We start from the raw sequence: 136,831 nt of genomic DNA, 5'->3' as shown, positions 1-136,831 counted from the left end.
CTCAAGATCTCCTCCTCCACCATGGGAGCCTGTCCCTATGGAAAAGGCTTGCAGTAACACAGCCTGTGACTGGGTAAATGAACTTGATCCAGAGGGAGATATGTGTATAACTAAGCCACGGTCTCTAATGCTAATTCTTTGGAGCTCTGGTTTCTGGATTCATGCATCTGCTCCTTAGTGGACAAGTATAATTAATGATCATCCCACCAAACTCTAAAATGTTCATTTAAATTTTCTCCTCAGAAAATTTTGAGAGGCAGATACAAGGGCTGACATTTGGGTGGGCTAAAATAACAGGTAGAGATCCAATTTCTGGTGCAGACGGGGCTCTGGGCTTAAAAGTAATTGTAGGTCAAGTGGATTCTTGACCTGGGTGGTTTGTGATAGCCAGAGTTGTTCAGCAGGATTTTAACTGGCAAATGCCTGAGTACAAGGGCCTCTGGGGCTGGCCTTGACCTAACCGCTGTAAGCATAGCTTTGACCTCAGCAGGCAGCTGGAACAGGGATTAGATCACTGGGGAAAAAGCCTTTCTGTCCCAGAGAAGGCTTACCTTAAAGCGGGCAGAGCTTCAGCTGACAAATGGTTAGGCTCTGGTGGGTAGGAGGCTTTTGCTTCCCATGATACCTCTTTGTAAATCATTCGGCTGGGCCGGTTGAGTCTGATTTGTTTATTGGTTATGCAACAACCTGATCACCTTGAGTTTGAGAAAACTAGACTCTGACTTCACCCATAGAATGGGAGTATATTTTATTAATGAGTCGGGGGACGGAGAGAAAACTGGGCCCTTAGGTAAAAAATATGCTTCTTTGTGGGTGGAGGTAGAGGAAATGAATGACAGCTGAGAGGATAGTTCATGAGACTTATGCTTAAGAGGTTGTATCTGGGGGAAACAGGTTTGCTCAGGAAATCAAAGAGGACCTGGGTTGCTTTTGAAAATATGCTTCTGTCATATTACCAGGACAAAACTTGAAGAAGAGTGAAAGACAAATAAAGGAAGATTGGCTCTGTCAACTGGAAGAAGGCAGATTTTTTTTTTTTTTTAAAGTTTTAACAGTGGTCTCTTGGGGCTGGGGTTGTGGCTCAGGGGCAGAGCACTTGCCTCATACATGTGAGACACTGGGTTTGATCCTGAGCACCACATAAAAATAAATAAATGAAAAATAAATATATTTTAAAAAACCCAACAAAACAAAGCTGTGATCTCGGTAGATAGACCAGACAGATTGGAAAGGGAAATGAGTTTTTGAAGTCTCAGTGAGGTAGATATGAAAAGGAAGAAAAGATCCATGATCGTATAGAAACCTGAGAGGAAGCTGAGGTGATATTATAAATTAGTGGGAAAGTTAATTATTTTCAAACAGTGTGATAAGATTGGTATCCCTCTAGGGGAGGGGACATTAAATCAGATCCCTAATTTATACCATATACAAAAGTTAAATCCCAAAAAATAAAAGAAGAAAGAGTAAATTTGAGGAGTGAAGAGCAAATTATTAAGACTTTGAGAAAAAAATAGAGACTATAGGGATGAGAAGTAATGGCTTCAATAATTTTGAAAAAGTGCACAAACTGCTAAGGGAAGTTGTGACCAAAGTAATTTACAACATTAAAATGTAAGTTTATCAAAAAAAAGATCAAAGGCCCCTTGTAAGAGCTAAAATTATGAAGCTCTTAGGAGAAAACAGGGGGAAGCTTCGTTGGCATTGCATTTGGCCATGATTTCTTGATGTGATGCCAAAAGCACAGGTAACAAAAGGAAAAGTAGATAAATTGGATAACATCAAAATTTAACACTTCTCTGCACATCAAAGGGTAGAATAGAGTGAGAAAGGCAACCCACAGAACTGGAGAGATGTTTGCAGATTATGTATCTGATAGGGGTTGATATCCTGAATATATAAGGAACTCCTACAAATCAACAAACACAGCAAAAAAAGAAAAAGAAAGAAAAAAGAAACACCAGCCGGGCACCGTGGCTTATGCCTGTAATCCCAGTGTCTGGGGAGGCTGAGGCAGGAGGATCCTGAATGCTAAGCAACTCAGTGAGACCCTGTCTCTAAATAAAATACAAAATAGGGCTGGGGATGTGGTTCAGTGGTCAAGTGCGAGTTCAGCCTCTGGTACAAAAAAAAAAAAAAAAAGAAAGAAAGAAAGAAAGAAAAAAACACCAATTAAAAAGCAGGCAAAGAACTTGAATATAGACATTTTTCCAAACAATGCTCAGCATCACTAGTCACCTGGGAACTGTAAATTAAAATCACGATGAGCTCCCACCTCACTCCTATTAGGAAGACGGCTGTCAAAAAAAAGAAAATAAGTGTTGATAAGGATTCAGAAACGTTGGGAGGCCTGTGCTCTGTTGGTGGGATATAAAATGGTACCGTTGCCATGGAAAACAGAATGGTGTTTCCATGAAAAAAACACTGAATTACTGTGTGACCTAGTAATTCCACTTCTGGGTGTGCACCCCAAGGAACTGAAAGCAGGGGCTCCAACAGATAACTGCACACCCATGCTAATAGCAGCATGGTGCACACTAGCCAAAAAGTGCATATGATCTGAACATCCGTTGACAGGGAAAAGGATGGGGCAAATGCAGTCTAGCCATACTACAATCACCAATACCAGAAAGAAGAAGAAGAAAGAAAAAAAGTAACAACTTAGTAGAAAGACATTTTTAAATGCCTCGCAGAGGCAATTCAGAACAGAAAACTGTACTAGCCTGTAAACATGAAAAGAAAGCCAGTCTCACTAGTAATCAGGGAGATGACAGAATGGGAAGGCTAAATTAGATAGGGCGGTGGGGTTGAGGTGAAGCCCTCTGAAAAGGTGTCTTTTGAACTGAGATTTACATGAAAATTTGAGAATAGCCAGACATTCAAAGTTCTGGAAGAAGAACATTCCAGATGAAGTCAATAGCTGCTGCAGATGTCCTGGGAAGGAATAAGTTTGGCTTGGTCAAGGAGCAAGAAAAAGACCAGTATGGCTCAAGCAGGTAGGGAAGGAGGAGGAGGTAGGTGCTGAGGTTAAGAAGATACCAAAGCAGATCACGTAGGGTCCTGGAGGTGATGGTGAGGGTTTGGAGTTTTATGCTAGGGCAATGGAAAGCCATTAGAGTGCTTTATCAAAGGAAAGATATAATTAAAATAAAAAGAAAAGTCTGTTCCATATAAACAAAGACACGAACATGTATTTGCTTAGTGCGCCCAAAACCTAGAGCTCTGTGTGGGACTTGCTTTGGATTTCAAGAGGCCAAGAATTCAGGACTTCGATGCCGAAGTGAAATCCTAGAGATTAAATCTGAGATTGGATAAAACAGAATGCCGCCTTCCATAGGCCATTTTTGGAGATATAAAGAATTATGCCTTATTTGGGGCCGAGAGGAAAGGAATGTAGGGAGAAATCATATGGGGTTTTCTTTTTATTCCCTGCCAAGGCACAAAAAAACTCTGTCCCCACTATGGAGGGTTTCTCTATTTCTGTCCTTTGATTGTTACAATAGAGTGGGAAGCAGTTCCTAATTCCCCCTTTCTTTTCCACTTTCCAGAACACAGAGCTCTTTGTTAGTTAATAGTTTTACTGCGAATTACTAGGGAACAACAAAAGGGATCATAAACTATAACAACAAAAGTATAACATAAAGCTTCCACAAAATGTAACAGCCCAGGATGTTGGAAATTAAAACATGATTCATCCAAATATGGAATGAAGGCAGGTCAAAGAGTTATTCAGCTTGTCAAAGAACAAACAGTAAGATAATGAAGTTGGTTCAGAAAGCATTCTGAGGAACTAGCAATTTAATGAGATACAGAACTGGTAATAAAAACTATAAATCTACTGGATTCTTTTGTTGTTGTTGTTTTGTTTTGAAGAGAGATAATTTAAAAATGCTACTGGACAAGAATCTGAGTTGCTAATCAGTAGAAAATAGCAAGGCAAACACAGGTATATGTCTTTGTCCAGATATGTGGCTGGTGGGCCCAATTCAGCCCTGCCATTTGTATTTTTAATAAAGTTTTATTAGAACACAGATAGCTCCATTTGTTGACCATATAAAGCTGCCTTTGCTCTACAGTCACTGAGTTCTAGAATCACAGAGGTGAGCTGCATATTATCTTCAAAGCCTAAAATGTTTATTCTCTAGACTTTCACAGAAAAAGTTTGCAGACTCCTGCTACAGAATTAAACAATTTGGGGTGAGCTTTTAAAACGTTGTTCTAGATGATGTTGAAAGAACTATGCTGCCCTGCTCATGGTTTTATTTCCAAATTTAGGATAATTCTTCCTAAAAAGGAGATGTTTGGCTTAAAAATTTGGCAGCATTTTGAGAGTGTTATCTCTGGCCCATAATTCCTAAATCCTCCCCCCACCCCCGCACTCCCCCACTCCCTTTCTGCATCGGTGACAGTCTCAATGGCCCTCACCATCCCAAACCTTTTCTCTGAGGGTGGAGCTTATGAAAAAGCTTCTGAACTTCTCTTTAAGCACAAGTAGGCCTTAAAAAAAAAAAAATTGCCAGTAAGTGATGTCAACATTGTTTTTGCAAACTCACTGTGAATGAGGACTCCATTGAGAGGTGAAACCAAAAATAGCACTTAATTGAACATAAATAAAATCTGGAAAACTGTCAGACCTCAGTGCTCTGCTTCATAAAAACACACTTATGGGGAAGGGTTTTTTTGGGGAAAGCCCACAGCTTCTCTGAAACTCTAGAGCCGTTGCCAACGGTAAGTTCTGCGTGTCTGCTGACGACTGGTGTTTCCCAAGTTCCTGGCACATAATAGTTGCTCAGTAAATATTTGGTGAGTGAAATGCAGCCAGTGAACAACGAGTTTTTCTCTCAGGGTCAGTCCTGGGAGAGGAACCAAGTTTTGGTGACAAAGGCTGCCACCTGCAGGTATAAGGTGGAACTACAAGATTCGGAACTGCTAACCCCAACAAACTCAAGGCCAAGATTAGCACAGAATTTTTCTTTTTTAGCTTTACATGGATTCAGGCACCTTTTCTTGTCCTTCTAAGTTATGGAGCTCTTCAACCTTCCTCCAGTAACATTTTAAATTATTTTGAGGGCTTATTAAGTACCTAGTGTCACGTCTTGCTTGCTCACACACATTCTGCAGCAGGCACCCCTGTAATCCCAGAATTGCTCAGGAATTGAAGATCCCAAGTACCTGGGGTGACAGGTGGAACCAAAAATAGCACTTAGTGAAACGTAAATAAAATCTGGGAAACTGTTAGGCCTCAGTTTACCCCCGGCTCCCATCCCCTTGTGACTCCCTCTCCCAAATCACTGAGAATACAGGTGTCTATTCTCTGGAGAGCTTAAACCAGGTAAGTCCTGGATCCAAAGACATCAGTAAGAGAAATGAGTGGAGGTGAGCAACATCCTAAAAACAGGGATCAAATAAAAAGTGTGTAGCTATAATAATCTTACCCTTTTTGTTTTGTTTTGTTTTTGTTTTTTGGTATCTGGGGATTGAACCCAGGGTTGCTTAACCACTGAATCACGTCCCCAGTGCCCCCATTTTTTTTTAATAAGAGGCAGGGTCTCACTGAATTGCTGAGGGCCTCACTAATTGGCTGAGGCTGGCTTTAAACTTGAGATCCTCCAGCCTCAGCCTCCAGAGCAGGTAGAATTACAGGTGTGCACCACTGCATGTGGCTTAACCTGTTTTTAACCATCATATGACTGGTGGTAGTATTAATATTGTCATTCTGTTACTGACATTGTACTATAGCACTATGATAAATGTGTATTATGGGATAAAATAACAAATTTTGTAGGCTTTGCTAAGAACCTAGCTTTATGGCATGGCAAAGAAGAGACACACGGGTGAGATCCGCTTGGTTAAGGAAAACCCCTGTAGTGTTGATTTTAGGTAGAAACATTGGTACGATGGGCCTGGCACAGTGTGCACACCTGTAATCCCAGCTACTGGGGTGGCTTAGATGGAAGGGACCCAAGTTCAAGGCCAGCCTGGGCAACTTAGCAAGACCCTATCTCAAAACAAAAAATAAAAAAGGCTGGGGATGTAGTTCAGTGGTAAAGTGCCCCTGGGTTCAATCTCCATCACCAAAACAGGAAAAAGGAAAAGAAACATCAATCTGATGGATTTTATCTTGAAAGAATATGTATTTATTAGTTGTATCCACTGAAATAACCTATAAATAACATGAAAATTGTCAGATTTAGCAAATAAAAAAAAAAGGAACCCAGTTAAACATGATTTTTAGGTATTTAAGTATGCCCTATGTGGTGTTTAGGACATGTTTACTCTGAGGATATTTATTTTTGATCTGAAATGCAGCTTCAGCTGGACATCAGTATTTCATCTGGAAACTCTGCAATTTAGGAGCATAGATTTTCTTTTTTTTTTTCTTTTTTTTTTTTTAAAGAGAGAGTGAGAGAGGAGAGAGAGAGATAGAGAGAATTTTTTTTTTTAATATTTATTTTTTAGTTCTCGGCGGACACAACATCCTTGTTGGTATGTGGTGCTGAGGATCGAACCCGGGCCGCACGCATGCCAGGCGAGCGCGCTACCGCTTGAGCCACATCCCCAGCCCTAGATTTTCTGTTGTGCCCAAATTGTGGTCTCTAACTATCAATTCTGAGTAGAAGAAAGCAGGACTCCTAGGAGAAGTGGTTGATTCCAGGTCTGAAAGTACAAGAATATCACAGAATTTTTTTTTCATACCAGAAAGTAAAGATGCTATTTAAAAACCTATTAGGGTGATGTTAAAAGATCTCAAGCAGTTGGGCGTGGTGGCACATGCCTGTAATCTCAGCAACTCAGGAGGCTAAGACAAGAAGATGGGAAGTTCTAGGCCAGTTTGGTCATCATAGTGAGACTCTGTCTCAAAATAAAAAATAAAGGACTGGGGCTGGGGCTCTCGCTCAGCATCAAAGAGCTTGCCTAGCATGTGTGAGGCACTGGGTTCAATCCTTAGTGCCACATAAAAATAAACAAGTAAAGGCATTCTATGCATTTACAACTATATATATATATATTTTAAATAAAGGACTGGGAGGCTGAGGATATGAGTTAGTGGTAGAACTCTTGCCTAGTATGCACAAGGTCCCAAATTCAATCCCCAGCACTAAAAAAAAAAAAAAAAAAAAAAAAAAAAAAAATTAATAATAAGGGACTTGGAATGGAATGTGACTCAGAGGTGAAGTGTCCCTGGGTTCAATCCCCAGAACCATACACATATAAAGTCTCAATATGAAAAGGCTCCCACAGCCAAACACGGGACAAGATGAACATCAATAAAGATCAAGATCAAATACATTTAAGTCAATATATTCATAATGCTTTAAAAACTCAACTTGTTGATCATCTTTGGAGGATACAAAGGAATTAACTCATTATTCTGAAACCTGGCAAATAATAATTTCAAAATTTTGATTTCATGTCAAACTGATAACATTTTGCATTTATTGGGTTAAATAAAATACATTATTTAAATTAAAGCTGGTCACAGTGGTACACACCTGTAATCCCAGCTACTTGGAAGGCCAAGGCAGGAGGATTGGTTGAACTCACAATTTGAGACCAGCCTGAGCAACATAGCAAGATCCTGTCTCAAAAAAAAAAAAAATTAACTTCTGTGGTTTTTTTTTACATTTGAAAATGCAGCACTAGCAAAAATAAATAAATAAATATTTAAAAATATTTTTAAAAAATGCAGCACTAGACAACTTAAACTTAAGTGCCTCTCATTTGAGTTTTGTATTATATTTCAATTGGACACCATTGGTATAGACGATGATCATCAATCACACCCACTAACATCCCAAGAAGAAATCAGGATGTAGAAGTGAAGCTTAGAGAAGTTGTAATAACTCCAGCTTTGAGTGCCCTTTTGGTGTCGGTCATTTATTTGAAGTTGGGAATATAAAGACAAAGTCAGTGTGAGAGGTGGTGTATGGGAGGGACACTATTTATGAAGCAGATACATGCTGCCAGGCCCTAAGCTAAGTGTTTGTGTACCTGAATCTAACTCTTCCAGCTACTCTCCATGTAGGCATTTTCTCTATTTTTCAGATGGAGGGATTGAGATTCAGAGAGGTTAAGTAGCTTGCTCAAGGTCACTCAGCTGATAAGGGATAGAACAGGATTAACCCAGATGGTCTTATTCCAGAGCTGATGAAGTTCTGCTTCCTTGGTGGGTGATGGAGGAGATGAGATTTGAAAGACAAGTAGCAGCAATAAATGGGCATCTCTCCTCTGGTTTCTGGAAGGTCTCCTTATCATGACCTAATATCTTGGGCTGTCCTAGAAAGGTTTTATTTCTGTAACTTCAAAACTGAGGGCCAGACCAATCATGGTGATCAGCAAAGAAAATCATTCAGCCAAGAGATGTTACCTGGGCAGCCAGCTGGTCTCCTTCTGTTCCTTCTGCTTAAAAAGCTTTAATAGCTATATTTTCACTAAGTCTTCAAAGCAAACACTGTCTTACTGAGCAGCTGTAGAGTACTATAGTAGTTGAGTCTAATTTTTTTAGAAAGACTTGAAAATAATTCACAAGTTTTTGTTCTACGTTTTTGCTTTTAACCTAATTTTAAGCAGATGATGTTGGACAAGATGGGGGTGAAGGGTTGCCCTATTTTCAACTGTTGCCCTCAACGGTAACTGGGAGTGCTACCCTACAAGGGAGGGAAGATGGTTCTTAAATTTCATTTTATTGCTGTGTTTATTTAATTTTAAAATTAACTAGTTTTCAATTGACAAGTAATACACCCATAATAAAGAATGATGCCCTTTTCCTCCCCCAGAAACTTACAATTACCAGCTTCTGGTGTGTTGTAGATATCATTTTAGGAGGACTCTCTCAGGTAGATCACACCTGGAGGGGACAGGTGGCAGATGCTTTGTCCCTCTGTAGTGGGCTTCTGACTTCTGCAGTAGAACCTGTGGCTGGGGTCCGGTGGCAGAGGCGCTCCTCATTCCCTTTGAGGGATTACAAATGACGTTCACATAAAAGAAGCAGCAATTTGAGTCTTTGTCTGAACAGACCTATCTAAGCTTCCTCTTCTCTCATCAGATCATCTTTTTATCCTCTCATAAGTTGACAATAAGGTAGGGACTTGGAGACTTTGGAGGTTTGGAATTAGGGTTTGTTCCATTCAGATTTCTCATAACTATGATCACAATAATTCTGAAGTGGCCACAACAGTCCAAATTTCTTTTTTTTTCCCCCTTTCTTTTCTTTTCTTTTTTTTTTGTACCAGAGATTGAACTCAGGGTCACTTAAGTCCTAAGCCACATCCCCAGCCCTATTTTGTATTTTATTTAGAGACAGGATCTCACTGAGTTACTTAGCACCTCACTAAGTTGCTGAGGCTGGCTTTGAACTAGAGATCCTCCTGTCTCAGTCTCCTGAGCCAATGGGATTACAAGGTTATGCCACCATACCCAGCAATTCCAAATTTCTTATTGTCTTCATAAATATATCTGACCAGGGCTGGGGTTGTGACTCAGTGGTAGAGTGCTTGCCTAGCATGCATGAAGCACTGGGTTCAATCCTCAGCACCATATAGAAATAGAGATGAAGATATTGTGTCCACCTGAAGCTAAAAAATAAACATTAAAAAAATTAAAAGAAATATATAAAAATAAGTAAATGTAGCCAACCATGGGGCATGACTTTTGGGTCTCGAGAACAGGCTTCCTCAAAAGCTGAGGTTTTTGACCCATGTCCAGAGACGGTCACCCTGTCTTGTTTTTGCCTTTTTTCACTCTTTGCCTTCTTTTTAACAAATTTGGATTCACAAAAGATTTAGGCTTTAAAACAAGGTGTGGCAGAAATGCCTCCCCCCAAGACAGGGCCAATCCAGGCAGGTTCAGGGCTCAGCAAGAATTCACCAGCAGGTTGCTAGTAAGAGAGGGCAACAACTGGCCCCAAGGACATGGGGACAAGTTTACAACACAGAAACTGATACTAACATGGGGGAGGACAGAGCAGTGGTCCCACCAAGTCCTCATGAGCAACTCAGCAAGACCCTGTCTCAAAATAAAAAATAAAAATGGCTGGGGGTGTGGCTCCGCGGTTAAGCGCCCCTGGGTTCAATCTCCAATGCCAAAAAAAAAAAAAAAAAGAAGTCATTCAGGAAAAGACTTGGGCAGTTTCTTTTAAATCTAAACATACATGGACATACCATCCAGAAATCTTGCTCTTGGGGATATACCTGAGGGAACTGAAAATGTGCGTTCATACAAAATCTGTGTAATGACTTTATCTGTAACCACCCCAAACTGGGAGAACCAAAATTCCTCAGCTGGAGAATGGATAAACAAATCTCAGTACATCCATATTTGGAATACTTGTCAGCAATAAAAAAGGATCAGACTGGGAGAAAACAGCAAAACAGGGCTACATGACTGTCAACAAGCATTCTGAGACTACACAAAAGGGACAGTCTTTTCAACAAATGATGTCGGGAAAACATGCAGAAAAATGAAAGTGAACTCTTACCTTAGAGCCTGAGAAAAAATTAACTCAAAATAGATTTAAAACCTATAGTACATCATTGCCCAGCATACACAAGGCCCTGGGTTTGACCCCTAGCAGTAACAAAGGCAGGGAAAGAGATCAAGGTCCTCAATGTAAGACCTAAAACTACTAAACTCCTAGAAGAAAACCTGGGGAAACCTTCAGGACATTGGGTTTGGCAATGGATACAACATTACAAGCACAAGCAACAAATGATACAAACTTCATCAAACTTAAAAAACTCCATGTATCAAAGGAAACAACACACTGAAGAGCAACCCATAGAAAAGGAAAATATATGAGCAAATCATATATTTGATAAGAAGATAATATCTAGAATATATAAAGAGCTTCCACAATTCAACAACAAATAACCCAGTTTAGAAATGGGCAATGGGCTTGGATAGACATATCTCCAAATAAGATATCCAAGTGGCCAATAAGCACATTAAAAAAGATGTGTGACCTCACCATCACTAGGGAAATGCAAATCAAAACCAGAATGAGAAATCACTTCATACCTGTTGGGATGGCCACCATCAAGAGATCAGAAAATTGTAAGTGTGAGCAAGGATTTGGAGAAGTTGGGACCCCGTGCACCATTGGTGGGAATGTGAAATAGTGCAGCCATCATGGAAAACAGTATAGCGCTTCCTCAAAAAATTTAGGATAGAATTACCATATGATCCACCAATACCACATCTGGTTAGATGCCCAAAAGAATTCAAAGCAGAGTCTTGAGGCCCGTGTTCATCAAAGCATTATTTAGAATGGTGGAAGCCACCCAGCTGTCCATTTACAGATGAATGGACAAAGAAAAAAGGTTGTTTTACACCCACAGAGGAATGTTCTACAGCCTTAAAAAGAAGGAAACCAGATATTGTGCTAATGAAATAAGTCAGTCACAAAAGAATAAATACTGGCTGCTTCCACTTATCAGAAGTATCTTAAATAGTCAGAATCATATATTGCCCAACAATGTGAATCTACTTAATACTACTGAACTGTACACTTAATAATGGCGAAGATGATAAATTTACAGCTGTGTTTTTTCACAATTATAGTAAAAAGGAATGTACTGTTGATAAATGTGACGTCTATGAATCTCAAGGGCTAAGTGAAAGAAGTGAGGCTCAACTCAACAGCTACATACCATGAATGTGACATCCTGGAAAATGGAAAACTGTAGAGACAGAAAATGGATCAATGTTATCAGGACCTGGGACAGCAGAAGAGACTCGTTATTCTAACAAGTTTGTTGGTTTTTGAAAAAAATGTTTTTGTTTGTTCGTTGGAGACAGAGTCTCTAAGTTGCTGAAGCTGGCCTTCAACTTGGGATCCTCAGGCCTCAGACTCCTGAATAGTTGGGGCTACTCATGTATGCCATTGTGCCCAGCTACAGGACAGGCTGATGGTAAAGGGACATGAAGGAACATTTTGAAGTGGTAAAATTGTTCTATATCTTGATCATAGTTGTGATTATATGACTGCATGTGTTTGTTAAAACTCAAAAAACTATATAATAAAAATAGCTACACCTTGATGTAAAAGAAAAGCCATAGGGCTGGGGATGTGGCTCAAGTGGTAGCGAGTTCACCTAGCATGCATGAGGCAATGGATTAGATTCTCAGCACCACATAAAAACAAAATAAAAATATTGAGTTCACCTAAAACAATAAATATATATATATATAAAGAAAAGCCATACACAAACATTTTATACTGAATTTAAACTATCCCTCAATAAACTTGACTAAAAAGAAACAAGGGCCAGAGTGACACCACGTCAGGATCTGAATAATCCGTGTATAGTGTGTTCTACATCTTTCATTGTGTTTGGAATGTTTCCATATGAAAATATGAAAAACAGAAATGGTTTTTTAGAAAAAGCCAGCCATCTTATTTGAGCTGCAATTCAGTCCGATAATAGGATGCAAGTAAGATTATATGCACAACAAAGAATTCTTATTTCAATCCTGTCAGTGGATGCCCACAACTGTGCGTATGAGAAAAGGTCAAATGTAAATTCGAGACCTTTCAAAAATGTGAATTCTGTGCAAATAGCCCTACTGCCCCCATAATGTTTCAGAAAACACTTGAACAAGAATGGTCCCTGGTTAATGAGGCACCCAAGGAGTAAGAGAGGTAGAGTTGTCAAGAGTTATTTTCTTCTGGGCGTTCCAGGAAATCAACTAGATACTTTAGTCAAGTGGTAGGGCCAATCCTTTGAGAGCACACAGTCTTGATATCCCTGTAGCTCTAAACAATCCCTTTACAAAGCTTGATGATTCTATTTGTAACCTATTTGGGTATGATAAATAAAGAAAGGTGGCCACATATAGTGGTGCACACCTGTAATCCTAGCTACTCAGGAGGCTGAGGCAGGAGGATTACAAGTTAGAGGCCAGCCTGGGCAATTTAGCGAGAACCTATCTCAAAATCAAAGTTGCAAAGGGTTGGGGATGTAGCTCAATGCCCTAGTTTCAATATCCAGTACCAGAAAAAAAAAATCATGCCTATAACAACAATAATAACAACAATCATTTCACCTCAAGCCACACCAAAGAGCAAAATAGTAGTTGACACTGCCTCGTGAAGTAGGTCTTAGCTTTTTTTCTGTCTAGCTACTCTTCCTGTCTGACTTTTCAAGCTTCTCTGATGTGGCAGTTTCTAAGTGTAGAACTCCAAAGAGCTGTATTGTCTTGATTCCTCCCAATGTTGGCACAGACTTAAGGAATTGTGAATGCCAAAAATCCTAGAGTAACAGATGGACATTTTAAATCACAACATTTGTGCACAATACAAATTCTGGGGCTTTGGGCAAAAAATGGAACTAAGTCTTAGCCAGTCCTTATGTCCTTCCATACTAAGGAGGGAACTTAAGAAAAGCCAGGGCAAAGGAGGGGAGGAAAAAAATGCTTTCATCTGAAAGATGAGAAGAGCCTGGCAGAAATGGGTCATTTGTTACGTGAAAAGTTACAATGTTCCTAAGATTTGCAAAATGTATCTGAGTTTATACAATTTTCATTTGACTTTGTAAGAAGATGACTGTCATAAAATGACTTTTGGGCCATCTACTGAGAGTTTGAAGTTGGACAAAAGAGGGTAGTGGGATTATTTCCCAACTCTTGTCATAGCATGATTGGAATCGTGGGGAGGTAGATTTGAAGAGGACTTTAAAAATCACATAATCAGAGCTGGGGTTGTGGCTCAGTGGCAGAGTGCTTGCCTGGGACCAGGTTTGATTCTCAGCACCATGTTTTAATAAATAAAATAAAGGTCCATTGACAACTTTAAAAAAAATTTAAAAATCACATAATCATAAGAACAAAAAATGGTCGGACTGCAGGGCACTTTATGGAAACATTTAATCCAGCCCAAATGAAACCTAATTTAATTTTAGGCTTAAAATTTCAGAAAAGAATATAAGACAAAGTGATTCATAGACATTAAAGAATTGAAAAGAGGGCGGGGGATGTGGCTTAAGCGGTAATGCGCTCCCCTCGCATGGGCGGGGCACTGGATTGGATCCTCAGCACCACATAAAAACAAAATAAAGATGTTGTGTCCACCAAAAACTGAAAAATAAATATTAAAAAATTCTCTCTCTTCTCTTTCTCTCTATCTTAAAAAAAAGAATTGAAAAGAAAGTAGATGATTGGAAGTAAAGAGAAGGTTTCAAAAACAAAACAAACAAGTCCTTGATTTAGAAGTTATAAGATGAAAGTTTTGGAAAATATAATGCTTTTTAAAAAGAGATGTATTTCATCAATTATTAAAAGCAGTCCAGAATTTCACTCAGATGCTAATGCAATCCTTTGCAGAAAAAAAATGGAAATATCTGTAATATACGTTTGAGTGATCCAATTATATATTTATACACTTGTTTCTGGAAGCTATAGGAAGGTGTTGAACTTGTCACTTTGATTATTTCACTTTGTCATATAAATTTAATAAACTTGGTATACGTACTGTTTGGCATTCTTCTCAAAGGGTAAATGAGTTTCTTGAATAAATACCGTGATATCTTCAGCATTTTGACATCTATTTCTTAATTGTAAAGTGGCAAAGTATAGCTAACATTCCCGTGTTTGGATACCTCCTGAATAAGTCATTTTAGAATGGAGCAGTTTTCCTTAATCTTGAGTCTCCAGGTCATTTCATTTGATTTTCCCTTTAATACTTACAAATTATTCTACTTTATTTCCTTCCAAGTTTATCATCTGTAAAAAAGTTGCAACACGGAGACAGAAGCTAGCTAGTGATCCCCTGAGATGCATCTAAAACAAAAAAGGGAAAACCGGTGCCCACAGAGTCTAGAATAGAGAGAATTCAAGGACGATTGAGCCCCATGCTCTTGGGAAAGACTCATAGTCACATTAGGACAGCGGTTCCTAAATTTTTGTCACCCACAAGCTGCATCAGGTCATTTGTTAGAAATATTGATTCCTGGGCCCTACCCTGGCTTATTGACTTAGGATCCGGTGAGAGCGTAGCTGGGGCTCGGCATTTTCTTGAGCAAGCTCCGCAGACCGACCGAGAACCCTAATTGGGATTTACGCGCCCCTGAACTCCGCCCTCACTCAGCCCCGCCCCTCTACCAGGCCCCGCCCTCAGCCCCGCCCAAGCCCCCGCCCCGCCTGTCTTGTCCAAGCCCCGCCCTCTCCTCTCCGGTTCGCGCGGCCTAGCGGGCCTTTTCCCGTGATCCCTCGCGCCTGGCTGTCGCGGTTGCTGGGCAACCGGCGCTGGCGGCTGGCGGCGCGGGGATCTGCACCACCATGGGGCCGCCGCCGGGCCTCGCGCCACTCCTGCTGGTCCTCCAGGGCTGCTGGGCCTCGATGAGCGCCCAGGACAGGGCCACCTCGGCGGTGACTACTGAGGACCTCAGCTCCACCGAGCCAGCCCCAGCCATTCTTGGACCCTCTCTGTCGCCTAGGACCCCGGGGGCCCCCAGAACCCCGGAGGCCTCCAGAACCCCGGAGGTCCCCAGAACCCCGGAGGTCCCCAGAACCCCGGAGCCCTCCGCCTCCGGCCCCAGGCCCACCCCGGTTACGGACGGTGGGTACCAAGTGCTAACTCCTGGGGGTCTACAGGGATCCAATCTGGAAGGGGTAGCCGGGTGAGAAGGTAATAATAGTAATAGCTGAGGCTGCTGTGTGCTGACATTGCCGAACGTTCCATAGGCTTGGATCCCCCAGCAATAACCCTAAGAGGTAATTCTTATTCCTGTCGCACAAATGGGGAAGCTAAAGCTCAGAGAGCGTAAGTGGGACAGTGTCAAATCCTTGAAAGTATGAGCAGTGGCCCTGGACAACGTGAATGCTAATGACAATGACGAATGTGTCCCTGCAGCTGAAGTTGAAATTAAATAGAAAGTTTTAAGACAGTGGTGGAAATCAATGCTGAAGCTGCATTGAACTTTTCACTTGTATTAAGAACAGACGCCAACGTTCTAGCTTATTAAGTTTGACTAGGTGAAGGCCTTTGTCAGTTGAGAAAATCTCAGGATTCCTCCTGCATTTAGTGGAGGTGGGAAGGTAAGGGATGAAGGCTTATGCCTACTTCTTAGGATTTACATTTAGAGATAACTAACATATCTCTTAAAGTGATCTTCTAATCCTGGAATTACAAATTTAGAGATTATTTTTATAATCTAATTTGATTCATGTCTTCAGGGGATGTCTGTGATCCCTTGAGATTGAGGGCAAAATTTTGGGAATATGCATTTTTCTGGGGTGAGTGTTCATAGCAGTCGAAGATTCTCACAGGAGGTCATCATCTCAAAAAAAAATTTTTGTTTTTTTAATCCTTTGTCTGGATTGAGAGTATGCCCAGTAGGTATATATATATATATATATATATTTTGTCTCCTCTCTTTTTTTAATATTGTAGTTGGACAAAATACCTTTATATTTTTATTTTTAAATATTTATTGATTTTTTTAGGTGTAGATGGACACACCAGAATGCCTTTATTTTTATGTGGTGCTGAGGATTGGACCCAGCGCCCTGTATGTGCTAGAGCACTGTACTGCTGAGCCACAACCCAGCCCCCTTTTGTCTCTTTTTGAGAGACTTTTAACTAAGGATGAGTATGCGTACATAAAAAAGTTCTTATTGGCCGACATGCTGAACTCTAGAACTTAATTTCAGTTACTGAACCATTATTTCGTGAAAGAGCCTCTTTTGTAAACTAGGAGTAGTCCGTAAGAGAAAGGACAAGGGCCCAGGCTCAATGGTAGATCAGGTATTTAGTAGGCACGAGGCCCCGGGTTCAATCTCCAGCACCAACAAAACTCCTGGGGGTAAGCAGGGATTCAATCTGGAAGGGGTAGCCGGGTGAGAAGGTAATAATAGTGATATATTCCTTACTTCAATATATAAGCAAAGCTCTGCTTTACATTTAACCTGTTGATCTAATAAATTGATAGGGAAGTTAAATCGGTGACAAATTGGGACAGAATATAGCCAGGTATTCAGTTTCTGAAAATCTCTAGCGTTTGTGGACTAGACTTTCATTCACATAAGAACCTCATCAGTTGTGTACTTTCTCCCCAAAATGAAACAATGCTTGGATCATTATGACTAGGACATATATTCAAGGTTTTTCTTCTAATCTGGGTGATGAATTTGAACTTGTTTTGATCTTTCTAAAGGACCCTTTAGGCCCATGACAGTAATAACTACCTGCTTCCTGTGTGGTAGAAACTATGTTATGCATTTCATCTGTGATATATCTTATTTAATCTCCCAATGTGTGGGCACTGTTATCTTCATTATTCAGGAAGGTGAATTGCCTAATTTTGGGTTGCACAGCTGCTAAAGTTAGAGCAGGGGGCTGGCTCTGGAACTAGATACAGATTTGCAGAATAACCAGGCCAGTGCTGGTGGGAGATGATACTGTTCATTTTAGTACCCTGCTCTCTAAGCTAAGCATGCAGATGATAAGAGGCGTGGAAGAGCAGCTGAGTGCTACTTAGGTCTAGTGAGTGCTCAACAGATACTTGCTGGGTGATTAAGTGCACTTGCATCTTAGATGAAGACCTTTTCTTTTTTTTTTTTTTTTTTCATTAAACACTATTGCTTTATCCTTCGCAGTCTTATAGCTACCTACAAGAGTTTTGCGTTTTGAAAACAAATCAAGATTGTAATTTTAAAAGCCAAAGGCAGGGAGCCTAGCTACTCTTTTATTTTTTACATTAGTGATTACCGGTTACATCATCATGTTACTCAGTACACAAAGGAGTCCCTATCTAGAGACTAGCACATAAACTTAAGGCAGAAAACGTTTGTAAGCATTGTGTATTTATTTGCTGACAAAACCTTTCCCTTATATACTTTTTTTCTAGCCCCTTTTTCGGGGCTACATTTTTCTAAAGCTCATTTTTACCATGGAATAATTCATATATACAAATAAGAAGGGTGCATGGACTCTCTACCAACATTTGCTTGATATCCTTTGTTTGCTTATTATTTTTAGGGTTGAGATCCTTTTCTGAAAAAGAAGCAAAACATTATATGTCCTGTTTTTATTCTTCTTTTTTGTGGTACTGGGGATTGAACCCAGGGGTGCTTAACCACTGAGTTACATTCACAGTCCTTATTTTTAATTAATATTTATTTTTTAGCTTTAGGTGGACACAGTATCTTTATGTGATGCTGAGGATCGAACCCAATACCTCATGCACGCCAGGCGAACGCGCTACTACTTGAGCCATATCCCCAGCCCCCACAACCCTTTTTATATTTTAATTTTTAAAATATTTTTAGTCATTGATGGACAATACCTTTCTTTCTTTCTTTATTTATTTATTTATATGTGGTGCTGAGAATTGAACTCAGTGCCTCATGAGTGCTAGGCAAGCACTCTACCACTGAACCACAACCCCAGCCCTTATATTTTATTATATTTTTTATATTTTATATTTTATTATATTTTATTCTGAGAGTTTTGTTAAATTACTGAGGCTGGCTTTGAATTCATGAACCTCCTGCCTCAGCCTTCTGAGCCACTGGGATTATGGTAATTGCACCCATCGATTTTATTCCTTTTATTTCTTCCTTCCCAGCAATAATCTCTATCAAAAATTCTATGTTTTTATTCTCATGCTCTATTTCCCAGTTCAAAAGAGAATGAATTAGTAGAGAAGTTAAATTGTGATAAACTGAGACAGAATATAACTGAGTATTCAGTGCCCAAAATTCTCAGGATGTTTGGATTTTTTTTTCTTATCCACATAAATAATCTGTTAAAATTGGATCTAAAAATATAGTGATTAGAAATGCAGATAATCATGAATTATTAATTAAAAATTGCTAAATGAGGAGATTCCTAACCTCCCCCATTTATTATCTCAATTCCTAACACTTGTCTAAGCACCTGAGCCCATCCAACTTTTGGACAAGAGCCTGTAAACATGCATTTAGCTTCAAAGCTGCAGGTTACATATGAGGAGAGAGACAAGATTGCACCTCCTTTTCCTAGAGGCCTTAAGTAGGCCATTTCTCTGAATCATCATCTCTAGGAAAGGGCTTGAGAATCTTCGACTGAATCAGTGGGCCTTTTGGTCAGTTAAAGAACTTATGTGTGCTGTCCTTAAACCTGTGTCAATTATCAACATCACTTGAAAATTTTTGAAAACTGCAGGTGTCTGGGTTTCATGTTCAGTTTGCCAAATCAGAGTCCTTGTAGCTAGAGCACAAACAAGACTTTCCAAGCTAGTCAAAAGGTCAGCCATTTGGGGGAAATCTCTGATGTGGCGTCAAATTGACTAATTTCCACTTCACAAATTCCCCCCCCCCCAAGTACAATAGGAAGAACAAAATGGAACTTTTGTATGTAACTAATTTATGGCACGTTGTGGTGGCAGGGGGCAGTCGCTGCCTGCTGATTGTAATGCTCTGCATCCTATCCCTCCTTTTTTCTGTAGTTGCTGCTCTGTGTGTCTGTGACTTGTCCCCAGCACAGTGTGATGTCAACTGCTGTTGTGATCCTGATTGCAGCTCCATGGATTTCAGTGTCTTTTCTGCCTGCTCAGTTCCAGTTGTCATGTAAGTAGATGACACCTCGTTTGGATAAAATTTGAGCAGGATAATAAAATGTGGGGAAAGAAAGTGAAAACTCACCCAGGCCCAAAACCCCAAACCTGATTTCCTGTGTTTTGCATCGTACAGAAGGGAGACTGTGCAAAGCAGTATGTAAACCAGCAGCTTTCCCTCATTTGCATCCTGCCAGGTGATAATGCAGGCCAAAGAGAGCTCACGTTGCTTCTGGAGAGTACAGTGCAATCTCCCAGTGTTCAGAGATGGAGTCACATTTCAGTTTCAGTTGTGAACAGATATCATGTCCCATTTCCCTAGCAGTGAATGTCTCATGCATACCTACGTGAAGAATGCAGTTTAATTTTACCTCTTTTGTTGTGGACATAGTATTTGCAACAAAAAGTGCTTTGTTTATACTTTTCTGATATATAAATCTTCCAGGAATTCTCACAGTTCACATTGTATAGAACAATGGGAAATAACATTCCCAGCAGATTACAAGTGAAGAAATCATCTAAAGGATTTAATCTCATATTTCAGAGCTTTTTGAAAAAAACAATAGCATTTCCAAAAAGGTATATTTATTCAAGATGGAACCAATTTACTATTTAGAGGGAGCTAATTTAAGTTTAGCCTTATAGCGCCTTGTAACAATTGACACATGATAGTTTGAATTCTTTTTGGAAATACAATGGATTTTTTCCCATGAGAAACCATTTTATCAATCCAGTGGGAGATCAAATAGATTTCTAATATTGTTTTAAAAAAGACTGGAGAATGGGTGTTGTAGTCTGATTACTTTTCTCTATACCTGGTTATCCTTGTTAAAAGTCATCATCTAAGGAGGCTGGGGTTGCGGCTCAATGGTAGAACACTTACCTAGCATGTGTGAGGCACTGGGTTCGATCCCGAGCATAAAAATAAAAACAAAATAAAATAAAGTTATTGTGTCCATCTACAAAAAAAATAAAAATAAATAAAAAAATTAAAAAAAAAGTCATCTGCTCTCCTGCTTTGTAAGTATAGGAAAGTTGATACCATTTTTTCAAATTAAATTTTTTATTAGCTAATATAGCAATTTTAGATGTAGACTGTAGTATTTAGGACGGGGGTTAGCACTTTTTTTTCTGTAAAGGACCAGATAATAAATAATTTAGTCTTCCCAAGACTCTGTTACATCTTCTATGTTTTACCTTTGTTACACAAAAGCAGCCAAAGATAAGTCATTGGATGGGCATGACTATGTCTTAGTAAAATTGATAAAAAATGGTGTGTTTTATAGACCCCTATTATAGAAGTCAAGACTAAATCTCTAATACCCTTGAGAAAGGACCTCATTTTTTATAAGTTTTGTGATTTTCTCCTAAATATAAATAGCCAAATCAAAAGTCCTCTTCCTAATTAACTGAGCATTCTCGTTATATAGGTCTCAATTCAAAAAGTTTACTTACATTTACTAAACTATCAACAAATCCTATGTGTCATCTAATAACTCATAAATTTATTCATAAGCTGATTGGATGAATGTTTCATGAGCACAAGAAGAATATATATTTTTTTAAATCTTTGGTTTTTTTTTTAATCTCAGCCCTGCTTCTGCCACATAACCAGACCTCATTGAAAAAGAGTTGACTGGGCTGGGGTGCAACTCACTAGTAGGATACTTGATACTTGACTTGCCTGCATGCACGAGGCCCAGATTTGATTAAAAAAAAAAAAGTGGACTGGATGAATGGATTTTTCCCTGCCACCCCTAAATGTATCCTGGAGGACCCCTGCCACTGCCTGGACTTCCCTGTGCACTAAGCAGCTTTTCATTCCTTATCACTGGGGATTGAGCCCAGGGGCCCTTTACCACTAAGCTACACTCCCAGCCCTTTTTTATTTTTTTCTTTTGAGACAGGATCTCGATAAATTGCTGAGGGCCTTGCTAAGTTGCCTTGAACATGGAATCCTCCTGCCTTAGCCTCCTGACTCTCTGGGATTATAGGCGTGCACCAGTTCTCTTGGCTTCACCATGCCTTTCTGGAGCACTCCTGTGTGCCAGCGCCAGGGATATAAAGATAAGTTCAGCCTTATCCTGCCTCTGAGAACATCCCAGTGAGGGAGAGAGACAAATGAGTACATGCAGTTTCTGCTCCTGAATGCTGGGAGAACTCAGAGGACTGGTAGCTCAGACACTAGGCTGAGAGGGCTTTCTACAAAGATGTTGGAAGCTGAGCTGGGTCCCAAAGAACAAGTTAAGTTGGTCAGCATGAGTCTGGGGAAGGACATCCCAGGCCCAGGGAACTGCCTGGACAGAGTCCTGGGGTGGAGGAGGCTGGCCTATGCAGTTATCTGCAGGCAGCTCACGTGGTTAGGGAGGGATGTGGCACAGAAGGTGTGGAGAAGAGCTTGGGACTCAGTCCCGAGGAGCCTGTGTGTGTGCTGAAGGGTTCTGATGTCCTGAAGTCCCACCTCATGTCATTCAGCAACAGTGTGCAAAGTGGGTCACTGAGGCCAAGCCTGGTGTTAGAGAACCAAGAAGATACCACTTCGGATGCAGGCTCATGGCTCCCGCCCTACCTGGAGGCCGGGATAGTGGGACTAGGTGGAGGTATGAGATGTGATACTGAGATACTGCCCAGCTGGAGGAGTCAGGGGCATCATTCCTTTGAGTCCTCAGGCACCAGAGCCCTGAGTTTGCCCATTCCTACTGACTTCCCCTTGGAAAACTCCCACCTCATTCATTGCTAAAGACACTTCAGACGCTCTCATTACCTATCGACCCCTTAGCCTGGACTCACATTCTTCCCCACCTTCTTCCAGGTCCAGTTTATGGCTATTCTGCATCTCCAACCCTCTGCTCCAGCCAGCCATGCTACACCAGGTTCCCAAAGACCATCAGTTCCCTACTTGGTGAATGCTGTAGTGCTTCAATTAGCTTCCCATTCCCTCTGCTGGTCTGATTCCTAAAACAGTCCTTTAAGCCCTGTAAAAAGTAAATGATAGCTGGGTGCATTGGCGCATGCCTGTAATCTCAGGAGCTCTGGAGGCTGAAGAAGGAAGATTGCGAGTTCAAAGCCAGCCTCAGCAAAATCAAGGTGCTAAGCAACTCGGTGAGAACCTGTTGCTAAAGAAAATACAAAATAGGACTGGAGATGTGGCTTAGTGGTTGAGTGCCCCTGAGTTCAATCCCTGTACCATAATTTCTAAGCCTTAAACCTTTCAAAAAAAAAAGTGAATGATAATATTCAATGTTGGCAGGGGCACAGGAAAGTAGGCATGCTTGTGACAGTGTTGATGAAGATGGATGTTTTACTTCTCTGGAGGGCAATCTGGCAATGCCACAGAAGCCTTGAATAATTAATTTTCCTTTTGACTTGGCAGTTCTACTCCCAGGAACATGGCCGAAGAAAATAACTGGAAACATTATGAAGATGTTTGTATAAGGATGTCATTATAGCTTCATATGTAATTGGGGAAAATTAGATACAACCTAAACCAACTGTAGAGGATTGTTTATAATTTTTTTTGGAGGGGGCCGCAACTAGGGGTTGAACTCAGAGGCACTCAACCACTGAGCCACATCCCCAGATTTTTGTATGTTTTATTTAGAGACAGGGTCTTGCTGAGTTGCTTAGGGCCTTGCTAAGTTGGGATTGACAGAAGACTTGACTGTACCATAATTTCTAAGCCTTAACCCTTTCAGATGATTCCTTTGAAGATAGCTTTACTCTGAAGACAAGTAATTTTGGATCCAATCTGGGTACTTAAAAAGAATTTGAAGTTTTCTACAAAATTTTATATAATTTATGCTTTTAGAATTTGCAAGGTTTGTTAACATTAAAATTATACCCTGATCTGTTATCCATACTTGACAAGATTTCCTTAAAGGTTGTTATACCCGACTTAATTTTTCCACTAGAGGAAAGTTTCAAATTCAATTCTAACATCATGGTTTTATAAATGTCTTCCTGAACCCCAAACCCTTCTTCATCTTCTTGAAATGTATTTGTATATATTTTGGTTTTGTTCCCTTGTGACTGAAAATATAGGTGGATGTACTGCAATTTGTTATCTGAATTGATACTGACCAGTGACTGTTACTTTTTCTGCCAAAATGAAAATTGTTTGTTTGTTATAGTACTGCAGATTGAACCCAGGGGCACTCTACCATTGAGTCACATCTCCAGCTCCTTTTATGTTTTGAGACAGGGTCTCACTAAGTTGCTTAGGGCCTCGCTAAATTGCTGAAGCTGATTATGAACTTGCAATCCTCCTGCCTCAGCTTTCCGAGCCTCTGGGATTAAAAGCATGTGCCACCTACCCAGTCCCAGCTTTTTTTAAATTTTGAGACAGGAGCTCACTAAATTACTGAAGCTGACCTTAAACTTGAAGTCCTCTTGCCTCAACCTCCTGAGTAGCTGGAATTACAGGTGTGAGCCACCCCAACCAGCAAACATCTGATGGCTTTAAAACATCTTCCCAACATCATATATTTATACCTTAAATTTCATATATTATTTTTTTAATTTTCAGGGGTGATAGCCAGTTTTGTACTCAAAAAGCAGCCATCTATTCATTGAATTTTAAAGCAAACCCACCTGAAAGGGTATTTAAACTCATTGACCAGATCAATCCATCTATTTTCTGCATTCGCGTTACAAACTGTAAGTATTTGACGTTGATATATTTTGTGAAACTATAAAGTTTTTCTTTTAAAGTTATTTTATGGAAAAATATCTCATTCAGTTAGATTTGAAGTGATCATTCTGTTTTGGCTATGTGTATAAAGTATATTTTCTGAGGCCATTTTATAAGTAGCTGAAAGTAATTTTATAGACCTGTGACCTGAACATTTTCTTTGAAAGTGATCATGCTGGGGCTAGGGATATGGCTCAAGTGGTAGCGCGCTCGCCTGGCATGCGGCTCGGGTTCAATCCTCAGCACGACATACAAACAAAGATGTTGTGTCCACCGGAAAACCGAAAAATAAATATTGAAATTCTCTCTCTCTCTCTCTAAAAAAAAAAAAAAAGGAAAAAAAAAGTGATCATGCTTATATACCTGTCTTTTCCATTCTCACTCTTGATTTCAAGGTGTTTATGTTATGTAGACAGGCGTGGGAGTCCAGATTTATATAATACACACATGACTTTTTCAGCGTATTTCCTCCTGGCGTAATGGTTGAAAATCAGGTTCAGTTTTAAACATTACCTGTGGTTTCTATTTCCTCTTTCTTATTTTTGTTAAGTACATTTGCATGAAAACAGGATCTTTATTTTTATTTGAGTATTTAGCTCAAGTACGTGTTTCTATCCAAAGTACACGTGAGTGTAAATGTTATCAGAGTCACAGTTCAGAGACATATCTATGGTTTTATCAGTTAAACCTCCTCATCATCTTTTTCCTGAAAAAAATTTTTTTTAGTTGTAGATGGACAGCATGCCTTTCTTTTATTGGTTTATTTTTATGTGGTGCTGAGAATAGAACCCAGTGCCTCACATGTGCAAGGCAAGTGCTCTACCACTGAGCTACACCCCAAATCCTTCTTCATCTTCTTGAAATGTATTTGTATATATTTTGGTTTTGTTCCCTTGTGACTGAAAACATAGGTGGAAGTACTGCAATTTGTTATCTGAATTGACTGCTGACCAATGACTGTTACTTTCTCTGCCAAAACATGAGCCCAATAAATATGCCATTCCCTCTTTCCCTTTTGTTCTGTACACTGCATATTTCCCCCAGGCTCTCAGCAGTCCCTGGGCTGAAATTGGGGAGAAAGTGATGAATATTTTTGGCTTTGGTTGTGCTGTTCACCTGTGTGCATACAAAACCATTACTACTACTACTACTTTTTTTTTAAACAGTAGTTTGTCAATGAACCTTTATTTTATTTATTTATATGCAGTTCTGGGAATCAAACTCAGGGCCTCACACATGCCAGGCGAGCACAATACCACTGATCCACAACTCCAACCCGGGACCCTGCTTTTTTAACAAGCCTCTGGGAATTCTGGAGGAAGTGAATATGTAACAAGACACTGTGTCTTTTTCATATAATGTTTCTAAAATCTACTTCCAAAATACTGAAGATGTCATATATACACATAATTTATGCTGATTTAAAACACTTTTTCTAAACAGATAAACCTGCATTATCCTTTATTAATCCAGAAGTGCCTGATGAAAACAATTTTGACAGATTGATGAAAACATCAACTGGTTTTACATTGAATGCAGAATCAGATGTTTCTTTTTCAACCAAATTGGATGCTCCAAGTGCTACTAAATATGAGGTGAGCCAAGAACTTGACTGAGTCTGCTCACTATGTCTCAGATACCCTGGCCTTGTAAGTTGATTTTTAATGTCACCAGCAAAACTGACTTTCTGGAACACAGAAGAATTAATATAGACTGAAAAAAAAAATGAATGTTTGTGCCTCTAAGTCAAAGATCATGAAAATTAAAATTGGATGTTTAGATTCTGAATATGGTAGTTAAGGTTGTTGATTCTGTGATAAGCTTGTGTTTTGTCTCTGCAGAATTTGTTTTTCTCAACCTTAAAAGAGGCAGCAAAATGCTTGAGGCTTGCTGCTGGGGACATGAGTGGATTGGTTGGTGCCTGGCCCTATTCTCAAAATTGTATTTACTTAATTTGTAGACTTTAGGAGGTTGTGTGCTATTTTATAGTAAACCTTTAAAATGTGATATTTATTAACATTGAAAAAACTTTTTCAGAAGCATCTTTTTGAAAGGGAAAGTATAAAATTAATATGTACTGGTTCTGAAAGTTAGAAATATAGAGGTACCTAAGTAAAAACCAAAATGCCCTTTGTCTCTGTTAAAATTCACACTGCTGGGATTGGGGGGTATAGCTCAGGGGTGTAGCATGTGCTTAGTATGTGTCAGGCCTTGGGAGTGGAGAACAATTCATGCTGAAAATCACTGTGAAAACATTGGTGTGAATTCTTCCTAATTTTTAAATCCATCTAAAAAACATAATATTATATAGAAGTGAGATTTATAGTTACCTACATTGTTCTAGAAAATTTCTTTTTTTAAGTAACAAGTCTTTTTTGGTACTAGGGTCACTTTTTTGGTACCTAGGGTCACTGGGCCACTGATTCACATCCCCAGCCCTCTTTTGAATTTTATTTAGAGTCAGGGTCTCACTGAGTTGCTCAGTGCCTCACTGTTGCTGAGGCTGGCCTTCAACTCAGGATCCTCCTGCCTCAGAGTTGCTGGGATTACAGTAGTGCGCCACCAGCTGGGCTGTGCAGAGCTTTCTAGGTATCACCTCATAACAGCCGGGGAGGGATGCGGTATTGTCTCATTTATCTGTGTACAACCTGGGCATAGGAAAGTAACTTGTGAGTTAGTGTTAGGGCAACATTTACAAAGGATTCCTGTGTCTATATTTGAGCTATTCCATTCTTTTGTGGAATTGGGATTGAACCCTTGGACTCACACATGCTAGGCAAGTGGCAAGTGCTGTACCTCTGAGCCACATCCGCAGCCCAAGCCATTCCACTCTTAACAGACATTTGTTTCCAATCTTTGCTATTATCGTCCACAATGAACATTCCTGGGTGTAAGTGTGTGTTTGATTAAATTCTTAGGAGATATTTCTATAAATGACTTAAGGTCAAAATAAATGGAAATTTTAAATATTGATGCACAGGTATATCATTCAAAAAGATTACAGTAGTTCCTGGCACCAAGGTAATTTGTGTAAATTTTAAATTTATTTGGGTAAATTTTAAATTTAAGACAATTGTCTGTATGCTCAGTAGCTGTAGATTTGAATTTTGAATGTTGGGGAAGAATTTCATGGGGTATTTGGTTTAGGGAAATAAGGCATTTCTTCATAAAATTGGTTTATGAAAAAATTTTATATGACTTAATATATACTGCAACTGCTGTTTAAGTAATTAATGGTAGTGGAACATGATTCTCACCCCTGTACCTAGCCGCCCAACTTCTGCCTGCAGAGGCAAACACTATCAGCTCCTGGGTCCTTCCAGAGGGATTCCAAATTCAGAAGCCAAGCACAGTGACACGTATGCCCAGAAGCACACATCCTTTAAAAGAGGGCGAGACTGCTAGATGTCAGTTCCCTGTGGGCTGGCCACAGTGTCTCTGACGCCTGCGATGCCAGTGGCACCTAGCAGGTGCCCTCTGGGTGCTGAAGGAGCGCCATGGGCGATCTTGGTTGTGTGTTTACAGTATGGGGCTCAGCTGCGGACTTCAAATGACTCTTCAGCTCCATTTTTGAGATTGCCTTCACCACTGATGTCATCCCTGTGCACTGATGATAACCCTGCAGGTAAGAGGGTGGCCCTTGTTCTCTCTCTGCAGAGACTTTACAGTTATTAGTTTACATTTCTGGTAGTCATACACAGCAGCCTTCCTACCTGCAACCGGAGTGGGCTGAAGAGGCTTGAGAGCACCTCGGCAAGGGCAGTTGATTTCCTGCCGTGGGGGCCTTTTCTACTCCGCACGGTTGCTCCTGGTTCCTTGTCTGATGAGATGAGCTCCCACCACCCGCAAGCAGCCCACTCACTTGTCAGACACTTCCAGGTAGGCTTTGGAAAGTTCCAGAGCTTGTCAAAAGCTAACATTTATTAACACTCATTGTGTGTTAAGCGATTGCATGTGTTTTCCCATTTAATCTTCACTGATCCCTTGGGCTCAGGTTAATATCTCCAATTTTTATTTTTAAAATTTCTTTTTCATTTTTTAAAAAGAGCATTCTCTATTTTTTCCCTATTCTTTCTCCTTTTTTTATATTGCATTCTAATTATTCATAATAATGGACCTTGATACATATTCATACATGCACATGATGTGATGTAACAATATAATTCTATCTCTATATTACGTCCAATTTTTTGACGAGGAAGCAGAGAGGTAGAGGGTTACTTGCTTGGGCCTTCTCAGGCGATGGTGGAGAGAGGCTGGCCTGCAGCTGAGCCCGCTTGCTTCCCAGTGAGTCCTGCTTCTCCCTTCAGGAGCACGAGAGACCCGCTGACTGGCCCCCAGGTAGTGGAGGGTGGCAGCCAGGGTGCTCTGAGGCTTCAGCCAGCCTCTCTGTGGAGCCATCTAAGCAAAGGATGACAGGGAAATGCATCCTGTTGAGAAGACAGGACACACTAGAACAGTGTCAACTGAAACCAGACACCATTTTCACCTATCAGTTTGACAAGGCTCAAAAAAATTTGAAGACATGGGGAATTTAGTACTCACCTACACAGCTGGTGGCACTATGAACTGGTACTGCCCCCGGAGAAGATCAATTTAACTTATATATCAAAATTATGAAGGAATGTTTGGTCCTTCACCCAGCTGTTAACCCCCAGGAGTTGATCCTGCAGAAATGCTGGACCACGTGCAAAATAATAGATCGCAGTGTTGTTGGTGATGGCAAAAGCAGAGACAGCTTAAGTGTCCTGTGGTAGGGAGCTGAGGGAATAATTATGCCACCTGTGTAACAGGATGCTAATTATTAAAAGGAGGCAGAAACTCCTCCTGTATGGAGACAGCCTGACCTCCAAGATATATTCATCGTCCAGTGGAAAAAACAAGGGGAAGGATGGTATATCCATTGTGTTGTTTCCAAAAGGGGAAAAATAATTTTTAAAAATGTTTGTAACTACATATTTTTGTTTGTTTGTTTGCATACACCATTTCCAGGCAGAAATATCGGAAACTTCATCCTGGTTGCCTCTAGAGAAAAAGAATGATGGGAAGACAGGAGTTGGAGAAAGACTACTCAGTCTTTTTTTGTGCCTTTTGAATTTCATGCATGCATTACCTAGTTGAAAACTAATTTTTAAGCACAATTTTAGTCATAGCGTATATACGTGTTGTAACTTATTTTTCAGTTTTACCTAGATTATCGTTTTCTTCAGTTGGAAATTTTCTTCTCTTTTTTTTCCCCGTGGGAATGTTATGACATCTAGCATTTCTGGTGAACCAGGCTGTTACATGCACCAGAAGGATGGATTTAGAACAGTGTGAAGAAATTGAAGCCCTTAGCATGGCTCGTTACAGCAGCCCTACAATTTTGAGGGTAAGAATTATTTTGAAGTGGAACTAACTTATTAGTTATGTTTTCTGTTCTTTGTACCCTTTTAAAATATGAAAAGTATGGAATAATATCCATACATGATTCACACTGAAGTTTAAATTTGTCTTCTCCAGTACCCTAGTATAGATGATTTTTTTTTTTTTGAGAGAGAGAGAGAGAGAGAGAGAATTTTTATTTAGTTTTTTTAGTTTTTGGCAGACACAACATCTTTGTATGTGGTGCTGAGGATCGAACCTGGGCTGCATGCATGCCAGGCGAGCGCGCTACCACTTGAGCCACATCTCCAGCCCATAGATGATTATTGAAATAATCCTTTAAATAAATTTTTATTTATTTATAGTTAGCTCATATTTTGATTTTATCCATTTTGATGATAACCAACGAAATCTTTTTTGTGACAGAAATACTCATATTAGCATCAAAAGCGTTCTCTTTCTCATAAACAGACTGGAAAAAGAAGAGAGAATCCACTTTCTGGATGGCAGATGAAATAGGCAGGAGAGGACAGGAAGTGGGATTGTTGGAGCAGGGAGAAGCGGTCACAAGGCCAGGGCCCCCTTCTCTCTGGTGGCAGTGACTGAACTGGAACTGAATATGGGAGCCAGATGAGGGAGGTTTGTGAGAGGAGAGACATTCTTCAGTGACAAAAACCGAGATGATTTTTTTCCAAGGGCCCCCTCCTAATTTCCTTTTTTTGTGGGGAAAGCAGAGGGAGGGCGGTCCATGGCCCCAGGAATCATCTGGGCTGTAGACTCAAGTTAAGCTTACCCCTTCCTTTCCCTTTTTAAATTTAATTTTATATTTTTGATACTAGGGATTGAACCCAGAAGTACTTTACCACTGAGCCACATCCCCAGTCCTTTTTATTTTTTGTTTTGAGACAGAGCCTCACTAAGTTGCTAAGGCTGGCCTTGAACTTGTGATCCTCCTGCTTCAGCCTCCTGAGATGCTGGGATCACAGGTGTGTGCCAGTGAAAGGGTTAACCTTTCTTCTGCCCTCCTCTTTCTCTCCCTCTCTCTCTCGTAAGCCAGCCCTGCATGTCCCTGAGTTCTTCCAGTTAACTTCTCAGGGTTGTTGGCAGTAGTCCCTGAGTGGCCAGGTACTATCTGTCTCAGCACAGGCCTCCCAAACATCCCTCTCCCCAAAGCTCTCAGTGGCCTAAAAGGTTGTCTGGTGATGAGGTTGGGAGTGAGGGTGACAGGAAATGGAGGAAGGTGGAGCCCTTTAGCAGGAGAGCTGCAGCCATGTTTGAGGGTAGGAGCTGACACCAGGGGCTGGGGCTTGCTGCAGGAAGACTGGGAGGCTGAGGAAATCTCCTGGGCAAGCCATGTCTCCTTGCAGTGAGAACCTGTGCAGCGAGTAAGCAGGAGGGCAGGGCTGTGCCTGCCTTCCCCAGTGTTATGGCCACATGGAAAGATGCAGGAATGATACGGAGGCCTGGAGGCTCCCTGATGCAGTCATGAGCTGGCCTGTTATGTTTCAGCCAGAGATGATCACAAAAAGTGTGATCACTGTGGTGTAGATACAGACATGCAGATGGGACAGCTTGATTCAAGAAATTCTGTTGTCCTCTGTAGAAGTCTTTAATAGGATGAACATGGCCTTTAGTCAAGGTCTGAAAAAGCTATGAAACTGCATCTCTTTGTTGTACTTAATGAAATTTTTATGTGTTCTTTTTATCTAGGCGCCTAATTCAGGAAAAAAGGTAAGAGTTGTTTATTTATTTAGTTGTAAATGGACACAGTATCTTTTATTTATTTATTTATTTTATGTGGTGCTGAGGATCCAACCCAGGACCTCATGCATGTGAGGCAAGTGCTCTTCTACTCAGCTACAACCCAGCCCCTGTTTGTGTTTTTGCAGTGCTAGGGATGGAACACAAGGCCTCATACCTGCTAGCAAGTGCTCGACCACTGAGCTCACCCAGCCTCTCACTTTTTCCCCTTTAGACAACAGAGCGGACTTGACTGACAGGGTGCTGTGGACTTCCGTCCTTTCAGGGTCTCCTGCTGTCATCTTGGTCTCTCATCAGGGAAGCTGCGAGCTCAGGGTGCCAGCTCCCAGTGTAGAAGCTGGAATACCTGGCTCCCAGTGTAGCACACACCTGGGTCAGACATACCTGTGAACACAGTCCCCAAGGAGGCCTGAGATGGTGGCTTGTCACAGCCTCCCAAAAGCCTATGGAAGTGGCCAGTTCAAGAGTCTCCTTGGTGGTTATTTTTTTTTGTCTGCCATGTACCTCTGCCTTCCTGGGTCAAGTGGACGATCAGAGCGGAGCCTGGCACTGTGTGTTGAGCGGCCTGTGTGTGCAAGTTGTGGGCGCAGTGTCTGCACACAGGTAGCACCTAGGATGCTGGTCCTGGCTGCAGTTGATTTGGTCAAATCTTTGGACACAGACATGTTTGAAAGGAAATAGCTCTGGACTTGAACTTTGGACTTCATACTATGTATGTGGGCCTGGAGGAGCTTGTTTTCCAGGTGCAGTCTCGGGCCTGCCAAATATGCAACACGAGTGAACCTGGAGCCCTGCAGCTTCCTGGGGGAGCATAGTGGGCGCCAGAAGCTCAACCAACCCCCTTCCTCTTTGAATCTTCCAAAAAACCTAGTTTGAAAGTCAAGTTGAGAGCTCGCCCATTGCTCCAGCCACTGGAAAGTGCTCTGATTCTGCCATTCCAAACAGTCTCTGCCTCTCGTGTGCTGAATCCTTAGTTCAGGGCAGCGCCCGTGTGTACGGGATGCTTGGTGGGTAGGGCTAAGTGATGACTGTCTGGCTGGGAGGGCGGTTCAGTTGCAGGGAGAGCCATCATGAGGAAGGTGTGTTTCTGAGAAGCATCGAGTGGGTTCCAGTGCGTTCTGAGTGTGAACAAGTCTGAAGTTCTTGGGTGCCTCTGCTGTCACAGGAGGCAGGCCCTATTATTATCACTTTGTGGCAAACTGGTCACAGAATTAGCTTGCTGAGGCCACAGAGCTGGGAAGGGGGAGAGCTAGGATGGGATTCCAGGCTGCCTGGTCCCAGAGACCTTGCGCTTTGCCAGGGACACTGATTTTGCGTCACTAGCTCCACAGACTCCCTAAGTGTCCTGCAGACAGATCAGGATTTCTGCCTCAGGTCTGAGTGACACCAAGATTTGTACTCTGAAGGGCAGTCATATAAACCAATAGTAAGGATTCATTTACATTAAAGGGAAAAAACAGCAGCATTCGGGGTGTGTCAGTGGATCAGGAACATAAGATATTGGAGCCAGTCTCCCCTTTAAGGAAAGCTGCTGTTATTCCCCGAATTCTTGCCACCATCTGCTGACGTAGCCAGGAAAGGCTGAAGTTTGGTCCTGAATTCTCATGTTAGTGTGTGCAGTTCTTTTTTTTTTTTTTTTTTTTTTTTTAGTTGGACACAATACCCTTTTTAAAAATCTTTGGTTTTTTTTTTTTTTTTGGTACCAGGGATTGAATTCAGGGGCGCTTAACCACTGAGCCACATCCCCAGCCCCTTTTATATTTTAATTTAGAGACAGGGTCTCCTTAAGTTGCTTAGGACCTTGCTAAGTTGCTGAGGCTGGCTTTGATCCTCCTGCCTCAGCCTCCTGAACAGCTGGGATTACAAGCCAAGCATGTATCACCATGCCCAGCAATGCCTTTATTTTATTTATTTATTTATTTTAATATTTATTTTTTAGTTATAGGTGGACACAGTATCTTTATTTTATTTTTATCTGGGGCTGAGGATTGAACCCATGTGCTAGGCAAGCACTCTGCCACTGAGCCCCAGCCCTTGCTGTGGGGAATCTGGGGATAGTATATGACCAGTGGGACACTGAGATTAGACCAGGCCTTCTGGTTTGTCCTTGGGATTGTTCCACTGAGGTTTTGATGGGTGAGTGTAGCTCCTGAGTTTTGAGCTGGGCCTTCACTTGTTGCCTGCTGGGTGCTCGCCCCAAATGGCCCTCCGTCAGAGGCTGGTGTGTGGCTGGGCACGCGCTTCCTGGAGTCCAGTCTCTCCACTGAGCCAGAAGCCTGTATGTTCAGAGGAAGGAATCTAGGGTTGTCTTTTTGATGACTTAAATAAGAGCTAGTAAATCCTAACCCAGGGCACCTGACCTGGCTCTTCAACCCAGCAGTGCCCATGTCAGGTGATTGGTTTTGTCTCTCTGCCACTCTTGTCACACAACAGCTTACTTTTTTGAGTAAACTGTGTTATGTTTTTATATGAGAGGTTTTGCTCCAGGACAGTTGCAGGTTTTCTTGGTCATGGGAGCAGATACATAAGGAGAGCTTGTTTATCTAAAATGACAGCTTAAGTACTTACCAATTTAAAATTATGAACAGGTTGGCATATGATCGAGGGCAGAGTTCAGAGCAATTTGAACAACTGGATATATCAGGTTCTTTCCTAAATAGTGGTTTCCAAGAATTGAAATGTAAAGCATGTGTCAGATTTGCAAAGAGCCCCAGCTGTCTTTAGAGGACTGCTTGTTCTTTGTCATTCTGCTAGTGATGGCCACAGATGACAAGTGTTCTTTAATAGCATCAGAGTCACCAGGGCTTCTTGATGTTGTTTTAAAGTTTTTTTTTGTCTGTTTTGCCTTATCCATGATCCCACCATCTACCAGAGATCACCACCGTGTGTGTGTGTAAAGCTGTATATCACTTGAGTCAAGAGTGTGTTCAGGGCAATTGTGAGGTTTATGGGTGTGTATCTGGGGGGCTGTGTGTAGAAAGTGCACGTGTGTGGATTCATCAGGAGGAGCTGGGTTTGGGAGATGCAGGCCTTTGTGTGCACTTATGTCTGATGTTGTCATGTATTGTGTATGTGACATCATTTACATACCATAAAACTTACCTGTCTGTGTGTATGCTGGGATCGAACCCAGACCCAGTGCTTGCTCACCACATGCTCTACCTCTGAACTAAAACCCCAAACTTGCCATTTTTGAAGTACAGTTCAGTATTTTTTTAAAATTTTTTTTGGTTGTAGATGGACACAGTATCTTTATTTATTTTTATGTGGTGCTGAGGATCAAACACAGTGCCTCACACATGCTAGGTAAGTGCTCTGCCACTGAGCCCCAGCCCAGCTCAGTGATTTTTAGGATATTCACAAGATCATGCCACCATTACCATTTTCCAATTCTAGAATATTTTCATCACCCTAGAAGAAACCCCCTGAGCTGATTAGCAGTCACTTCCCTTCTTTCCCAATTCTCTCCCCTGGCCCTGGCAATCACCATTCTACTTTTTTGTCTTTATGGATTTAAATATAAATATAAATGGAATCATATAATATGGGTAGCCTTTGCTGTCTGGCTTCTTAGCATATTTTTGAGATTTATCTGTATTGTAGCGTGTATTCATCATCATTATAGTATATGCCATTTTTATGGATGAATAATATTTCCTCAGAAAGACCACATTTTATTTATCTATTCCTTAGATAGTTCATTTGGGTTGTTTTCAGTTTTTAGCTGTCATAAACAGGCAGCTGTGAACATTCATTTAGGAATTTTTGTGTGAACATGTTTTCAGAGGTAATAATTTTTCAAGTTTGGATCCTAGCCTCCTCTAGTGTTTTCCTTATGAATATGTACATGCATGTCTCTGTATGTGGGAATATCTGTACTTTTGCAAGTGAGGAATTATCCTGTGCTTATCATTCAGTAGCAAGCCTTCCAACTTGGCAGTCTAGATCTTCAGAGGTTCATTTCAATTTTGTTGTTGTTATTTTAACCCTTGGTTATGGCGTGTAGTGTCTCTAATAATCCAGTTCTTTGCTTTGCAGGTCTTTATCACTATCCAATCCATTGTCATCCAGTCTCTAAATAAAACACTGACCCGACTGGAACACACTGACATGCTTCGGCCGACTCTCGTGGGCTCTGGGCAGGAGAAGATCTGCATTCACGTTGTTTTCGAGGTAGGCGCCCAGTGTGGCCTGGCAAGCTCTGCTTGTGTGTGGCAGGCTCCAGCCAAGTGCCTTGGGTAGAGGGCATCTGAACTCCTCCAGAGTGGGCGCCGCTCACTCTGTGTTGGTATTTTTCTTGGCTTGGCCTCCTGCTTGCTTTTATGCTGGTATCAGAGGGTGTCTGTCACACAAACCCAGCGACTTGCAAGAATCATCAAAGTTTTGCTGCTGCTGCTGTTGCCTTGGTGTGGCGTTTCCTCGGCAGAGGTGATCTGGTTCCATCTACTTGGACCAGCTGACTTGGAATCTTTTACAGAAGTCAGGCAGAGTCTCAGGTGACTCCATCCATGGGGCTGATACCAAGGGAACACCTCCTGTAATCCAGTTGGACAACAGAAAAGTTGCAAGAGATGGGAAAGGATTTTCTCCCTATGGATATGCGAGTTATTGATATAGTTAGTGAGATGCTGTGGAGACAGATGTATTTGGAGTATCCTTCTGTTTTAGGTAAAGTACAGCCTCACATACACAGAGAAAGGTGAGATCATGAAAGCCGCTGTCTCATTCCTTCTGGGGACAGTGAGCAGTGCAGTGATTCCCCTGCAGCAGAAGTTTGAGATTCACTTTACTCAGGTAAGTTTGACCAATTTTGTTCAAGTATTTAAGTTCCAACTTAAGAAATCCTAACTACTTAGACAAAATCAATTTAGAAGTCTTGTTGCATCTGACCGTTTGCACTGAAGGGCTGTGTGAGGCCTGTGAAGTTTGTAATGCAGCCAAGCAGGGTCCTTGCAGTAAGGAATACCTCAGCTTGTTCTTTTGCAGCCTGGTGCACTCCCACACCCGGCAGATATATTTATAGTTCTGAGTAGGGGGAGAAATTCTTTAATTGGTTGGCAATTATGAAAGGCATTTCATTTTCCCCCTGTTGTTTCCTTATTAAAATGAGGATCATCTGGGGGCATTTCTTCATTGTCTTTCAGCAAGATACAAAGCCGGTTCCTCTCAGTGGAAACCCTGGTTATGTTGTGGGGCTCCCGGTAGCTGCTGGGTTTCAGCCTCAGAAAGGATATCCTTTTTGCTCCTGTGGGGGTTGATGTCCCTGTCCACATGTCTGGGCCGTGCTCTTCTTTACTGCTGAGGTCCTGTGGTAGGAGAGACCTGGCAGGGCCAGAGCTTCCTCAGGACAGCCCTGTGTGCGTGCATGTGTGTCTGTCAGTCTGTCAGTCTGTCTGTCGGTCGGTAGGTCGGTCAGTCTGTCTCTCTGTCTCTCTTTCTGGCTGTACAGCCAGAGGGGCTGAGTGGAGACAGCAGGGCTTGGAGAAGTGCTGGTGTTTTGAAACTGAAATCTTCAGATGGAAAAGTTGATGTTTGGATGCATTTAATTTTACATTTAAACAGAAACTCCTAAACAAGCTTAATGATTTTGAAAATTTGGAGTTAATTTTGAAGGGCAGTTTCTGAGGATTTATTTTTCCTGAGGAACACAGTTATAACTATTTCACCCCTTCCTGAGAAATAACTGTCAACATCCTCGCAGCCTAGAGAAGGGGGTTTGGGAAACTCTCTCACGTCCCTTGTCACAGGGACACCATCTTCCGACTGACGGGAAACCAGGTTGCTCTAGCACCAGGTGACTGTCCCTTAACTGTCTGTGAATGTCCGGGATCATTCAGACAACAAATAGATATGGACAACTCACGATCCTCCGCAGCTCGGCTGAGCAGGACTGCTTAGCTGTCGAGGGGACCCGGATCCCAGTGTTGTTTGGCTACAACATGCAGTCTGGTTGCAAGCTACGGTGAGAGAGCGACCTGTTTCTCTTTGAACTTGTTTGTGTTGATCAGAAAACAGAACATTCCCACTCTTCCCCATTTTAAGCATACCTCTGCCTCAGCAGATGAGCGCATATGAAAGCCACCATAGTTTATGATCATTATTAATGAATAGTAGCAAAATGATCACAACCATTTTTCTTACCAAATATGGCAGACTAAAAATTGCAAAGTTTCGTGTGTTTCATGTTCAAGGTTAGATGCACCTGAGTTCAGAGCAAAAATGTTCTCTCGTTAGTCCTCCCCATGTTTCTGAATTTTAGTGTGTACAGCACAAGAAAAACAGTGAAAGGAAGGCTGAATGTGATCTCTTTTTAATTTATCTTTTTATTATCAAATATATGTACATCATATGAAATGTCAATCAGCTCTGTACAACTTGTTATAAAACCAGAGGTTCTTTTTTTTAATGTATATTTTTTAGTTGTCAATAGACCTTTATTTTGTTTATTTCTATGTGGTGCTGAGAATCGAACCCAGTGCCTCACATGTGCTAGGCAAGCACTTGGCCACTGAGCCGCAACCCCAGCCCCAAACCAGCAGTTCCTACCCTCATTTGCTCCATCCCAGATGCAATCCTGTTCAACCCTTCTAGCTGAGTTTTTGGGAATCCACCTCTAGATCTTTAAATAATCTGCACATAATGTATTTATTGATTTTTTTGGGGGGGCTTTCTAAATTTTTTTATTGCATCCTCCCTCCGGAAGGAGGAGGCTTGGCTCTTTTCCCTTTGCCCCCTGCCCCACCACCCACACACCTGCCGAATCTCCTCAGGGTCATTTTGTCATTATTCTGGATAGGCTCCCATTCACCATTTACATTGTTCTGATCCCATTAGACTAGATTTCTCAAAGGGGGTCCATGGAATACTATTCTATAAGATGTCCGAAGGCATAGGTCTATGATTTAGTAAGTTTGGGAAATACCATAATATAGTTAAAACTGTGATTCTTTCCTATAGGACTTCTCAGAGGCTTTCATATGCCAGTGTGCTTCAGAAGGGACAGGGGAACATAGGGAGGCAATGTGTCCTCAACTTTTGGCCATAGCACCTTTCCCATATAGAGAATTATAACACAATTTGAGAAACATGGTTTTGGAGTATCTCCATGGCCAGGATTCTGCAAAGTTAGGGACACTTTGGCTTCTGTCCAATTATCTCCCTCTGGGAAGTGAGAAAATAAACTGGAGAGGGATGTGTATCATTGAAGCTTTTGGGGCTGGGGATATAGCTCAGTTGGTAGAGCGCTTGCCTTGCATGCACAAGGCCTTGGGTTCAATTCCCAGTACCACACACACAAAAAAAAAAAAAAAAGAAGAAAGAAAGAAAGAAAGAAAACAAGAGGAACTCCTGAAACAGAAAACAAAAGTGATAAAGAAAAAAAAAGTGAAGCTTTTAAAAATTGGTGGATGACTGTTGCCTCTTTTTCCTTCCCTTCCCAAAGACTGACCAGCGCCCTCCCATGTCGGTTAGTGGCACAGAAGGTCAAGGACCTGCTGAAGGGCCAGGGCTTCCCAGATTATGTGGCCCCATTTGGAAATTCCCAGGCCCAGGATGCGCTGGACTGGGTGCCCGTCCACTTCGCCACCCTGTCATCCAACGTGAAGGTAAAGGGGAGGAGTTGAAGTCTGTCTGCTTGCAGTCCCTTTTTTTAAAAAATATATATATAAAAAATATATAAATAAATATTTATATATTTATTTGTATGTGGTACTGAGAATTGAACCCAGTGCCTCACACATGCCAGAAAAGTACTCTACCACTGAGCCCCAGCCCCTTGCAGTCTCTTCTACTTCTGGGTGGGGTGACAGGCAGCCGGGGCTATCCTTGTGAAGAAGATGGGGTGCTCTGTTATCAGATTGGCCTGGATCTTGAATACTGCTTGGCCCTTGTTGGCAATGTCATGATAAGTCAGCAATTTCATGGGCTTGAGCCTATTTCCCCTTCTGTGGGATGGGAATCATGGTATAGACCTCATGGGGTTGTTGAGAGGGTTAAATGAGGCCGTTGGCAGGGAACCTAGTGTCCCTATATAAACTGAAACCTTGACAGTCACCATCTTATTACTCCAGGTGGAGCATCTCTGATCCCAAACTCAGAAATTCTAAGTGCTCCAAAATCTGAAACATTTTGAATACCAATGTTACTATGCAAGTGGCAAATTCCACACCTGGCCTCATGTGATGGTCACAGTCAAAAGCCTACACACTAATTGCCAGACATGGTAACACATGCCTGTGATCCCGGTGACTAGGGAGGTGGAGACAGGAGGAGAACAAGTTCTAGGCCAGTCTTGGCAGTTTATGGAGTCCTCTGTCTTAAAGTAAAAGGCAATTTAAAGGAGGTGTAGGCCAGGGGTAGAGTTCAACCCAGCAAAGTACTGATAGGGAGGGAGGGAGGGAGGGATGGGGGGAAGTCAGCTCCAGTTTATCTATGTGTATATGAAACAAGTTCACATTTGGGCTTGGGCCTTGTCGCCAAGAAATCTCACTCAGGTACATGCAGATATACCAAAATCTGAAAAACAAAAAACAAACAAAAAAAAGCCACTTCCGGTCTCAAGCATTTTAGATAAGGGACGACTGACCTGTACCATTATTGTGGGTACTGCACGTGCCCTCCCCAGAATGGGGACCGTCTCAGCCTTCCTCCGTCCTCACAGCTGTCCCATCCATGTTCCCTGGTTTATAGAGGCAGCCCACAGGAGTGCTTTCAATTCCAAAGTTCCCCAAGGAGTTTAATGGAAGTTGACATCCTACAAATAGGTTCCTGGTCACATGTGACTCTTCCACCCACTATTTTCTTTTGTCTTAGCAAAGTGTGGGCCGTGCGTCATGGAGGCGTGCTCCCCATCTTCTGCCCTAATTGCCCAGCTATTTCTTGTCACGCTTTCTTCAGGCCTCTCATTATCTGCTTTGCATATTTATAGCATGGGCATAATGGGGTGAGGAGGCTCACAGCTCTGACCCCGCCCTCCCTCAGCAGAGACCCAGGATCACTCCGTGCCTGCTGCTCAGCTGCTCAGCCGCTCAGCCTTGGCTAAGCTCAGCTGCCTAGTGAACCCTGCAAATCGCTCCTGGCTTCTTGGTGCTGGGTCTAGACACCCAGTTATTACTGCCCCTCCAGCGGGAAGACCCTGGCTGGGAGCAGAGGCAGCCATGCGTGGGGAAGCAGCCCTGCCTGGGGCTGTGTAGGTCCTGAGCCTTCAGCTGGGCTGGGGCACATTTGTACCCACTAAGCAGGAAAACAAGTGGAAGGAGCTGGGGTCCCTGCCAAGCTTGGTTCACACCAGTGGCGGCCGCTGCAGCATCTCCTCAGAGCAGAATGTCAGTGAGGACGGCAGGGTTTCTAAAAGACAATTCCAAGCTAAGGAATTCCATTCAGGACTTACAGCAGGTACCAAATTCAGCAGGCTTGTAGCTCTCCATACCCTGAGAGATACAGTTAGAAATATGTTTTTATCATGGAAAAATCTCCAACACACAGGAAAATAGCACAACAGGGGGATCCCCATCTACCCCTCAGGCAACTTCCATAGTTATCAGATTTGCCAACTGAAAAGACTTTAAAGGCAGGAGAAAGGTCTGATAGGCCCACTTGCCCCTTTTTCTCTTGGGGCTGACCAAGGAAAGGTCCTGGGGCAGAGGCAGCCAGGGCATCTGGGCTGTGGCCCCATGCTCTCAGTGCAGAAGATGTGTTGCTAATATCTTTGACAACACCCACTGCCTGGGTACCCAATGTCACATCTTAATTGCTAATGATAGAGTTAAGTAAAAAAGAATAAGTCTAACATTTCCTCTCCTTTCCCAACCCCCTGTTCTGGGGTCAACCCCAGGGCTGGTACCTATTAGCTCTCCCAGCCCTTTTTATTGAGACAGGCCTTCGCTAAATTGCCCAGGCTGGCCTTGAACTCTTGATCCGCCTGTCATAGTCTCCCAAGTAGCCTCTAGGTGCATTTAACATGCTGTGCAATGGAGCTTCATGGTCTCCCCCTTCCTCCTCTCCTCTGGCTAGTTTCTCTCCCACATTCTGAGGTAGATATAGATGCCCTTAAGTCCTTGAATGTCCCACTACTGAGGAGCAAGATGGCCACAACTCCCAGTGCTGCCGGCCTCTCCAGAACCAGCAGGGATGCAGAGGTGATGCGAGGTGTTACGCTATTTTTGGAGCATGGAGTACTTTAATAATATGTGCTCTTCAAAGCTGTTTTTATCTGAAGTTCTAGAGTCTATTCATTCTCTTGTTCAGAACATTTTGTAATATGTGGGACATTTTGTAATTAAAACTCTGAACTGCAGATTAAGTTTGACTTGGAGTTGTGTAATATTCAGATTGATTAATGGAGCTATGTTTTTCAGGATTCCTGCCAGCTTCCAGTGGCTTTGGTTATAGAGGTGAAGTGGACTAAGTACGGGTCCCTCCTGAACCCACAGGCCAGAATAGTCAATGTAACTGCAAATCTCATCTCCTCCTCCTTTCCTGAGGTAGGCCTGATGGAGTTTAAAGGTACAGGTTGGGTCTGGGGTGTAGCTCAGTGGTAGAGCCCTTGCCTAGCCTGCGGGAGGCCCTGGCTGTGATGCCCAGCCCTGCAAAGCAGGACACAATAGAAGAGAGTTTAAGACAAATCCAGACAAAATTCAAGTATGACATGTAACATTTATTAGTTGGTAAAAAGAGATTAGCTTTTAAACAATCTGGATTGTTAAAACAATTTTGCTGTGGTTATTTACTTAGAGGGAGAAACCCACTGACAAAGGTTTTATTTACATTAACAGTCTTGTTTAGATTTAATCTTTTTTTATATATAATTATTATTATTTTTAAGGTGGACACAATATCTTTATTTTTCTGTGGTGCTGAGGATCGAACCCAGTGCCTCATGCATGCCAGGCGAGTGTGCTACCACTTGAGCCACAACCCCAACCCCTAGATTTAATCTTTAAAACCATCATGAAAATGGATTGTTGATCGTGGTGTGTCAGGTGAGGACAGCCAGGGTAAACGCTGCCTGTCAGCCGAGGCAGTGGCCGAGGGACCCCAGTGAACCTGTCATCTTCATGAACTGACAGGAGTCATGGCGTGGGAAAGAGGTCTCGTTTTGTCCTGGCCACACACTGGAGGGGGGTCTTGCTTCTGACTCTTTATTACAGACCAGCGCCGGAAATGAAAGGACGGTTCTCATTTCCACTGTGGTTACTTTTGCGGCTGTGTCTGCACCTGCAGAGCCGGGCTTCAGAGCGCGGCCAGCCATCAACGCCAGGCTGCCCTTTAACTTCTTCTTCCCATTTGCTTGACGTAAGTGGTCCCTGGAGGAAACCGAGCCCCACCTCGGTCTGAGGTCTTCTCCTCTGGAACAAGTGCACGTGGGGCCGTAAGTCCCTCAGAAGCGTCCCACTTCCTCACGCCTCCCATGCCTTGGTGTTGCCCCCGCACCAACTCGCTGCCCCGGGCCAGCCTCCAGCTTTCTTGTCCCCTTCTGGAAGTTTCATTCTGCTTGGTTTGGATTTAGAGTTGGTCATAGATGGAAGTGGTCTTGGGGGCCGGGGCGGTGGAAAAAACAGCCCTTGCAGCAGCCCACTCGGGGATCTCTCCAGTTCATCCAGCCCTGCTTTAATGAGAGTTATTTTTAAAATGTTCATTGTTTCTAGCTTAGGTTTTCTTTCAAGTCCTATTGAGCTAAGTACAAAAATAGCAAAATACTGTATAAAATCATGCAAGTCGGGTGCAGAGCCTCACGAGGGACTCTTAAGAGATCATGTGAATTACAGGGCAGCCTTGGGTCTAATTGCCACCCTGCACCAGGCCCTGCGGGAGCTGGCTCTCCAGCTGGTGGGCTGCGTGGGAGGCCCCGGGGCGGGCAGGGCAGGGAGGCGGCTCAGGGGAGAGGTTATTCTATACGTTAATTGTAGGTCATTGAGAACGGTGCTGTCAGGTGGCAGAACGCTCGATACCGCAGAGGAGGGTCCTGGGTACCTGGAATGACATCCCCGTGGTGACAGCAGAAGACTTTAGAACAGCGTGGGAATAAAAGGGGCCTTTCTCGGGTGGGCTGGAGGCTAAGGTGGCTGCTTTTCTTTTTCTTTCAGAGTGAAAGGATGTGCTGGTCCCAGTATAATCATGTGAAATTTGAAAACTGTACATGAGATGGGAATAAATTTTATATACAATTAGTCATCATCCAGCGTGTCATATTTAAGCCAAGAGTGCAGGGTCCAACATGAGGAAACAGTCTGATCCAGCTGCTGTGCGCGGCAGGGTGGCAGCTCTTGGATCATACCAAGGAGGAACGGCCTCCTGTGGTTGCGTCCAACACAGCCCTGGTGGGACCCATGGGTGAGGCACTGACCCAAGCCCCCTCACCACGTGACCCGGCAAGGTGGTCACTCTTAGGCACGGCCAGCCCAGGGAGGCAGGGTCCTCTCTGGGGCCGGGCTGTGGGAGTCTAATTCACCTCGCCGAGAAGCCCGTGCTGCCTCAGGAGCTTGTTGAGTCTTTCAATTTCTTGTTCCTGTTGCAAAAGCAGACAGAGGGACTTTCTGAGCCTCTGTAGGGATGTGACAAAGAGCCAGTGAGCCCCAGGCCCAGGGACACAGATACGAATGGGAGCTACACTCCTTGTGGAATTCAGGCTACTGAGGCGACTGCCAGAGTCAGGAGGGTCCCCAAGCTGCAGCAGTGACAGCAGCAGGCGGGTGGCTCAGGGCAGGGGTGGCCGAGCCGAATCTGAAAGGATGGGAACGCGCGAGGGAAGGGTGGCCCCGGCCCAGGCTCCCCAGGAGCAGAAGCACCATGCCGAGGTGGGAACTGCAAGTGGATGTTGTCCCCAGGTCTTACCTTCTCAGAGCAGCTAAATTCAAGGTGTTGGATTTTGGCGACCAGCTGAATATTCATCTGTTTTAACCTTAAGAGCTGCCGTTCTGAACGTGTCTTGACGGAGATGATTATCCCTGAAAATGGGGAGTCACGGGATTCTAATTTAACCACTGGGGGGTGGGGAAGTGATTTCTACGTGTATAGAGTTGGGAAGAATGACAGTGGCAGTCATCACAGAGTGGCCTCCGAACTAGGAGGGCCGGGTGTTCCCTTGGGAGCCTCCGGGTGTGTGGTGTCTCCTCGGCTCATGTGGCTGAGAGCTCTTTTAAAATAGCCATAACCATGAAGCTCCTTGAACCTGTCCAGGACAGTGGCCCTGGTCCATGGCAGTGGGTGCCAACATGCCATAGGAGCCCCAGGCTGGCCACACTAATGGTCAACCCTCAGCAGAAGCAGTGATGACCGAGCCTCCACTCTGCCCCTGGACAGAATCCAGGCTCTGTCCTTCCCGGGATTTGCTCTCAATGCTAAATCTACACTTGCTGGTGACCAGTCGCTCCCACCCCGCCCACATCTGCTGCAGCCAGTTTCCCTGCAGGTCCTGCTGGAGCTCAGGGGGCTGTGGCCATACAGGACTCACCAGGCCACCAAGGGAAGTGGCTCCACGCAGAGGGCCTGTCCCTCCCTCAGCGCCTGAACCACGGCACATCCGTTCAGGGATTTCCAAACCCTGGCTGGACACCTGGAGGGCTTCCGAGGTAGACCTACGCCCAAGCTTATCAGGCCTTCTGCTGCAGACTGTTTTAAAAAGGTCTGAAGGTGACCACTGTGGCAGGTACACAAGCAGGCCATTAAGCAACCGGCCAGCTGTGGTCACTCTCCACATAAAATCCCTTGGCCTGGAGCGCCTGTGCACGGGGTGTGTGGGGAGAGGGCTCTTCTCGAGACAGGCACAGAGCGGCTCCTTGAGCTCCCAGAGCCGTCTCTGGGTCTCTGGTGGGTTATCAACACCACTCAGAGGCTACCACATGCTGTGCCCTCCTCAGAGCTCAATTCCTGCATCCCTGCTGGATGGTGCCTCCTGGGTGGCCTGGCTGGGGTAGGCTCCTCTTAGGAGACACCCAGTTTAGAACCAAGATGCCCTGGGAAAAGCCTGGAGAGATTCCCTGGGCCTTAGCCTAACCCTTTCCATGAATCAATCTTTTGGGGTGGTACCGTTGAACTTGGGGGCCACTGAGCCACATCCCCAGCCCTAGTTTGTATTTTATTTAGAGACAGGGTCTCACTGAGTTGCTTAACACCTCACTTTTGCTGAGGCTGGCTTTGAACTCATGTTCCTCCTGCCTCAGGCTCCTGAGCTGCTGGGATTACAGGTGTGTGCCATCATGCCCGGTTCCATGGATATCCATGAACCTTTTTTTTGTGTGTGGTGCTGGGGATTGGACCCAAGGCCTTGTGCATGCGAGGCAAGCACTCTGCCAACTGAGTTGTAATCCCAATATCTTTTGATAATCATGAAAACAGCCCGAAGGAGAGAGGTGGTTTCCAGAGCAGGTGTTCTGGTCTCACTCTGGCCTCTGAGGTGGCAGTCAGTGGCTAAGTCGCATCCTGCCCCATGCTTTTCTGGACTTCTGGGAGGAGGCAGTGACTGTGATGGAGACTGTGTATGTGAGCTCAGGCTCCTGGGGTGACTAAACAGCTGGCCTTGGCACCCTCTGTCCTGTGCCCTCTGCAACCCAAGAGTGCTGGGTACCTACCATTGATGATCCGGGCCACCCGCCATAGCCGGAGCAGGATCAACAGGCCCAGAGCCTCAAACTCATGCTCCCGGAACAGGAGGACTATGTCGAGGATGAAGGAGACCACCACCACGACAGCATCCAGGATCTCAAACTTGTGGTGAAAGAATTCCAGGCGGAAGACGAAGATTTTAAAGAAAATCTCCATCATAAAGAAGGCCAAGATGGCAATGCTCATGTAGTGGAACACCTGGAGGGGAGGAAGAGCCACAGTCAGGAGATGGTGCCACTGGCCACAGGGCAGGTCACAGAGACTGACCTTGAGTACCCCTGCTAGTTACCAGAGGGAGAATTCACTGGGCTGACAAATACCGAACTCCCAGCTCAGGTGCTGTGCTGAGGGTCATTGGCATGGCAGGTGGGCAATGCCAGAATTCAGAGTCCACTCCCCCCCCCCCGACCCCTGCAGCCTGGCAGCCCCACCGCTAGGAACACACCCCAGGGCAAAGCTTGTACGTGCTCAAGACATGTCATGGGGTGTTTACAGCAGTGGTTCGCAGAACCTGCGATTTTTGCCTTGTCTGTGAACAATGTCAGCGTCATTGGAACCACCCAGCAAGTTCTCATGGCACTCCATAGACATCCTGCTCCACTGTTAGGGCCTGGGCAGAGCAACCCACATGTACCCACCTGGAAAGACCACCATGGTGGGAGCAAGTGAAGAGGGTCCCCAGATCTCAGTTATGAACACCTCACTAGGGAAACAACCTCTGGCTCTGGAGCAGAGGACATAGTAAGTGAGCTGGGCTCCGTGTGCCAGGAAGGACATGCACAGGCTTAAGGGCGTCATGTCAAAAAGACATAGTAGTCAGCCTGAAGAGGCTCACAGCGGCCAAATTTGGGACAATTTGAACATCAGAAAGGCTGACTGAGATTGACTAATACACCGAATAAAAAATTAAAATCTCAGGTCCACGGCGGGGCAGGCACACAGGCTTCAAAGACAGCATCTGGTTATGGAAGGGTGGCCATTACTAAGGGTGGGGGAGAGAAGGAACCAGAAAATCACATTCTGTACCCCTCAGTGTTCACTGCTCGGGCAAGGATCATGCCTCTAGGGAAGGGGACATTTGTGTCGTACCAAAGTATCACTAGGCAGGCTATTTATAACTGCAAAGGGACACATGTCCCTGGACAGTAGTATGGTACAGCATTTGCTGCCTAAATTGAAAGATGTAGCTGAGTATCGCTGAGTGGGAGACCCAACTTTATGTGGCACTCCTGAAGGCGCCATATAAAGAACATGTCCCACGAGAACACTTGCTGATGGAGCCTCTGTTTCTAGGGAACCAACTAATGGGTCTCTTTGTCCAGATTTATCCAGACTAACCTAGAACCTCTGACAGCCTACAGGACAACTGACTGGACAGTTCAAAAACTTGGTATCATGAAGAGGGGAAAAGGCCGAGCGCTGGCTCTATGTTACAGAGGACATCTTGGGACAAGCGAGGAGATTCAAAGTGGTAATGATATATCTGCTGACCACTGAATCGGGTCTGACGGTTCTGCAGGTGAAAGACCTTATTCCTACACTGCTGAAGTGTTCAAGGGGGAAGTGTCGCTACATCTGTGACTTATTTTCAAATGGCCAGGCAGAAATACCTGTGCCCGTGTGGATGTATACTGATGAAGGAAATTGCATATTGGCCATTTTTCATAATTAAAAAGTTTTGGGAAAAGACAGTATGGCAGATATGTTATTGATTGTATTAAGAAAGTAGGAGAACTGGGCAAGGTGATGCACGCTTGTGATCCCATCAGCTTGGGAGGCTGAGGCAGGAGAATCTCCAGTTCAAAGACAGCCTCAGCAAAAGCGAGGTGCTAGGCAACTCAGAGAAACTCTATCTCTAAATAAAATATTTTTTAAAAGGCTGGGATGTGGCTCAGTGGTCCAATGCCCCTGACTTCAATCCCTGGCACAAAAACAAACAAAATCAAAAAAATCCAAAAACAAAAGCCAGAAAGTGGGCGAGAGAAGGTACTCCTCGGGCTGGGGATGTGGCTCAGTGGTAGTGTGCTCGTCTGGCATGCGTGAGGCACTGGGTTCGATCCTAAGCACCACATAAAAGTAAAAGATATTGTGGGGGCTAGGGTTGTGGCTCAAATGGTAGAGTGCTCGCTTAGCACGTGTGAGGCACTGAGTTTGATCCTCAGCACCACATAAAAATAAAATGAAGATATTGTATCCACCTAAAACTAAAAAATATTTAAATTTTTTTAAAAATAAAGATATTGTTCCACCTAAAACCAAAAAATAAATATTAAAAAAAAAAAAAGGTACTCCTCCTTCCTTGCAGACCAGGCCGGCATAGGTGACAACAGAATGGGGTTGCCTCTGCCCTTTTACTATTTATAAAGATAGGTATTTAATAGGGATTCCATTTTTCCCCCACAAAGCACATGGGGAGATGCCTCTGAGGCTTGGATTTCCTCCTGTGTTTCCACTGCCTGTTGGGTGAACATCTGGGTCGGGCTCAGCCTCTAGTGGATGTCACTGAAGGGACCAGGAAAACACCAACAGAAGACAGGAGGAAAACGACACTCCTGCCCCTGGGAGAGGAACGTATGTGCCTCATGTCCCTGATTACATAGGCCTGCAACCAGTGACTGGCTCTGGCGAGATTCAGTGAAATGAGCTTCATCCTCATACTAAATGCTTCTCTCTCAAATTTGGAAAGGTAGGCCTCTTCTCCAGCCATTGACTAAAACACCTAAACTACTTCCCAGCAAGCCCTGTGGCTCCAAGCGGGGTGGTAGCCGCCCCCTCTGCCCCCAGTGCAGATAACAGAAGTGACCCACATCAGGAGCACCCCAGAGAGCGGGGACAAGCTACCTTGGGCGCATAGTGGTTCTTGTCAGGCTGGATGATCTTCAGGTCCAGAATGAGCTCAGCGAGCACCAGGAGAGCGTCCAGAATGACCAGGCAGATGATGACAACCTGCGGGGAGTGGGGGGACAGAAAGTGTGAGCCTGAAACAGGGCCCTCCTCCCGCCCTTAGGAGCTGCCTGGAAACAGTGAGACCACCAGGTACAGGTGCCGAGGAGGGAGAGCCACTGCCAATACCTTCCTGGAGGGAGCCAGCAGGGGCAGGTCCCCACAGTCACAAGCTGCCACCTGCCCACCACCTCTCTCCCCAACCCCTCTCTGCCGCTGACTCACTGCCCCTCGACAACACCAGGCTCTTCCTTGCTCCTTCACCTTTTCCCTGCGCTGGCTCAGACCAAGTTCCACTTCCCAGATGGCAAACGTTTTTTAAAAGTTACATTTTTCTATTTCTGGGGATTGCTGTCACCACAGGGTGCACAGAACATATACTGAATAAGTCATCTGACACATCCCGCCTCAAGACTCTGGGATCTGGAAGGGGGGACTCCAGGGGCTGCTGACTCTTCAGGTGACAGTGATGCCACTGTACACAGAAACCAACTCTTGCTTGTCGGGGACGGAGAGCAGGCCTGGGTTTCCTGGACAATTGGGAAGAGCTGAGTGGCAGAGTGGGGCTCTGTGACTTGCTACAGAGGGTCAGTGGGTGCCAGAGCGAGGGGTTGTCTCATTGATGGCAGTGGGGATGCTGCTGGTGAGGCCACTAATGGCAGGAGTACATTGACAGGGTTCTGACAGTCCATGGTGGCTATGGAAATGGCAGCAGTGGGGGAGCCCCAAGGGACCCCGTGTGATACCCCTCTTTCCTCAGAAATTCCAGAACTCAGGCCTTGCCTCTCACGCTGTTAGATCCGTTGATTTTGACCTCTAAAACGTAATCTGCTATAAACTGACAGTTTCACATTGAAATTCAACAAGTTGGGGCCTATGAAGAAGGGACTGTTTAACTTTTTGGCCATTTCCACCTGTAGTTAGTTGTTGCAGTAAAGTGTCTGATGATGTCTTGATGATGTGGCAAATGGCTCTGCAAGGAAGTTTCCACACACATCCAAATTCAGCAGCTTAGTAGATTCAAGCCTCGGGTGTTTTCTTTTTCTTTCTTTCTTTTTTTTTTTTTTAAATCTTTGGTTTTATTTTAGAACCAACGGGATCTGAGAGTTCTTATAGTCTTAAAAAAAAAAAAAAAAAAAAAAGCCAGGCACAGATATTTAGACCTAAGATCCAGTATTCAGCCCTAAAATGAAGGGCCGCACGTGTTATATCATGCCATGTGAAGGGGCCAGACACGGGAGACCACGCATGGCATGCCTCCTTCCACACAGTGTCCAGACAGGCTCGTCCAGAGGGACAGCGCAGACAGAAGGCCTTGGGGAGACTGGGAAGTGATGGCTCAATAAGAACAGGGTCTCTTTGGAGGGTTGATAAGAACATTCTGGAACTAGAGAGTGGTGGGCTACATAACACTGACTGTACTAAAAACACCACAGAATTACTTCAAAATGATTGATTTCATATGAATCTCACCTGAGTTTATAAAAAGCAGAAACAAAAGTGAGAGAAAAATTCAAGACCAAGAAAAACCATAATGCCTGGACCCCAATCCTGGCTCCTGTGAACCCTTAATCTGCGGCTCACCAGGCAGCACTGTCTGGAAGAAGCCACGTCACAGAGAAAAATGCAGAGAATCTGGAGAAGCCCTTAATCCTCAACCCTTCCCTGCAGGGCCAGGCCAGGCTAGGCCTGTGGCTGTCCCAGGTCCCCACACCAGCACCTTCCAGTGCTGCAGAGCCTCCATGAGCTGGTGCTTCAAATCTGAGAAAGTGGAGTTGGCCACCTCTTCTGCCCCCAGGTGACCGGGGAGTATGGCGTGAGACAGAGGAGAGTGCAGGGCAGAGTTCTCCCGCCCACAGGCAGGAGTAAGAGCAACGCTCCCCACTCCGGGCACCGCCCATGGTGGCTTCCACAGAGACATGGTCCACCCACCTTCTCTCCTAGGTGAGCTACCCCATGAGAGAAGGGACAGCAGTAGCTGTCATCTCACCTTAGCCACCTCAAACCACCCAAGAAAGGGATTCCAGGACCTTCTTGCATGCTACCATCAGAGAGCAACACCCCTGATTTCCTGTTCCCTACTCCATCTGGCTACCCTGTCCCACCACAGCCCCTCTCCCCATCTGATGAGTTTGCACCCCAACCCTGTAGAGAACCCTCTGCCTGCCACGCCCCTCCTGCTGCTGCAGGGTCGCTACTCACCACGTGAGCCTCCTGGTAACCCCTCCAAGGCACTTGGCTCTTTCCCTGCTTGTGCCCTTGGCAAAAACGGCCCTTGTACTTGGAAAGCGTCCCCCTTGCATCCACAGGGCTCATTCCTGCTCAGCCCTCCAGTGTTGGGGGACATGTTACCTCCTTTGATTTCCAGTCCTCCATCAGGCCCTGGGCCTCCCAAGATTTCTCAGAGACCCTTCTGTCCCCTGTCAGGGGTCTTCTACCTGGGCTTATTATCCCTGTGATTCTTGTCTATCTGCAGACTCTCAGGTCCTCTTCAGGGAGGGCAGGGATAAGTTCACTGCTGTATTCAGTAGATGCTCTTTAAATAACTGTCACATGACTGAATAAACATCTTGACTTATTTTGTGACAGTTATCAGTTGGCTTTTCCCCAATAGTGTCTGTGGAGGTCCTGGCTCCGGGTGTTAGTCCTGATCCCCAGCAGGCTGAGTGGACCAGTGGTCCATTTAGGAGGCAGGGAACATCCTGAGGGGGTGGTCCAGGGCTCCAGGGCTCCCCTTGCAGCTGGAAGGAAGCTGGCTTCTTCCTTCAGCTCCTGAAATTGAGGGTTTGGAACTTCAACCCCAACAAGTTAATACCATGTTTCTGTTCCCGTCACAGCCACAGAGCAGAGCTGAGGAGCAGCAGGCGCTGGGTGGCTTCCCTTCTGTGAGCCACCCAAGAATGGATCAGATAAAGACCAAGCCGTTTGTTTCTGTTTTACTCTAAAACAGGTGGGTGATGGCAGAGGCCAGGGCTGCCTGCCTCTCTGCTTCCAGAGGGATAGGGTCCAGGGAGGATGTCTGTGACAGTGTCCCTAAAATGCTTCCCTTGGGACCTGGACCTTCAAGGAGCTGTGAACTCCCTTGACGTCTCTGAACCCCACATTCTCCCAGGACCCAGAATGTGCTTCCAGATACCAGCCTGCCCCCCTCAGAGCAGAGGGTGGGGTTTCTGGGGCTGAGTAGACTCAACCTGCATTTGACCTTCAAAATCAAAATGTCCTTGTGACCCCACAAAGCTCAGTTCCCGCTGCTCTTCGTTGAGGCCCAGGCCTCCCTGTCTCTACATGGTCCCATCGGGAGGGCAGCCATGGTTTCAAGCCTGGCAGACACTCTTGGCCTCACTTCACAAGAAGAGGCTGAGGGTGATGTTCTCGAGCCCCAGGAGGCAGGGTCCCCTTTCGGCCTTGCTCAAGATCAGGCAGCCTGTTTGCTGAATTCACAGATGAATTTTTTTTCTGCCCCCAATGATTACAGTCTTACTCCTGTGTGTGTGTGTGTGTGTGTGTGTGTGTGTGTGTGTGTGTGTGTGTATAAAAATTGCTATAGTGATCATTTTTAAATTGGAGCAGCTTGGCAGAGTTAGGTATGTCCCAAAGGTGCAGCTGGCCACTCACTAGCTCCTGATATCATCATTGCCCCTGTTACCCAGCAGCCACTCCCCTCTCCTGCCCCCTCACCTGAGCACTACCAACTTGCTTTCTGTCTACCTGGATCTGCCTGTTTTGGATGCTTCCTATCAATGGCTTTGTACACCTCGTGGCCCGGAGCACTGGCCTTAAGGATGGTCCTTGTGTCATGAGTTAGAGCCTCATTCCTGCCCAGGGCTCAACTGCGGCCTGTAGTTCAGATAGAGGGTAGACCACATTTTGTTTATCCATTCACCTGCTGCTGATGAGGATTATTTCCTCCCTGACAACATGGGATGGGCCCATGGCACCCCAGTGAGCCTGGGGCTCCTGGCACGTGGTGGGCATCTGTGAAGGAGCAGTGGAGTCGCAGAGGTGGGTCCCTCCCTGCAGGCCTGGTGACTTCCACAGGAGGCCCTTCCCCACCTGGGGCCTCTGGGCCTTTGCCCCTCCTACCTGAAATCTGTGGGAGCTGAAGAGCTTCCTCAATATGCTCCTGAAGTCGCGGGCAGGCTTGGGCGCCGACCTGGGTGCAGCCTCGGCATCCCCCGCGCCACCCTCCTCGCCTGAGACTGGCACGGGCGGCGGCTCCTCCTCCTCATCCTCCTCCTCGTTCTCCCATTTCTTGTAGTTGATGTTCCAGGTGTGGTAGTCATCCCCGACCACGGTGAAATGCCTCAGGAACTTGCTCATCCTCTCGGCAGGAGTCCTGCGTGTGGCCCTGCGGGGAACGACCTGGAGGGTGGGACAAAGGCAGAGCTCAGGCAGGGCTGAGGGGAGCAGGCCCAGGTGGCCCAAGCGCTCAGAGCACCCTGAGCACAGCTACACGAGGTCTCAGTGGTTTCTGGTGCTTTTATTTTTAGAATCCAGGGGCTCAGTGTTGGTGAGGGTGAGGCAACAGGAAACCCCAGACCCCGCCAGACCTGTCCCTGCGGTCAGGCCGGCAGGAACCAGCGGAATCGGTACTATGGCCCAGTCACAAAATACCCACAGCAGCCCCAGGCCCGGAAGAGCCGCCCTGTAGTTCAGACCTCACAGGAGGTGAGCACAGGGTGTGGGGAGGAGAGGGCAACCCGTAAAACACCCAGAGTCTCACAGAGAAGTCGGGGGTATACTCGCCCTTCATGCCACAGATCCATCCTGGACAGGGACTTCATCCAGTGCTGTTTTAACTACACTGACAGTTGTTTAAAGAGGGAGAACTTCAAAGAAAAGCAGGTATTCCATCCCTTTACTTAACCCATCTTATCCTACCAGAGATCAACATTTTTACTAAGTAATATCACTCATAGGTATGAGTACAAGAATAGGTGATATGACAAGTAGAACAGGGAAAGAGAGTCCAAAGAGACCCATGTCCCTGTGGGAACTTGGAGGTAAGGTGTTAGCAATCCACACCAGTAGGAACAAATTAGAGAAGTTAGGACATCTGACTTCACCATTAGGGGGGGGAAAAATCCAGTCCCTACCTCATGCCACACACAGAATAAATTTCAGATGCCTTAACATTAACATGCATATGTTCAAACAAAACTTAAGGTATCAGGACAAATACAAGCAGGTATCTTCATGGCCTCAGGATAGGAAAAGATTGTATACATAACACACAAAATGTAAAATAGATGCAACTGCATCCAAACCAAAAGCTTTCATATGACATGCACGCGTGTACACACAAATACACATCCCTGCAAAATTAAGACTTCCACAGACCGAGGGTAAATATTTGCAATATACTTAACACTCGAAGATTTAGAATTCAGAATATAGGAAGAAATCTTATAAATCAAAAAGAAGAGGACTGGGCAGTGATATTAACAGGCAGATCAGGTAAGAGAAAATGCAAATGGCCCAGTGAGGCTCAACCTCACTAGTACTTAGGAAAATGTGAAAGGAAGCAACAGTTACGCATATTTTCACTTCTGAGATTAGCAAGAATCTTCAAAATCTCTAATATCCAGTGCTGGGGATGGTGTGAAGCAGCAGGGTCTCTTGAACCCTAAAGTTAGGAATGGACACCAGTAGCTTCATTTGGGGAAGCAATTGGCATTGTCTGGGCAAGTTAAGTTGTATCTTTAAAAATTTTTTTTCAAATATTTATTTAGTTGTAGATGAACACATAGTATCTTTATTTATTTTTATGTGGTGCTGAGGATCAAACCCAGTGCCTCACATATGTGAGGCAAGCATTTTACCACTGAGCTACAGCCCCAGCCCCTTAAGTTGTATCTTAATCATCTAGTGATTCCATCTCTTCCCAGTGTCCAAAGAGAAACTTGTCCACATGTGCTCAAGTTGGTACCATGTTCAAGAATGTTCACTACAAATATCCATTGCCATAAATCTGGGCGGTAGAAAAAATGTCTCTTCATTATTCATGTGATGGAATGCCATACAGGAGTCAAAAAGAAAGAACTGAGCATCCTCAACAGTAGATCCCTCCTTTCCTGGCTCTGGGTGCCACAATCTCCTAGTTCTCCTCGTGTCAGTCTCTCTTGCAGGATCCTTGAAAGGAAGACCTTATATTTAAGTACTGGAATTCCCAGGGCCTGGACTCTGCCCACCTCTCTTTTTGTTTTTAAGTCTCACCAGGCACCACGGCTTGAAAAACCATCTCTACCTGGATGATGCTTGAATTCCACCTCCAGTCCCATCTCCCACCTGAACTCCAGACTCACCAGCCAACGGCTGGCAGATTATCTTCCTTAGTTGCGTGACAGCTTCACAGTTAGCACATCTAAAGCAGAGTTAGTCATTCTTAACCAAACTGTCCCCATTTTAGTTTATGACATTTCATTTGTCTACTTCCTTAGGCCAAAAACGTAGAGCATCGTTCTTGACTCTTCTCCCACCCAACAGGGTTCTGCTGGCTCTGCCTTTCAACTGTGATCCAAATAGGACATCCCTGGCCCAAGCCAATTGTTCCCTGTAATCTGCTGCTTGCATTACTGCAGTGGCCTCCTGCAGCCTCCCAACCTCCCTTCTCTATAGTAACCAGAGAGAACTTTCTAAGACCTAAATGAGATCATGTCCCGCCCCTACCTAAGGCCCTCAGGTGATCCTTCACTGCACTGGGTCCCCCTTCCTGGACTTCTGCCTGGCTCACACCCTCCCTGAGGGCAGATGTGCTCAGACCTCACCTCTTCTGAGACCCGGTCACTCCCCAGTCCCACCCATCTCCATCCCCTGCTTCACTTCCCCTCCCTACACTCTCCTGTTGGATGTCGCTGTGCACTCATTATCCGCCTCCCCCACTAGACTCCAGGCTCCACAGAGAGGGACTTTTTCTTTCTTGTGCAACTGCACACCCAGTGCCAAGGACAATGCTTTGCACTTAACACCCAGAAACACTCATCTGAGGGATGGAGGAATACAGGAACGTGGGTAGACCTTTAACCCTGGCCAGTGTGGAATGAAGATGTGGAATAATATGAAATTTTCAAGTGAAAATTTGGAATTCATGGAAAATATTATGACTACATATTGCTTTTGGAATGTGTAAAAATATGAGCATAATCATGTAAGAGAATGGGAATTCCATTTCTGGCCATGCTTAAGTAATTAGTAGTAGATTATCCTTCCTGCTAGAAACAAATATAAAACTAGATAAGATAGGAAATTTAGCTGGGCACAGTGGGGCACACCTGTAATCCCAGAGACTTGGGAGGCTGAGGCAAGAGGACCAGAGTTTGAGGCCAGCTTCAGCAACTTAGTGAGGGCCTGTCTTAAAAAAACAATAAGGGATGGGGATGTGGTTCTGTGGTAAAGCACCCCTGGGTTCAATCCCAGTACCAAAAAAAAAAAAAAAAAAAATCACCATTATCTCTGAGAGTAGAGAATCAAATGATTTGAGCCCTCCCATCACCCTGACTTTATATGTAGAGATACCTTCTGGACTGTGGAAGTAAAAACTATACTTCAGGACTTAAGTCTCCCTCCTTCAGGGAGTACCAGAGGAAAGGAAGCTGGGCAGAGAAGGATTACCAAGGACTTCCGCTGAGTCCTAAACTTCACACATATGGAGTAGACTCCAGGAAGCAAGGAAAAAACCTTACTTTCAGGGGGGAGGGAACTTCTGGGGGAGTTGTGAACTTGAACAACTACCATCGATAACACAGGGCTGGATAGGGGGATGTATGAGTTCCAATACCCAAAGTAGATTTTATTGAACACCTAAGCATTTGTAGAAATTCCAGAAAAGCAGGCCATAGAAATAGGCCAAATTTAAGTCTACAGTAAGAGCTACCTTAGACTCATCCCAACAAAACTTTCAACAAGCTTTGAAAAGATTAAGCTGATCCCCAACTAATTAGTGGAACATGCACTTGACAACAGAGAATACATATTGTCCAGCACACAACAAAAAAAACTATTAGATAAAGAAGACGAAAAATGTGGTCCATAATCAGTATAAAAATCAATTAATAAAAGACTCAAATCGATATATATAATGGAACTGGCCATCAAAGACCACCATGACAAATATATTCAAAGATTTCAAGGAAAATATAAGTTTAATGAAGGAACAAAGAATCTCAATAAAGGAAACTATGAAAAAGATTCAAATGGTGACTGTGGAACTAAAAAATACATATATGAAATGAAGAATCAATAGATGGACTAACATCTGATAAGATACTACAGAAGAAAAGATCAGCAAACTTAAGCACAGGGTAATAGAAAATACTAAGTGGAAAGAAAAATGGCTAAAAGCAAAAAAAAACCCACAAAAACTCAGAGATACTATCAAGTGATCTAACATGTCGGTGTCTGTTGTAATGAAAGGAGATGGTAGGGAGATTAAGGAAGAAAAAATTTTGAATAAATCATGGCTTTAAATGTCCAGATTAGATTTAAAAAATACATACACACACACACACACACACATACACATATATAAAAACATATAGATCCATGAAGCTCAATGAACTGCAAGCAGGAAAAACATACAAAAGAATGTAGTAGAAGGAGACACCAAATTCATTATTGTGGTTCCTCAGGGAAGGGTAAAAGCTATAGCAATCAAAATGTGAGAATCAAAAAGTATTCGAACTCTACCTGGAAAATATCCTTTCGAATTATCCAGAGATTTGATTAAAATATGACAAAACATTAACATCTTCCAATTCAGGGTGAAGACCACATAAGTCTTTGCCAATATTTCATTCTTTTGTATTTTTAATATTTTTTTTCCAAAGTAAAATGAAAATCTCTCTCCAGCTTGGGTGTGCACTTAAGGATTTTTCCATGATAAGTTTCACGAGCTTAGAGAGAAGACCTGGGCTGGTCCACCCAGTTTTTCACAAATGGGGGCATTTCAGAGATGGGGAGCAGGGCTTGCTCATGGCCAGCTAATCGGCAGCATCACACTTGAGAAAGACTGAGAGGCAAGCTCTCTGGCCCCAGTCCACCATCCTGTCCTCTGATCTACGGGACCTTATACGTTTCTAAGCTCTAACTTTGGTCAAAGAATGCCATTTCCTTCACAAACCTGTGAACCCTACATTTTCTAGTTAAGTGCCCTGGGGAAGCCCCCGCACTATAAAGACAGCGAGGCTGTAGGTGAGGTGAGCAGGGGGGGGGTTGTTAAAAAACTCTGCACCCAGGAATCCAGCCTGGGCTCCAGGCTGCCTCCCTGCCCCAACCCGACGTTCTTCAGGCACCTTGGGAACTTCAGACATGAGATTTCCCCGGATGCTGATGAGCCCCCAGTGAACTCCTAGGAGCTCCTGCAGTCTCTCGCTTTCTGATTCTTTCCCCAGCCACGATCCTGGGGCTGTGTACAGCTCTCTCCTCACCTCCACAGTTTACTTCCTACTCTGCCACCACCCAGTCTGAGCTCTCACCTCCATTGCCCAGGAAGGCCACACAGCCTCGACTGATCTGATTCCTTCAGGGCACTCTCCGCCCATCAGCTCTTCACCCTTGACCTGCTTCTCCCTGTGATAGCCTTTTACTCTTGCAATGAGAGCGCAAGGCCTCATGTGAGATGCGCAGCCCCAAAGGCTTGGCCTTCCTCCTTCCCCACAGCCTGCTCTCTGTGCTCAAACCACACTGGCCACCATCTGTCCCTCCAATGCTCCATGCTGCCCCCGACTGAGCCTTACACAGGCTGTTCACTCAACCTGGCCTGCTCTCCTCCCCGCTCCGAGCTTGGCTCACTCTTACTCAGAGCTTGGCTCACTCTTACTCAGGCTTAACGCCTTGGCTGAAGTACCACTTCTTCAGAGAGGTCCTCCCTGACCTCTGAGATCTAAACAGATCCTCTCCCAGTTTGATAACCTCTCTGCATACTCTTGACTTTTCCTTGAGAGCCCTTATTATGGAAATTGTTTGGTGTGCCCTTGATGTATTTCTTCTCTCTTAGCATTTAAACTCCATGAAGATGGGATCTGTGTCACCTGAGTCTCATGTGACATCTGACTCATGGCAGAAACCTCTGCACACCTGTCAGCCAAGGATGCTGATACCCTGCCTCCCCTGCCAGGTCATAATTTCCCCCCAGAAACACACCACCCGGCAGACGAGGGCTGCCTCAGCCACTTGTCAGCATGGTGGACGCTCAGGGTACTCTACAGAAACCACAATTATTTTTATTTCACAGGAAAGTTTTTTCTTTCCGAAACCTCATGACCAGTAAAGAAGCAGCTTTTAGCAATTTGGGATGAAGATATTTGTGGCACCCAGCAGAGCAGAAAATAATTCTGGTTTTAAGTCAAGACTGTCCTGGCAGAAGCAGAAAAGTTCCAGAAAAGGGCTAAGGCAGAGCTGATCGCAGAGCTTCTGTGGGCCCCTGCAGCTTCACCACGCTGGTCCCTGGGCACCCATAGGAGGGGGTGGACCAAGACACAGGAGCCCTTCCCGGTGCCTAGCCGGGGCAGCCCCTAGCGTGCGGGCTCTGACTCCTTCTAACAAGGAACGCCCTCCTCTCCACCTTTGCCAGTGTCTGCAGAGCCTGCTCACCCACCTGCTGCTGGGATACCCCGTGCCCCCCAGATCTCTCAGGTACAGGAACTGCTAATAGAGTCCCTTTGTGCCTTAAGCTTGATGGAGCTGTTTGTCATTTGCAACCCCAAGAACCTACACCATAGAGTCACTGACATGGACACTCCCCGGCTCCCTCTCCCCTGCATGAACCCGGGCTGTCCCTGTGACATCCCCACACTCCTGTCTCCAAGGCCACCCTCCTGTACTGAAGTCCAAGACTCCAGTTCCTGCTGGCTTGACCGCAACCACCCACTTGTCCGTCTCTCCTCCTGATCTCTCTCCTGTCTCTGCCTCTCAGGCTCCTGTGCCATGTTCCTGTCCCCATGCTGGTTGCTCTGGGCTGGGGGACGCTGCCCATTTGATGGTCTTGGCATGCCCGTGTTCTCAGTGTGGTTCACATGGAAATCAAAGCCTGCTGCCTGCTGTCTGAGGTCCTTTGTTTGCCATGACCCAAATTGAACTCATTTCTCCCCTAAATCTGCACACTGTCCCTCCAATGAGGAAGGAGTCCCTCGGCTCCTTCCTCACTAGAGCCTCCTTGGTTCCACTCTCTGGAGGCCACGTGCCTCCCCTGCCTCCTCTCCAGCTCAGGTGCCCTCCCAGCAGCAGCCTCTTCCCTGGCAGGGCCAGAGGCCTCCTCCTGCGACCCAGTCAGGCTGCCCCCACTGCAAGGCCCTCTGAGGATGAAGCGTGGGTTTTTTTTTCAAGTGTGGCCTCTTGCCAGGCTGGGCCTCCTCCCGGGGCCTCCTCCCGGCCTCATCTTCCTGTCTTCTCTGCGGCTGCCACACCCCAGCTACTCCAGGCTCCTCAGATTCTAGGTGCCCCTACTCCCTCTGCTCCTGGGACCCTACCAGCCTGCTCCATAGTCCGTGCTGCCCTCTGCCTGCTCAACCTTGAGTTTTGGGCAGAGGTCCTGCCTCCCTGGAGGCCTTCCAGCGATCCTTCCCCATCTACCTGCACCCGGGCCATCGCCTCTCTGAGAGCTGGGCTGTGGTGCTGGGGGTGGGGTAGGGGGTGGGCAGGGACCCTTCTCCCTCCATCACTGGGAGGGCTCCATGGGTATTTAATCCATGGACTCTCAGCAAGTGGCCGTGACAGGAGCTGCCCCGCCAGCGTGTTGGCTAGGGCACAGGACAGGTGCTGCTCCAGGACAGCTATGGCCTGAGGGGAGAAAGCAAGAGCAAGACCCAGAAGGGGCCAGAGCAAGGTCCCCAGTGCCCTGAAGCCACCGTCTGCAGGAGGGGAAAGTCCCTATTTCAGGGCCCTCCAACGACTACAGAGAAGGTACTTTTTAAGAAATTCAGTCACCTCCCGATTCCCAGGGCCTACAGCTTTTCGGTCCCCATCTCCCGGGCTCCGGCCCAGAACTGTTCTTGGGAACCTGATTTGCCAACCGGCCACCACCTGCACCCTGGCTCTAGCAAGGGCAAGAGCGGCCAGAGCCCCTGCCACCGATGTTTATTCTATCTCATGCGCTGCTCCTGTCCCCTGGCTATTCTGTTTCAACTCTAACAATGGGTGGAAACCAACGCCACCATTAGGGTCTCGTGGATAGAGGTGAGTCAACCCAAATCACACACTGCCAGAAACCAGGAGAGCCGTGCCTGCCCTGGGCTGTGACCTCTCCACGTTCTGGGACACAGGGCCCCAGGAGTCGGGAGCCAGAGAGCACAGATCCCCCAGCTCAGAGGGTGTGGCGGGTTAAACCGTGGTCCCCCAAACTCCTGTGCCCTCAGAATGACCTTATTTGGAATGTGGGACTTTACCTGTAAAATTAAAGATCTTGATACACACGTCCTGGAGTGAGGGAGGGGCCTATCTAAATCCAGTGACCCATGTCCCTAGGAGGAGAGGCGAGGACGTGAAGATGGAGGAGACGGGGATGATGCCTCCAGGAGCCAGTGACACCCAGGACTGTCAGCCCCACTCACGCTAGAGAGAGGCCTGGGACAGATCCTCCCCCAGAGCCTACAGGAGATCCTGCCGACACCCTGATTCTGGACTTCTGGCCTCCAGAACCAAATCAGAGGGAATTCCTGTTGTGCTCGGTCCTGAGCCTGTGCCACGTGGGGACAGCAATCCTAGGACACTATCACAGAGTCTGTCTATGGACCACATGCTCTGTCCCTTCATCCTCCCAGGCCACCTCCCACCTGGACCCCAAGGAGGAATCAAGCTTCTCCAGAGGCCACCAAACCGCTGTGCAGATGCAGCGCATCTCTGCAGCTGGTACCGGCAGCAGGGGCTCCCTCTGTGCCCAGCTTGCAGGCCACCCCCCTGCTCTCACTCGACACCTCCGATGACCAGTAGAAACAGGTGGAGTGATGGGAACAGCCTCTCCATCTATGGGAGAGAAAACAGGCGCAGAGAGGAGAGAAGCTGGCCTCAAGTCCCACTGTGTCACACACCGGCAGCCGGCGATGAGACAGGGCAGTGGGCACTCCTGGAGCCCCTATGGGGCACGTTGACAGGTAGGCCCTTTGTAGAAGGACCACCAGACCTTTCCTCCCTCCTCCTCCCCCTCCCCCTCCTCATCTTCCTCCTTGTCTTCCTTATCTTCCTCCTTCTGCTCCTCCTCCTCTTCCTTCTTCTCTTCTTCTAGGACACACGGTCTTGCAATCTGGCCCAGTCTGGCTCCAAACTCCTGGGCTCAAGTGATCCTCCTGCCTCAGCCTCCCAAGCACCAGGGAATATGATCAATTGGAAGAAAACAGAAAATTTCCCTTTTGCTCTGCCAGGTATGGGAGTGCAGGAGGGACCTGGGCTCAGACAGGTTTCTACCAAAACTCACCCTAACAACAGACACAGGTTCATATGGACACTCTCCACAGCCCCCTAAGTCAGCCCCAAACTGGAAACAACCCAAAACTCTGTTGCTAAATACACCATGGTAGACCCGTGCTGCAGAGCAGCGTGTGCAGCCATGCAGAAGGTGGCAAGTGACAGAGCCATGCTGAAAGTCCCCAATCTGTGCTCGAAGGGAGCACTGACAAAAATCAACCTCCCAAACCACATGGTTTCTCCCGGGAGGGGAAGAAAATGGGGCTGGCATGCAGGGTGAAGAGGAACTTTCCATATTTTTTCCTGTTAGTTTTAACCATAAGAATTGTCATTTGGAGAGGAAGATCCAGCCTTTAAAGAATCAAATGGTGAGCTGGACGAGGTGGGTCACACCTGTAACCCCAGCAACTCAGGAGGCTGGGTCACAAGTTCAAGGCCAGCTCAGCAACTTAGCAAGGCCATAAGTAACTTAGTGAGACCTGTCTCAAAATAAAAAATAAAAAGGGCTGAGGATGAAGCTCAGTGGTTTAAAAAAAGAAAGAAAAAAATTAAGTGGTAAATGAGTATTCAGTGGGGGCAGGGAGAGAATGAATTCCTGAATAAGGAAAACCAAAATAACTGAAGATATAATTCAAGAAAACTTTCTGGAAATAAATGAGGACTTTTTGTTAATGCCATTTTTGTAAGTTAAAACTGGTATAAATTAAGAATTTCATAAAGTTCAACCTAATATATGTTTATATATAGGCATGTTCATTGATTTAGTTTCTTATGCTGAGAACTTGTTTGTGTAGAGTTGTTTAAAACAAAAAATGATAAGTAAATGATAAATCCAGCATATAAACTCTAGTCTACTGGCTTTATTTCAAGACACTCTGCTGAGGGAAAATGTGCAGAAAAGGATTTAGAAAAGAAAAAAAAAAGCAATAAGAATGACAGTCACTGTAAGAGGAGGAATCAAGGTCCTGAGCTGTGGTCTTCTGTCCTTAGCAGATGGGGACACTGAGGTCCTGCAACGTGGCCACCCAGGCCATGGGACTTGTCCCTGGTTCTGCTGCCTCCTGGTCCACTCCCAGGCAGTCCAGGGAACTGCCCGGCAGAGCCTGTCACTGTGGCCATGATCTGCATATCAGCAATAGTTGACTCTTGGTCTGCCCTGCCTCTGCCACCTCTGTCGCAGGGCCTTTGCACATGCAGGTTCCGCTGTCTGGAATATGTAACCTGCTTTGCCTTGTCATCTTGCTTCCTTCCCTCTTTCAGGTCCCTCTCAAGCATCCCAGCTCATGGGACTGGCCCAGGGCTCCCCAACTGCAGGTTCACATCCACCTATTTGTGTGACTGAGTCTGTCACCCCCATCCCTGACTGATCACTGCCAGGCCAGGTGGGCTCCTGCCTCAGGGACACACACGGGATGGAGGGATGAAACCCTGGGCAGATCTTTCACGCGGGGAGGCAGAGCGACTTCGAGGGCAGTTCACCTGCCCCCTGGGAGGCTCTGTTCTGAGGAATGCCTATTTTTAAGATCAGGGAAGTCTTTAAATAAGCGTAGAAGGTTTTCCTTTTCTGGGGCGGGGAGGAAGTGTGTCCGAGGTTCATAAAACAACGCCCGTGAGGTGGGAGGGGGCCCTACTGGGGGCACATCTGGTGGCCCAGGTCCCCAGCCTGTGCTTCCTTCCCGAGCCAACAGGCCTGGCTGCAAATCTGGCACAAGGATTGTAAGGCCGCGGGGAGACCATAGCTACAGGAGTGGATGGCACAGGTCATTGGAACCCTCTCCAGAGCACCTGCGGTGGTAGGAGCTCTGTGCAGAGTGCTTTATAGCACAGGGCAGGAACCCTGTGGGGGGAGGAGGTCCCAAATCGTCTCCGTTTATAGATGAGCAAACTGGGAACAGAGAGGTAAGCAACTTGCCCCAGGTCACACAGCCAATGAGAAGCAGAGCTAGGACACCAACCCAGGCTGCCCAGCATATGCCTTCCTCTTGGGTGACCCTTGTGAACACTGCCAGCTCCCAGCTGGTGAAGTCCCATGCTGGGAGGGGAGCTTGGGACAGTACTCTTCAGTAAGACATCAGACTTCATATCCTTCCTCCTGGCACGCACTGACTCACACAGTCTGCGGCCAACTCTGCAGTTACTGCGTGTGGGACACCCAGACTTCCCACTTTATCCTGTTCTATACCCTAAGACAGCCCACTAAATGGATTTCAAGACCAGCAATGAGTTTGACGGTCACTAGTCTGAGGGGAGAGGCCCTGCCTATTTCCCTGGAGGAGGGAGAAGATGACAGTGAGAGAAGTAAGAGGGTCCCAAGGTCCAACGTCTGGAGCAACAGCCATAAGGGCATACGTTGTGCTGCTGGCTTCATAAACACAGAGGAAAAACATTTTGCAGAAATTAAGAGTTGTGCTAGGCTCTGTGGTGCAGGCCTGGAATCCCAGCAACTCAGGAGGCTGAGGCAGGAGGATTGAAAGTTTGAGGCCAGCCTCAGCAACTTAGCAAGACCCTGTCTAAAAATAAAAAAATACATTAAGGGGGTGCTGGGGATGTAGCTCAGTAGTATATTGCCCCAGGGTTCAACCTCCAGTACGTAAATAAATACGTAAGAGTTGTCATCAGCATGGCTTAGTCCCCAGGGACAATGTCTTAGAGTTGCTTCAGCCATGGAAATGACAGAGGCAGCAGTTCAGGGTCCCCCGTTTCCTTCTCCACATTCCACAGAGGGGACCCTGCCCTGCCCAACCAGTGGCTCTTGGCCTTAGATGCACGTTAGAATCACCTAGAAACTTTAAAAAGCCCTGATGAACCTCCAGATTCAGAGGTTCTGCTTTACTTGGCCTGGTGTGGTGATTGCTAATGTGCAGCCAAGGCAGACAACCTGCACCGGAAAGATCCCACAGCTGCACCCTCAGCCTGCACCCAGAATGAGCTAAAGGGCTACAAGGGCGTCTCAGCAGCCGGGTGGCACACTCCTGGAATCCCAGTGACTCGGAGGCTAAGGGAGGAGGATCACAGGTTTGAGGTTAGCCTCAGCTCTGCCTCTCACTGTCTGTGTGATGTGGGTCAAGTCACTTGGCCTCTCTGTTCTCAGTTTGCTCCTCTGTAAGTAGGGACAACTTGGTGGACTGTCTCAAAAAATGCAAAGGGTTGGGGACAGAGCTCGGGGACAGAGCACCCTAATTCCCAGGTTCCCCAGATGGGGTGGGCGGATGCCACTGCCTGCATTGCACTGAGGAGTCAGGCTGGCCGATGGGCCCCTTGTACTCACCATGGAGCCTGCGATGTCCACGCCCTGCGTGCTGCAGCCAGCCGCCCCCGCCCCCAGTGCCGATGAATCCTCCACCACAATTCTGCAAGCTATTGTCCCACTTTACAGAAGAGGAAAACTGGGGCTCAGAGAGGCAGGGAGAGGCAGAGAGGGACCCCACAAGAGGACAGTGTCCATGGCCACTGCAAATCAGATCTGCCTGGGGCTGGAAACCCCACTGCTTTCTCCCACAAAATGGCTGTTTTCTTCTTAAAGACCAGGAGAACCAGTCAACGAAACAGCTCTAGGAGCAAAGCCACGAAGGCCCGGTTCTCAGAACACGAGGCGCCTGACCAGCTGGACCACGAACACAAGCCTGATCTTTGGCCAGGAAGAGGCAGGTTTGTCCCAGGTGGTCCTGACCCCTCTTCCCAGCTCCTGGATGTGCTGTCCAGGACCAGCTTTGGTGTGGTGACCCCCAGGAGCTCCCCAAGGTGTGTCCCCTGTTGGTTCAGCCTCCCGTTGCCCTGCAGGGGCCGTGCCCTGGTGACGGCCTGTGACAAGGCGCCCCCACCCCTGCACCTGCCCAGCTTCAGTCAGACGCCCGCCTCCTCGGGACCCCTGCCCGGCTTTACCTGGCGAACAGACTTTGCCCTACTCCACTCCGTCTAGTGAGGCTGGGGCAAAAGCACGGCCACAAAAGGGAACAGCAACAATCCAGACCTCTGTCACCTCCCCACCTCCTCCACCACCTCCTCTCAGATTTGCATCTTTGACAATTATAATCAAGGACCGGAGACCAGGGACAGGCCTTTTCGATGGCCAAGAAACTTGCTGAGGAGTCAGAGGGTCTTACTGAATCCTGACGGCTTCTCATTTTTAGCACCTTTATCAGCAACGCCAAGACCATGTTTTCTCACAGCTCTGGGATCGGGATGTGCCTTTGCCTGTTTTGCATTTTCCCCTCGGTGCTGGGGGTCAAAGCCAGGCCTCGGCACTCCCCCGTGGCCTGCCGGGGACCCCCTGTCCTTCACAGCACGTGCAATAACGGCGCAGGTACAGTCAGCGGCATCTGACGCGCTAAGGACACAGCGCCACAAGTGACTTTTTCCTTTTGATGGATTGTTTCCTTTCCCTTAATGGGATGGACACACTTGAACGCCAACATCCTCACCAATCTTGATACACACTGTCACCTCTGCTCAGCACAGCTGCGGGGGCTAAGCCAGTCCCTAGCACAGGTGCCCCAGCTGCCTGTACCTTTTTGGTTCACTTAACAGAGAATTGCAAACGAAAGAAAAGTCACCGCCGTTTCCACACCTTTCTTTGACACTTTGATACCTGGAACTTGGGGACCACCTAACTCTCACAGCCACTTGGCCACCTGCCACCCATGTGAGGACACACAGGTTGCTACCACTCTGTGATCTGCTGACCCCCCTGTGGCTTCTTGGGTCTGCCCCAGGCACCCCCCTGCCACCCTGGGCTCCTGTAGCTCGCCCTTCCACAGCCGGCCCCTGCCGGCCCCCAGGCCCTTGGGGGGAACTCCGGAAGGGGAAGCCGACACTTCCTTCCCCCTTTGCAACTTTTGCCACTGATATACCCCAAACCCAACCAACCCACACCCCAACGTCAAGGTCAGGATTTATCAGTCCTGCTTGGGATGGCCACAGGACACAGGAGGCCGAGCTTTGCTGTGAAGTCAGGCTGGGTTGAAACCCGATTTGCCACTTCCCAGCTGTGTGATTCTGAGCAAGTGGCTTTAGGTCTCTGTGCCCAAATATCCTGACCTGTAAGACGGGATGCTAAAGAAAAGTCCCAACAGACTCAGCATCTCCCTGGTGTCTGCAGACCCCGATTCCTTGATCCTCCTGAGAGCCCTTCAGGGGCTAAGGTGGGAACTAATCTTTCTGTCATTTTCCAGAGGAGGACACTGAGGCATAAGGAGGTGAAGGGCCAGGCTTTGTGACTCAGGGTTGTTAAAACAGGAATTTACCTTTACGTCACTGGAGGCCATCTTCTTGTGGTCTCTGGATCTGGAAAACAAGAACATATTTGTTTGGATCTGTCACTCTGTTGCTGTGGCCCCAGCATGCACCTGGCAATCTCTCCTTACAGATTAGGTCTACGTTAACTTAGTGTCAACAGAGTTTGAAAATAGCATAAAGCTCACAATGTATGTAGAAGGACATGTACCCTGGATACACACCCCAAAAGAACTGAAAACAAGTACTCCAACAAACACCTGTTGGAGTACTGGGTCCACATTTTGGAGATGGTGAACAATATGTAGTAGAAGTATTCACCATCTCTGAAAGGTGAAACAACCCATATGTCCATTGATGGGTATGGATAAACAGAATGTGGTATATCCATGCCATGGAATATTATGCAGCCACAAACAGAAATGAAGCACTGACCCCTACAAAGACACAGATGAACCTTGAAAACACTATGCTAAGAAAAGGTGGCTGGACACAATATGCACATACCATGTGATCCCCACTTGTACGAAACAGCCAGAATAAGCAGATCCATGGAGACAGGAAGGAGACTGGTGGATGCTGGGGACCAGGGGAAGGGAAGAGCAGGGAGTGACTGCTTAAAGGGTCTCCTCTTAGGGTAATGACTGATCTGGAATTAGATCCATGGGGTGGCTTGATGGCAACACGATATTGCAAATGCACTCAATGCTACTGAATTAGGAGCTTCAACCTGGTCCATTTAATGCTATGGAAATTTCATTCCAATTCCAAAAACAGGCATTGCCTTGCAGTGGAGGGCTCTGGAAAAGACTCACATGCCCACCGGGCGTCTGGGTGGTTGCCTGCTGTGCACCTGAGCAGTAGGAGGGTGCATAGTCTGCAAGTGTAGATGTAGAAAAGAGAAAGAAGATCCTGTCACAGCATGGCAGGGGCAGGATGACCCCATCTACGTAGAAAAAACACACACGTGCCTTAAAAGCTTTTTTTTTTTTTAAGTCTGTAAGGGAAGCAGTGAGAGTGTTCACAGTGGTCTTCTTTGGGAGCAGAGGGAGTAACCTGGACTTGGGCTTGAGTGACTGTCCTCCTCTTTGCTTCTGTAAAGTCTGAACTGTAAGAATTCTGAGATGGGGGATTATCCAGTGGACCCACTGAATTCGGGGGGGGGGGGGGGTCTTTGTAAGTGGAGGTGGATGTGAAGCAGAGGAGACAGAGATCGGGAGGTGCCTAAGCTGCTGGCTTTGAAGACGGAGGAAGGGCCCGCTGCAGGCACCTCTAGAAGTTGGTAGGATGGGCCACCAGAGTCCCCCGCCCCCAGTCTGAGGAAGCAGGGCAGCCCCGGCAGCGCCCCCTTCAGGTTCACTGAGACTGAACATAGACTCCTGACCCACAGAACTGTACAGGTACAAATGTGGGTTGTGTCGAGCCACCAAGTCTGTGGCATTTGATCAATGGCAAAAGGAGACTAGCACAGCACCTCGGGGCTGGTCCCACGCCAGCATGCTGAGGTTCAAGGGTACTCCTTGTAATGGCCACATAGGAGTCCCCTTCAGAGACGCGTGTGGGCCACTAGTGACGGACAGTTAGGTTGTTCCCCAGTCTTTTCTTGCCTCAATGTGCCAATGAGTAATTCTACACGCTTTGTGTTATTTTTATAATTAAAAGAGTAAAATATTAGCATTTGGGGAAAAATTCACATACAAAAAAAATAATAAAATAAAGCAAACCCCAGCTTTCTCTCCTCTCCCACAGTCTGGGTGCAACAGGACTCTGGAGAGCTTCTTTCTGGTTGGCTAACAGAGCAGCATCTGCAGGCGGCGAGTTTAGCTCAGTGCAGCCCTGGCCCAGCACCCTGGGGCCTCCCTCACCCCTTCTGCATGAGATGGGCTCCAGCAGCTCCTTTACACAGATGAAGGTGAAGGGAAGGACCAAGGTGCTCTGGAGGGTCCCTTCCTCACAAGACAGGAAGCAGAGCTGGCACCCACGAACACCCAGCTTCACCCATTCAAGCAGCAAAAAATGTAGAACTCCCAGGCTCTCCCCCATTAAACTAGTCAAGACAAATAAAAGTGATAAAGTATGATGCTCACAGGGCTGTGGGGAAACTTAGGCACACTTCTGGGGATCACTGCTCTAATGGGCATCTGGCAACAAGGGTCCGCTGCCTTCAAGATGATCAGACCCCTGACCTGAACACTTCACTTTGGAAATTATATGTCAAAGAAGTCATCTGACAGCAATGGCAATATTTACGCAAATGTACAACAATGTTTACAGCTAAACTGGATATTCTGGGCACAATCTAGAACAGCCCCCCCCCTCAGGGAAAAGCTGAGGAAGGCAGAGGGCTACTGGGAGGAGTGACAATATTGAGGTCTATGCAGAGAGGCAGAAAGAACTCTGGTGAGCAACAAGAAGGGAGAAATGGAGGCCTCTGGAGCTTTACATTCTGCTGGCGATTGTATAAAATTATCTGAACCTTTACCAGAGGCCAAGAACTGTGCTGGGTGAAGAGGCAAGAAAAAGAGGTCAGGTCAAGGGTAGGCTAATGTTTCAGCCCCAGGAGACAAAAAAAAAAAAAAAAACCCAAGGAAAGAAATACATAAGCGAGATCACACTCCCCGCCACCCTCGGCTGCGTGCTGGGAAGGAAAAAACCTGGTCACGCACTAGAAAGCAGCCAGCGTGTGAGAGAGGCTCCTGCAAGTGGAGTGGTCAGACTCCTGAGGAAGTGACATCTACAGTTTCCTGAATGTCAAGGGGACCAGTCATTTGAGATTTCAGGGAAAGGCGTTCCTGGGGAAAGAAGAGCCTGCGCTCTCACCCCTTGAGAGAGCAAGAAGCTTGGGAGAATGGGGAGACTCCTGATGGAGGACAGCGGCAGGAGATGAGTCAAGAGTGAAGCAGGAGGAATGCAAGCCTCAGCAACTCAGTGACACCCTGTCTCAAAGTTAATATAAAAAGGGCTGGGGATGTGGCTCAGTGGTTAAGCAGCCCTGGGTTCATCCCCAGTGCCTCCCCCCCCAAAAAAAAAAAAAAAAGAAAGAAAAAGAATAATCACTTGGGGCCCAAGTATGGAAGGTGGATGAGGATTTGGAGTCAAGAATGCTGCAGGGAGGCCAAGGGGAGGCCCTCAGTGACAGTGACATTGGCCTGAACTTGGGGATCAAAGTGAGAACACAGAGGCCAGACTTGGATATGCTTAGGGGGAGATGGTGTGGGGTGGGGAATGGAGAACCAAGGCACCAAGGGTGAGCCGGGCCAGCTAGGCTGTGGCAAGAGCTCTCTGGGCTTCCTCCTTGCTAGACAGCAATGTGGTGGGGGAGGGCTGGAGGCCACAGAGGAGTCGGGAATTATGCAAGTCTTAGCCCAAAGCTTGTCAAAACCCTGTCCTCATCAGCTTTCCCCCAGGGGACTCTCAGGGGAGAAGTTGCTGGCTCTGATCTTGGTTTTACTCAAGTTCCTGGTAGGGGACCTCCGGAAATACTGCAGATCTAGAGCCCCACCAGCCTGAGGTTTGAGGGGCCCAGGAGGAGGAGTGCTTCCAGAGGTGTGGGATGGGAGGGAGGGGACACAGCTTGGTAGGAAGCTGAGCTAAGTCTTTACACCAGGCACCTCACTTAATCTCCTCGGCATCCTGTGAGGTAGGTGCCAGGCTGAACCCCAGGGGGCAGATAAGGAAACTTGAGACACAAAGCGACAAAGTCACATGGCTAAGCCTGCAAGATCCCCTGCCCTGGCCTGGCAGAGGAACCTCCAGCATTCCTGGAGGGGGCTGGCTGAGAGGAAAGCCCCCCTCTCTCCTGGAGGTCACCCCAACCCTAGCCCACCATTATTGTTCCTTAGCTCCCCTGACCCAAGAGTGGGTGTTCCAAGGAATTTCCAGGTGAAGGACCTGCTGCCCTGGGCCTTCCTTCTGCAGGGACGGGTTGGGGGGCTCACTTTGGGCTCCTCCTGAGGCACCCCGCCTGCCTTCCCTGTCCCTGTTCCCCTGGGCAGCAGGGGCTGGGGCAGGACAGAGGGATGGAAGGACGGGGCTCCACACAGACCTGGCTGTGAGTTCAGGCTCTGTCTCCTTCTTCGGCTGCGCCCCAAGGTACCGCGCGGCCTCTCCAAGTCCCGGCGTCTCCACCTGTAAGCGGGAGGGAGACCACGATGGGCGCTGCGCCACCTGTTGCAGCCCTGAGTGATGAAGTGATGGCACCTGGCCGGGTCGCGTGCGGTGAGAAAGGACAGTTCTTGGCACTGGACCCCAGGGGGACAAGGCCGCGGCGGGAGGGCTGCCCTGCAGCCTGGCACCCGGCGACGCGGGGTCCCGGGGTCCCTCCGCCCGCGTGGGCAGCGAGCACGGGCGCGGCTGGGGGCGGGTCCGGGGGAGTTCCCTCGGCGAGGGCGCCCCGGGGTGCGAGGGTCCCCGCTGCTCTGAGGGGTCGGGATGGGGGAGGAGGGCGCGACCCCGGCCGGGAACTCACCGCGCGTCCGCGGCCACCGCAGCGACTGGCAGCCCCGCGTCGCCGCCGCCCCTTCCTCCAGGCCCGCCCCGCCCCGACGCCGGGCTCTGGCCGGGTCCCAGCGCGCGTCCCCGTGCCCGCCCCGCCCCCGTCCTGCGGACCGACTAAGTCCCGCCCGGCGGCCCGTCGCGAATCACGGGAATCCGCGGCCCGGGAAGGGGCGGGGGAGGGACGCACTTCCTTCCTCCGCGGAGGGTCGAGGCCGGGCCCCCCGCAGCCTCCCCGCCACCCCTGCCTCCCGACTCCCTAGGGTGGCCCCATCCGCCGTCCCCAGCAGTCTGTCAGGCAGAGGGTGGAGGGTGGCAGAGTGTCCTAAGGGGGTGGCCAACCTGGAAACCCTGGGGGCTCCCCTGATGGGACTGAGGCTGGAGGAGGGGAGGGGCGCCCTGCTCCAGGCCTGGGTGGTCAGAGGAGCCTGCCTGGCTCTTTGCGGCCCTCGCAGCGGCTGTGCCTCGGGTTTGTCCTGTTAGCGTGTCTTCAACAGGCCACTGGTCCCGGCTCGCAGGCGCAGAGGCCATCTGCTCACCTCTGACTGCTCTCGTTTACTTGTGGGGGTGCCGCGCAGCCCCTGGGACTGGTATGAGTTTCCTGTTGCTGCTGTAACATGTCGCCACAGATCCAGTGCCTAAAACACCAGAGTGTGTTCTCTTAGAGTCACGAGGCTGGAACTGTGAAGTGGCTCTTTACACGGCTAAAATCAACTTGCTGGCAGGCCATGTCCCCTCTGGAGGCTCTGGGGACAGCCGGCTCCTTGCCTTGGTCGGCTCAGAGGTGCCTGTGTTCCTTGTCTCCTGGCCACTCAGCCCCACCTCTGCTTCCACCTCAGAGTCCCTTCTCCCCCTCATAAGGACCCTGTGATTACTGTAGGGAGAGAGAGAACCACCACTTCCTCCTTGGTTCTTTGTGGGTTTTTAGGCTAGATCTGGGAACCCAATTAATACAAGAACTGGGTGACAAGAGAAAAACATGAGAGTCATGTTAGTTTTACACATTCGTGGTGATCTTCCCAAGAGGGTGAAGCGAGAAGAAATGACTGAAGTATGATGCTGTCACAATGAAGGAGTGACAGAGAGATCAGGTGAGTCTCTGTACTAGGTATGAAACTCTAGGGACGTCACTCAGGGATATGGGGAGGAGAGGAGATGTGGAAGCTTCTGGAAGATAGGGGTTACTTCAGAGAGCTTATTTATTCAGGTCAGTTGTAGCTCTAATGACCAGATTCTGGGGACCAAGTCTCTTTTCCTGCTTTGGCATGTGAAGGACATCCTTCCTAGAAGAATCTCATGATGTGCTGCTGCATGTAGGGAAATGTGGGCCAAATGGCCCTTTTTCAAATCACAGATTCTCAAGTGACTCGACTTTGAACTACCAACATTCCCTTTTCCGTATTTGAGATGGTACCTCTAGCACCTTCCTTTCACTGGCCCTACCGCCACAGTCCAGGATCTTCTCCTATCTCAAGATTCTCAGCTTATTCACAAGGGCAAGATCTCCTCAATCATGGAAGGCAACATGCTCACAGGTCCTGGGGAGTAGGACCTGGGTATTATGTGTGATGTTTCCAGGGGCTTTACTGCCTCTGCTCTCCCCAGTGCCGCTGGGCAGCAGGCTTTCCTAAAACCATTTTCCTGGTGACTTCTCATGCTTTGTTATTCTGACAGCCCCATTCCAGTCCCCATGCCATGGGTCTGGTCCATTTTTTTTTTTTTTTTTTTTTTAAAGAGAGAGTGAGAGAGGGGGACAGAGAGAGAGAGAGAGAATTTTAACATTTATTTATTTTTTTTCTTAGTTCTTGGCGGACACAACATCTTTGTTGGTATGTGGTGCTGCTGAGGATCGAACCCGGGCCGCACGCATGCTAGGCGAGCGCGCTACCGCTTGAGCCACATCCCCAGCCCCCGGGTCTGGTCCATTTTAAACTTCTTATATTTAATCAAAAACTCTGCCCTTCCCCCCAGGGCCCATGGACAGAGTGGACAGGATGTGGGGAATATTCTGCCCCAACTTCCCTGCAGTGGGGAAGGGAAGAGGGAGAGGGAGGAGCCATCCCTCCTCGAAGTGCAGGCCTCTTGGGTCCTGCTGGTACTTATAAGCTTAGCACAAGTAGGTGGTGGCCTCAACAGGCCAAGCTCTGGCCCTGGCCCCACCCTCTGGCCGACCCCCTGCCCATGGAAGCCTCATTTTTGTATCCTTCCCAGTGTCCACATCTGTACCACACTGTGGTGCTCCTGGTAAGGCCTTCAGCTCCCAAACTTAACTATGCCCTGGGGCCTCCAGTAGGCATCTATTTCCATATTTTTGGGGGAAATAGGGTCCCATGGAGTTGGTAGTTCAGTATTTCTGAAGAATTTAGTCCTTAACATTGCTATTATCACTAATATCTTCCTGTCTTCTCAGGAGATAGGAAAAGATCTCAACTGTGTTATATCTTTCTCAGCACAGAATCTGGCACTTATGAGTTGCTTTACATTCCCACTGCATAAATTAATGAGTATTAAGCATCATAAGATAGATGTACAATTATTGCTACAATTCAACACTGTACTGAAGATTCTAGCCAACACAAGAAGACAAGAAAGAAGTACAAAGATTGAAAAGAAACTCTCATTCACAATCACTAGACTTACCTCCAGAAAAATCTAAGAGACGTACATACTATTGTGCCTACTGTGCAGCAGGGCCTTTCTGGATACTTCATATCAGGTGAAGGAATGGCCTCCGTCCTCACAGAGCACCCATTTTGGCTGGAGAAGTGAGGCCAACCATCCTTAGGGCAGAGTAACCTGTGGTCCATAGAAAGAGTCCCAAAGCCCATGAACTTGGGTGGGAAAAAAATTACCTCTTTATTTTCATTAACCTCTGATTGAAATTTGACATTTTATTTAATTATGAATGTAGGCAACAAAACCTCTGTTGTGTTAGCAATATCAATACTTTGTATCAAACAGATGATTTTGAGATCATAATAGTTACTATAGGTATCTCAAAATATTACTTGATCTAAATAGTCTAATGCGTTAGCCAAGAACTTCATGTATTTATCCTAATTTTAAAATAAAATTGAAACTGCATTTCAAGGTCACTTTGCTTTGCTAACTACCCCACATTGGAAAATATTACTCGAGAAGAGGCTCAGAGGCTTCATTAGATGCCAAAGGCCCCAGGTTACAAAAAGATTAGGAACTGCTTTAGAGAAGGACCTATTCTGCTTTCGGCAACGCCATCCAGTCCCCCTGCACAAGGGAGTCCCTGTCCCACCCCTAGAAGTGAGCCCAGTTCGCTTGTCAGTCATCAGCTCAGGGTTCTCTGGGTGTCCCACCGTTTGATGTTCATGGAGCATTTCAGGGAAGATCTGAGTCCACTCCTGGGGGGTCTGTAACGCTTGTGTTCCCAGAACAGCTGGGGCTGGGCCAGGCAGTGTCTGCTTCCGACATTATGCAGGGGGAAGAGAGAGGGCTGCCTCTGCTGGTTCTGGTTACTCCAGGGCAGAGTTTTCAGCCTCCACAGTTGACCACTTCCCTTCCTAGGGCATAAGCCAGGTCCTGGCTCTGGGAGAATATGAGAAAACGGAAAGGAAGAGAGAGAAGTAGAAGAGATTTCAGCCAGGGGTGGGCAGGGGCTCTGTTTGGGTTTCCCAGAGTTACGTCTGTGGTCTGGGTCCAGAAGCTCCTCTCCCAGCAGATATGATTCATCTGCAGCAGTGACAGCCACATGATGACATCCATGTGAGGCTTGGGGACTTATTTCAACAATGTTGCTTTATTAAAAGTGTAGGTTGCTAGGGCTGGGGGTGTAGCTCAGTGGTAGAGCACTTACCTAGCATGCATGAAGCCCGGGTTTGATCCCCAGAACTGGAAAAAAGAAAGAAAAGGGGAACTTGGTTCCAATGGCTTCACTGTTCAGAAAGAGCATAGCAACTGGCATCAGAGAGGCCCACATCTCAGTCCTGCCTCCCTCTGTCTCTTCCTTTGCTGGTGAGTGATTTCTCACTAATGTAGCAAATCGGTTCTGAGCGTCAGCTAGGAGTTAGGTTCAGAGAACACTGAGGTGAACCAGGCAGGTAGGTCCCCTCTGCCTCACCCCACCCCTCTCCACAGGGAGGCGTACCAAGACCCAGTGACAAAGTGAACAGTATAAAGGAATGACCAGGGGATGCTGGCAGAGAAGTGGGGATAGAGATGCAGACCCATTGAGCCATGGAGGCCAGGGGAGGCAAGTGACATTTAAGCTGATATTGAAAGATGAAGTAGAGCTGGCCATGAAGAGGGACAAGCTTCTAAGCAGAGGGAACAGCACATGCAAAGGGCCTGAGGTGGGACAGAGACCCAATAGGAGACCAAAGCAGGCCAGAACCTCAGGAACATCCTGCACTAAGGGAGAGAGGAGAGAAGTGAGGCCTGGAGGAGGGCAGAGGCCACGGGGTTGGAGCCCATTGGGGGTACAAGAAGCCAGGTGGGGAGAGTTAAGCAGCAGAGGAACAGATTTGATTTTTGTGGGGAGAGGGATAGGGTACTGGGGGTTGAATTCAGGGGCACTCAACCACTGAGCCCTATTTTGTATTTTTTAAATTTAGAAACAGGGTCTCACTGAGTTGCTTAGTGCCTCACTTCTGCTGAGGTTGGCTTTGGACTCACAACCCTGTAGTCTCAGCCTCCTGAGCTGCTGAGATTACAGATGTGCGCCATTGTGCCTGCTTTTTTTTAAAGTGTAGTAAAATACACATAACATGAACATTTTAACCATAATGAAGTGTGGACAATGCGTGGCATTTAGTACATTCACAACATTAGGTAGTCTTCACTGCTACCTAGGTCTAAACTTTCTCATCTTAAAATGAAACCCTGGGCCCATTAGTCAGCTACTTTTCCTTCCTGCCTCTCTCCAGCCGGGAGCACCCACAAGTCTTCTCTCTATCTCTGTGGATTTGCCTCTTCTGGACATGGCATTGCCCAACACGGGGTCTTGGCATCTGGCTTCTTTTGTGAAGAAGCTCAGCTCTGAGCCCTGAGCCCTGAGGTCCGTCCATGTCGCCCCGTGGTTGTGCTTCTTTCCCTTTGAGGCTGAATGGAATCCCTTTGCCCAGGTAACCATCTTCTTACTCCTTCACCCACGGGTACAGTCTGACTTAAAAAGATACCTCTGGTGGCCAGGTGGGACTTGGATGGCCAGGATGGGAGGGCGGTGACTGACGCTGATGACTGGCCCTTGTCTTGGGACTAGGGAAGGAAGAGGGGCATGGACATCGATGGCTTTGGGAGGCAGAGCAGATGGGTGGGGGGTGCACTGGCTGGTGAGAGGCCTGGGAGAGGCAGGGCATAGGTTGCATAGAGGTGTCACCCATGGCAACGGAGGGGCCTGGCAGGCCGGCTGGGGACTGTCCTAACTGTTTGATCCCATGTGCATCCTCAGGGCACAGCCGCTCTTGAAAACCCAAGCTGGGCTGAGGTCCGCTCTGGAGCACAGATAGGGGCCCAGGACTGAGCCATAGGCGAAGAAGAGGCTGTGAAGGAGTCAGAGTAAACCAGGAGGCGGGAGGGAGACCCCAGGCACGTGGGGACCTGGAAGCCAAGAGAAGAGGGTTTGGGGCTAGAGGGGAGCCATCCTGCAGGTACAGGGCAGCTCTGGTAACACCTTGGGGCAAGTTCTCTGCTTCCCTGGGCTCCTCCTGCCTCTGAGGGCCTGGCGGTGGGCAGGGGCTCTGGACGTGTTCTCTGGCGTGGTTTAGGGATGGACCTGCCACCAGGGGCATCAGTAGCAGTGCCTTGTTCCACCTGCTGGTCGTCGGTGGAAACTGCTCTCTATGGGTGTGGCTTGGCCTCCTGGGGGCTGCCCACCTTCTCTCCACCCAAGGAGTGAGGCCTACACCCAACTGGGACACCCCTGCCCCCTGGCCACCATCTGTCTCAGGAGAGGACTGATGACCCTCTGCTTTGGCCAGTGAGCCCTGAGGGCAGGTGCTGGGCTTCTGGAAAGTGTCCTCCTGCCAAGGAGAGCAGGGCTGAGGTGGAGGCTCCTGGGTGCTGGGAGCTGCTCACAGTGTCTGGTGGCCACTTCCTGGCTTCAGGTTTTGAATGCGGCTCCTCCTCCCTGGGGTCAGGGGTGGGCCCCAGCCAAACGGGCACGCTGTTGGAGTTGGCTCTGATCAGGGCCCAGTTCACTCTGCATGGAGACCAGCTCACCTCCTCCAGGTCCATCTCCTGGAACTGCTCCTCAATGTGTCACCTCTTCCGCTCAAGCAGGACTGGACTCCAGCAGGGTCAAAGGATGACATTCCCAGTCAGGGTTTGGAGCGGGACTTCTCACTTCCTTCGGGGAGCAGTCTTGGGCTGGTGGGGCATCTGGGTCCCCGCCTTCCCTCCTGCTGTGGCCTTTACTCCCTTCCCACTGCCCCCAATCCTGCAGCCAGCCTGAGCTGGTCTCTGCTGTCTGCACCAAGGTGCCCAAGCCAGGGGAGGGAGGGAGCAGAGGGGACCAGGTCCCTGCGTTAGCGAGCACACGGCAGTTCAGAGGCCCAGCTGGGCACAACAGCCCTGAATGGGAGGTGGCAGGAGGAAGGGACCAGCCACTCCTCTCATGGGAAGCAGAATTTACAAAACATCGGTGGCTTCATCAGTTATTTCTCCTGTCACAGGTTGGAGGCATGAAGTCCAGGACATGCTGGGGACCCTCATACCCTCCAGCTCCCTGCTTGGCCATTCCCAGGGGCCTTCCTCCTCCTGGAGGCAGCACCTGTGTTTCAGGAACAGTCCCAGGAAGAGAGACAAAGGACAGCAGATGCATGTCAGCGTCTCTGCCAGGGGGTTTCCAGAATGGCCTCCAGACAGGTGGAGCAGCCTGGCCCTGGAGCACCGTGGGCAAAGGCCTGGGAGTCAGGCCACACAGAGGGGCAGAGCTGGAGACCGGAGGCCACACCCTAAAGAGCTCCCCAGGCCCCACATCCCACTGCACCCAGACTAGCCTGGCTGTGGCTGATTGACTGGTGTTTCTGTCAACTGTACAGATGTCAGGCTGTTTGCGAGGCTGTTTGTGTCACCACCTAGGCCAGCCAGGGAGTACCCTGTTTTATAACAGCTGCCCGGCCGGGAGTGGTGTTCCCCATGTGTGAGCAACAATACCTGCAACCACCCACAGCTGCAGCACTCTGATGGCGAACTTGAGGAAAACCCACACCTCTGGGCCCCGAAGGCCAAGTCAGAACTTCTGGTGGCCAGGACCAGGACTCTGCATTTTGATGCAGGGGATCCTCATGGCACCCGCTTTGAGAATCAAAGTGGAACTATGTGCCCTGGGATCCAACCCAGAGCCTGCTACCAACTTGGTCTTTTCAGTGACAGTCACGCAGAGCTCTTCCTTGTGTGTGTTTGTGGTGGGGGTGCCTGGGTCTATGCTGAGGAGACGCCCTTCATTTCCTCTCCACCAGTGTCTTCCCTTTCTAGAAAGCACGAGGCTAGGCAGCCATTGCCTTAGCTGAGGCCACACTGATGGTGAGTTGGAATCCAGTTCTGTCGATGCCTCGGTTCCTGCTCGGACACCCCGTGTCATACCTTGCTGGCATGTGGACTGTCACTCACACTAGACAAAGGGTCTCTAGCCTTCCTCAGGCTCCCCAGCGCCCCATGCTGGAGTCTGTCCTTGTCACTGCACCGTGACACAGGGACCACGTCGTTCCATCCCTGCTTCCTCTGTCTGCCTTGCAAGGTCTCCTTGCTCCCACTCCCTCCTTCCTCAGGCCTCTCCCCCTCACAGTGCTCAGGGTGTTTTTCATAAATCTCATCTCTTTATTGAGACGCTTCTCAGACTTCAAAAAGTTACGCGTTATAACGACCTTTCTGTCCTCCCCACCAGGGTAGGAATAAAACAATTTCACCTTCCTTCTGTGGCTTCCCCTTGCTCCTGGGATGGAATTCCCACAGCAGCGTGGAGGCCTGTCCTTGCCGCCCCTCAGGCCCGCTGGGCTCCTCACTAGACTGCTCAGTCCCTTGCCTTGCCTTCCAAGGCCTGTGCAGAGTGGCTCCTACAGAAAGAGTCCCTGGGGGGCTGGGGCTCAGCGGTAGAGCGCTCACCTAGCACGTTCAAGGCCCTGGGTTCGATCCTCAGCACCACCATATAAATGAATTAATTAAATAAAGATATTGTGTCCAACTACAACTACAAAATAAATATTAAAAAAAAAATAGTCCCTGAATCAAGAAAGGCGCTGACCAGGTGTCTGCTTTTTGTAACCCCCAGTAAAATATTCATTCACTTGAAAAACACTTAGTGTGTACTATGTGCCAAGCGAACATGCTTATTTTTGTTTTAAAAATGCACAACTTGGCTTGAGAAATCACAATCTGTGCCTGTTTCCTCATTCACCAGTAAAATGGGGATGAAAGTACCCCGCGGGCCTGGAGCCTGGAGGATCTAATGCTGGGACAGGGCTCAGCACGTGCCTGGCACATATGTAAGTGGGGCTGGAGGCGGGTCAGGAGGGCCAGCATCAGGGAAGGAATAGGGTTTGCACCAATAGGACGTGGGCCTGGTCAGCACTTGCTGGGTTTTCCTTGGGCCCTGGTCAGTGGCATCTGGGTTCTTGAGTGGGCACTGGCCACACTGCAGGCTATCATCGATGGTGCTCAGGAGGATTATCAGAGCCAGTGTCCTGGAAGGTGCCGAGCTCCTTTCCATCCTTGTGTGGAGGGTGCAGAGGAGTCTCTCCTCTGCGGTTTAATTCTGGCTGCTGGAAAAGGTGGTGGGTGAGGACTATGCACATTAGAACGATCCTCTCATACGTAGGCACTGTCTGCTGCCAACTGTGGGCTGGGTTGGAGCACACAGGTGACTTTCGAAAGCTTTTCTGGAGGAACACCAAGATGCGGTACTTGGATGACACAGGTGTTGATATTTGGAAGCAGTTTTAAGACATTCTGTTGAGAAGCTGCATTGTTTCCTTTTGCTGAACTAAGATGATAGAAAATCCAGCATCCCATTTCAGCTGCAAACTCAAGAATCAATAAACCCAACTTAAACTGACCTGGGTAATGAAGGAATTTTGTTACTTAACTAGGTTAGTGGCAAGTAAGCTACAGGTATGGTCTGATCAGGACTCTGTTTCTCTGTTCTATTGGTCCTGCTATTTTCCTTGGGTTGATTTTGTTTCCCTCCTTTTTGATCAGACCTAGAGATTTAACTGCTGATTTAGAGAAAATAAAGCATTTAGAGGGGACTGCAACATCTATAATGTGTCAAATGCTAGAACCAGGTTTCCTCAAAAAGGAAGAAGAATCTGCAGAGTGCAGACACAGGCAGTGCATGGATTTTATTTGGATCCTTTTGGATCAACTTTTTTTTTTTTTTTTAAGCACTTAAATAAAACCACCTAGGAAATTTGAACACTGGGTGGATATTATGTGAGAGTATTAGTTTTTTAAATTATTTGTTCTTTTTAGTTATACATGACAGTAGAATGTATTTCTTTTTCCTGGTGAATTAACCATGAATTTTGATTCTAAATAATTGAAAATTCTGGGGCTGGGTATGTGGCTCAAGTGGTAGCGCGCTCGTCTGGCATGCGTGAGGCACTGGGTTCCATCCTCAGCACCACATAAAAATAAATAAGTGAAATAAAGTTATTGTGTTCAACTACAACTAAAAATATATATTAAAAATAATTGAAAATTCTAAAACAATTAAATTAAATGTGTGATCTTGCACCCAGGTATTTATAGTACATCAAATGTAAGCATTAGGGGCTGGGGATGTGGCTCAAGCGGTGGCGCGCTCGCCTGGCGTCCATGCGGTCTGGGTTCGATCCTTAGCACCACATACAACTGGACATGTTGTGTCTGCCGAAAAATAAAAAATAAAATCCTCTCTCTTAAAAAAAAATGTAAGCATTAAGTGTCTATAAACTGCCAATGATAACTTTAAATGGTGTTTTATGATATAATCCAGCTGAGGTTTTTAAAAAAATTTTAATTAATTTTTTAGTTGTAGCTGGACACAATCCTTTTTATTTATTTTTATGTGGTGCTGAGGATCGAACCCAGGGCCCCCGCATGTGCTTGGCGAGTGCTCTACCGCTGAGCCACAACCCCAGCCCCTGAGGTTTTTTCTTTAACATGTAACATGACATTGCTATTAAATGTAGTTACTTTATATCAACAGAATCAATATCACTGCTTCCTAATTAATCTTATGCTTTTATATTTTCTTATTTTAAATTGAATTATAGGAATAAACAAAACAATCATATATATTACATGAAAAACAATAATTATCCTGCATGCAAATATTTTTTAAGATGTTTGATTTAAGCTTTTATTTTATTTTTTAATTTATTCTAATTTGTTATACATGATGGCAGAATGCAATTCATTTCATATTATATATATAGAGCATAATTTTTCAGGACACTGATTGTACACAAAGTATTTTCACACCATTCATGTCTTATACATGTACTTAGGGTAATGATGTCTATCTCATTCCACCATCATTCCTACCCCCTTGTCCACTCCTTTCCCCTCTGTCCTCTAGTAGAATGTATTTTGACATATTATGCATACACGGAGTACAACTTCCCCTTCTTGTGGTTGTGCATGATGTGGAGTTACACTGGTCATGTAGTCATATATGAACATAGGAAAGTTCTATCCGATTCATTCTACTGTCTTTCCTTCCTTTTCCCATCCCCCTTCGCTTCCCTTTATTCCCCTTTATGGTTTTTAAATAAACCATCTTGAAGAGATGTAAACTGAAGGTTTATAGGGCTTCAGGACTCTTCTGTCTTCTTGTCTCCCCCCCCCTCCCCAGAATGAAAAGTTTTAAAAAGTGGACTTTCCACTGTGATCAGCAATTTAATTTCATGGAATATATCCAGGAAGTAGCACTTGAACTGAACACACATTCACCAAGTGTGAGTGAGGAGGTTTATTCTGGCATATTTATAGTAGCAAAGGCAAACAACCCAAGTCCATCCACGGAAGGCTGGTTAAACCAACTACAGCATTTTAAAACTAAAACTGACCACGGACCAGATCCCATGCCTGACTCCCATTTACCCTCACCTGACCCTTGTCTTCCACCATAATCAGGTGAAATGTTTTCTTTCATGACTCTGAGTTTGGCCATCAGCATGAGTGCCTGGGCAGCTCCTCCACTAGCCTGTCCAGCTCCTCCACTAGCAATGTCAAGATCTGCACAGGTGCAGGCTCCTTGGTGACGAGGAGAGCTGTGGAACAATTATCTTTGTTCTTGAGACTTGCAAACTGAAAAGTATCTCACAACTAGGTGGTTAGGCCCAGATATGCATCCTCAGGCACAATGGCTGTGAGAGGGTGCCCACAAACTTCTGGTCACGGTCACCAGCTGTGAGAGGGTGCTCAGTCTGTGATCACCTTCACCACCTGTGAGAAGGTGCCCAGTGTGTGGTCACCATCGCCAGCTGTGAGAGGGCACCCAGTCTGGGAACACGCCCTCACCCAACTCTATAAGCCGTTTAGTTTCTGACAGAGAGACTCTGGCCAGGAGTCCTGCATTTCCTCTTCAGCTGGCTTTATGCACCTTCCTGGCCTTAACAACTGTCTGTTGCTTAATTGGCCTGTCGTGTGGTGAGCAGCAAGACTGGGGTCTGGTAACAAAATCATACAGTCAGGCATACTGGTGCAACCTGGAATTCCAGGGGATCGGGAGTCTGAGGCAGGAGGGTCGCAAGTTCCAGCCCAGCCTCAGCAACTTAGTGAGGCCCTATCTTAAAATAAAAAATAAAAAGGGCTGGGGATGTAGCTCAGTTTAAGTACCTCATGGCTCATCCCCAGCACCAGCCCCCTGCCAAAAAAAAAGCCAAAGGCGGGCTGGGGTTGTGGCTCATCGGTGGAGTGCTCGCCTAGCATGTGCAAGGCCCTGGGTTCGATCCTCAGCACCACATATAAATAAGTAAATTTAAAAAAATAAACATATTGTGTCAACTACAACTAAAAAATATTAAAAAAAAAAAGCCAAAGGAATGCTGTGCTGGCTTTAAAAAAATACAGCAGCGGTATGAACCTGTAATACAGAATGATCTTCAAGATTTATTATTCAATACAAGTTAATATACTTAACTAAATCAAATATAGAAATTATAAAAAATTCATGTGTAAGGAAAAAAGGATCAACATTTATCCTTATAAATACACAGAACCCGCAAGTTGCCATCTCTGGGGAGGAAAATGGGCTTATGGGGTCTTTCACTGCATGTCCTCTTAAATCTTCAGGTGAAAAATATGTAACCACATGTGTGAACATTATCTACTGTAGAAAAACAATTAAAAAGCCAGAACAAGCTTCTTGGGTTCCTGGACACAGGGTTAGTAGCCAATAATGGTCACTGTGGGTGAACAGCAGCACCTGCAGGCCCAGGCCTGTGCTGTACATTCTGGTGGCTGCACCTTCTTGTGGCTGGGGGCTGTGGGGCTCCTTCTTGGCCCCAGGCAGCGTCTCCACCTGTGAGCCTTGAGGCAGGAGGCTGGGCCGGCTGGGATCCGCCCATTTAAGGCAGTAAACACTGTCAGCCACAGGGCTTTCCCATCTGCTATTTTTCTATTGTGCTCCTAGTCTCACACTTCTCTTTTCCAACAAAGGAGGGTAGAATGTTCTTTAAACAAGGTTTATGGAATACTAGATTCCTGGCTGAGTTTTAGGCAGTCTACAGTGTGTTGATATGGGATGTCTACAAGATAACAGCAAACAGTGAAATTGTTAATGCTTCCTTAACGCCAGCTTAAAAAAAAAAAAAAAGGAAGATGGAGGAAGATACATGTTGGCCCCGCAACACAGAAAACCTGGGCCAGCCTCACCTGGGGAGAGTGGCTGGGAGGTCAGGGGTGAAGGGAGATTTACTTTCACATTTTTGAGTGTTTTGATTGTTTTGAAAAGACTTTTTTTCAAGAGTAGTTTTGGGTTACAGCAAAACTGAGCAGGAGAGATTTCCCACACACCCTCTGCTTCACAAGCATGATGTTCACATGAACTGCACTATTCAAAAAATTGATTGAAACGATAAAAAAAATATTGAAAAAAGAATCAATTGCTTTGTAACTGATTTGTTGAAACTTCTGTGTGAAATTACTTTTCCTTTGGTTTCCTGGTTGACACTTCTGGAAGTTTGTGCATCTTTGTAGAATAAAATTTCTCAACAGTGCTTCTTCAAACTAATTCTCTAACTCCATGAAGACAGGGGGATAGATTTTTGTTTTTGTTTTGTTTCTCTTGGGGTTTGAGATCACACACAGTCTTGCACCTGCTAGGCAAGTGCTCTAGAGTGAGATACATCTCCAGTCCTTTACTTCAACTCTTATCAATGCTGCTTGGACTAAGTGATAAAAAATATACTTAACAGTAAAGCTTAGAATTTCCTGCACAGCTATCTGGGATCTGGGTCTCAGTTCTTTCCGCTAACTTGTTTCATCTAAGAGCAACCAGTGATACAGTGGTACCCACCTTGTTCTAACCAACAGCAACTCTGAGCACAGGGAAGTTTTATCACTTGTCTCCAGCCACACAACCAGAAGGGGCATCTAGGCAGTGGGTTACAAAGCCTAGGCCTTGGCCACTGCCCTGAATAGCCTCTTGGGAGATCAGCTTCAAGATGCTGCCCATGGGGACTTCTGCAGACTTGGGAGCTGGTGTAGCTCAAGGCCACCGGTATCCACGAACTCCTTACAGAAATGGGCACTCTGCTTACTTCTGTTAGAGCTATCCTGAGCAGAGTAGTATGCAGAAAACCTTGTAATTTGAAAGTAGTTTTCCTACTTCTTTACAACAAATGGCTCCTAAAGGAACAGAAAGCTTAAATGGACTCTCACTCATTTATACTGTTTAGAAACTGTTAACAACTCAAAGTCTCTTATGGCTGAAGATACATGCTTCCACTGTTCCTTTATTCATCCAAGTGAACAAATGTGTACAGTATAAACACTACCATTATTACGAATGGGATCTTCCTTTCTCTAGGCAAAGAAACCATGAGATAATTACTACAAGCATGCATAAATACCATTTAAAACACTAAACTAGGGCTGGGGTTGTGGCTCAGTAGTTGGGTTCGATGCTCAGCACCATGTAAAAATAAATAAATAAAATATTGTGTCCATCTACAACTAAAAAAAATTTTTTTAAAACCCACTAAACTAAAAAATAATTAAATTCTAGGTCTGAGAATTTATCTATTTGAGAAACCTTCTCTAGAATTAAAGTAGTAATGACAAGAATGGCCATGAAATTTGAGATAGGATCCAGTCTCACTCATCTGAACCACTATTTACCTCCTCTAATTATGCAATTACCTCCTCGAATTATGATGAAGTTATGAATCTTCTTCTAAGAGAGAGTCACCATGTCCTCACAGGCAATAGACTACTAGAATTTCAGCGAGCTCACAGACCCCAGTCAACAAGCCTAGGGGCTGGGCTGTGAAATCAGGAGCCTCTACTGCTGGGTTCTGCAGCTCAGTTTCCTTGGCCTCAAGCAGTCCTACTACAGAAGCTCTGCCTTTCCTGTGTGGAATCAAGTGGCATAAGGAACTTCTGGAGGAGAAAACAGCACAGCTAATCAACAGGGGTCTTTAAAGTGATAGTTGTAATATTCCTACCCAGAAAACTATTTTCTACATCAAACTTGGACTTTAAAAGAATTTGCAGGTGGCAACTTCAAACAATTTAAACATAAAGTAAAAGATAATTCCCATTTGAAGTGGGATTTTGAATCAAAGGATGGAACTATCAAAGAGACATCTGACTAACACCTGAAGTCTCTGGGCTTAAGTGGAAGTCTATTTGAATTCATAAAACAACAATTACAATGCCAAGGACTTAATTAGATAAATGACAGAAACAGAAATGAGTTCAGAGACCTGGAACAACAAAGTAAGGAGAAAGACCCTGAGGAGACCCTCCTGGTTTAAACAACTAAAATGCTGAGTGAAATAAAAAAACATGTTCTAAAAAAATAAGCCACAGGCTGCCCAAGAGGTTAGCAGACTGATTCCCCATGTGGAAACAGGACTTGGGCCTTGGGAGGTGGGTGAGCACAGCCTTCCCGAGCTTCCACAGAACCCTGGAGAGCTCTCCATTGGATTTCACCACAGTCTAAGGTGAAAGATCAGCTTCAGCTTCAATCCAGTGACAAGAGACTCTCCATAGATGAGAAGAAAATGTCTACCCTGTCAAAAATCAACACACAGGCTGGGTGTGGTGGAAAACACCTGTAATCCCAGTGGCTTGGAAGGCTGAGGCAGGATCACAAATTCAAGGCCAGCCTCAACAATTTAGTGAGGCCCTAAGCAATCAAGAACCTGTCTCAAATAAAACATAAAAAGGGCTGGGGATATGGCAATCCCTGGTTCGGGTGGGGGTGGGGAGGGGCGGAGAGACACAGAAACTGATAATTATTAGTAACAAACGATAAAAATGACAAAGACTTTATATACTGGAATAATCAAAATATAACATAACCATGATTATATTTACAGAAATAAGATGTAAGTTTTGGAAAAACCAACAGGGAAAAACAGACAATAAAAAAATGGCCAAGGAGATTCTACAAAAGAAAAAAAGAGAGAACTTGAAATAAAAATTCAGTAGATGGATTAGATAGATTAAGCAGAGCTGAAGAGAAAAAATTCAGCAGAAGACAGAGTGGTAGAGATTATCAAGATCTACAGACAGAAGACAATGAGCGGTTAAAGCAAAATGGAAGACAGAACGAGGTCTAATGTACCTCTGTTAAGAACAAGGACAGCAAATGGGAAGAGCCAAGGTGACTTCTAAAATGGCTGGGTGACCACAGAAAAGAAAATGGTAAAGAATGTAACTTCAAACTAGAGAGAAGTGGAGGGGGAAAGAAAAGCAAGAAAGGAGGACTTCTCCCCACTCCTCAAAACCATGGCATGGAGAGCCTGGGCCAGCAGGGAGAGGAGGGCCGGGTCCCGCTGCCTCCCAGAGGGCAAACTGCCCACGAGGATGAGTCGTGAGTGTGTCCTGGGCACATCTGCCAGGAGGGCCGGAGGCACCCCAGGCTTCTATCAAACCCTCAAGAGTTTCTTCTAGGAAGTGCTTGGTGAGGAGGAAGACCATGTCTGCTAAAGAGAAAGGAAAATGAGAAGTCACGAAAGGCGGGCAGGCCTGTGGCAGAGAATGAAAACCTAGATCCTTCTGCAGGGAAAACAAAAAAGAGGAGGACCCAGTGCACCCAGAGACCTCCTATGGCCTTTTCCACATTTTGTTCTGAGTTTCGCCCTAAAACTAACGGAGATATCTCAGCTTTCTCGCTGGGACTGGAGCTGCAGAGAAACCAGGAAAGGTGTGGATGATGCTGCTGCCCAGGGCAAGGCTGCTGAATGGAGGGGCCACCCCGACACTTGGGCTGCAGTGAACCAGATGCTGGAAGAAGAGGAGAGGAAGACCACCACAGAAGGCGGCCAAGAGGTTCAGTTTGCTTCCAGAGCAGTCCCCCCTCATCTATGAAGCTCCTGTACACTATTCACTCCTTTTCAACAAAAATATTGCAATGCAAGGATGTGTAAGGTTGGTCTTGAAAAGTGTCTTTCTTGTATAGTTTGCACATGTTAAGACATGAGTCTTTTGATTACCTTGTTCTGGTGATAACTTCAATAGCCATTTAAACTTGCCCAGCTCAGTGTGGGGTATAAACGGCCTGAGAATTTAAACTTATCTCTGATGCAGCTTCTATATAATAATCTTTGTTAAAACTGTGACTCAACTGAAAAAAATAAAAAGAAAAAGACCTTGCAGCTGTTTTGTTGACATTCTAAATGCTTCTTAAAAAAAAAAAAAAAAAAAACAAAAAAAAACTTCTTTTTGTACTGGGAATTGAACCAAGGGGTATTTTAACACAGAGCTACATCTCCAACACCCCTTTTTATTTTGGGACAGAATCTTCGCAAGTTGCTGAGGCTGGACTTTCCAATCCTCCTGCCTCAACCTCCCAAGTCACTGGGATTACAGGGATGTGCCACCATGCCTAGAAATCAACAAAATTAAAAAAAAAACAACATAAAATGGGAATTGAGCAAGACAACATGGGTCTCTAAAAGATAAATGTTGAAGGAAAGCATTCACAGAATAATACAGTGTAGTTCTCCTCCTATAAGGCCAAAAACCTGACAATATTTAACAATATACTGTTTGGGGATAAACACACAAAATAAAGAAAATAACATAAAATTCAAGGCAGTGGTGAGCTTGAAATAGAGAAGGTAAGAATGTAATTTGGGAGGTATAAAGAGGGCGTCCTGAGATACCAGTAATATTCCATTTCATAACCCAGGTAGTGGGTATGTGGGTGTTTTATTCTTTTGCATAAAGTATTTTTTAAAAGACACAAAAAATACAGTACATAAAATATATAGCACATAAAATATCATATATATACACACATATTAAAATATAATTAATTTACACACAGCCAAAAGGTAGGGCACACTGGAAGCCCCTTCATGAAAAGCCCTGGCCTCCTGAAGGGTGCCTTGTCAAATTTGCAGAAGGTTTTCCTAAGCTGAGTCACCTAATATGATGCCAAGAAACGAACAGCAGCTCAGCAGCTCTGAAGGTGACTGAGTTCTTGAGCTCCTTCAGTCTTGGGCAATGCATCCCCGAAGTGGGAGGGCTCAGTGAGAAAGCCAAACTGACATCTGACCAGCTCTGGTACAAACACAGGCAAATGAGTGGCAGCCCCATCCCTCTTGGAGTAATAGAAGTTTCAGCTGGTGGGGTGGAAGCTGTTGGGGGATGAGCCCCCGGCCCCTGCTTCTAAACAGAGCTGCCTTATCTTTATTCATTGTATACACAGGGCCTCTGAATACAGGTCTGTTTGAAGGACTCCACCTGGAAAAAAGTGTGAACAGAATTTAGAGCAATCTCATCTTTGTGGAGTTGGGAAGAGAAGGCAGATAACTGTTCTCAATGCTTTCACTTTATAAATGCAAAAACAGACGTGATGGTTATAAATTAAGTAATACTAATTTGAGGGAGATTATGGACTTTAAAATGTACCACTCACGGTGACCCAAATGTGCACCCAACAAGCTATTTGCACTGCAGCAATTTTTAGGATTGAGAAGAGATACCTCAAGGCCATATGACAAACAGCGAGAGATGGCCTGAAGCCCACATACGCTGAGCTGAGCTGAAGCCAGCCTCCTGCTCAGCGCTCTGTCTGGGCTTCTTCCCACTTACACAGCAGTGATCCCTCCTGGCTGGGGGAGTTTCCCATCTCCATCAACTCATTAACCTGAAGGCTCAGAGACAGTGGAGGAGCTAATGATAAGTGGTCTGAGCTCATCTGAGGCAAATTAACTTAGGCCAACCTCAGCAAGAACTCTGGTCCCTGGTCTCTGGTCCCCCTGGAGCTCTCTGCTACACCCACCTAACTTGCCAGTGTTGCTGGAAAGGTCGAGCAGCCAGTCTGTCCAAGAACATAATGACTGGTTCACTGTTCTCTTGTTCGCCAGCCCTGAACAACTGGCACGTGGGTGGGTCCTTGCTGGGAGACACCGTACTTGCAACTGTGCTAATTAGGCAGCTAAAAGACAAAGGAATGTTTTTTGAAATGGCACACCATACACATCTTGATTAAATGAGGACTGAAATTAGTATCTGGACACAGCTGAATTTCACTGACAACTGGTTGGTTGGAATATAAGAACGAATTTGAAAATTCTAGCCCCCAAATTTGGGTTACAACTTAACTATTAGAATGGTTAGAATTTTCCAAAGGAAAATGATAACTTCCTGATCCTCATCAGAGGCTTCATTCACTAACTCTTGTGGTATCTGCACATTGAATCTACATAGATGTTTTTACCTGAAGGTGACAGAAGAACATGTTTTTTTTGACTGGTGCTACCAAATTGAATGTTCTATCAACAAAGATAAATGACTTGTTTTCAAGCCCTAGACTTGAAAGTTTTGTGCAGTGCCTCAAGAAGCTGTTTCCAGAAGCACTTAAAAATTGTTGCCACATGGGCTGCAGTTGTGGCTCAGTGGCAGAGCACTTGCCTAGCATGTGTGAGGCCAAGTTTGATTCTCAGCACCACATATAAATAAATAAAATAAAAAAGCCCACTGAGAACTAAAAAATATTTTAAAAAAATTGTTGCCAGATTCATTTCCAGTATTTTGTATTCCTTGCATCCTTAAATTCTTAGTCATTTTTCTTAGCTCTAAAGTTTTTCCTGAGTTTAGCTAATATTCTATTTCCCAATTTTATTATAAAAACTTTTAGATTCAGCTTTTTGATTACAAAATTAACTAATGCTTTATTGGACTGCAACATACTTACAGTTCATTTAACTGACAAAACACCTAAAATGCTCACCTGTACTTGAAATTATTATCTGTAATAAATCCAAATGCCACACTTGAGCTACCAAAGCTGTCTTACTGATCAGGTGGATCTCAGTAGCCTCTGTGATCAGTCACTAATCAAACACTAAATCAAGGAGGCTGGGACTTTTCAGTTGCTTTCATTTCCGTACTGGGCTGAGGTTGAAGGCCTTCACAGTCTGTCTTCCTTTTTACTCCCCTGAAGCTCACATGTCAGCAAGGATGTTTTCCTAATGTAACTTCCAGTTCCTTTGGGTTGCCATTGGTTCTCATCTTCTGGAGTCTCATACTTGCTGAGGTTCACTGAATGCTTAGAAGGTGTAACAGGCCAGGCTGTATGTAGTTTCTGTGAGCTAATCCTCACAGCCCTATCAGGTAAGTGTTCTAGTTGTCTCTATTTTATAGGTGAGGAGACCAAAGCTTGGGGCATTGTCTAGGCTGATGTGTACTTAACACTTGCGTCTGATTTTTAGAAATGATATTTTTCTTCAAAACCATCCCTGGAGATTCAAGTTAGCCAGTTTTAAAGATTGAATAAGCTGCTACTTGAGACAAGAAAATGTCTTGAACACCCCAAACACAAGTGAGACATTTCTCCTCGGTCCTCCTGTGGATCTCCAGCTTTGCCTTTCTACTACTAAATCCATATACCTGGAATGACACCCTTGTCTCTGGGATATGCTTCCCCTGCAAACTGCCCCCAAATAATCCTAACATTCCTCATGCAGCAAGTCCCTGCAGTGGTTCTTTGGCGGTCTTGGAGACCCTGACGTTTGCCTTGCCCTAATGGCAAGTAGATCTTATCAATTCCCAGTAAGCAAGATCCCTTTCAAACCCCCACCCAGCCCACACTGGGGAAACATGGGGTTCACTTCCGTCAGTATAAAGCCCGTACTTTTTTCCTGGTTCAGCATTCAATAATCTGTTCCTGTATTCTACATCCCACTACTGTACATTCTGTGACAAGTCTAGAGTCTCATTTAAGGTGCTTGAGAAAAATACCTGTGCTGCTCACTATAGCTATATGAGTAGGACTAGTCTGTGGACTATATCACTCGGAATATTTAGCTACATCAGGACAGTGTCACCTGTCTTTTTCTATGTACTACAATGGTGTTATCATCTTGAGACCCAGAATACTTTAAAAAACTACTTAAAACTAGAAGTTAAAATATCACATCAATAACTACAACTTCATGGTACCTAGTTATTTTTATCTGCTGGAAGCCTACAAATGTGCTCTGTATATAGGCAGTGCTCAGAAATGCTTAGCTACCGGTGGCTCAGTATCACATCAAAAGCAAGGCAGGTGCCACTCAGAACTCAGCTGAGATATTCAACCATATGAACTGAGGTTTCTCAGAAAGCATGGCTTGGGAACCTGAGTCAAGTCCTCTAAGCACATCGCACCGCTTCATTCAAGAGCCTCAAAAGGAGGCAGCTGCTGCTACCTGTCCAATAGCCAGGGACGCTGTGGCTCAGTATTCAAGTCATTACTTCAGCTAGAACATACTCAGGATGTGGTAAGTCTAAACCCTAGGTTAAAAGGCAGATAAAGGGGACAAGAAAGATTTGTGGACACTGATAACTCACCATATAGTTATTCAAAATTATTTAAGCTTTTCCTGATTTTTTTTTTTTTTTTGGTACTAGGGATTAATCCCAGGGTGCTTAACTGCTGAGCCATGTCCCCAGGCTTTTTTTGTTTTATTTAGAGACAGGATCTTGCTGAGTTACTTACAGCCTTGCTAAGTTGATGAGCCTGGCTTTGAATTCATGATCCTCCTGCCTCGGCCTCCCAAGCTGATGGGATTACAGGCATGCACCACCAAGGCCAGCCTCTCCTACGGATCTTATGTCTTAAAACCAGACTGTTTTGCCCTTTGTTTAACCAATTCTACATGCCTATATTCTTTGAAGTAATTTTAAATTAGACACCACTCCAGGGTTGGTGCAGGGTGGCTCCACTTTACAACCTATGGCCTTTTGAAACCCTACAGTTAATAGTTTTAAAATGTGTGGACCTGGTCTGACATAAACTCTTCTGTTAGAGGGCTGGGATTATTACATGAGGCACAATAATACAATTTTGCATTTGTCACAGAATGTAGAGCAGGAAGGCCAGACCCCAGTGCACATGTGTTCCTCTCTCTTTGTGCCACTGTCACTCCAGCAGGTCCTTACCAGATGTCTTCTCTCCATGCCAGATGTCTTCTCTCCATTTCACAGGTGAAATGGTTTGTCACAGAAATGCTTTTTAGGTGAGTCTAGGGATATAGCTCAGTGATAGAAGGCTTGTCTGACTGGCACAAGGCCTGGGATCAAGCCTCACCATATTTTTAAAAAGTCCTAAAAAAAATATTAAAAAAAAGTCCTTTTTCAGGTGACTTGCTTTTACCTACTTTCAGAGTCTGTGCGAGAAAGTGATATACATTCAACACACATGCAAGAAAGAAACAATGTAGTCAGGCACCGTGGTGCACACCTGTAATCCCAGTAACCTGGGAGGCTAGGCAAAGGATCCCAAATTCGAGGCCAGCGCGGGCAACGGGAGACCCTATCTCAAAATAAAAAGGACTGGGAATGTGGCTTAGTGATAGCATACCCTAGTTCAATCCCCAGCACTGCAAACAAAAACATTTGGCACCATATTGTGTTCCACAGGAGTTACAGAGGGTAAGAGACCAAGGAACTGTGTAGAATAATACAGCAGCTTTTAAGTGTACCTGTTAAGTTCAAGTGAACCCAAACAATAAGAGAACTACTAAGTTTCACCTCCCCAAACAATAGTGCAGGACAGCTCTGCCTCATTACTTACAGAAATGCAGTTATATCCAGATTAGTACTCAAAACATACAGCAACTACATCGCAACCCACCTTTGGAAAACAGACTATGTGAAGGAAGACAATCCAAGATGAAAAGTGTGGTTTCCAGAGCAATTTATTCATTAAAATCTATTCAATATGCCATCAACAGTTTTCGGTGTGTACTGTGCTGATAAATAGACACTGAGAAGATTTAACAAGTTCATCATTTAATAAGTCTGAATTCATTTTCACCACATGGTATTGTACACGGTCATCTGTTGAAACAGATTTCTTTTTAACAGATCTTAGTTTAAAAAAGTCATAGATACTGTGAGTTCTGTATAAACTGGTGGATAGCAAGTTAGTTCCTTTGTTTTGACTTATAAGCCTCAACTTCACCGCAGAATAAAGAATGTAGGCCAAAGAAAGCATAATCGGTCACTCGTATAGAACAGTATTGTTTCTATAATTTGAAGCTTTCTGAATGGACGGGTTCAGGCCTGATCCAACTGTAAAAAGATTACTTAATGAATAGACTATATGGAAATTGTACAAAATGTTATTAACTTTAATCATTAATAGCTTAAACAGCACTATATTACTAATTGCTATTCAAAATCAAAAACCTGTTTTTGAATCCCCGAGGAGGCAGCAGGCGTGCACAACCATGCCACCCTGTTTTTACGGGCGTGTCAATACATTTTCGAACAGAAACTTTGGCTTTAGGAAAGAGTCACAAACATTTAAAAGAATGGCTTTAATCATCATTTTAAGTATACGGTAGGGGAAGTGTGCTTTAATTAAATATACATCATACCAGTGATGCTGGCAAGGTTGAGATAGTTACTCCTACTGTTGATAGCTATAAAAACTAGTTTGTACATGATAAGACAATGAGAGGAAAAAGCAATCCCTTTGAAACAAAATTTTAAAATAAAAAAATGTTCACAGTGGTTTGTATCAACAGTATGCATTTTATGACAATAACATGTACAGATTCAGAGCACCCTAGGGCTCTCTTTATATCCTAAGGAAAATGAGCATTTACATTATTCATGGGTTGTACTGAATTTTAAAAAGATCAATTGTACACTTACTCCTAGACAGGATAACTGTCCTGGGGTGTACAGCTTTAACACCATCATTAAAGTTGTTTGCAAAAGGAATATTAAAAAAAAAAAACCTAAACACCTTTTCTTGGGAGTGGAGTGTCTTTCATTTGCTGTTATAACCAGCAAATGCCATTCATTAACTCAAAAATGGAAAGAGGGGCCCCCACAAACACAGATCTATCTGAGCAGGCTGACCAGTACACGTTACAGCTTTAAAAATGAAGGTTATATACTCTATGTTACAAGTCCCAACTAGGCAGTGTCAAAATGACATCTATTTCTTTGCTTGCTTTGTGATCATACCCCTTGGAGGTGTTACGGGTCTTGTGGCATTCGGCTTCTTTTTCTCTGCAGGCTTTAAAATCTAAAGAGATTAAAAAAAAAAATACAATGCATTTTAAGAAATATACAACATAAAATCTTTATAAGCTTAAAAACCTCATTCAAATCTTTTGCTCAGAAAGGTTTCTGGATGTTTAAACCTGGCCCAACAACTTGGAAACCCTCACTCATGTATTAGCACAAACCAAGATGGCTTATAAACGCATGATGAACAAACACAATTCTAAGTCTGCAATGCCTCTAGCTACCACTACCGACACAAATTCTCAAACCCCTGAGATCCTTGCACAATTTCTGGGAGCTCCAAGTTCCCTCTGCAAAGTGGTAAAAGAATTGCTTTAATTCATTTAACAGGCTACTGCCATAAGATTTTGGTGGCTATATTTATGTTTCTGACTGTGTCAACTTGAAGTTGGCCATATTTATCATAATAAGCAATTGAGAAAAAGACTGAGGCAGACGATCACATGTAAATAACGCTTTTGTGCTGAGTGAAGGCCAAATGATGGGACAGTACTTTAACAAAGGTGCAGTAGAAATTAGATGAGAGAAAAGTGGGTTGAACTAAGTAATTACCCAGCACACTGCAGTTACTCCTATTTTCACATCAAGTGAAGACTTAGTTTTAGCCTAACATTACACTGGTGGTATGGTTTCAGATGATTTAAAAGGTGTAAGGAGCTAACACACTGAATTATTTCTACCTATTGGTAAGAACAATACAAACAGTTAATTCAAAACTAGGGGAAAAGTTCCATGACACCTCTTTTCCCTTTAAAAGGGATCCACATATTACTTAACTAGGACAGACCCTGGTTATGGGAGAATAAAAATCTAGCCTCCTCAAAGTGAATGAGCAATAGGAAGAAAGCAGCAATTATTTTTTTCTTAAGTCAGTATAATTCATACAAATAAAGGGAATAATGTTAAAAACATACTCTACCTGAAAGGAACACATTAGTGTTTCATCCACACTCATCATGGCACCTGCATTGTCAAACTCTCCACAATAATTGGGTGCAGAAAACAGAGTGACCAACTGCCTCTTTGCAAAAAATTCATATCCATCTTCAACCACCTTGGAGAGAAAATTTTTTCAGTGTAAGTAGATGCAAATTTTAAGTGAGTAAAACCACTCTTCAGTTTCCCACTGAGCCTGATATTCTGTAGGTTGTTTCCAGAAACACTTTGTATAAATAAGCAATACCTACCCACCAAAATCAACAAGGAGAATCTGTGCTCACACACATGCGCTTAAGTGTACATGTAAAATTCAAAATCAATACCTGATGGGCTCTACAAATAAGATCCAAATCATGCTTATGGAGAAATTTTGCAACCACTTCTGCACCAAATGTGAAGGACACTCCTCTGTCATTTTCACCCCAGCCTAAGACATCTTTATCGGGGTCAGACCACAAAAGATCACAAAGAAGACCTTGATCTGGTACATCAGTTGGTCGCATAATTCGCCGAATCTGCTCCATAGATTGAAGATCTGGTGATAAACCTATTAAATGAGGAAGAAGAAAAAAATAGCAGAACTGTTTTTGTTACCACTTCAGTTCAATTGGTCTATACACTCAATAACTCTGACACTGAAGTTTAAACTAAATCTATGGCTATGTTCTATTTATTCAGATTTGATCAAGACAATTACTCTAGCTTGCCTAGCCTGTATGAGGCCCTGGGTTTGATCCCTAGCACCAAAAACTAATCTGAATATGTGCTGGAATTTACTGTATGCCCTAATCTAGAGGGCACAATGTATTTCAACAGTACACAGTATAACTCAACATAAACAACCTTGTAAAAATTAAAACCCAATGACTTTGCCAGGAATGGTGGCACACACCTGTAATCCAAGCAGCTCAGGAGGCTGAGGCAGGAGGATCACAAGTTCAAAGCCAGCCTCAGCAATAGCAAGGCACTAAGCAACTCAGTGAGACCCTGTCTCTGAACAAAATACAAAAAAATTGGACTGGGATGTGGCTCTGTGGTCAAGTGCCCCTGAGTTTGATCCCTGATATGCCCCTCAACCCCCCAAAGAGTTCAGTGATTTTTAAAACTATTGCTCTGTGTGCCTCCCCTGTTAAGCGATGAAAATACAGAGTGATGACTGGGCACAGAAGATGCAGGTATTCAGGTGAAAGGCAGCTTTAGGATATCTGCTGTCCAAAGACAGTAATATATACTAGGACTGCTAAGATGTAGTCTGTTCTCATCTGAGTTCAAAATCTCATGTCCAACTTGACCCACCTCTGTTTAAGTATGGGAGGGCAGAGATCACACCTCAATTAAAGTGTTATGTTGACCCTTTGATGGCTGCTTAATTTCTGATCATACACAAAAAGAAATCCTCTTTGCAATTACTACTTGAATTACACCATACATAGCATAAACACTGAGCAAAGCAAAACGGCTTTTAGAATTCAAGCCAGAGCTGAGTGTGGTGGTACACAACTGAATTCCCAACTACACTGAAGGCAGAGGCAGGAGGGTCTTAAGTTTGAAGCCACCCTCAGCAATTTAGAGAGAACCTGTCTCTAGCTCAATGGCAAAGCTCCCCTGAATTCAATTCCCAATGCCCAAAGTGCAGGGGTTTGGGGAGGTAACCAAGAAAAGGTTCAGAGAGGATCAAAAACAGATCAAGAGAAATTTATTCACATTTTTAGCATTATAGAGGATCTATGGGTCAACAAATCAACTGTCATTCATTTAATGCTTAAAAATACATTCTGACCTACTATTTTCAAATTCAACTGTTGAAGTCTAGAATTCCTTATAACAAAATCAATTGCTTTAATGATTCTGGTTGCAACAAAATAGGCATGTAACATAAGAAGTCAATGCAACGACAACCCGTGACATCAGTGTTCACCTTTTAGAAGGGATCAAAATCTATTTGGAATAAAATCCAGCCCACATACCTCCATGACAGCAGAATATTTTCTCATCCACGATGGCTGCTATCGGTAAACAGTTAAAACAGTCTGTGAAAGTTTTCCATAGTTTAATGTTGTATCTTCTTTTACCTGTGAAAATTTAGATGGTTGAAGAGATTGCCATTTTCTCAGAATAGTTTCCCTCAAAGAAAAGTTTTGATTATCTTTTAAACAAGCAAAACTATGCTTTTATTAAAAAATCTCCCAGAGGGGCCTTAGGAGGATTGAATATACAGGTCCATGACAGAGAGATCTCTGAGCTGTAAGCAACGATTCACATTTTCATAAAATATCTTAAAATTTTATATTAATGTGAAATCAGAATTCCAGAGAATAATGATTAAGGATTACCACCAAATCCCAACAATTATTTGGTAGTATCAATTCTGTTTGAGATCAAGTCTGTTTTGCCCAATCTCAACCTACAAGGTGGATCCTATTCCTATAGGCATTCATGGACATCTTTTTTATGCATCACCAGCGTCTCCCGTGGAGGAAACCTGAGAGCTAACACTGACTTTCCCATGAAAACCTACAGAGAGCAGGAAACTCAACCCCTACTGTAGCAGAAGACACAATGATTATAGGAGAAAACAGATGTAGGTACTTCAGGGCACCTATTCCTAACATTATCCAAATTCAGAATGCTCCCCAGAGAATTGAGGTCACAGAATGGTGGTGATCCCTCATCAGAACATGGTATTCCACACATTCTGGACACAGAGTGTGACTGACAGAAGTATGCCTTTAAGCACTTGAAAATTAATGTTGAGTTCAAGACTTAGTCACAGACCTCAGAAGTACCAATGTTGGGGTGCCTTTACCTCCTGTGCCCTACCATACACAACAACTCTAGTTACTCCTAAACTAACAGTTTGTCCTCAAGTCTCTTTTCCTTCCCTATCCTGGGGAACAGAGGGACATCTAAAGGTTTAGTGTATCCTAATCGGCCCAAGCAAGAGATTTCTTGAACCATACCATTCAACCACAACTACTACAAATCAAGTAGCATTTCAAGGGCTTGAAATGCAATGCAAACCCAACAAATCAGTCACTTCTGCCTCCACAGAGGAACCCTGGCTATCTCTTTTAACCATTCCTGGCTCCTTGATAACTGGAGAGAACTCTGACCAAGGTTTGCACTTTGGGACTACTAATTGCCTGTTTTGTATCTTCCTTTACTAGAGGGTTCCGAAAGCTTAAATTTCTCCCTACAAAAGGCTGAAGGGGAATCTGTACACAGTCAATCCAATTTCCGATAGCAAGGATGATAACTAAAAAATAAAAACAGAGGCCAGACTGTCTTACCCTCAATTTATAAAGCCATGTGGTTCTATCTTCATTTTCCACTGAAGCCTGTCTCTGAACAATTACACACTAGCTTCCCTTTCCTATATGCTGCATTTGCCACCACTGATTAATCCTCTTCCATCTCAGAGACAGCTTTGCTCAACACACTCCAACTTCTCTTGCCTATTTCTTTGCTGTCTTTGTTGGCTCCTCTATTTTAAATAATCTGTTTTCTTCCTTTATTACCTTCAAGCATCTCCAGCTCCAGGATCACTGCTTTCTCTTTTCTGCACTTCCTCCCTGAGACCACTCTAAGACCACTAAGACCATATGGCTCCAAGAAGATGTAGCCCATGTAATTGCTAAGACACCTTCAAGCCTCCAGATCCTAAGTTCTGAGCCAAAAGCTGTAATAGTCTCCTGTTACTGTAGGGAGACAGCTCTGGTATCAGAAAAAGACCAATAAACATTACTGTTTGACCAAACAAAAGATACTTCAGCTTTCCCAGCATCATTAAAGGAAAAAAAAAAAAAAAAGTAGTATATATGTCTGTGAAATCATCATTTCAAGCAATGGTTTCTAAAAAACCTACATTTGAATAAAACTTTTCATTTTATTAAAATTATCAATATTTTTAAAAAAGTATCTGTAAGCTGTCCAATAGAAGTTACTGTGTCAAGGTCACTTTTATGCCCACAAGTGGGCTGGATGGTGAATATATGCCTGCCAGGAGAGGGGAGCTTGGGCCTAAGGTCTACAGATGTGTCTGGAAGACGGAACAGGAGTCAAAATCTACCAACATGATTTTCTCAATCAGTTTTTGAAGACCACTGCATCAAATAGAAACCTAAACCGATGCAGCCTATCATCACATTAGGATATATTTTACAACAAAGAAACCAACTGGATCGAAACTTTATCAACAAAATTATCAAAGTACTTGCTGAGTTAACAGTGATAAAAATCCTTGTCTCTCACCTTCACTACCTAAGCAGAGTAAACTGCTCTATTAGTAATTCTTTGGAATAGTCACTGTTAACATCAAATGTCTTCCTCACTACTGGCAGTCAAGAACCTACAGATTTTTCTATTTGATGATCCTTCCCACCTCATCTTATAAGCTGGATCTCAAGGATCATGGACCAAGCAATCACCCCGGTGTGAAAAGGTGGCTGTAGAAGCACCAGTCCTACAAGTGTACCCTCTCTATTGGAGCACATCTAACAAATGAGCCAGCTCAGTAGTTCTCCTATGACTGAGATGGGAAAACATGTTCTGAGACTACAGATCATGACTGCCAGGGAGGGGAGGGTCACGATGATGACCTTTCACTGATCCCATGATTTCATTATCAAGTGTTGGGATTCCTTAATCACCCCTCACTCCCAACCTGAGCCCTCTCCTGGCAGAAATGAGCAAAAAAGGGCAGTAGAGGCAACGATTCAAACTTTTTGACATTTTGTTTGCTTAAAACCCCTCTACCCAACTGATGATTTATAAGGCTTTAAGAATCTCATTTCTGGGGCTGAGGCTGAAATTCAATGGCAGAGCACTTGCCTAGCAATGTGTGAGGCACTGGGTTTAATCTTTAGCACCACATAAAAATAAACAAATAATATAAAAGTGTTCTGTCCATCTACAATTACAAAAAAAAATTAAGAAAAAAAGAATCTCATTTCTGTCAAAATCAGCTCAAAGTGCATCAAATAAACCATCCAGAATAGATCACAAAACCAGTCATGTAAAATATTATAAAAAATTTAAAAACCATTTTAAAGTATTTTGCTTTCTTATTTTAAGTATTTATTTATTTTTAGTATTTTTTTAAGGAAAGCAAATGCCATCTTTCCCAAGCATAGATGTGCCAGTAAAAAGACAACTACAACACAAATTTTGCAAATTAATTTATATACTGCAAGATTTCACTTACACAAAATATTCTCTAGAAAAAGGCAAATCTAGACACACAAAGGAAACGAGTAGTTTCAGTGACAGCTGCACAACTGTCAACTCACTTCAAGAAGAGAATGGCAAAACACATCTGTCTAGACGTAGTTCATGGAATGAAATCATATTTCAATATGGATGTTACAGAAACTATCTATTTAGACAGGTTCTCAGAATCGTATGGAGATTACTATATTCACAAAAATTATCCTTCCCCCACCCTTTGCTATTAGGGATCAAACCCAGGGCCTCACACATGCTAAGCAAGTACTCCTATCACTGAGCTACATCCCCAGCCCTTATAACAATTATCTTAAACCGATACTGTGACCATAAATTCATAATCTGATCATCTCTTCATAAAAAAATCTAACATAAAATTCAGTATAAAAATATAAAAGATGGGCTGGGGATGTGGCTCAAGCGGTAGCGCCCTCGCCTGGCATGCGTGCGGCCCAGGTTCGATCCTCAGCACCATATACAAAGATGTTGTGTCCGTCAAAACTGAAAAATAAATATTAAAAAATTCTTTTTTTAAAAAAAGAAAAGAATCCAGTCTGAAAGAATTATACTACATTAGCAACATCATTTTTCTACCCTAAAAAGGAAAAAAAACTAAGATAAAAACAAGTTAACAGAATAAGAGTGTGATTACAACACTGAATTCTAAACTCATGTTACAGTTCAGTTATAGACAAAGAATCTTAATTTAAGTACTTACACTCATCATAAAATCCGTAAATTCTATTGATGCTGGCACATTCATGGTTTCCTCTGAGAAGAAAAAAATTCTCAGGATATTTGATTTTGTAGGCCAGTAAGAGGCAGATAGTCTCCAGTGACTGCTTCCCCCTGTCCACATAGTCCCCAAGGAACAGATAGTTGCTTTCTGGCGGGAAACCACCGTATTCAAAAAGTCGAAGCAAATCATAGTACTGCCCATGGATATCACCTGGAGACAAGAATGTGGTTAAGCAGTGTCACCATATTACAGCTCAACTCACTAACAAAGCTTTTAAAAGGCATTCTTTAGATATTCCTTGCACAATGGTACTGACCTCTGATAAGAGCTTAAAGTGACAATCAATACACTAATTTTCAATTTTGTATATTTAACTGTAATAAAAAAACTGAAGTTTATGTATGTGTCCAGAACTCACACAAAGTTCAACTAATTAAGAATTTACTTTGTGGAAAGAGTTTTATGCTTTGCCATGCCTTCGAGCAAAGTAACATGGTTTTCCTTTCAGGTTAGCCGATCAATATCAGATCTCTGACAGCCGAGTCTCTGGGTACTCTGTCAACAGACACTCTGAGCTCCTAGTAAGCCACAGCGTCCAAGGAATTAAAGCACACCCACCACTACATTCAGCTGTCAAGTCCTTCTAGCCAGTCACCAGAGTACTTCACTTTAAAAACATGCATCATGTTTTATCTATGTAGTAAAATATGCTAGAGAATCTATTAGTACTCAAATTAATAGTTTTATAGTGTGTATAGATCATCTGCTTTTGCTATGAATAATAGTATAAGGACAAATCCAGCACAAATGCAAATTCTATTTTTTAAGGTATAAGTGTTGCTGTACACTTGAATTATCCAACATATGTAATTTAGAGCTCTCCACAATTCTTCCATTCTTAGCTTCATTTTTTTTCTTTTGCGATGTTTATATTCCTTCAGTGAAATAATCTACAAAAGTCCAAAGCACACCTAAGTAAATTAAGTCTATTAGAGACATTTATTGTAAAGCTATTTACGTAGTTCCAGGTTATAAAAAGAATTGATTCTACTAGCTAATACAAGGCCATCAACATGTCCTCAATTCATCCCTGTAGCCCAGGATGACTTAGTGTGTCAAAACTTACCACATATTTTGAGTGGTGCTTCAAGTTCTAGTAGGATAGGCTGACTGAGAAAGATCTCACGAGACTTCAAGCACAGTCCTCTGATTTCATTCTCCTGTAGCTGGACATTCTTACCTGGCTTGGACCCTCTCACTGTAGGGTAGAAAGAGTTCAATTAGGCCAAACAAATCAAAATACAATTTAATAAATCATTTTAAGTATCTGAGAAGTTTTAGATAAAGATGGGGGAAAAACATGGTTAAGTAGCTTTCTGACAGGTTTGATGTTCTGGACACTTATAAACAGCATGACTTTAATGCCTGATCAGAATCTAGGACTTCAGAATTTAGCTGCATCTCCTCTACCAACTAAGACTCCTCAACAGCATCCTAAGCAAGAGTCACCTGTATGTGGATTCTAAGGGTCTTTCTTTACTACCATAGTTCCACCTCCAAGCCCTGTTTCCCTGTGGCCTGTCATTGAAGCAGCTCTTTAAGTCACCAGTCTTCTCCAGCTTTATAAATTAATTAGCATTTGCTAACATGACAGTAATAATAGTTATTTTGAATAATGACAGACTTCACTGTTACCAAATTTGTCATAAGAACTGCTTATTTTAAAATGTGGGGTGAGAAATACTCAAGAATTTTCTACCCATTAGTGTTTTTCAGAGGACCATGAGGATCTCAAAGGTCTCTAATTTACCTATGAAAAGTGTATGTGTTGTTTTCATCTGATAAAAAAATGCCACAGGCTGGGTGCAGTGGTACCCAGTGATTCAGGAGGTTAAGGCAGAAGGATGGCAAATCCGAGGTCAGCCCACACAACTCAGTGAGAACCTGCCTCAAAATAAAAAACAAAAAGGGATAGGGAAGGCTGTGGCTGTGGCTCAGTGGTAGAGCACTTGCCTAGCATGCTTGAGGCACTGGGTTTGATTCTCAGCACCACATAAAAATAAGCAAATAAAATGAAGGTATTATAAAGAGCATGACATTAATGCCTGATCAGAATCTAGGACTTCAGAATTTAACATCTGCCCACCTACAACTATCAAAAAAAGAAAAAGAAAAAAGGAGGCCAGGGATGTCGCTTAGCGGCTAGGTACCCCCATGTTCAATCCCAGGATTAAAAAAAGGGGAGTGGGGCTGGCTGTAGCCATAGCTCAGTGATGATAAAGTGCCCTTGGGTTCAATTCACCCTACTCCCCCACTCTCCAAACATGGCACAGGCTCACTGTACCGTACTTTATGCAATGTCTGGGTCTGAATTCATGTTTATAATCATGCGTATATGGTGAAGGATGTCAGTGTGTACTGGAAGAACGGTTTCTGGTCATCTTAACATGTAAAAAGCAACGGGAGAGGCACGGGGGCACACACTTGTAATCCCAGCAACTCAGAAGGCTGAGACAGGAGGACCTCAAGGCCAGCCTTAGCAATTTAGCAAGGCTCTAAACAATTTAGTGAGACTCTGTCTCAAAAACTAAGAAGGGCTGGGGTTAAGCACCCCTGGGTATCCCTGCTACCAAAAATAAACAAAATAAATCTGGAAAAAGAGTGGGAGAAAGAAATCCCACTACACAAGCATCCTAAACTCCTACATGCGGAGTTAGAGCACTCAGTTCTGCTCACTGTTGAAGTGGAAGCCTTGTGACAGCTCATTTATCAGTAAGTAGGGAGCAGCAGTAATGAGAAACTTTTCTTTTGGTTCCAGCTGTAACAGATTAGAAAGTCCTTAAATACAGATTAAATAGCACTGAACTGCTAAATGTACCTTAATTTTATAGTGATGAAGTGGCCCCTTCATGAAACGGGCAATCCTGCAAAATGACTTACTGGCAGAGTCTGAGGAAGTACACAGCCTGATTATCCTCAATGTGTTTGAGTCCAAGTTTTTATACTTGGTACAAAAGACTTATGCACACAGGCATTGTCTAGATTAAAACTACAGTAAAAATACAGGGCCTGACTAAAGAGAAATTAAGGCTGCATCTTTCCATCACTAAACCCAATATCAAGTGATTTAGTTTAAGTAAAACTGCAAAATCCATCAGATTAAATCATGTTAATAATTTAAGTGTTATTGGTTCTGGAGGCATTACTTGTATTCAAAATTATAAAAGCACTGGCTTAAAAGCTGAATAATGGCAACAAGTTTAGCCAGTTTGTGTATAGTTTTGTTCCACAAATAGCTAAGTAATTGTAATACAGGGTAAAAAGAAAAATCTAAGTAAAAAACTTGATTTCTATTAAGAATCTTTTTTTCCAAGAGTTGAACCCAGGTTTGGGAGATATTGTCCTAGGTGAAGCCATCCTTCAGCCTAGCAGCCACTGAAACCCTGAATTCTCTGAAGAAACAAGTGAAGCAGAAATGGCATTGTGTAGAGTGGTGTTATTTTTCTCAATGAAAGATAAGAAAGGAAGGGATGAGAAGGAAAAACTCCTGAAGCACAAAATGAAGAGAAAATGGAGAGCCAGCCAGGATCCTGAACTTTCTGGATTGGTACTGGTTCTAGGGGTTTGGGCAAACCATTTTACTTCGGACTACAAAATAAATAACTAAACAAAAGACTGACAGCTTCTGATTAAAAAATATTATAAAACAAGAAGCAATGAGAGGGAAAGAACTATGATAAAAATCTTTGAAGGAAGATACAAAGAAGACACGTAATACAATAGCAAATGAGCAAAAAAACCCATTTTTTTTTTGCACAAGTACCACAAGTTTCTTTTTTATGCCCAGACGCACACACACACACACACACACATGCACGCACGCACTCACACACATTCCTGGTGAAACATAGTGCAATCCTGCACTGCTGGCCTGAAAATCCCAATCACCAGTGATTCCACAAGTTAGCCAGAAACGGGCAGACTGCCCAGCAAGAAACTTTATTTTTGGCTAGGAGGGAACTCCTAGTAGCTTCTGGTTTCAAAGTGAATTTTCTTTAGCACAGTCCCACACTTGTGAATGAGTGGCCCACTCTTTGCTGTTAAAATAAGTAATGCCATCAGATTAAATCAATGCAGCTGAAATAAATTTTCTTGGCTTTGGAAGCTTCCTACTGCCACCTTTAAACATAAGTTTACCAGAGTTTTAATTCTCTTACTGTTTTTCTATTTATTCTGAGGAAAGTTCAGAGATTACTAAAAAGCAATACTACTAAGAATTTAAAAATTATTCTTAATGAGAAGTGAAGATTAGATGCACTCCCCCCCACAATAACAAATGGCTTCCCCACAAATACCCCAGGGAAAAACATAAATATAAAAGAGACTCTGCCAAACCATCTCCCACCAGTTGGTAAATCAGGACTCCACCCAGACTTCCCTTCACCCTGAAGAGCCTGTTCCTCGTATCTGCTTCCCCTCACAGCCTGTACCACACTTCTGAACTGCTCTTATAACACCCACCCCACTCAGTACTTTGGATTATAACTGCCAGTGAAGTCTGCTGTTCACCTGGACTCCCCTGGTAGAACATAAACCCCAGGACAATGATCTTGCTATGTAGTGTGCACAAGCAGTGCTAATACATGGCAGGTGCTCAAAATGTTGTATGAAGTCTGGATCAATCTGAGTACTAATGACTTTAGCCTTAGAATTAACATATACTCTAGACTATATACTTTCAACTAGCAAAAGCCATAAAAACAAAACACAACACTTTAAAATTACAAAGTCATATATAATCCCAGCAGCTCAGGAAGCTGAAACAGGAGGATGGCAAGTTCAAAGCCGGCCCCAGAAAAAGTAAGGCACTAAGCAGCTCAGTGAGACCCTGTCATAGTACCCATGAGTTCAATCTCTAGTATCCTCCCAAAAATACGAATAAAATAAAATTACAAAGTAATAGTGAATAGTACAATTTGCTTACCAGACTTTACTGGTATTTTTTTATAAGCATGAAAATTTAGGGGTACTCTGTTGTTTTTTGTTTTGTTTTTGGAACTAGACATTGAACCTAGAAGCATTTTCACTGAACTATATATCCATTTTTAAGAATTTTAATTTTAAAACAAGAGTCTCACTAAATCACTGAGGCTGGCCTAGTTTTGCAATCCTCCTACTTCAGCCTCCCAAGTTGCTGGAATTACAGGGATGCACTACTGCATGTAGGTAGGGTTACTCTGAAATTTTAATAGGATTTCTGAATGGGTTTTGGCAGCCCCATTTGGTAGTTGTCAAATCAGCCAGTAACATAAAAATCAACTTCACTACTTGCAACGTCCATTAAATAGATTAATTGTAGTTAACATTTACTAAGTATTTGTTTCTGCTGAATGCTGTGCTAAAGGGCCTTACACTGCCATTTAACACTCTCAACAATGCTATGAAGTTAGGTATTATCATCTCATTTTGGAGGCTGGAGTTTAGTTTCAAGGCCAGAGCTTATAAAGACACCAGGCCTCTAGGTCTAGTAGTGCTTCCACATCACCCCTCTACCTTAAGCTTCCAAACAAGGGAATTATTACAGGACAAACTACCAAACCCCCAATATAGTTATAACTCAAAACTTTGCTATGGGATATAAAACCATAATGCATTCTTACAAATGGGGAAGCACTTAAAGAGACTGTTTAAGATAATTAATACTTACTATATTTCAAACATTCAAACACAATAGTTGCTGAGCACCTACTATGTGCCAGACTGAGTTAGAGGCTGGGAATACCCTGGAAACAGAATAGGGAAAAACCTTGTCTTTTTGCACATGAACTTTACATTCTCAACAGATAAAGTCCAGTTAGGCAAGGCAACATACACCTGTAATCCCATCCACTTTCAGGAAGATAATTAATTAAGGGTCAGTCTGGGCAACTTAGTAAGACAGGGTTGGGATGAAGCTCAGTGGTAGAACTCCCTGGGTTTCATCCCCAATATAGCAAATAAAATATATAATAAAAAAAATAAAAACAATACCAAGAGAGTTCGAATGTCTATTTTATTGCTATGGGCTACAAAGAAAACTATAAACATCTAAGCTCTGCTCAATAAACATCAATATTCACCTCCAGGTTTAAAACTATCACTGTGTTCTGTACACAACAGAAATCTACACAAAAAGGAGATCCTAGGTAGAAAATTCAAGGGGTCGTCACAACATAACCTCCTAAGTAAGCAGTTCAAACAGTAAAATATTTTCAACAACTGAATGTCCAATGAGTAAGAATGCCATTCTCTGGTTGAAAAGTATTCCAGACATCTCAGTGCCAAGCACAAAAGGAACAAAATTGTGAACATGTGTACATTACTGATCTGTACATTAAAATACCAACTCAGGGGCTGGGATTGTGGCTCAGTGGTAGAGCGCTTCCCTAGCATGTGTGAGGCACTGGGTTCGAACCTCAGCATCATTTAAAATAAATAAAAGAGGGGGCTGGGATGTGGCTCAAGCGGTAGCGCGCTCGCCTAGCATGCGTGCGGCCCGGGTTCGATCCTCAGCAGTACCACATACCAACAAAGATGTTGTGTCCGCCGAGAACTAAGAAAAAATAAATAAATGTTAAAATTCTCTTTCTCTCTCTCTCTCTCCCTCTCTCACTCTCTCTTTAAAAAAAAATAAAATAAAATAAAATAAAATAAATAAAAGAAAGATATTGTCCCCACACACAACTATCTATTTATCTATCTATCTATCTACCTATCTATAAATCCAATTCAGGCTTAAAATGTGACTTTTTAGTACAAGCATTTCTTTTATCTGGCTAGAAAGGGAGATTTAGAAAAATGCTTTTCGGCTGTTAATAACAAACACTGTTATGTAGAAACATCTTTCTACTTGGTAAATCACTATCTTCAGTAGGTCAAAAAACTTTCACACAGTATTATCAAAACCAAACTGATTAAAAAAAAATCTTGAAACTAGAAAGATTATTTGCAATGGTGATTATTTGCAATGCCAGCCTTTTCTCAAAAACAGCAGTTAACTTTTCATGTAGCCCAACAACAAAGGAAGAGATGGAAATTATGGAAGAAAATTAAGACTACTTTACACTGCCATTTAATGCTTATTTATGAGGAATAAAAAAAAAAAGCCATTCTCCTTGTCACAAAAAGGTTTCCTATTGTTAAAATGTCATATTAAAGGAATAGCACATAGACAAGAGTCCCAGCTGAATTATGTTTCAGAACCTAAGAATGGCATGATCAGTATGAAAGTGACTCAACATATTTTGCTGTTTTAAGATAATCCTATCCAAAAACTGGCGGCAATTTTAAGAATAAGCCATAATAAAAAGATATAGCTGGGGATATAGCTCAGTTGGTAGAGTGCTTGCCTTGCATGCACAAGGCCCTGGGTTCTAATCCCCAGCATCCCCCTCCCCAAGTCACATATTACTTGAGTGAATTCTTTATTTTCTTCATGATACAGACCGGTATTTATGACAGATTGGGAGGGAAGAGACCTTAATCCAATCACAAAATCCTAAATCTCTGCAGCATTAAGCTTTCCTACAAATCATCATGTGATTTTCTTCAAAATACATAAACCATAAAAATGTTATCAAGAATTTTCTGGATTCTTTGCAAAATCTCCAGCAGGCAGACCTTCACTTCTGACCACTTTAATTGTTTCCATACCACACCCTCCCATCTCAACTGTAACTGCTGATATTACATGTACTTCAGGCTTTAAGATGACACAATTTTCTTAAGTCAGGATGGAGCTGTAAAGCACTGTCCACTGTTCTCAATGGTTTTCTAAACCTAAGGGGAAGTCTATTCATAAAAAATTAAAAAAAAAAAAAACTTTTCACAGGCTAATAGCACACTTTAATAAAATTCAGAGCACATACTCTATATTTGTTCCTATATTTTCAGTTTTCCATTGCTGTTAAGACTAACATCAGTGACACCCACTCTCTGCTAGGCAAGGGATGTTGTTAGATCCTACTTTAGTGGGAAAACTAAAGAATTCATATAAATCGTCAAGACCCATGCTTTAGCTAAAGAGGTCTGATCCTAAAACACAACTTATCCCAGATTTCTAGCTCCAAGAAAATGAAATCAATCATATTTATCTTGAATAAGACTCTGGAGTTTCCTTACCTACAATGCAATTCTCATCCACAGTATTATCTCCTTCATAGTTATGATCTATGAATAGCCCCAACTATAAATTAAATGAAACTTCCAGCCTGTACAACACAAAACATTTCCCTGCTCCAGGGTCAGTAATCCTCACCATCAAGATAGGCATTTCGTAGGACAGGTGACAAGATACAAAAGGATGTAGTTTCAAAGACTTATGAACTTCTACCACCGAATAAGCATGGTTGGGCCCATGGCCCTTTCCCTGGTTCTAAGGAGATGCCTGGTCTCTGCTCCAGTGTATCCCATCTCCCCTCATACAACAGAATGACCTGAATGACGCTTCAGATTTCACTGCTGCCTTCTACTACTGACAAGCAAAGACACAAGAAGTGCAATCCTTCTGATTGTGTGATTTTTTTTTTTAAAAAAAAGGTCTTCTGGTAGGCACAGTAGTGTATGCCTATAGTCCCGGCTCCTTGGAAGGCTGTGGTAGGAGGATCTCAAATTCAAGGCCGGGCTCTTTAAACAAAAATTTAAAAGTGCTGGGATGCAGCTCAGTGGTTTAATCCCCAGTACTACAAGAGTCTTGAACTGCTGCAGAACATCATCTCCAAGAGTACATTGCCTCCTAAGCAATACAGTGACATTCAACTAACACCCTAGAGGGCAGGGGCTCACAACAGTTAGGGAATTAGAAATATGCAACTGGATGGCACTGTTCAAATCATCTGCTGTGCTTAAAAAAAAAAAAAAAGCCAACAATCTGTGTATTCATTAGGAAAGACTACTTTTGTTTTCTTTCCTCAGCATTTTAATAACTTTTAAAAACAATTATGCTTGGGGCTGGGGATGTGGCTCAAGCACTTGCCTGGCTGAGCGCAGGGTGCTGGGTTCCATCCTCAGCACCACATAAAAATAAAGATGTTGTGTCCACTGAAAACTAAAAAATAAATATTAAAAAAAAAACATTAGGCTTGTCCTTTATTATGCTTAGGTCCAGGAACTGCTGCTTGTAATATGAACATGTTTCATATTACACCAAAAGTCAAACACATTGATCATTTAAAAGATTTTGGAGTTTCAGAATATCTGAACACTATCTTCAGAAACACCCTGGGATCAGAGGATTAAACTGGTTAACACTTTCCATGGCCTGGGCACAGGTCATATTTAAATCACTAAAGCAAGTCAGGTAATTAAGTAGAGTCTTTTGCAGAGCCTTGCAGATAGACAATGGCCTTTGTTAACGCTAAGATGCTTCTTGCAAACCAGGATGAGTCTCAACTACTGCAATGCAAGAAAACGCTAGCCAGCCATCTCTTCTTCCAGGAGAGGTTTAACAAGTAAAACTGCCCAAAATCTCCATTCTGTGCAACACATCAGAGTATCAGACTAATCAATAGTGTATTTTCTCTTCAAATCTCCGAAATTTTATTGTGTAGTTACTTCAACAGTTAACTAATACCAGCTATACTAAGGAGTAACAACCTCAAGGCTTTTATCATCAGCAAGGAAGACCTTGGATAAAGGCTGCCAAAGTGGGTCGCAGAGGTGATGCCTCTGCAAAAAGCTACCTCGTTTAAAGAACTGCAGAGGTGCAAGTGCTTAAAAACTAAACCAACGTGCTGTTCTTAAATAAGACTTCACTTTTGAGTTATCTTTTCAGTACTATTCCTGAGTCACTTCTCAATTAGTTCATAAGTTCAAGATTAACAATTCTTAATGTGTATAAAAGCCTAACAAGGTCACAAAAATCATTCTCTCTTTTCAGAATCACTTAAATCTTACTGAAAATGTTTAGGGAAAAAGACTTTTGGAACATTACCAAATTACAAAATTATCAATATCCTCTAATTTGTAGGAATATATATTCTCAACAATCACCTTCAAATATTCCTCTGCCAATTTAGCATCCATGAAGAAAAAGGAATTTAAGTACATATATTATGCAGCTCTCTATTCCTAAGGTATTTAAATGCACTGCCTTCCTATATTAATTTCAATAATATTTAAAAATCTGATTTTCAAGTACAAAAGAATTCTTAATAAATGAAAGATGAACCAATTTACCCAGCAAATTTTCTAGCATGATTTCAAAGATTAGTGAAATGAGACTATTAAAGGCAAACCATAATTTAAAAGTTCCAATGTTTTGAATCCATACATTCCAATTTCCCCCGTTTTCTGAGAAACAAAGCCCACTCACCATATCCTTGTCTAGAGGTGCAAACTTTCAGAATAAGGAGAAAACATTTTCAGTTTTGTTTTGACTTCACAGAATTGCACAACCTTTCAAGCTCACAGCTCCATGATTCACAGCATAACCTAACAATATTTTTAGGAGAGTTATAAAGGCAAAATAAGTTAAAACTCGGCCAGGTCACATCATCAAGTGTCCAAATCAAGAAGGCGACGTGCCTGGATTCTGCTAGAGGTTAGCATTTGTCTTGAATCGAGGGCTGCTCAACTCAGCTTCCCTCTCCCATCTCATTAAGAAACAAATGCCAAGCACTTCACAAGTCTCAGGTCAGCCAAAACTAAACGCTTTGAGCGTTCCTTAGCCACTGGACACCTCCTCCTTCCGACCCTGGGTGTTCTAGCTCCTGGCTCCCTGGGTTTGAAACCTTGCTGTCACTGTGTGGCCTTGGTCGACTTCGTTTCTGTGTCTTATTAGTTTCTTCTATTTTTTCTTTTAAGCATAAAGTCACCTACCTCGCAAGGCTGTCGGGAGAACTGAACCAAGTGCTTAAAAAGAATTCCTGACACAGCGCTGCAGACGTGATTACAGTGATAATCACGAACCTGGCGCTGGCCAGTTGACCACACTGTCATCACCGCCGGGTTCACGTCGGGAGGCACGTTCAGGAAAAGAGCGCGGAGACCGCAAGGGTTGGACAACTTAACAGGCGCGGGGGGCCGGAGGGGAAGGGGTGTCACATCCCCGGGAGATGTGAACGTGCGTCGCCCACTAGTAAGACACGGGTCCCTCCAGCTCAGAACGGCGAAAGATTAAAGAGCAAAGGCCAGCAGGATAGGAGTCACTTATCAATCACGCCGCCGAGCCCGGTGGAGCCCACAACACGGTCGAATCGCTGCGAGGACGAGTACTGGAAACTCGAGCTCGCGGACCGAAGTCGGAGTGCGCCGTGCGGCGGGTCGGGCCGGGACCCCCAGCCGCTGCCCCTAGGCGGGCCGGGTGCGCGGCGGAGCGGCGGGAAACGTGGGGGTGGGGAGCGGAGTTTCAAACCTCCCGGCCGCCGGGCGGCTGCGTCCAGGTGCAATGAATGAGCGGGGCGGGGGGACCCTGGTTGCCTCCCGCCGCGGCCGGCCGCTCCGCGGGGCTCGGTCCCGCGGCGTCGCCCGCCCAACCGGCTCGGAGCCCTGCCCCGAGCCCCCGCGGCCGCCCGCGCCGCTCCGTCCGCCGCCCCCCTCACCTTCCAGCAGCCGTTGGATGATGCTGTCGATGTTGAGTTTATCTATATCCGCCATCGCCTTCCCGCCGCCGACCCTCCCGCAGCGGCGCCGCCGCCGGCTCGCGCCCGGGACTCACACCTCCTTTCCCACGCCACGAGCACAGAGGCGGTGGTGGCGGCGGTGGCAGCAGCCGCGGCGGGTCCCCCCCCAGCCGCCCCGCTCCCTGCTTCCTCCTTCTCTCCCCACTGGAACCACGAGAAGAACAAAATGGCCGCCGACTCTTCAGCCAGCCTCGGGCGGCGCACGGATGCGCGCGGGGGAGTGCAGCGGTCCAGCCGGGACTTCTTTATGGGCCGTAGGGCGCGCGGGAGAGGGCGGGGCCAGGGAGCAGGAGGGGGCGGGGCCAGAGCACAGGAGGCGGAGGAGACGGTTGAGCGTCTCTGCCGCGCGCGGGATCCTTCCGCCAAACGGGCCGAACAAATAGGTCCCCTGGCCCGAGCGTGAGTTGCAAAGTTGCTCGCGGGAGTTGGGGCTAGGGGAGGAAGTGCTGCTGTGCGCTGTGAGAATGAGATTGTATCCATCGGTGGATCCTCCTCGCAGAGGCCAGAGGTTTACAGACACGGCCATGTGAGAGCCCACCGAGGCATTTTGGAGGTCCTGGAATTTACCCTTTCAGATAAGTGTAGGGTGAGGTGGAGTTGGATGATAATAAAGAGAAGTAGGTTGACGTATTTTTAATTCTGATACGATGGATGTTGGGGGAAGAGAAAAACTCATTTGGGGGCTGTGTTAAAAACAGAAAAGAAAAGCAACCCCTCACTACCACCCACACATATGCCAAAATGTTAGCTAGTTCCTGGTGAGTGGTGGGAATATGGGTGCTTGAATATCACTTTTGTGTGCGCGCGCTTCTGGAACCCCTGGGCGGGGGAACCCGTCCTCTAAAATAAAATGTCATTCCTATCTTTGGATTATCTTTCTTGAACTCGCAAAGTTATGTAATCATCGGAACGGTTACCCTGATTCCAGCCTGAGCCAAGTTGAACGAGCGCGTGCAGCAGATAAAAGGAGAATTTGCACTTTTCGCGCTTCGGGGCCGCGGGGCGGAAGAGGAGAGCGACTTTACCGAGGCAGGCTGTGCAGGCGGGTCCCGGGCTCTGCAGACTCCCAGAGGAACTTGGGTGCGTCCCTCTCCGGCTCCTCAGCCTCTCCAAATGCGTCCCTTTCCAGGAGGCCCCCAAACTGTGCCACCCCCGGGGGCTGTGCATCGCCTTGGGCTGGGTTTGGTTGTGCCGCCCACGCTGAGCAGACACATCTGCTTCCTTTCCTGACCTTTCCGTTTATCTGTTTCTTCCGGCATTGCTTTACAAAGCCCCTTCCTCCCGCAGAGAGATTCATTTTGTTTCTCAAGACACGCTGGATGCACGGATTCCCTTTCCCGGATGCCATCGAGGTGACTGTGCCACCTGGGCATCCATTCGCCCTCGACTGCTGAGGTTCAGGGCTCCCCTGACTCCTCAGCTGCGCACTCCACTGTCCAGTCACCAACTTGCTCTCCCGTGCTAAGGCTGTGCCCACCAGAAGTCACACAAGTGCCCAAGGCACTGAGCCCAGTGGATGACTCTTGGGATTGGTGCCCAGTGCTGCTGTGAACATCTGCCTGTGGAGGTCACGATGGCTCTTGCCCAACTCCACGAGACTTTGGGCTCCTCCCTGGCAGGGTGTATCATTGCGATGGCATTTGGAGCAGGAGTATGAAAGACCGAGATTCACTACGTGGACAAATAGTTATGGAACACCTACTGTGCCAGACATTGTTCTGGGCAGTGAAGCAGGGGTTGAGCAAGTCAGACAGGCCTTTCTTTCATGGAGAGTCATTGGTAAGCCAGACAGACAATAAACAAAGATGCAAGTAAAAATTTCAGCTTCTGATAAGTGTCATGGAAAAAAAAAAAAGAATACTGCACTCATTTTCTTACTGTGTGCCAAAAATTATCTCATTGCATCTTCAAGACAACCCCAGGGAGTATGTAATATTCCTATCACCCCATTTTACAGATGAAGAAATCAAGGCACAGAGAGGCTAATTGTTTGCTGAAGGCCATACAGCTAGGAAATAAGAGAGCAAGGCTGGAACTCAGGACAGCCTGGAAGCACAGCCCTGTTTTGTATTCAGTAAATCTATATAGCAAAGACCCAGAGGCTGTCACAAGCCCTGACACACACTAGACACAGCATCATTGTGGAACCAGATGGGATGACTGGTTGGAACGCGTCTGCGCCCACAGTAAATGTGCCATGGTTTTCCCTATGCAAAATGGCAGGTGTGTTGACCTCTATCCACATCCCCAGGACAGGAGGACTTCAGCCTCTCTCCACCTGCTGTCCTCTCCAGGGTCCAGTTTTACCAGCACACACCTAAGTGAATCAGCTGGCCCCAGAGTGACAGAACTCACCAGGGAGCCCAAGCAGCTGGCAGAGGAAGGAACCCATTCCCTATGGGCGTTTTTCTGCTGTGATCCACAGTCTCTGCTTCCCTAGGGACCAGCAAGCAAAGCAGTTGGCCACAAAGTGTCCAACTTTGTCCTTTCCCTTCTTTGGGCCTCGGTTTGCCTGTCTTTAACGTGACAGTGGATTAAAAGGTCCATTTCAAACTGTCTTCTTGGATCCACAGGGCATTCTTAGAGGGCTGCTAAAGACAGCATGGAGCTCAGAAAATAAGATTAGGGGAGAGGGGTGAGGCTAAACTACTGAAAACCAACAATATCTCTATAGACACTTGGTCTTGGCAGGGTATCCCAGTGCCTAAAGGAATGAGGCCAATAATATGAAATAATTCAGCCAGCTTGGTGGGGACCGGGGTGAACTAGAGTCACATCCCACGGGGGTGGTGGGGGGAACCCTGTGGTCTCAGCTCCAGTCCACTGGGGCCTCATGGGAAACCTGGACCCAGCGTAGCCAGATCCTCTTGAGTTTGCAGAAAAACTTGGACATATGTATTTGTGTGGGAAATGTTCCAGTTTTAAAATTTGGTCATGAACTGAAACTCTTCAAAAACAGAGTGTGAGGCGGACAGTGGATCTGTAGGCTACCTTTGGCCCCAGGCCAATAATATGGGACTCTGTTCTGGAAGGTGGGGGTTGAACTCCCCCACCTCTTCCCAGTGTAATGAGCATTGGGATTGTTGTTAAATGATTGGAAGAAATTGATAAGGGTTGCTGGCCCGTCTGTATCTCCCTCGATATTCTGGAGGTTTTGTACAAAGCGGGGAACCCTGGGGAGAAATGTGGGTGCAATCTCTCTGACAAAGTGCACATCTTCTGGGCAGACACTGGCTTAAAAAAAAAAAAAAGAAAGCATCTTCTTAAAAAGATTCTTAATACATAAAAACATAAAAATTATGCACATTAATGGAGTAGCAAGTGATGTTTGGATATGTGTATATGCTGTAAAGTGTTCAAATCATGCTAAACATCTATTTCCTAAACACTTATGCTTTCTTTTTTTTTTTTTTTCTTTTGACATCGGGGATCAAACCCAGGGGCATTCTACCCCTGAGCTGCACCCCAGCCCTTTTTCTTTTATATTTTGAGAAAGGGTCTTGCTAAGTTGCCCAGACTTGCCTCAAACTCACAATCCTCCTGCCTCAGCCTCCCAAGTAGCTGGGATTACGGACGTGCACCACTGCACCCAGCTTAAAACAAACTTTTTACTTCAGAATAATTTTAGATTTACTGAGAAGTTGGTATAGGGAGTTCCCATGTACCTTTCACTCAATATCCCCTGGATGTAAGCATTTTATACAATCATGTACAATCAGGTATTTTTCTTTTCTTTTTTGTGGTGCTGGGGATTGAACCCAGGGCCTTCTTTGTGCATGGGAGGCAAGCACTCTACCAACTGAGCTGTAACACCAGCCTTGTTCTTTTTTTTTTTTTTTAATTGATATTTTTTAGTTGTTGATGGACCTTTATTTTATTTATTTGTATGTAGTACTGAGAATTGAACCCAGTGCCTCACACATGCTAGGCAAGTGCACTGTCATTAAGCCACAACCCCAGCCCCTCGCAGCATTGTTCTTAATTTTTTAAAAAACATATTTTTATTGCTGGGCGCAGTGGCTCACACCCATAATCTCAGCTGCTCCAGAGGCTGAGGCAGGAGGATCTCGAGTTCAAAGCCAGCCTTAGCAAGGCAAAGCGCTAAGCAACTCAGTGAGACCCTGTCTCTAAATAAAATACAAAATAGGGCTGGGGATGTGGCCCAGTGGTTGAGTGCCCCTGAGTTCAATCCCCGGTAACAAAAAAAAAAAAAAAAAAAAAAGTTTTCCCTCTAGATGAACACAATAACTTTCTTTTGTTGATTTTTATGTGATGCTGAGGATCAAACCCAGTGCCTCACATGTATTAATGCTCTATCACTGAGCCCCACCCCAGCCCTTGTTCTTAATTTTCCTTAACACCTAAATTATAAAGAAGTGGTGATTCAGGCTGCACCACAAAAACAACAACCAAACAAAAAGAAGAAGAAGAGGAGGAAGGGGAAGAGGAGGAGGAGGCAGGGGTGGAGGAGGAAGAGGAAGAAGAAAAAAGAAAAAGAAAGTAAGAAAAGAAAACACTAGATCATAAAACACCACATAACCCAGCAGCATCTTCTAAATGAGGCCTGACTTCATTGGCAAAAGATCTTTGGTTTCTGGGATGAAAATGGGCTGCTGGTGGGTGGGGGTGGATGTTGCAAGCCCAGAAAAGAGGCTGTTGAAGATGTGGCTTTCCTGTTCTGAGCCTCAGTTTTCTTATCTTCAAAATGGGGAGGATACCACCTGGTCAAGAAGGCTGTTGTGAGAACATACCTTCTAGAGTATTCAGGGAGATAATAATAATGTTGATGACGCAGTTACCATGTGCCAGCCCCTGCGCTCCTGGTCTTGCTGGCCTCTTTGGGAGTTAGGTAACAGGGGAAATCATTTGTAACCCAGCTAGGGAGGGCCAGGGCCAAGATGTACATCCAGTGAATCTGCAGTCACACCTGTTCTGGGGATCAGGGAGAGAGGGGCCTTTGGGACACTTTCAGGAGCCTTCTGAGAGGAGGGGGTATAAGCAGATTGTTCGAAATCTCCTGCACCAGCCTTGGCTCTCAGGGAACCTGTGCTGACCTTGGCCGTGCCTCAGAAGACCCAAATACACTTCCATCTGGACTTACCCAGCAGAGAAATTAGGATGATTACTGCCTTGCTAAATGTTCCTTAGCTTCACAAAATGAGTCACTCCACGGCGGGGAAAGCAGCAAGCTGTCCCTGTCTAGGGAGGGCGGATCTCGCTGTCATTTGGAACCAGGCTGGCAGAGAGGCTCGTTTGCTTCTGGGCACTGTTCACATTTGGAGTGACCAATCTCTGTCACAAAGGCTCTGTTTTGTGCTTTGCCGGAGGTAACTTTTGGGACAAGAAAACTATGGTGTCATTTTTCCAGTATTTGCTCTGGACTAGGCTGACCTAGCACCTGCCTTACTTGTACCTTCTGTCTCATTCCCTCATAGCACATAGGGTAAGTCATCATTCATTTTATCAAACAAAAAGTCAGAGAGATTAGGCGGCTTGACTATAAAGACACAGCTACAAAACCACAGAACCTGGCTTTTGAGCCATGAAGTGGCAGCGGTGTTAGCAGATCGTGGGAGGACAGCTATTATGTAGATAGCAAAACGTGGTTCAAGTATCCAATGGGAGACACAGCACAGAGAGAAGGATTTGTTCTGGACACGCGGTTTGGAAGAGCCAAGTTCTAGTGCAAAGTCCAGTTGGAAGAGCCAAGTTCTAGTGCAAAGTCCAGTTGACTCGCTGTAGGGCCTTGGCCTCGTAAACTTGACTTACAAAGCAAACACACACTCATCAAGCCCAACCTCACCTTCCTCCATGGTAAGTGAAATGACTAAGCAATGATGGGACCAGCAGGGCACAGGGCCCAAGGCTTTGCATCCATCCTCAGTAACTCCAGGAAGTGTAACCTCTCCCCTCCCTTCTTTTAAGTTGAGGTGAAATTCACATAATGCTCATTTTTAAGGGCACAATGCAGAAGCATTTAGGACCTTCACGATGGTATGCAAACATGACCTCGGTCTAGTTTCAAAAACTTTTTCACCACATCAAAAAGAAACCCGGTGCCCATTAGCAGACTCCCCCTACTCATCCGTCCTTCCAGCTTCTGACAACTGCCAATCTACTTCTCTGTTTTGGTCTGTTCTGGACGTTTCCTATGAATAGAATCACAGGATGTGTGATCTTCAGCCCCTGGATTTTTTCAGGAATCTGGACCTTGTTCCTTCCTATGAATGGATCATGTTTTGCTTATTCATTCACCTGTTGATGGACTTGGTGGATATTTGGATCATCACAGCTTCTTTTTTGTTAGGGGAGGGACCTGAGACCCAAGAAAGCTACACGACTTCTCAAGATCACAGAATGAGCAGATATATTGGCTGCTCTGGATATTAAACTATGAGGAAGTTTTTTGGGTTTTTTGGTGTAGGGGAGTAGTACTGGGGATTGAACCCAGGGGTACTCTACCACTGATCTACATCCTAAGCCCTTTTAAAAATGTATTTATTTTTTAGTTGTAGTTGGACACAATACCTTTATTTTATTTATTTATTTTTATGTGGTGCTGAGGATCAAACCCAGGGCCTTCACACATACTAAGTGAGCGCTCTACTGCTGAGCCACAACCCCGGCCCCAGTAAGCCCATTTTTTGAGACAGGGCCTCACTAAGTTGCTAAGGTTGGCTAGAACTTTCAATCCTCCTGCTTCAGCCTCCGGAGTCGCTGGGATTACAGGTGTGCGCCACCATGCCCAGTTAGGAACCAAACTTTTGCCTGTATTAGAAATTCCCTGGGGCTGGGGATGTGGCTCAAGCGGTATCGCACTCGCCTGGCATGCGTGTGGCCCGGGTTCGATCCTCAGCACCACATACCAACAAAGATGTTGTGTCTGCCCAAAACTAGAAAATAAATATTAAAAAAAGAAAGAAAGAAATTCCCTAACCCTGGTTGACAATGGAAAAAAAAATCAATGAACTATTTAAAACTTAGAGCAAAGTACTGGTTGGTAATAAAAAAATAAATTGGGGTTGCGGGAGTGTGGGGCTCAGTGATAGAGCGCTGGCCTAGCATGCACAGGGGCCTGGGATCCATCCCCCGTGCCTTAACAACAAAACCCAAATACATTGAATACGTTAAATTTATACATTAAATATATTTAATGAATTTTTTAAAGCTTCAAGCAAGGTACTCACATGGATGCCCCTTCATATTCCGGAGTGAACAAATGTTAATATGTGGCATAGTTGACTTTTTTTTTTTCTTTAAGGTAATGAAGGATTCCCTTTGAAATCCTTCTGGACCCTGCTGACTTGCTCTGCCTCCCCCCAGTGGTTCAGCCAGCTAGCCTAAGATGACTGTGCAGGTGACGGCTTTCCGACTACCAGACAGTGGATAATCTAACAATCCACAAGGAAGAAAACCCACAGCTCTGGCCACCAGGGGCTGGTGGAATGTTTTTTTTTTTTTTTTTTTTAAGTCAGATTTATTCAATTTAGGACTGTCTTTGATGCAGAGAGTAGAATTTTCTGACTTTATTTATATTAAAATATCCTTCCAAGTGTGAAATGGTGGTTGTAGTGATGGATAGCTATTTTTTTTTAAAGTGTTCCATTTGGTGAAAGGAAAAAATCCAATCATGGGAAAGAATGGAAGATAATGCGGGGCCGGTTCATGCAGCGGTGGAAACGAATGAACTCGAGCGAGGCGCATCCCAGGGGTCAGACATCTCCAAGCTGATGCCAGGCAAGCTGGGGAGATTCGGGCCGTGAGATGCTATTACATAAAAGTTTAAAACAGCAATGCAGCATTATTTATTTAGGACGGCATTTTTCTAACTTCTCAAGGGAGGTTGACAATGTGCTACAAGAAAGGTATTTTACATTCCAAGCCAGGTCATAAGTTCAGAGATGTAAAAGTCAGATGAAAATGTCCTTGCTTGCCCTGCTGCATGTGAAACGCTCAGGGTCCTCCTTACCCTCTCCTGCCCTGTCCTATTTCACCCTCTTCTATCCCAGCCTATCCTTTTTTTTCTTTTAAATGCTAGCGGCAGCATTCTAAATTGATTTTCTACTTACCAATGGGTTTCAAGCAGCAGTTTGTAAAATACCGACTTAGGAATATGCATCTATGCAGTGAGAGGAAAAATGGGGGGGGGGCAGGGAGGGGCAGGTTCCATCCTATTTAGGAGAAAAGGAGGGAGAAGCAGACTGGGATACAATTTCCCTTCTAATGCTTTGTTTCCTAAATTGGAAGGTGACGATGTAGGAGTTTGCTCTATTATGGTTTTACAAATCAGATTTATTCTGGTATAACATACATGTGACAAAACATACCCACTTAGAGTATGGTGCAGTGAGTTTTGACCGATGAATACACCCATGGAACCCCACCCTGATAAGAGGTAAGACATTTCCATCACCACCACCCCCCCAAAAAAAAAGTTCCCTCCTGCCCTGGTGCAGTCAGCTGGCCTCACTCCTGTCCCCAGGGCTGGGCATCTGCTTTGATTCATGGCTGGAGATGAGCTTGCTCTTCATTCCCAGCCCTATTTTGTATATTATTCAGAGATAGGGTCTCCCTGAGTTGCTTAGTTCCTCGATTTTGCTGAGGCTGGCTTTGACCTCACAATCCTCCTGCCTCAGCCTCCCGAGCCACTGGCACTATACATGTGCGCCACCATGCCTGACTGAGCTTGTTCTTTTTGTGTCTTGCTTTTTCCATGCAGTATGGTGTTTTAAAGATTCTTCATGTGGTTTTGATTATCCATTGCTTTTTATTTAGTATTCATCATACAGATAGATAAGAATATGTCTCTCCATACACCTGTTGGCAGTTTGAGAATAATCTATTTTTATGCTTGAGATGGTTTAGCAAAAAATAAATATACAATTTGGAATGTTTGGGAAAAAAATCAAAAAGAAAAGAGAAATGGTGCACAAAAAGAAAAAAGGAAAATGAGCACGTCCTGTGACCACCCTTCCCGGTGGCACTTTCCCCATGTCAAAGCCCCACGTCAAGGCTTCCTTGCCAGGACTCTGGAAAACCACTGAATGCTGTCCACAGTGGACAGAGAGGATCGGCTACTCTGAGAAGAAACCAGTGGTCCCCAGAGACCATCTCGGCATCTGCCCAGCCCTGACCTTTTCTCCCAGGAAATATCGATTGCAATAACGAGGCCATTGGCTGGGCCTGGACAGTCATTCTCTGCATCTTCGGCTTCTGCGGCCTACACTGCCCAGCCCTCTGGCACTCTGCCTGAGCAAGCCAGCCCAGCCAAACAGTGATGGCTTTCTGGGATATGCTGTCACCAGCCCTTCCACCTGCCTACAAGATGTCCCCTACCCCAGCCTGGAGGGAAGCCTCAGCCAGGCTTCAGGGCCCTGCAGAGGCAGGAACTAAGATTCACCCTAGGGGCCAGAAGGGTCCTGAGAGGGCCCAGGGCAGTTAGCAGTCAACCTGGCAAGGCACCTCGGCCACTCTGAGTCTTGCCTGGTGGCTTGGCTTTGGCTGGCTGCTTTTCAGTAACCTGGAATCAGATGACTGCCAAACATAGGCTCTGTCGCATTAATAATTGGGTGGCCTTGGGCGAGTGACTTCACATCCCTGGGTCTCAGTTTTGTCACCTGTAGAGATAGTACAGAATTGAATGGAATGACATACCATCCATTTTTATTAGTACTGGCACATGACGTGGCCAAAGCAGGCTATGATGATAGTTCCCAGTCCACGTGTTCTTCTAAGGACCTGACCATGCCCCTGCCAGATGGCACCCGTGGCCCTTCCCATTCCTGGGGGACTGCGGCTTCTGCAGAAGAGATGCTTCCTTGCTTCTGACTCTTGGTCTGAAAAGGTAATGCCACGTCACCTGGCTCTCTTTCTCTTGGGACACCTGCTCTTGGAAGTCTGTCACTGTGCTGTGATGGAGCACGGGCCCCAGCGAGAAGGTCCACGCAGGCTCCTGTCTCAGCCTCCGGTTGGTGGTGTGGATGGAGACTTCTAGATGATTCTAGGTGCCTGTTTCTTCCAGCTACCCAGCGAAGGCTGAAAAGAGCGGATGAGCTGTCCCCACAGATGCTGCCCAGACTGCAGATTTGTGAGTGAAATAAATAAGCATTGTTTTAAGCCATTTAGTCTCCATGTGTTTAGTCAAGTGGAAAAAGATAACCAGAGCACCCGGAAGCCACCTGGAACCTCAGTTCTGCCTCTCTGCTCACAGGTCACGCTCCCCACCCATCAGCAAGTCCCAATGTGTCCCGTATCCAGTCCCTCCCTGTTTTAGCCATCAACTCTGGGACCCAGCGGTTTCAGCTCTTGCCTGCTGCCATCTGTCCTCCAACACACACCCAGAACCGCCTCTGAGAAAATGAAGACAGAGGCCACTCCATGCTCCCCCATGGCTTCTTGTCCAATATGGTGTAAAATCCAGACCCTGCCTGTGTCTAGGAACAGACGTGTGCTGAGAGCTGGCACCCAGAGAGGAAGGGAGAGGAGGGGGAGGAAGCAGAGCCCGGTGTCTGTCGATTTTCATGGTGTAAATAGTGCCACCAATGCCAGCCCATTGGGAGTCACTTTACCTCCTATGTGCCAGGGCTGAAAAGCCACAGAAGCCGCCCAGCTGCCCAGCTCAGGCCTCGCAGGGCCTCCTTTCGAAGCATCTTACAGCCCAGCCCTTCCCACCTAAGAGCTGCTCTTTCTCACTCTTTGAGGTCTCTGTCAGCTGTCACCCTGTCAGAGCCGCCCTCCCAGGCCCTCTGTCTACAACAGCCCCTGCTCCCCAGTCGGCGTCTTCTCCCCTTCCCAGTTTTCTGTTTCCTTCCCTGCTTGACATTGCATTATGCTTTGGTCTCTTTTCTGTCCTCCTACCAGCTGCCATGGGTCCCCTCACCCCTGACCTCTGTGGTCTGAATGGAACTCAGGGGTGCTGTACCACTGAGCCACACCCCCAGCCCTTTCTAAAGTTTTTTATTTTGAAACAAAGCCTGGCTACGTTGTGAGACTGGCCTCTAATGAACATGTGATCCTCCTGCCTCAGACTCCCAGGTGCTGGGGTTCCTGGCCTTTGCTACCATGTGTGACTCCACAGGGTTCCGTCTGCCTCGCTCACTGCTGTATCCCAGAGCCTGGCCCACAGACAGAGCTCAGTAACACTTTCAAATAAACAAACAAATTGAAGATGTGAATACAGCAGTTACAAGATGGGATAGTAAAAATTGGGAGAGGATTCAGGGAAATGACGCACATGATGAATGCCATGTATTCGGCTCCCAGCAGGTGTGTCGCAAGGTGGCTCTTTGCCTCACATTGCAGGCCTGGTGGGATCTGGGGGGCCCTGCTTGCTTCTTCGAGGAAGAAAGGGCATCTGGGGCACATCCCTTGGGACAAGGTAGTCCTTTGTGTGGCTCAAGAGTGCCCATCACTGTAGGACAAGAGAGCACTCCCCGGGGCCACAGGTGCTCTCCCAGGCCTCTCTGCTCTAGTCTAAGAGGAGCACCCGAGGGCTGGCTGGGGCTGCAAACATCTTAATTATTTTAATAGTGAGAGTGGGAGTGGGGAGCAAATGGCTCTTTATTGATTTTATTTTCAGAAGCTCAAAATCAGTATTCATTGCAAAAGCGCCAAGGGAAATTAAAAAACAGAACAAAACAACTCCCCTCCCGTAAACCACCATCCACACTCTTATTGGTTTTTTTTGTTTGCTTGCTTGTTTGTTTGGTTGGTTGTGGTTATATTCAAAATTAAAACAAGCGGAGCGGTGGGCTCCAAGCCGGTTGGGTGGGGTGGGCTCACTCATGTAATCCCAGCTATTCAGGAGGCAGGAGGATCACAAGTCAGCAACTTAAAATTAAAAAGAGAAAAGACAATTCCTGGGAGGAGGTCCTAGCGCTGCCCACCTGGAGGAGGGGGGTTGGGGAGAGGGCTCTGTCCGTTCCCCTTTTTCATCCTCCCTTGCAGTTTGATGTTTTTAAAGTCACTGGATAAATGTTACTTCCAAAAATAAAGATTTCAGGCTAAAATGTCGGCCATGATTATTTGATCTACTTAAAAAAAAAAAAAAACTTGGTCATTTCCTGTCCATTTTTAAAAAATATTTGTATTAGTTATTGATGAACATTTACTGATTTATTTGTTTGTATGTGGGGCTGAGGAACGAACCCAGGGCCTCACACATGCTTGGCAAGTGCTCTACACTGAGCCCCAGCCCCAGCCCCACACTGTCTATTTTTAAATAATGCACACAATACACATGTTGGGGGCTGAAATGTAGTTTCCCAAAATTTATATGTTAAATTTTTAAAAACCAGCTCCTCAGAAATGTGACTCTATTGGCAAACGAAGTCTTCCAAGAGTTAATAAAGTTAAAAATGGGGTCACTGGGGTATCCCTCATCCCGTGTAAAGGAGATTTGGAAACAAACATGCACACAGAAAACCATGAGAAGGTCACCTGCAATCAACTCAGGGTAAGAACAACTCTACCCACACCTGGACCTGGACTCCAGCCTCCAGATGTGGGGGATTTGCTTTATTATTTTATGTAATATTCTAACCATTCTGTTGTCTCATCGAAAGCTGTGGTACTTGGTTTTGACAGCCCAGTAAACGAACACCCCATATTAAATATTTGCAAACTCTAGAACTGTGGATGGGATGACGTCACATCTAATCCCTTGACCCAGCAAAACCCCCAGCAAGAGGCCACTTCTGGCCCAGTCTTCCGGCCTATTGGCTGTGCTTTCACGCAGGACCGTGTTTCTGGTTTGTTACCTTTAGGAAACTGGGGAGAGATTTTGCATCCAAAGCAGCCACTTTGATAAAAACCGATGACACCTGACCTTTTCAGATTGCCATGGGCTTTTTACTCCCAGGAGATGATTCCCATATGAGGTCACACAATTCCAGTCCCGAGAAATTGAGTGTGATACGACTTAGAGCCGGCCGGAGTGGGTCTACTTTTTCTAGAAGGGCTCAGAGAGTGCACATTTGTGACTTTGCGGGCCAGAGGGTTGTCGGGGATACTCACCTGCCAGCAAGAGGTGAGAGCTGCTGGAGTTCACCTGTGAATGAGGATGTGGCTGTGCTAATAAAATTTATTCACAAAATCATGTGGCAGCTGGGGTCTCCTCTGACAATCCCTGGTTGAGAACAGGGATTTGCTTTTTAATTTTATGTAAAATTCTAATTAGGAGCAACAATTACCTTAAGGAGTAAGTTGCAGCCTGTGCTAATAAGTCTTTGACAGTGTCCACACCCAGATAATCTCTTTTTAACAAAGAGAGTAGACCTTCAGCCCCATGTTTAGAAGGTGTGAAAAAATCCAACTAGAACTTTAGAAAATTGTTATGCCTTCAAAATATGTGTGTGTGTATCCATATATTACATATTTAAATATATTTATAATTATCTTCTACTTATGGCAACTAATGCTGAATTTCCAATTATGAAAAAAAATTTAAATGATATTTTAAATTAAAAAAAAATGAAAGTGGAAGCCAGGCATGGTGGCCCATGCCTGTAATCCCAGAGGCTTAGGAGGCTGAGGCAGGAGGCTCATGAGTTCAAAGTCAGCCTCAGAAACTTAGTGAGGCCCTAAGCAACTCAGTGAGACCCTATCTCTAAACAAAATACTAAAAAAGGACTGGAGATGTGGGTCAGTGGGTAAGTGCTCCTGGGTTCAATTTCTGGTACAAAAAAAAAAGTAAGTTGAGTAAAAATGTTAAGCATGTATTAATGGTAGAGAAGGTATAACTATTGTAAACAAGTTCAGAAAACAGTAGTCTTTCGAACACCTGGAATTTTTAATTTTATTTTTTACTTTTAAATTTCTGTCTTCTCATGTGATATTCCATGTTTAAAAGTTGAAAGTGTTTAAAAATAATTTTATCTCCCTCCCACTCCTGTCTCCCATCTTACACTGTCTCCTTTCCCTTTGGTGAGTCACTTCATTAATTTCTTGGTATTCTTTCAGAGTTGTTTTACCAAAAAGCAGATGCAGATCACATTCTTTACTTTTTTCAATTCCTGACATAGCCTGGAGAATTTTGCTATATTGGTGCTCAGAGAAATTCTTAATTCTTTTATATGGTTCCATGGTCTTCCATTGTGTGATTATATTTTAATATTCTTCCTTTATGGATGTTTAACTTGGTAACTGGCACTTTAAAGGGGATGAAATCAATATTACCCAGGGTCTCTGGATATTCTTTATAGAAAAACATGGGCTGAAAACATGGGCTCTTTTGCTTTTTTTTTTTTTTTTTTTTTAAAGAGAGAGAGAGAACTTTTAATGTTTATTTTTTAGTTTTCAGCCGACACAACATCTTTGTATGTGGTGCTGAGTATCGAGCCTGGGCCGCACGCATGCCAGGTGGGCGAGCTACCGCTTAAGCCACATCCCCAGCCCATAATTTTTTATAGTTGTAGATGGACAACATGCCTTTACTTGTTTAGTTTTTTATGCAGCACTAAGGATCAAAGTCAGTACCTCACACATGCCAGGCAAGCACTTTGCCACTGAGCTACAGCCCCAGCCCAGGCTCTTTGGCTTTTTTCTCTACTCAGAGTATTGGCTACTTTATGGTTACAAGATGGAGGCTGCAGCTCCAGACATCACTGATAGTCCCAATAACATACAGTTGATGAAGGGAGAAAACACTCTAAAAAGATACCATTTTTTTTTAATTGCAGAGGAGTATGGATTTTCAATGTCTATATTGAGAGTTGGACTCTGCCAGCAAGGGATAAAGGGAGAGAAGGGAAGGGCTGTTGTGTGGGCAGCCTGCCAATAGCGTCTCTCTACAGCTCTATTGCTTTCTAGCTATGTGACTTGGTCCTCTCTGAACTTCAGTTTTTCTCTCTGCAATTTGGGATGAGAGTGATGGCCGACTTTTTTTATTTTTTAAATCATAGGTGGACACAATATTTTATTTTTATGTGGTGCTGAGGATGGAACCCAGTGCCTCACACATGTTAGGCGAGCACTCTACCTCTGAGCCACAACCTCAGCTCATGATGGCTTACTTTTGAAGGGGATGGGAAACGGGTTCAACAGGGAAACCACATGGAGGACTGAGAGTTTGTTTGCCTGGCAGCAGCAAGAGTTTCAGCAAATCTTAGTTCCTATGGTGACTGTGTTGTCCTTGGGGTGATAAAGGGAATGTCAGAGCAATATAATGAAGATCAGTGGACTTTGAGCAGAAGGCTCTCACGCAAAGATTAGGTCGATCAGATGGTTAGTCGGGCAGGCGAGTCCTCTGGAAGTGTTGGACTCCTTGGCCTTGGTTCTCCCTGTCTGCGGCCTGGGGGGAAGGTCCAAATGAGGTAACTGGCAGGAAAGCCCCAACTCAGGACTCTTTTATTTTTTCCTATTCAAAAAGACCTATTAAACACTTGCTGTGTGCCAAGCATTATTTGGGGCAGTAAGTAAAACAGAGCCCCTTCACATATCTGCCCTGCATAAAAAAAAAAAAAAAGAAGAAGAAAAGATAAAAAATTACTGACTTTACTTGGCAGAGGAGTGAGGGAGGCAGGGACATACAGCAAAAGAAGATAAGTTGGCAAACTATGCAGAATGTTCTGTGGTGATAATTGGGACTATTATTTGCAAGAACCAGAAAACTCAACTTCAAGTGGCTTAAGCAAAAAATTGAATCGACTAGTGTGAGTTAAAACTGCAGGCCTGGGGCTGGGGTTGTGGCTCAGCGGTAGAGCATTCGCCTAGCTGTGTAAGGCCCTGGGTTCAATCCTCAGCATCACATAAAAATAAGTAAATAAAATAAAGGTATTGTGCCCAACTTCAACTAAAAAATAAATATTAAAAAAAAGTGCATATGTAATTTTAAAAGGGTATGGCTTGATCCAGGAACTCAAATGCTGTCAGGGCTGGTCTCCCACTGCCTATCTCCTCCCATCCCTCAGTTCAATTTCCCTAAGTGCGAACTTCATTCCTTCAATCAGTCCTTCCCCTCTGCCACCCTGGAAACCCCAAGACCAGCAGAGAAGGTAGCAGCTTCATCCCCCCCTCACAATTCTTGGACCTGACACTCCCTGGTTTAAACAGTCAGCAATCACAGTAGCCAGAGGCCTGTGAGTTTATGCTTAGCCAGGCTGGAGTCACATGACCATATGGGGACAGGAAGTGGGACTGCCACCTGCCTGACCAAACCCAGGAGGAGGCAGAGAGTTGGTCCTGATGAAAACCAAGATATTAAAGATGGGCGGAGGGGTGGAGAAAAAGTAGGTGGTCAGTATTGAAGGCAATCATTAGCCTCTCTTCTCCGAATTCTAACCAGCTGTCCTCAGTTGCATCAGAAAATGATTTCTGAAAATTATTTGGCAGTTCTGGCCTGATTTCTCTTGCCAAACCAAAAAAAAAAAAAAAAGAAAAGAAAAGAAAAACAGGAAAGGCATCCGTCAGGATAGAAAGGCCCGGCTGCTGGCTGAGTGGGCCTGGCGGGGAGACAGGCAGGTCTGCGATGGGCAGAAGAAGCGCCTTTGACGGTCAGGGCCAAGTGGGAAGGGAAGAGCAAGACCCAGAGTCGTGGGGCTGTCCTGACCCCCACCAGGCACAATCTAATCCTCCAATTCAGACTCCCAGCTTTAAAGAAAGGACCAGGGCAGGGCAGGGCTGCGGCTGGAAGCAGGGGGAGGGAGGGCGGCACAAGGCTCTGCTGGGGATGGCCCAGAAAGGCTTCCTCTTTGCAAGACGGAGACCCTTCCTCTGCAAGCCCCCAGATACCACGGTTCTCCTTCTGCCGCATCCAGAGCACCAAGAACAGGGAGATGAAACGAAGACTGCTCACCACGGGAGTAACTGGGCCGCGCTGAATAGAAACTCAGGCGCAGCTCCGTCCTTTTTCTCTTGCACCAGAGCAGGTTCAGGGGCAGGTGGGCAGCTCAGGGTGCGTGGGGAGACCCACGGAGTCAGCAGGGATCCGCTTCTTCTAAGTTTCCCGCTGCCCTTTTCTGTATTGGTTTATGTGCTTGAGGTTGCTGGAGAGTTTACTCTGCCCGCTTTTGGGGGGGAACAGCAGAGTGGCAAAGCAGTGGGCACAGATGCGTGCCTCCCTCGCAGGAGGCATGGAGAGGTCTAGTCCAGAGCCAGAACCACTTCTTTTTAATAACTCTCACTTTGCGTCTCAGGTGTGCAATTGCATCTTGCAGGTGTGCAATAAATAGCGCCGACTGAATGCTTTCTTCCTGGCAGCTCCTGCTCAGGAGTGACTTCCTGCTTACGTGGGAAATCAAACATGGAACGATCATACCTGAGAATTATTGCACACTTGACTTCAAACAAGGGATGGTGCTTAGAGAAGCACAGTGCATGCATCTTTTATTTTATGTTTACATTTTTTTTCAATTTGTGGTTAAACATCTTTCTATTTAAAAATGATTTTAAACATCAGGGACCTGAGGTCTGGATGGGGGACTTGAGTCCCCTTCTGCCTGACTCTAAGAGTCCTTTTCTTAATCACTAGATGATCTTGCTTCCTCGATTCTCGAAAAACGTCAGGATGTGTGTGCTGTGAGGCTCGCTGCCGTCGTCAGAGCTAACGCATATGGAAGGTTTATTCTGTGCCCAATTCTGATCTCAGCACTTTATGTGAATCATCCTGTGTGATCCTCACAGTCCTGCGAAGCCAGGACTATAAGTAGCCCAGTCTCCAGAAGTAGAAGCAGAGTTACAAGAAGTCAGAGGGGCTCCTGGCCAGCTGTGGTCCTGCACACATGTAATGACAGCCACTCAGGAGGCTGGGGCAGGAGGATAGTGAGTTCAAGGCCAGCCTCAGAAACTTAGTGAGACTCTGTCCTAAAATAAAAAATAAAAATGGCTGGGGATGCTTCTCAGTGGTAAAGCACCCCTAGGTTCAATCTCCAGTACCAAAAATAAATAAATAAAAGTAGCCCCTGCAGGGGCCGAGTTGGGATTCAATCCAGGCCAGCGGGCTGCAGAGCTGAGTAAAATCCGTCAGTACCACCCCACCACTCCTTATCTCTGTTCAAGCCCACCAAGGCTGGAACTTATGCTCCACACCTCCACAGTCTCTAGGATAGGAGCCTCCTCAAATTTTGTGCATGAGGGCTGGGGATGTGGCTCAAGCGGTAGCATGATCGCCTGGCATGAGTGTGGCCCGGGTTCGATCCTCAGCACCACATACAAACAAGGATGTTGTGTCTGCCGAAAACTAAGAAAAATAAAATGGTAAAATTCTCTCTCTCTCCCTCTTTCTCTCTATCTCTGTCTCTCTCTTAAAAAAAAAAATTTGTGCATGAAGCATCTCACGGCCTCCCTCTAACCCTGGGCCTTCTGCCCAACCCCTGTACCTGCCTTTGCCCCCAGGCTTGCTCAGCATGTTCAGGGGCAAATCCGAAGCACCAGGGAGTGAGCTTCCCCTGGGGACATTCCTCAACTAATGAGTCATAGAACTTCGGTTCAAACCTTGGTTGCCCAGAGTGGTAATTTGCTTGATAAAAGATATTTTGTGTTAGCTTTCTATTGCTGTAACAAAACACCTGAGATGATAAACTTAAAAAGATGAAAGGTTTGCTTTGGCTCATAGTTTTGGCGGTTTTGGTCTATGGCTGGTTGGCCCTATTGTTTGGGGCCAATGGTAAGGTGGCACACCATGGTGGGAGCACATGGTAGAGGAAGCTGCTCAGCTTGTGGCAAGAGAAGCAGAAAGAGAAATAGGGAGGGGATGGGTCCCCAGATCCCCTTCAAGGGTACATTCCCAGTGACCTAACTTCCTCTCCTAGGCCTGCCCTTCAAAGGTTTCACCACCTCCCAAGAGTGTCAGGTGCTGGGTGGCCTTTAACACACAGACCTCTGGAGGACACTCATCCAAATCATAGGACCCTTTATTAACTTTCTTCCTTCTCGTCTCCCTTCCCCATCTCCTCCTGAAGTTTCCTGGAATCACTTCCCAAATAAACAGCTCGCAGCAGAATCCTTATCTCCAAATCCATTTTGGGGGACTCAAACCAAGTAGAGCTCATGGGATCAACCAGGGTGCACATCCCTGTACACCAGGCTTGTCTGCACTTAGAGAAACCCCAGAAGTCACCTGAACAGGCAAGGTGAGTCTCTGCGAGCAGATGGGCAAGTCGCGTGTGCGTGTGCTGTGTCTGGGTGTGGGCTGTTGGTGCACATGCCTGTCGGTGGGCCTCTCCCACACCCTAAAAATCTTGCTTGGAAGTGCTGTCCAGCCCAGAGCAGGTGAGCTCTGGCACCAGGGCAGGCTTTTCCCACAGCCTGAAGGGAGGGGCTCTGTGGGCTGGAGCTACACAAACTCCTTTGCTGTTTGCTGGGCGTGATCAGGGACCCCAGAGCAGGCGCATCCCAGCCTGGGGCTTCAGTTCTCTGGAGATTTGGTGGAGAGGGCCAAGGCCTGGGCGGGGAGTGTGGCTGGCAGAAGCCTTGCTGCAGGGCCTGGCTGGGGCTGGGGCTGGGGCTGGGGAAGGGGCTGGGGAAGGGGCTGGGGCCGGTGCTGGGGCCGGTGCTGGGCCCGGGGCTGGGCTGGGGCTGGGGCTTCCTCCCAGCTCCCTTTCACCCAGGTCACCTAGCCTGGAGCTCGGGGTTCCAACCCTCTGGCGGGGTCCAGCAGGTCCCCCTCCTCCTCACAGAGCCTGTCCCCTCCCCAGCCCTACGCACATCATCCAGTGCTCCCACAGCTCCAGAGGCACCCGCACTGTGATTGTCCCCTCTTCACAGATGAGGAAATAAGGTCCCAGGGCACCTGCTCCAGGTCACCCAGCATTAGATGCTGGCAGAGCTGGACTGGACCCGAGATCTGCCCTCCTCCTCCACTGCCCTCCGCCAGCGGCTCAGGGTAGCTGGGCTCTGCTGTGACCCGAGGCCCCTGGTGGTCTGCAGTGGTTAGCGCTGGCCTGGCTCTGCGCATCAGGGTGCCGCTGTGGTTCTGCAGAGCCTTGCTTCGCAGTCTCTGGTTCTGGGGCGATGACGTGCTCATTTCTGTGGCCAAAGGGAAATGCCAGGAAGCAGGAGACAGTCCCAACCCCTGTTCCTCCTGGGGCAGGTTGACAGGCATCACAGTGACGTGCAGCAGGCCTCTCTCCCCCTCTGGTGCTGGGATGGAACCCAGGGCCTCTGAGCTGGGCAAGTGCCCCAGCCCTGTGCTGCGCCAGAGCAGGTCACACGGCCAAGGCCACGGGGCAGGGAAACCAAGGGCAGTACAACCCACCATGTTTCCCTCTTGCCTGCCAACGCTGACCCCTGTCCCACCCACACTTGAGAGGCACTTCCCAACCGGAGGAAGATGGCTCATGGCATCCAGATTCCTGTGACGCGTCTCTGCCTTGGCAGACACCTGTGCCTTGGCTCCTGTGGCGTCTGGGAGGAACGGAACAGGTTGTCCCTCTGCTCTCCCATGACACCACCTGGGAAAGAGCATCCCAGTAGCAAGAGACAGCAGCAGCAAGGCCCGTCACAGCAAGAGATGACAGTGGTAATGACCCCATGGCTAAGGACCATCGTTCCTAACCAATGCTGCGTGTCCTGCAGGTCAGGAGCATGTTCAGAGCTGTGTCTTGTGTGATCACCACAGCGCCACCTTTTAATGACTCGAACCCATTTGTTAGCATTATCAACCCATTTTGCAGATCTGGAGGCTGAGGCTGGGAGAGGGCTTCATTGCCCCCACACCTGCTTGGTTCCTGAGATCACCTCCTCATCACTTACCTCCGGAGGTATCAACCCTCAGGTCTCCGCACCTGCCACCCCATGTTCAATGTTCTTGGTGCCACCTGATGCCATCCAGTGTCCCCTCTGCCAACAGTCTCTCTGCTCCTTCGTCCCCACGCCTTTCAACCTGGAACTCATCACTGGGAGCCATGGTTTTGTTTTGTTTTCCTACTAGTTTAGATGCATTTACGAGGGATACCAAGGAGGACTGAAGGAAGACAGAGGCTCATTCCTATGAAGGAAAACGTGCAGGCGGGTGGGGCTGATGGCGGCTCCCCATCCCAGGGACCTGGGCTCCTTCCGTCTCCTTTTTCTGCCACCCCAGCCGGTACCTCTTTTATTTTTTCCTCATTTTTGTCATTGATGCGTTACATTTGCACATATTGATGGGACCTGCTGTTCCACAGTCACACCTGCTCACAATATGACAATATAATTGGCCAATATCCGTCCCCAGCCCTTCCCTCTCCCTCTCCATCCCCACTCCTGGTCCCTTTTCTCTACTGATCCCCCTTTGATTTTTAGGAGACCCACCCACCTTTGCTTCCTTTTTTCCTCTCTAGCTTCCACCTATGAAGGACAACATTTGACCCTTAACCTTCTGAATTTGACTTATTTTACTTGACATGATGATCACCAGTTCTACCCATTTTCTTGCAAATGCCATAATTTCACTTTTATTTATGACTAAATAAAGCTCCATTTTGTATATATACCATATTTCCTTCATGCATTCATCTCTTGATGGACACCTAGGCTGGTTCCGCAGTTTGGCTATTGTGAATTGTGCTGCTGTGAACATAGGTCTGTGGGTATCACTGTAGTAAGGGGACTGGTACCTGCCCCCTTGAGATATAAGACGGCTGCTATAGCACCTACAGTCGTGTCTGCATTCCAGCCATAAATAGCTTGTCAAGGGGAAATAAAGGGCGTTTCTCTTAACATTTAAGAATACTTCCTAGAACTTATATACACCATTTCTGCTTACATCCCATTGGCTGGGAGGTAATCCTTGATCGTATCACAGCCACGGAGCTGCAGTGAACCGTGGTCCCTCTTTTTGAATTGTCATGTGTGATTTCATTACTAAAGGAAGAAGGAAGCAGTATCGGGGAGCAGATACCTAGGGAGGGCTCTCCAGGCCTGTCAGTGCCCCAGATGGATTAATAAATCAAACCAGTGTTTCAAGAGTGTGCTCCATGTTCAGTTAGAGCAGGGGCTGGGCCTCGTAAGGGGTGGGGTAAAAAAAATGCCTGGAAATAATTCAGTTGATTTCTCCTTTTTGGAAGGTTGTTGAGAGATGGGTCTGTGTTTCTCTGATGGCTCCTACTCCCTACTCCAAAGCCAGATGGCTTTTCAAAAGCTTCCTTTTGACTACACTTGTTTTTGACTGAGTCCCAGGAGTCGTTCTCTTTGTCCTGTCACTGAACACGGTTAATCCATGATTGATGTGTCAGACTGCTGTTCTGCTGCTTCCTGGCTGTGTGACCTTGGGCAGATGACTTCATGTCTCTGAGCTTCAGTTTTTTCCTCTGCAAAATGGAGACAAGATGGTGCTTACCTCTAGGCTATTGTGAGGGGGTTGGAAGAAGTGAGAAATGGGGAGCATTTACCTTTTTACTTGGCTCATGAGCACCTGATACAATTGAACTATTATTACTGTTTTCAGGGAATTAAAAAAACAAAAACAAAAACAAAACTTGTCTCCTTAACCATCTGTTGAGAATAGTGCTGCCATTAGAAATAGAATAGAGGCCACAGGTGGGAAATTAAAATTTTTCAGTAGCTACATTTAAAAAAGTAAAAATATCAGGAAAAATCAATTTTAATAACATTATATTAAACCCAAAATATTGACATCTTATCAACACGTAACCAATATAAAGTGTTCATGAGACAGTTTATA

At 45.3% G+C, this 136,831-nt stretch overlaps 3 protein-coding genes, 2 long non-coding RNA genes and 1 other non-coding gene across 8 annotated transcripts; 4 read left to right on the top strand and 2 right to left on the bottom strand.

The window, feature by feature from the left end:
- The first annotated feature begins 15,196 nt into the window (after window positions 1–15,196).
- On the top strand, window positions 15,197–47,632 carry Tctn1 (tectonic family member 1). 3 transcript variants are annotated; one of them, XM_078039173.1, is made up of 15 exons: window positions 15,197–15,550; window positions 19,422–19,542; window positions 24,055–24,185; window positions 25,663–25,814; window positions 27,745–27,844; window positions 29,481–29,590; window positions 31,294–31,314; window positions 35,383–35,517; window positions 36,013–36,138; window positions 36,489–36,574; window positions 37,166–37,306; window positions 38,786–38,948; window positions 41,700–41,825; window positions 42,492–42,636; window positions 47,300–47,632. In XM_078039173.1, the coding sequence occupies exons 1-14, from the start codon at window positions 15,271–15,273 to the stop codon at window positions 42,633–42,635; spliced, it is 1,836 nt and encodes a 611-aa protein (XP_077895299.1). In that variant the 5' UTR covers window positions 15,197–15,270; the 3' UTR covers window position 42,636; window positions 47,300–47,632. The 3 variants fall into 3 exon arrangements, with proteins under 3 accessions (XP_077895299.1, XP_021584999.2, XP_021585000.2); XM_021729324.3 differs by lacking the exon at window positions 47,300–47,632 and adding an exon at window positions 43,428–43,511; XM_021729325.3 differs by lacking the exon at window positions 47,300–47,632 and adding an exon at window positions 43,251–43,511.
- Hvcn1 (hydrogen voltage gated channel 1) lies at window positions 41,978–72,106 on the bottom strand. Its single transcript, XM_005329618.5, has 8 exons — window positions 71,984–72,106; window positions 71,561–71,643; window positions 67,527–67,566; window positions 52,972–53,250; window positions 48,787–48,891; window positions 45,912–46,143; window positions 44,176–44,288; window positions 41,978–43,849 (listed from the first exon to the last, which is right to left on the bottom strand). Exons 3-8 carry the CDS (start codon window positions 67,545–67,547, stop codon window positions 43,784–43,786), a joined length of 816 nt encoding a protein of 271 aa, XP_005329675.1. The 5' UTR covers window positions 67,548–67,566; window positions 71,561–71,643; window positions 71,984–72,106; the 3' UTR covers window positions 41,978–43,783.
- Window positions 53,246–63,127, top strand: LOC144375239 (uncharacterized). The gene is made up of 2 exons (XR_013434818.1): window positions 53,246–61,973; window positions 62,105–63,127. It is a non-coding gene; the product is annotated as an uncharacterized LOC144375239 (long non-coding RNA).
- Window positions 72,107–94,310: 22,204 nt separating the features above from the next.
- Window positions 94,311–114,429, bottom strand: Ppp1cc (protein phosphatase 1 catalytic subunit gamma). The gene is made up of 8 exons (XM_005329621.4): window positions 114,154–114,429; window positions 103,701–103,832; window positions 102,554–102,784; window positions 98,580–98,684; window positions 96,936–97,159; window positions 96,593–96,727; window positions 95,611–95,671; window positions 94,311–94,704 (listed from the first exon to the last, which is right to left on the bottom strand). Exons 1-8 carry the CDS (start codon window positions 114,206–114,208, stop codon window positions 94,634–94,636), a joined length of 1,014 nt encoding a protein of 337 aa, XP_005329678.1. The 5' UTR covers window positions 114,209–114,429; the 3' UTR covers window positions 94,311–94,633.
- Window positions 109,932–110,005, top strand: Trnaa-ugc (transfer RNA alanine (anticodon UGC)). Its single transcript has one exon. It is a non-coding gene; the product is annotated as a tRNA-Ala (tRNA).
- A 108-nt stretch (window positions 114,430–114,537) lies between the features above and the next one.
- On the top strand, window positions 114,538–116,792 carry LOC144375238 (uncharacterized). The gene is made up of 2 exons (XR_013434817.1): window positions 114,538–115,314; window positions 115,522–116,792. It is a non-coding gene; the product is annotated as an uncharacterized LOC144375238 (long non-coding RNA).
- Window positions 116,793–136,831: the final 20,039 nt, after the last annotated feature.

Source organism: Ictidomys tridecemlineatus, chromosome 2 (assembly GCF_052094955.1).
Source record: "Ictidomys tridecemlineatus isolate mIctTri1 chromosome 2, mIctTri1.hap1, whole genome shotgun sequence".
In the NCBI taxonomy this organism is placed as follows: Eukaryota; Metazoa; Chordata; class Mammalia; order Rodentia; family Sciuridae; genus Ictidomys; species Ictidomys tridecemlineatus.
The sequence above is the reverse complement of the archived record's forward strand: the minus strand, read 5'-3'. Positions and strand labels throughout refer to the sequence as shown.

Excerpts from the sequence above, each read along its gene's own strand:
- Tctn1 (XM_078039173.1), top strand. The coding sequence starts at position 15,271 with ATGGGGCCGCCGCCGGGCCTCGCGCCACTCCTGCTGGTCCTCCAGGGC. Across the intron at positions 27,845-29,480 it reads CACTGATGATAACCCTGCAG|CATTTCTGGTGAACCAGGCT; the intron begins GTAAGAGGGTGG and ends TATGACATCTAG. Across the intron at positions 41,826-42,491 it reads TCTCCTCCTCCTTTCCTGAG|ACCAGCGCCGGAAATGAAAG; the intron begins GTAGGCCTGATG and ends TCTTTATTACAG.
- Hvcn1 (XM_005329618.5), bottom strand. The coding sequence starts at position 67,547 with ATGGCCTCCAGTGACGTAAAG. Across the intron at positions 53,251-67,526 it reads TGGCCTCCAGTGACGTAAAG|GTCGTTCCCCGCAGGGCCAC; the intron begins GTAAATTCCTGT and ends CCCACCCTCCAG. Across the intron at positions 43,850-44,175 it reads AATTTAGCTGCTCTGAGAAG|GAACAAGAAATTGAAAGACT; the intron begins GTAAGACCTGGG and ends CTTTTGCAACAG.
- Ppp1cc (XM_005329621.4), bottom strand. The coding sequence starts at position 114,208 with ATGGCGGATATAGATAAACTCAACATCGACAGCATCATCCAACGGCTG. Across the intron at positions 97,160-98,579 it reads AATATTCTGCTGTCATGGAG|GTTTATCACCAGATCTTCAA; the intron begins GTATGTGGGCTG and ends CTCATTTAATAG. Across the intron at positions 95,672-96,592 it reads CACTAATGTGTTCCTTTCAG|ATTTTAAAGCCTGCAGAGAA; the intron begins GTAGAGTATGTT and ends TAATCTCTTTAG.